Source organism: Ursus arctos, unplaced genomic scaffold (genome assembly GCF_023065955.2).
Source record: "Ursus arctos isolate Adak ecotype North America unplaced genomic scaffold, UrsArc2.0 scaffold_22, whole genome shotgun sequence".
Taxonomy (NCBI): domain Eukaryota; kingdom Metazoa; phylum Chordata; class Mammalia; order Carnivora; family Ursidae; genus Ursus; species Ursus arctos.
In genome coordinates this window covers 46812819-46956997 of record NW_026622897.1, presented here as the reverse complement: position 1 = coordinate 46956997, position 144179 = coordinate 46812819, and the positions used below count along the sequence as shown (strand labels likewise).

Genomic DNA, 144179 nt, shown 5'->3' with positions numbered 1-144179 from the left:
TTTGCTTTAGGCTTCAATTGATCTTTTTCTAGTTTCCCTGAAGACTTTATCTTTTCTTGCCTACTTGCATGCCTTCTAAATTTTTGTTAAGATAAAGGTATAATAAGATTTGAGGTCAATAGGACTCCAGTGTGAGAAATGATTTTAATCTGCCTAGGAGTGAAGCATGAGAATGTTTCCGTGGATAAAAGAGTTGTCAAATTTCTCTAATGTCCTTTTTTTTTGGGGGGGGGGGGTCTCTTCTCTTAACATTGGGCTTCCCTAAATACTTCTTCTCAGTGATAGTCTGTAGTCATACAACTCTTTCAGCTATATCCACTGTCATACTGAAGCCCTGTTGCTGTAGTGGTACAGCATTTTGTTGGGGGAAGAGAAACAAGCATTCTACAATGCTTTGATTAAATCTTAGTTTTTTGTAGATCTTTCTCTTGGGGACATAACTTTCACAAGAGTTTCTCTGGTGCTATAGCTTTCTTCCCTCCTGCCTCACCACCTGCTTTCCTGATGGCAGCTCTCCTAATCTTTTCTCTTGAACTCTTGAACCCTATTGACTATGTTTTTTTCCTACTTCTTAGATAAAAGTACAGCTAAGGGAGCTGGAATGGGAGAAATTTCCTTTCACAAATCATCATGGAAAACAATCAGCTTAAAAAGGTAGACAGACATAAGGAAAAAAGAAATAATGGAGATATTTAAAAAAAAACAGAAAACAAAAGATAAAATGTGAATAGTAAGTCCTCATATATCAATAATCACACTAAACATAAATGGATTGATCTCACTAATCAAAAGGCAGATAGTGGTTGAATGGATTAAAAAAGAGAGAGAGAGACCAAATTATACGCAGCCTTCAGCTGACTTGATTCAGCTATAAAGACAAACATAGGCTCTCAGTGAAGGAGTGAAAGGTGATACTAAGGTGATACTCCAAGCAAATGGTAACCAAAAGAAAGCAAGTGTCTTTGTATAAGACAAAATAGATGTCAAGCCAAAAATGCTAACAAGAGACTAAGAAGGTCATTATATAACAATAAAGGGGTTAATATATCAAAAAGATACAACAATCATAAATGTATATGCTCCCAACATCCAAGCACCAAAATATTTTAAGCAAATACTAACAAAACTTAGGGAGAAATAGGCAAAAATATAATAATAGCAGTGGCTTCAATACCCCACTATCAGCATTAGATAGATCATCCAGACAGAAAATAAGAAAATGTTGGAAATAAACCACACTTTAAACAACTGGACCTAAAAGGCATATCTACAACATTACATCCAACAGGAGCAGAATACACATTCTTCTTAAGTGCACACAGAATATTATCCAGAATAGATTATATGACAGGCCACAAAACTGATCTCAGTGGATTAAAGAAAACTGAAATCATACCAACTATCATTTCTGACTACAATAGCATGCAATTAGAAATCAGTAAGAGGAAACTGAGTAGATCTTCAAATATGTGGAAACTAAACAACACATTTCTAAACAACCAATGAACTGAGAAATCAAAAGGGAAATTAAAAATATCATAAACAAAATAAAAATGAAAATAAAACATATTAAATTTTGTGGGATGTAGAAAAAGCAGTTTTGAGAGGAAGTTTACAGCAATAAACACATATATTAAGAAATTAGGAAGATATCAAATAAACAACCTCACTTTACACCTCAAAGAACTAAAAAAAAAAAAAAGAAAGAAAGAAAAAGGAACAAATTATGCCCAAAATCGGCAGAAGGAAGGAAATAATAAAAATCAAAGTGGAAATAAACAAAACAGAAAATAGAGACAAGCAAAAAAACACAAAGGATCAACAAAACTAAAAGCTGATTCTTCAAAAAATAAAAAGAATTGACCTACCTTAGCTAGACTAGGAAACAGAGAAGACTCAAAATTAGAAATGAATGAGGAGACTTTACAGCCGATACTAAAGAAATACAGAGCATTATGAGTCTACTATGAATAATTATATGCCAAAAAATTACATAACCTAGAAGAAATGGATACATTTCTAGAATTGTACAACCTACCAAACTGGATCAGGAAGAAATAGAAAGTCTGAGCAGACCAATAATGACTCAAGAGATTATGTCAGTAATAAAAACAAACAAACAAACAAACAAACAAACAAAAACTCCCAACACAGAAAACTCCAGGGCTGGACAGCTTCACTGATGAATTCTATCCAACATTTAAAGAATTAATACCAATCCTTCCCAAACTCTTCCAAAACACCAAGGAAGAGTGAACACTTCCAAACTCATTTTACGGATGCTACCATTACCTTGATACCAAAATAAGATATAGATATCATAAGAAAACTAGAGACCAATATCCCTGATAAATACAGATGCAAAAATTCTCAATGAAATATTAACAAACCTAATTCAAGAAGGCATTAAAAGGATTATACCATGACCAAATGGGATTTGAGGATGATTCAACATATGCAAATCAATAAATGAAATTCATCATATCAATAAGATGAAAGATAAAAATCACATGATAATCTCAATAGTTGCAGAAAAAAATATATGAAAAAAATGCAACATCTTTTCATGATAAAAACACTTAACAGATTGGTTATAGAAAGAACATACCTCAAAATAATAAAGGCCACAAGAAACCCACTGCTAACATTATGATCAATGGTGAAAAACTGAAAGGGTTTCCTCTGAGATCAGGTACAAGACAACTTTGCCCACTCTCACCACTCCTATTCAATATAGTACTAGAGGTCCTAGCTACAGCCAGTTAGACAAGAAAAAGAAATAAAAGCATCCAAATCAGTAAGGAAGAAGTGAAATTGTCACTATTTGCTGATGATATGATATTATATATAGAAAATCCCAAAAAAACAATAAAAATAACTGTTGCAATGAATCAATTATTTCACTAATGTGGCAGCTTGCAAAATCAACTTACGGAAAGCAGTGACATTCTTTTACACTAATGATAAAAATTTGGAAAAAGAAATGAAGAAAACTATCCCATTCTCAGCAGTATCAAAAATAATAAAATATTTAGGAATAAATATAACCAAGAAAGTTAAAGATCTGTACAATGAAAATTGCAAGACTTTGTTCAAAGAAATCAAAGAAGATACAAATGGAAAGATATCCTGTGTTCATGGATTAGAAGAATATGTATTGGTAAAATGGCCATACTATCCAAAGCCATCTACAAATTCGATGCATTCCTCACCAAAATACCAAAGGTATTCTTCACAGATATATAAGAAGCAATCTGAAAATACATGTAGAACCATACACACACAAAAACATATAGCCACAAACATCCTAAGAAAAAAGAGAACAAAATTGGAGGTATAACACTTGCTGATTTCAAACTATCCTACAAGGCCACAGTTGTAAAAGCAGTATGGTATGGAAAGGAAAAAAATAGACATAAACCAATGAAACAAAACAGAGAGCCAATAATTAAATCCTAGCATTTACAGTCAAATAATATTCATCAAGGGAGTCAAGAACACCCAATAGGGTATAGATAGTCTCTTTAACAAAAGGTGCTGGGCAACCTGGAAAAAAATGCAGAATAATGAAAGTGGACCCATATCTCATACCGCTCACACAAATTAACTTAAAATGGATCAAAGATTTAAATATAAGACCTAGGCCATAAAACTCCTAGAAGAAAACAGAAAGAAACATTGATATTGGTCTTAGCAATGATTTTTTTAGACATGGTATCAAAAGTACACATAAGAAAAGCAAAAATCAACAAAAAATTAACAAGACTATATCAAACTTAAAGCCTTCTGTACAGCAAAAGAAACAATCAACAAAATGAAATGGCAACATACAGAATGGGAGAAAATGTTTGTAATCCATATGTTAGAGAAGAGGTTAATATCCAAAATATATAAAGAACTAACAAAGTTTATTAACAAATTTATCCAGCTGAAAAAAGTGCAGATAAACTAAATAGACATTTTCCAAAGAGGCCATCAAAATAGCCAACAGGCACATGAAAAGATGCTTAACATCACTAATCATCAGAAAAATGCAAATCAAAATGACAATGGAATATCACTTCATACTTGTTAGAATGGCTACCACCAAGAAGATAAGAGACAACAGGTACTGGGGAAGATGTGGCAAAAAGAGAACCCTTCCACACTATTGATGGAAATGTAAATTAGTTCAACCACTATGGAAAACAATATGAAGAGTTCTTTAAGAATTACAAATAGATCTACCACACAAACCAGCAATTCTACTTCTGAGTATATATGCAAAGGAAATGAAAACAGGATTTCAGCAAGGTATATACACACCAATGTTTGTGAAAGCATTATTCACAGTAGCCAAGAAACAACCCAAATGCCCATCAACAGATTAATGGATAAAAAAGATGTGGTATATAAACACAATGGAATATTATTTAGCCACGAGAAAGGAAGATAGCCTGCCATTAGTGACAACATGGATAGACCTTGTGCACATTATGCTAAGCAAGCTAAGTCAGACAAAGTACTATATGATATTACTTACATGTGGAATCTAAAAAGAGTCAAATCTGAAAAAACAGAGAGTAAAATGGTGGTTACCAGGGATGGGGATAATATTGATAATGTTTAAGAATACAAACTTGAAATGAGTAGTAAAAAACCATAGAGCTCTAATATACAGTATTATGAATATAGTCAATAACACTATAATAAAATGATATAATAGGATAAATATGGCTTCAATGGCAATCATATTAAATGTATAATCATCATATTAAACATATAAATGTATCAAAGTAACACACTGTGCATCTTAAATTTATAAATTATAATGTCAAATTTATCTGAAAAACTGAAAAATTAAAAAATAATAAAAACATTTCTATCCAAAATATGTTTTTAAACCTGTATTTAATAAGGTAAATGGGATTAATGTATTGTAATGCAGTTTATGAGAGAATAAAGGACTTCAATCAGAAAAAAAGTATGGATATACATAAATACATGTAATAACAGGTACATTATACTGGGCGCTTATATGCCAGATAGTAGATTTAGTAGATCAGATGGTTTACATATAAAATTTTATCTGGTCTCCCAAACAACCCCTTTAAGTAATTATCATCTACATTTATTAGAGAAGAAATTGATACTCAGAAAAGTTATTACCTCTACCAGGTCACAAAGCCAGTGATTATAAACTAGCATTTAAATATAGTTCTAAATGTTTCTAAAGGAATTGCTTGCAAATATTGTACTATTTTTCCTTATGAAGTATTTAAATTTATAGTTACTTAAGCTTGTGCACAAGTTTATCACCCTTCAAAATCTCTAGCAAGACTTATCTGCTTATATCCTTCAAGGAAAGAGAATTTAAAAATATAAGCCATTTAATTACTTTCATAGAACAAAAAGGAAAATAAGATTTTAATTTTTACAAATATCTCTGGATATGTTTTAGGTAGCAAGTTGTAGTGGAAATGACTATCTGTCAAAATACCAGGTTTTCAATTCTGCCTTTCATTTACTAATTAAGCAAGTTGTTAAAATTTTCTCAAACTTAGTTTTATTTTCTGAAAAATATGGATAATATCACCAAACTTCCAGTACCATTGGGAATATCAAATAATGCATGGACCTAGAAATGTGATGTAAATTGTAAATAATTCTACACAATATCAGAGATTGTTATTTTTTGTTAGGAAGGGTCACTTATATTTTGGCATTTGAAAGTGACACTTGTTAATTTTGCTGACATTTAAAAAATATCTTCATTTTCATTCTACAAGTGTTTAGTTTCAGGGCTATGGAATTCACTAGAAAAAACTAGGAAAGCACTTCTTTTATAACATGAAGAAATAACTTAGCTATACAATAAATTCAATTTGACAATTTGAGGTAATCTGCATTCCAGTGATGAATAATATCAATAAATGAAACAAAAAACAATTTTTAATCCATCTCCAATTTCCTCTGTGGTCATCTACCTGTTTTTCATTTTTGCTTTTCTTGCTATTCATGAGAAAATGAAAAAAACACTGTTGTGTGGGTTGATTCTGATAAAATAAGGAATAAATAGGACAGAGTGAAAGTAAGTATGTATGAAAGTTGTTTCAACATAACTTCAACTCTGTAGGTATTCAACAAAACAGATTGCCAAACCCAAGATAATTTTATATATTTAATTGAAGATAAGTGAGACAATGATAGTGCCCTGAGGAGAGAAAAACGATAAGGTATTATGATTCCTATAGAAAGTAAGAAAACTTTCTTAATTTTGAAAGCACTGAAATCAAAGCACTTTTACTTCACAACTTTGGCTTTGTTTTTTTTTGTTTTTTTGTTGTTGTTTTTGGGAGGGATAGGTATGCAGTGCCTACTGTCATCTAATAGATAAGGACATTATCTTTGAATAATATAAGTATATATGTAAAGGCCAATGAATATGTAACTACCCTGTACCAGGGAGTGTTTTAACCATATTATATGTTTTTTTTTCATTTAATCCTCAGAGAACCCTAAATTTAACAGTAGAGAAAAATAAAGTACAGATTAGCAAAGTAATTTTTTTCAAGATCTGGTAGGTAATGAATGAAGAGATTGGGTTCTAATTCATATCTTTCTGCTTTCAAAATCTTTATTCTTTTTAATGTCTTGCTGAAGATGTACAGTCAGAGGAGAAATAATAAACCAAAAGTTATTATAATTACAGCAATATGAATGTAACATGAAAGAACGGTGAGTTGGTCTCAAGAAGAAGAGATCAAATTAGGTGAAATCTTTTGAGACAGAAATCTTTATGGAGAAAGTGCCATGGAGAATATATTTTGACACTTTACATATTTATCAGGAATATAAGGGACGATAGGAAACCCAGGAAGCATAAATAACTGAATTTTATCTCATTATCAGAAACAGGTCTGAAATGTCAACAATGGTTAAATCGATAGTCACATTATCTAAGAGAAAGAATGTGTAGATACTTCTCATTGAAATAAGAGTACCAAACATCTTGTGTTTGGCTCTCAAAACCCACTCCTCTTTTCTCTTATTGTTGTCTACTCCAAGCTTTTCTGCCTTAAAGCTGTGTTTATCTAAACATATGACTCTACATGACTCTTTCTGGATATTGGTACCAACGTGTTCCACTTACCCCTTTAGTCCTAGAGTTGATAACTCTTTTGTCCTACAGTACCTTTGCAGTTCTTCAACATTCAACTTCTGTATATAACCCCTTTTTAAATAAACTCTTCTTAATCCAATTTCAAATGGGCCATCTGTTTCTTATTGGAACCCTTCCTGAAACAGATGGTTTCATAGAAAAGGTATCCAAATTGAAGAAAGAACAGAATTTAATGAATTGGGTAGGGAGAGGAAAGTCTGTGTATGAATGCATAACCAGGGGCCAGAAAATGTGACTTAGATGAAAGCACTTTGAAAACTAAAATTGTTATGCAAACAATAGATAATGTAGATAATCATGGCAATAATGATGACAAAGATTATCCTGAGTTACCAAAGGCTGTCATCAGGGAAGCAAAGGGTAAAACTAAAATCAAGTTTGGAACCAGGAATGGATCAGAAATTAAGTCAGGGACCTTGACAAAGTTAAGATACAAAGTTACCCATAAGAAAGGTGGCATAGAGGGACGTTTGGGTGGCTCAGTCAGTTAAGTGTCTATCTTCAGCTCAGGTCATGATCTCAGGGTCCTGGGATCTAGCTCTGTATCAGGGTCCCTGCTCAGCAGGTAGTCTACTTCTCCCTCTCCCTCTGCCCCACACCCCACTCATGCTCTCTTTTTCTCTCTCAAATAAATAAATAAAATCTTTAAAAAAAGAAGAAGAAGAAGATGACAGAACCAAAAGTGTATGTCATTTAGTGGATGATGTGGGGAACGTATCTGGGTAGGACGTCAACATTTCTTTATGGCTTTTCATAAATATAGTCTGGGAGCCGGCTTCCTGTTAGCTCAGGCCTGCATCGCATTAGCTGTGTACTTATTTTATGGCATAATATCGTGATGATAAAAGCTGAACGGTGGAGGACAAATGTGATAGTGTGTTGATGATGCAGTGATAGTGGTGAGACAATCCAAAGTGAAGATGAAGAAAGTGGTTGTGTTGGGCTGATTTGATAGGAGACCACAGTGGAATTTGAGTGAGGGAGAATTAGGAGAGGTGTTGAGATAGTTGAAGTGGAACCAGGTATAGAACCAAAGAAAATGTTTGAGTCATTTATCTTTCTCTGTAATTATAGAATCATAGAAGTACAGATTCAGCATTCAGTTAAGAATGTACAACTGATGAGCATAGTGACACTGAACTAAGATTACAGCCATCACTAAAGTGAATAAGAGAATTTGAGAAAATTCCCAGCACCCCATCATTTTATCTGGGTCTGTAATTTCCTGCCTCTTCACTCAACAGTGATAAGACACATCACACACTGCATTAATGCTATTTGAATGTGCTCTCTTTCTTTTTGCTGATTCAGTAGCTCAGAAAACTCTGACTTGTTCAGAGAGACTAAGCCTTTTGGAAGAATTCATTTTTGAACAGGAAATTCACATTCTTATGCAAGAATACTCAGACTTATGAATAAGTTTTATCTGTAATATTTTTTATAAGGTGATAGCTTAGAGATTAAAGAACAATTTTTTCCAAGAAAGAGAAATAAAATTAGCATTGATTGAGTGCCTATAATATACCTTGGTCTAGGCTATGTGCACTACTTGTACTATTTTAATCTTTTAAATATTTTAATCATCTAATATTCATCACCGGGCAGCCATTCAAATTGGATTATGCCCATAATGTACTGGCTGTTAAATAACTTGACTGTTAACTCAAGCCCTTGAAGATAGATATAAGTCTCATCTGCTTCTATTAATAGTGAAGTAAAGAGAACTGTAAAAATATATGCCAGTCATACAGAAAGAAGTTGATGATTGAAGAAATAATTAAACCTCCAGGCCAGTTCACAAAAGTTATGTACCGTATAGTGTGGCTGAAATGATTTCTTTAGCTGAAACATTTATTAAGCATTTACTCTGCTTCAGACACAGTGTTAGGATGGATAAAGATAAATAAGAGATCAACTCTGGCCGTAAAAAAATATGAAGCCATTAAGACCAAAAGCAATTCTATAATTTCCAGATATAGAATGGATTAAATAGGCTTTGGAGACTAGCTTGGAAAAATTATTCAACATCCAGGGTTTTATATCCTTCAAGCCTCATGCAACCTTTCAGAAGGAGAGGAAAGGACTAGGAAAATACCATTTATTAACTGTGGCAAATACTTTAACTCCTTTATTTCATTTTATGATCATAAGAATTGGAAGGAGGGATAGTTTAGAACTGTGCTTCCCAAACATGTTCACATCGTGGCATATAGAAAAAAAAAGATATTTGTATAACACATTTGAAAAAACTACATGGAGCTTGACTTTTTTAATTAATAGATTTATATTATATAAATATGAACAGGAAAGTAAAATATAGAATAGTAAATATTTCAAACCTCAATATTTTTCAGATTTTGATGACAAAATTTGAATTTATTGAATTCATTACTATAAATATAACTGGCAAATTCTGTTATATATACATTTTATAACTTTTAAAAATAATTTATGCTTTAAATGGTTACATAAATTTCAGGTAAAATTACATTAAAATTAGGTAATGTATTTAACAAATCATATGAACATTAGGATTATAACAAAATGCAGTTGTTTTGTGACCCATGTCTCCCTACCCTGATAATCCCTTCCAAAGGCCAGCTCTTTTAAAATAATGTACTTAGACTGCTTTATTTTGATTCATGTACTTTAAAAGTTACCTTTTGAATTCCTATTAAAGTACAGGTGAATTTATGTCTCTTAATGCTGCCATCCTTTCGGCTTCCCCTCTCCCATTGTTCTAATACCATTATTAAATGTTTTGTTTATATCATATGGGTGGTGTTTACAATAGTATTCTTAAGGCCAATTATTCATAAACTGAGCATTGTAGTGTATTTTATTATACTTCTTTTTACTTTTTATTTTTCCCAAAGTAAATACTTGTCTTATTTACTTATTTTGTTTGCACTCTTCCTATATGTTTAAAAAAACTTTCAGTACAATTTTCAACAAAGTAATTATGTAATCCAGCATTTCCTATTTTTTCTTGGAAACTTTCCTCTTAGAGATGGCTATTCTCTTCTCTGGACTGAGTGTTCACTAACCTGCCACACAGCTTGCCTATCTTTGGATCACACGGATGCTTTCTGTGCTGGCCACAGTTTTCACTGAGCTTTGTCTCTTGTCTCATAATAAATTACTATCATGCAGGACATTCTCCGTGATTATTTCCTGTGTTTGGTCACTTGTTCCTTTGCTTCTGCGCATTGTATCTTTTCTTTATTTGCTTATATACCACTCTTCCCCACCTTATTTAAGACAAAATAATCAAGTCTTTATTTCAATGTTTGGTATTCAAACACTTTTAGGTTGTGAAGATTATTAAAAAATATATATTGTGGGGGCGCCTGGGTGGCCCAATTGGTTAAGCATCTGCCTTCGGCTCAGGTCATGATCCCAGGGTCCTGGGATTGAGTCCCACATTAGGCTCCCTGCTCAGCGAGGAGCCTGCTTCTCCCTCTGCCCCTCCCCCGGCTTATGCTCTCTCTCTGTCAAATAATAAATAATATATATATTAACTATTTTAATATATTTATATTTATATAAGTAATTCAATATATTAATATATTTTAACTATATTATATTTATAGTGGTAAAACATAAAATGTATCATCTTAATAATTTTAATTGAATAGTACAGTAGTGTTAACTGCATACACACTGTTGAGCAAAAGATATCTAGAAATTTTTCATCCTGCCAAAGTGAAATTCTATACACATTAAACAATTTTCCTTTTATCCTTCCCCATCCCCTGGCAATGACCATTATATTTTCCCCTTCTAAGAATTTGACTTCTCTAAGAACCTCATACAAGTGGAATCATGTGTATTTGTCTTTTTGCAACTGGCTTATTTCACTTAGCATAATGTATCCAAGTTTCATCTATGTTGCAGCATATGACAGGATTTCCTTGTTTTAAAGGCTAAGTAATATACCATTATATGTATATACCACGTTCTTTATCCATTCATCTATGAATGGACAATAATTTTGCTTCCAAATCATGTTACTGTAAAAAGTGCTGCAATGAACATAAGTGTGCAAATATCTCTTAAAGATACTATTTTCAATTCTTTTGGATCTAGACCCAGAAATGGGATCATTTCAACATATGGAAACACACTGTTTTAACATATGAAAACATACTGTTTTCCGTAACAGTTGCACCATTTTAAAATCCCACTGATGGTGCACAAGACTTCCAATTTCTCCACATTCTCATCAACACTTATTTTCTCTTTCTTTTATGGCAGCCATTCCATCCCAAGGATGTAAGGTAATATCTTGTGGCTTTGATTTGCATTTTCCTAATAATAATGTTCCCCATTTTTGCATATGCTTGTTGGTCATTTTTATACCTTCTTTGAAGAAATGTCTACTCGAGTTCTTTGCCCATTTTTAAATATTATTTATTGTTGAGTTGTAGGTATTCTGGATATTAACTCCGTATCAGATACACTGTTTAAAAAATATTTTGTCTTGTTCCGTAAGTTGTCTTTTTCCTGGTGATTTTTTCCTTTGCTGTGAAGTTTTTAATTTGATTAATACCACTTGTCTATTTTCTTTTGTTGCCTATGTTTTTGGTGTTGTATTCAAGAAATCAATGCCAAATCCAATATCATGAAGCCTTTTCCCTATGTTATTTTCCTTACATTTAGCTCTCTAAGCCATTTTGAGTTAATTTTTGTTTATGGAGTAAGTAAGGTAAGGGTCCAATGTCATTCTTTTGCATTTGAATATCCAGTTTTCCTACCTCATTTGTTGAAGATACTCTTCTTTTCCCATTGTATGGCCCTGGCACCCTTTTCAAATCATTTGACCATGTACGTGAGGGTTTATTTTTGGGCTTTCTATTCTGTTCCATTGTTCTATATGTTTGTCTTTATGCTAATACTATACTGTTTTCATTCTGTAGCTTTGTAATGTGTCTTGAAATCAGGAAGAAAAATCCTCCAACTTTGTACATTTTTTGTCTCAAAATTGTTTTGGCTCCTCCATGCCCTTTGAGATTCTTTATAAACTTGAGGATTTTTTCCCCCTATTTCTGTGAAAAGTGCCATTGTGATTTTGCTAGGAATTGCAAGGTATATGTAGATTATTTTCGGTAGTATAGACATTTTAACAATCCATGAATATGAGATATTTTTACATTTGTTTGTGTCCTTAATTTTTTCAGCCATGTCAAGTAGTTTTCAAAGTACAAGTCTTTTGCCTTATTTGTTAAGCTTATTCCTAAGTATTTTATTTTAAGGTGCAATGGTAAACAGGATTGTTTTCTTAATTTCCTTTTTGATTGTTCATGGTTAGTGTATAGAAGCAGAACTGTTCATTTGTTCATTTTATATGCTGCAACTTTGCTGAATTTATTTATTAATCCTAACAATTTTGTGGTAAAGTCCTTAGGATTTACTACTTACAAGATCATGCCATCTGCAAACAGAGATCGTATCACACATTATTTTTCAATGTGGATGCCTTTGTTTTTCTTGCCTCATTGCCCATGAAGGCCTTTCAGTACTATGTAGAACAGAAGTGGTCAGAGTATTATTTATTTCTTTTCTTGTACTATTTTGTCTGATCTTGGTATTGGGGTAATGCTAGTCTCAGAAAATGAGATAGGAAGTGATCTAATAAAAAAAAAAAAGAAAGTGATCTGTCCTCTTCAAGTTTTTGGAAGAGATTGAGAAGGACTGGTGTTAATTTATCTCTAAATATTTGATAGAATTCACCAGTGAGCCATTCAATCCTGGAATTTCTTTGGGTTTTTGATTTCTGATTCAATTTCCATATTACTTATAAGTCTGTTTGGATTTTTTTCTTTCTTCATGACTCAGTCTTGGTGATTGTGATTTCTAAAAACTTATCCATTTTTTCTATGTTATCTAATTTGTTGTCATATAGATGTTTATAGTAGTCTCATATCTTTTTTATCTCTATGGTATCAGTTGTAATGCCTCCTCTGTCATTTCTGATTTTTGTTATTTAACTTTTCTCTCTTTTTTTTAGTCTAGATAATGGTTTGTTAATTTTGTTAGTCTTTTAAAAAAAAACAACTCCTAACTTCATTGATTTTTCTGTTGTTTTTCTATTCTATTTTATTAGTGCTCTATTCACTATTATTTCCTTCTTTTTGGTAACTTTGGTTTATTTTGTTCTTATTTTTCTAGTTCCTTGGGATGTGACATGAGGTTGTTGATTTGAGATCTTCTTTTTTTATGTAGGCACTTACTACAAAAGCTTCTCTTTTGGTACTGCCTTTGTTGCAACCCATAAATTTTGGTATCCCATGTTTTCATTTTAATTTATCTTGACATTTTCTAATTTCTCTAATGATTTCTTCTTTGACCCATCAGTTGTTCAAGGGTATGCTATTTAATTTCCACATATTTGTAAATTTTCCAATTTTCTTTTTGTTACTTATTTCTAGTTTTATTTCATTGTAGTTGGAAAAAATAGTTGGTATGATTTCAATTTTATTAAATTTATTAGAACTTGATTTGTGCACTAGCATGTGATTTATCCTGGATAATTTTACATGTGCCTTAAAACCAATGTGTATTCTGTGGCTCTTGGATGGAGTGTTCTGTTTACATCTGTTAGGTTCAATTATTTGATAATATTGTTCAAGTCCTTTATTTTCTTATTGATCTTCTGTCTTATTGATTAATCCATTACTAAAAGTGTGGTATTGAAATCTATTCTTTTGAATTACTGTCTGTTGCTCTCTTCAATTCTGTCAATGTTTGGTTCATATATTAAGATGTTCTGCTGCTAGATGTATATTTATAATTATTATATGTTATGGTGAACATTTTATCATTATATAATATCCTTCTTTGTGTCTTGTAACTATTATTAAAGTATATTTTGTGTGATATAATTATGGCTACCCTTGTACTTTTTGTGATTGGAATTTACATAGAATATTTTTTGCCATCCTTTTTATTTCAGTTTATATATGTCCTTATGGTTAAAATAAGTCTATTGTAAACAACATATAGTTGGATCTTAACTCCTCCTTGTGTGTGTGTGTGTGTGTGTGTGTGTGTGTGTGTCTGTGTGTGTATAAGAAAGTCTTCCTTAGCTTCCTTAGAAAAAAGTACATGTAAGGTCAGTATTTTCAGGTCTTGCTGATCTAAAAATATTTCTCTTTTATTTTTAGTCTTTTTAAAAAGATTTTATTTATTTATTTATTTATTATTTATTTATTTATTTATTTATTTTTATTTATGAGAGCACAAACAGGGGGAGCAGCATGGGAGGGAGAAGCAGGCTCCCCACTGAGCAAGGATTTTATTTATTTATTTATTTATTTATTTATTTATTTATTTATCAGAGAGAGAGAGCGAGCACAAACAGGGGGAGCAGCATGGGAGGGAGAAGCAGGCTCCCCGCTGAGCAAGGAGCCCAATGCAGGACTGATCCCAGGACCCTGGGATCATGAGCTGAGCCGAAGGCAGCCTCTTAACTGACTGGGCCACCTAGGTGTAGCTCTTTTACTTTTATTCTGATCTATTTTGCCTAGTATAAAACTCTACAATGGAAATAAATTTTATGCAGAATTTTGAAGGCATTCTTCCATTATCTTCTTGTTTCTAGTTTGTGGTTAACAAATGCAAATTCATTTTGATACGTGATATTCTATATGACCTCTCTCTCATTCTTTATCTTATTATAGGATCTTCTATACGTCCCTGGCTTATGAATTTCAAAATAAGATATATCCTAAAAAAAACGCTTTCGTTCATCGTTTTGCTTACTTAGCAGACTACTGAAATTTATGAACTTTTTTCTTTCAATTCTGGGAAAGCTTTTTGATCTTTACTTTGATTTCTTCATATATTTTCTCTAATCTAACCTTCTAGAACTCTGGTAATCTGTAATTTGAACTTCCCAGGCAAATTCTTTTATTTTTCTCTCTTATTTTTCACCTCTTTGTTTGTTCTACTTTTTTGGGGGATGTTTCCTCAATTTTATTTCCTACCATTTTTTTGATATTCTTATTTTGTATACATGGTTAATTTCCTATAGATTCTTTAGTCTATATTCTCTGAATTTTCCTTTGAATGCAACAAAGGGCTTATTAATGATCATGCATAAACCTAGAACAAATTTGTCTTGTAAATACTGATTCCAGATTTAAAATAAATCCTAGCTTGTCATTATTCTAGACTCTTCTCCCACTTGCATCATCAAAATAAATTATTTTTGAAACTTCGATGGATCCTAATTTTATTGAATAAAGGACAACCATCTTTGCTCCAAAATTGCAAAATATTTTAATCTTTCTTTCTTTCTTTCTTTCTTTCTTTCTTTCTTTCTTTCTTTCTTCTTTCTTTCTTTCTTTCTTCCTTCCGAGAGAAAGCACAAGTGGTGGGGAGGACAGAGGGAGAGGGAGAGAATCTTAAGCAGACTCCTTGCTGAACAGGGACAAAATCAAGAGTCAGACACTTAACCAACTGAGCCACCCAGGTGCGCAAAGCGTACATCTTGAATTGGTCAAGTCCCTGAAATAGCCAACAATCAGCACATAAATGGAATCTCATGAATGGGTCTTAGATGCGGAACAGAAACTTTCTGGACTCTGACTTGCCCAGGATGGAAAGACTCAGGATGTAGGTAATAATAGACAGCAAATATACACAAAATCAAGACCAAGACAAGGCCAGTACTTTGGTTTATAAGTTCCAAAAGTTTGGATAGCTGCCTGGGTGAATTAGAATAATTGGAAATAAATTTGACAGGGAGCTTGTGAAACTAGCTTTTTTTAGTCAGGTGTGTTAAAGAATCCCTTGTGAGAAGCAACTGCCTTTACACTTAGTGGATTTCAGAATTTAACCAACACCTCTGACAGGTTCTGTGACATGCAAAATCCATCTGGGCCAAGAAAAGTTGCTGGACTTTTTCCTTCTTTTAATTGCACATTCTTATATTTTACTCTTAAATTATAGCAAAAGTTTTATGAAATTCAATCAAATATCCTAGAGCTCTAGGAAAATTATGAAAAACAAAAAAGATTGTCAACTAAAATATAAAAATACTATTAATTATTATTTGTCCAGAGCAATACAATTTATAAAACACTTTGCATATTTTGGAATCTATCTCTTGGAAAGTATAAAATAACCCCATTAAGTAAGTGTCATTATTAGAAGAGAGGACACAGAGAAATTGCCAAACTAGTAAGTGATAGAACTAGGTTTCAAATATAATCTAATTAATTCAGACGTTGTGCTCTTTTTATCTGTATATTGATTCAAGATATATTCATTGAGATTCTACTATTCACCAGATTCAGTGCTGGGTGCTTGGTATATAAAAGACTATCAAAGAGACATAGTCCTAGTTTTCAAAGAACTCATATTTAAATATGGAGATAGAATTGTAAAGAAGTAATTATAATAATATGTAATGAATAAGAGATCAGATCATTGAGATGAACTAAATGAAAAAAAATGATCAACTTTTCTTGGAATCCATCAGCCAAAATCAATAATGATCATTTAATAGATGTTTTATTTTAGTGTTGAATCCTTTATAGGCATTATTTCATATATTCCTCAATATATCTTCTAAATTAGGGACTTTTAACTCATTTTTCTATATGACTAAACAAAGGTACAAAGAAATGATAGCAAAGGAACATATTTTCCATATTTGAACAGCTAGGAATTAATGGAAATCATATTTGGTTGCCTCCAAAGATCCAGCCCAAAACCATTATATACATTATCCCTGAGATAGTCTCCCAGGAAGACATATTTCATCTTGGTGCTGAAGACTGTAGGTGTTCATCCATTAGAAAACTTGGGGAAGGTATTTCAGGAGAAGCGAGCAGCAAGCCCAAAAGCCCAAAGACTGGAGGTCAGATGGTGGGACTGTGGAACTATAGGTAGTTCAGTCTTAGTAGTATGGTGTCACCTCTAGAAAGTACTAAGCTGTAAGGTGAAGAGAAAGCCCACAGAGCAGATCACAGTCTTTCCTAGATACTGTGCAAAGGAGAATGGGAGTGATTCATGCTCACTAAAGAAGATTCAGCCACAGAATTACATAATAAGTTTATAATTTTGGAGAAATGAAACTGTAACTCTGTGACTATTTTACCACTCTGTAGATAACCAGTAATTTATCTAATTAAGTAAACATTCTTATGTTTCTTAAAACATGTTGGGAAGTACAGTGATGAACAGAAGAAAAATTTAGAGGAAAGAGAACAAACCAGGCTTGGATATCACACAGCCAAGCCTTTTTACCTCCACTAATCGGTTTTCTTCAATGTGCAATGTGGGTGATGAATACAACCTGTACTGCTTACAAGCACCTGTGAGGATGACATGTAGCTTCCTGTCAAACTATGTAGTACGCGAGACATGTGCAAGTTACTATTACTTAGTAGGCCCACCCCAACCACTCCTTGAGCCCTTATGGTGTTTTCGCACAGGAGTTGAGGGTTTGCTGTTGTTTGGTTGGTTTCTGTTTTTGTTTTTTTTTGTTTTTGTTTTTGTTTTTTTTTGCATCTCGGACTCCAGTCTGACATTGACTGCTTTATCACAGCAATTTAGGGAAGCAAAGGAAGGCCCAAGACTAGACCTGATTACTGAAAACAGGACAGGCACTGGGGGACATGATTGACCTGTAGTTCTTGAATGTCATGAAATAAAGCTGACTCTGGCTAAGAGTTATGGTCATGGCAAGGTGTGGTCCAGGCAAGCACTGTGTATTGAGGATGAAATGGCAACCAATCCCCACAGGTGAAGGAACGCAGATGCCTGGAAGAGAAAAGAAGCACTAGGTATCCAAAAATTCAGGCAGTCAACCAGAACAAGGTTGGTCACAACAGGGCTAAAATTTCCTTCCTTAATACTGTCCTCCGCCTCCAGCCCAATTTCTGATATTTCTGCAAGATAAGAAGCAAATATTTTCTACTTCCAGTGAGAAGGCAGTTATTCTAATAAAATAAGGCCTTTTGTTTTTTTACATGCCTAAAAAAGTCTCACATAAGATCTGCATTGTTCTTTAATTTCTCTGTAATCCAGGTTTCCCATATGACTTTGCTACATTAAATTTCCTAAGGAAGTTCTAGGTATCACTCCTCTGCTCAAAATCTTCCTTGGTATTCACTGTTCTCTACAGTATTGATGCAGTTTTAGACTAATGTCCATTTTTTTTTTTTTTTTGCCATAAACAGGCAACATAGCCTGGTATCGTATCATCAAACTGATTATTTTCACCCACTATGTTTGTCTCAAGTCCTACTCTTTTTGTGATTTTGCTTATATTTTCTCTCTTTCTAGATGTGCAAATTCTACCTAGTCATTCTTCAAAGTCCTCTTCTTTATGAAGCATTTTCTAATCTGTCTCTAGTTGATCATTTCTTATTTTCAACTTTTTAAATTTGCACTTGCTATCTTCTGCAGAACCAAAATTTCTCATAGCAGAGATCAAGAAAATTTAAAGAAGAAAAAAATGTGCAAATATTCTTTGTAAAATGAAAGGTGTTTTGGTTTTGATGTCATCTACAGATTTGATACTTCATAAGATGAGTTGGTAGAGACAACACAACTTATTTTTTAATAAACTATTTTTAGAGCAACTTAGAGTACACAGTAAAAGTGAGAGGAAGGTACAGAGATAACATATATGCTTCCTGCATACAATGGTAGAGGGTAGGGAGTACTGAGTGAATTATAATAATATTATTATATTATATTTATTATATTAATTATTATTATATTATTTCTAAATGAATTATTCAAATGGAAGGGTAGACCTGCTTGGGTTTAGATTATAACAGTTCAGGGCTCAAAACTTTTATACTGATGTTATTCAACTGCTTTCCAAGTAACTGGATAGAAAATAGGTCCAACTCAACAATACTGTTAACTTTTTTAGTTTAATGCCAGTATAGTTAACTATTCTTAGCCACTTTCAAGTATACAATATAGTATTATTAATTATTCTTACCAAACTGTTCATTAGATTCCCTAGAACCTACTCATTTTCTATTTGGAAGTTTATATCCTTTGACCAACATCTCCCAATTTCCCCCCAACTCCTGGCCCCTGCCAATCCCCGATCTACTCTCTGTTTTTATGAGTTGAACTGTTTCGGATTCTACATGTAAGTGACATCATACAGTTATATGTTTTCTCTGTCTGATTTAGTTCACTTAGCATAGTGCCCTCCAGATTCATTCATATTGTCACAAGTGGCAGGATTTCCTTCTTTTCTAAGGTTGAATAATATTCCACTGCGTGTGTGTGTGTGTGTGTGTGTGTGTGTGTGTGTATGACATTTTCTTTATCATTCATCTGTTGAAGGACACTTTGGCTGTATCTATGCCTTGCCTAATGTAAATAAAGCTGCAATGAACAAGAGGGTGCAGATATCTCTTTTAGGTAATGTTCTATATATATGTCTGTTAGAGTCATTTGGTCTATAGTGTTTCTTTATTGACTATCTAGATGATTTATCCATTTTTGAGAGGGAGATATTGAAGCCCCCTACTAGTACTGTATTGCTACTTATTTCTCATTTTAGTTCTAGGAGTATTTGCTTTATATATTCAGGTATTCTGGTACTGGGTGCATAATTATTCATAACTGATATATTTCCTTGGTAATAATGACCTTCCTTGTCACTTGTGACCATTTTTATCTTATATATACATATATATATAGCTAATATATATAGCTAACCCTACACTCTTTTGGTTACCATTTGCTTGGAATATTCTTTTTTCCTTCCCTTCACTTTCAGATTACATATATTCTTAAAGCTAAAGTAAGTCTCTTCTAAGCCACATATTTTTGGATCTGTTTTTATCCATTCAGCCACTCTATGTCTTTTGTTTGGAAACATTAATCCATTTATGTATAATTATCGATAGGTGAGGACTTATTACTGTCATTTTGTTCATTGTTTTCTCACTGTTTTGTAGTTTCTTATTCCCTTTTTCCTCTCTTGCTGCCTTCCCTTGTGATTTGATGATTTTTTTGTGGTATATTTTAATTCCTTTATCTTAATCTTTTGTATATCTACTACAGGTTTTTCCTTTGTGATTACCATGAAACTTACATAAAATATCTTGACAATCTCTATTCATAATTCACTCTCTAGTAATGGGAAAATCGAATCACTTCTCTTCTGAGCCTGTAGAATGAAAAGTTCCATTCAATGATCTCTAAAATAACTTCTTCTAGCTATAAACATGATTTGAGGTCCTCTTCTTAATTAGTGTGTTCAGTGACAAGATCTACTGACAATCATTGTTTGTTTCTAAATGTCACACCATTTATTGGACTGTCATTGTCTGAATAGATCAAAAGCATTGCAAATCTCAATAATCTCAACTGCAGTATGTATCACCTCATATAAAGGACTATAAAATGCCAATATTGTGCTTCCATTAGTAGGAGTGATTATGTGAGAAAGTCCATTACTCCCAGAGTCAGAAACATACACACACACATACACAATCTCTCTCTCTCTCGCAAATTTAGTTTCTTATGAGAGAAGACTTGATATAAACTATGTCAGCCCCCAATTTTTCAAACAGATTTGCAAGAACAAAAGCATTATGAATTAGAGGCAATAGCATTAAACAAGTATTTCATGCTTATTATTTGGAAAGTATTATAATAGTCACTATAAGAGATGTAAAGGAGAAGATTGAATCCCAAAAGCTAACAGTCTAATTAAACAGATATTAAATTTTCATCAAATTCAATTCACTAAAAAAATTGCACAAATACTATATGTCAAGCATTGTATAAGCCCTTCAAGATACAGTAGTGAAGAGAGTAAATACTGTTTCTTCATTCACAAAGAATAGAAATATAATGATCCTTAAAAAACAATGGTTTAAAATTTAAGAAATGAAAAACATGAAATGCAGAAAGATTTAATGATCTTCCTAAGATCAAAATGGTAAAGTTAGAGTCAAGTTGATAAATTATGTCAAGATTCTTTGTCCAGTGCTTTCTCTACAGTCCACATAGTAACATGATTATTTAAGTTGAAGTATATTCTATGTACAGTAAAATGCATAGATCATAAGTGTAATATCCACTGAGTTTTGAAAAATGTATATGCATGTATAGCCAGCAACCCAGTCAGATTATAGAACATTTAATCACTTTAGAAAGTTTCCTCATGTCCTTCTTTCAGTCAATCTTCAACCTCCCCAAAGGCAACCACCATTATGATTTCTATCATTAATAGATTGTCTTTGCTTCTTTATGAACTTTTTATGAATGGAATCATATGCAATTAAATATATCACGATTTATTTATCTATTCTCCTATGGACATTTGGATGACTCATTTATTTTTTGTTACTATATATAAAGCTCCTATAAATTTTTTTTATACAGTTGTTTTGTAGACATATATTTTCATTTATCTTTGGTAAATAACTAGTGGTACAATTTGGGTGAGCGAAGTGTGCTTATGTTTAACTTTACAAGAAACAGGCAAACAAATTTCCAAAGTGGCTATTCATTTTTTACAGTGCTATCATCAATATATGAGATTTTCAGTTGTTCTGACCAATTTTTTGGTAAGAAAAAAGTTTCCAGTCTTTTTAATTTTAGCTATTTTCCTGAGTATGAAGTGGGATCTCATTGTAATTTTAATTTTCATTTCCCTGGATATTAATTATGCTGAGCATCTTTTAATAAGCTCATTCTTCCTTCATATATATTCTTCTGTTAAGTGTCTATCCAAATGTTTGCCATTTCTTAATTGGATTAATTTTCTCTGTACTTTTGACAGGAATTACTAAAATATTTTGGACATAATTACTTTAATATGTATGTAAATATTTATTTTAATAAAGAATGAGCACAAATAATTTATTTGTTTTATTAAGTTCAGTATACCAGTTTAAACAATTTTATAGTAATTTGATTTTTTCCCTCTCTACACACTATCTGCCATTCCAAAATTGTAAAGAATTTTTCTGTATTTTCTTATGGTCTTACCAATTGTATTTTTTATGTTTTAGTCTATAATTCAATGATGACACACCTTTATTCTTCTTGATCATGTCAAATCTCAGGACACATGCTTTGGGGTATGAGTTCAGCAATGGAATGTCAAAAAGGGCCAATACTTTACATGAAATCTGCCTCAAAGAATGGGAGAAACATGGCTAGAACCAACATAGCTCAAGGCAGATTGCTATGGAAAATGGAGTGAGTGAAGCAGTAACCTAAAGACATTGTAAAGTATAGATAAAGCTTCTCATTGGAAATTCAAGATGGCGACCCATCCTCCCAATCACACCATCTACTAGCAGGTTCCTCAACCATGGAGTAGAGAATTCCTATACTCTTCTACTAATAAAAGAAAATTGATAGGGGTAAAAGAGGAAAGCAAACATCCTAGAGACAGGCAGTGGCATTTAAGGTAGATAATTTATTCTTCAAGGTTGCTGACATATCAGACATAGTCAATGAAGGCATATTCTGAATGCAGTGTTTTCATAGAATGAAAAGAGAGACCTTAAACCCTGGGGCAGTATGATAACCTGGGCCATACTCAAAGGCAGTATTACCTACAGGGTGGTAATGAAGAAAATCAAATAAGAAATTCAGCAACTGCTCTAGTAGGTATTTACCCAAAGAATACAGAAATACTAATTTGAAGGGATATATGCACCTTTATGTTTATAGCAGCATTATCAACAATAGCCAAATTATGGAAAGAGCTCAAATGTCCATCAACTGATGAGTGAATAAAAAAGATGCGGTAGGTAGGTAGGTAGGGAGGTAGGTAGGTAGCTAGATAGATACACAGATAGATAGATGGATGGATACACATACACAGTAGAATATTATTCAGTCATAAAAAAGAATGAAATCTTGCCATTCACACAATGGCATGGATGGAACTAGAGAGCATTATACTAAGCAAAATAAGTCAGAGAAAGACAAATACCATATGATTTCACTCATATGTGGAATATAAGAAACAAAACAAATGAACACGGGGGGAAAAAGACAGGAAAACCAAGAAACAAACTCAACAATAGACAACAAACTGGTGGCTACCAGAGAGAAGGTGGATGGGGGGAATGGGTTAAATATGTGGTGGGGATTAAGGAGGACACTTGAGATGAGCACTTGTTGTATGAAGTGTTAAATCACAACATTGGATACCTGAAACTAATATTGCACTGTCTATTAGCTAACTGGAATTTAAATAAAAACGTGGAAAAAAAAAAGAAATTCAAAGACATAGTAGCTACAACTGTGTCGCTCTTGGAATCTGGGAATTGAAAGTGTTCTCTGTTTCTAGCGCCATGGATTGGCCAGTAAGAATTGGATCAGAAGCTCAGAATCTATTGTAAACTGGAGCATTCATGTGATAGACTATTCTTTTTCTATGAGGTGTTAAGATAAAAAGAGAAAGGGAAATAAGTCAGACTAACCTATTCTCACAGAGCAAATAATTCTCCTGAGCACACATTTGCTCAAGAATTTTAGAAAAGAAAGAAAACTTTTGGAAGTGGGCATTATCCAGAAATGAATCAGATTGTTTGGGTAGAATTGATGGATACTGTTTGTTCAGTCTTGGACATAGCAGAGACTTAATAAGTAAATACATGTGGAAAGGTGACAAGAAGGCAGAGAGCACATTTTATTTTTATCTACTTCCTTCTTACATCTCTCATAAAGATAAGCTAACACAGGCACAAGTAGAATATGAAATTATTTCAATTAAGTGAAATCTGCTTTTGTTTGCTCATATGTGTGCTTGTTTTTGTTTTTATATAACATCGAATGAGTGGATTGTTTTGATTTTTTAATTTATCTTACTTTTCATTGAAATATAGTTCACATACCATATACTCTGCTCATTTAAAGTATACAATTCAGTTGTGTTTAGTATATTTACAAAGTTGTGGAACCATCACTACAATCAATTTTAGAACGTTTCCATCACTCCAAAAAGAAATGCCATACCCTTTAGCCATCACTCCCCATTCCCCCTTCCCCCATCCACCCCTGACAATCACTAATCTATTTTCTGTCTCTGTAGTTTTGTCTATTCTAGACACTTCATATACATGGAATCACACCATATGTGGTCTTTGGGACTTAGCCTATTTTATTAAATGAAATTGACCATTACCTGTTTGAACCACTCCCTAGCCATTAGGCAACATAAATACCATCACTAATCAACATTAAAAAGTAATATCTACAATAAATCCTTTCAATGACAGAGTACATGTTTTAGCAAACTTTGTGCGCTCGGGGTTTAGCCCTATTCTGGAAACATACTAATTAGTCACTCCTATGTTGACTGCTGAATTAATAAAAATAATGATTGCATATTTGCAAAATGCTCTGTTTCCAAAGCTTATTTTTATTTGACCCTCACAAAACACTACAGAATGACTATTATTAATATAATTACTATTTTACCAAGCAAGCAGAGTCCAGAAAGGTTCAGCAATTTACATAAGAAAGAAGCCACTCAGTAGTAGAGTCAGAATTTAATTACAGTTCTCATATCTCAAAACTTTGTCTTGTGGACGAAAAATTCTGAATGCAATTGACTTGGAGACTCATAAGAGGGACATTACCTTAAGATCTTGCCCAGACTGTTTTTCAAAAGGATATATCATTCATATTATTTATAGCCACTCATAATGGCATATCAATTTTATCACACATGGAGCTCTTATTGATTGGTGAATCACTGAGCTCTGGGTTGCAATGGAGTCAGAGGCTGTTTCTGGGTTTGGCAGAAATGAGCATCTTAATTAGTGATGGTGTTTGTGGATATGAGAGTAAAAAGTGAATGTGGGCTCTGATGTACTTGCTACCGCTATGATAAGGCATTGTCATTTGAAGAAGACACATATAAAGGATAGTCTAGTTTTAACTTAGCTCTGTAGTACATTAACACCTGTGCCCATGTGAGTGTGGCATTTAATGGAGGATTAAAAGATCACAGCACAATAGTTGTTGGCTTTTTTGGATGACAAAAACACTATAAACAATTCACAAGGAGGAATTTCTTATGCTATCAAACCTACTCATTCAAAAAATGTTGATTGACCACAGATTACCCCATAATGTTATTTTTCCAGTTTCAGTGATGATAAATAACATTTTATTGAATGTTTTTGTATATAAAACTTTGTTGGCATTTTAGAATTTTCCTTTAGGCTAGATTATTTTGTGATAGCAACTTGATACATAAGAAAATGCTTTTCAAAAAGCTTTTATGTTAAAGCACAATATCATTAGAAAATGATATAATTGAAAGAACGAAATTAACAGGATAAGCTAAAAAGTATAAAGTTTATTTGTGGCAAATATATGAAAACATATCTGTATAGAGAGGGTTGTACAATGTAAGAAGCAGTAAAATATGCCCTGGAGTGGAGGCTTATGCTATCCATATGCTTTGCATAACTCCAAAATTCATATGTTGAAATTTAACCCCAAAGTCATGGTATCTGAGGGTGGGACCTTTGGGAGGTGATTACTGCCCTTATAAAAAAGACTCCAGAGGTCTATTCCCTTCTACCATTTGGGGACCTGGAAAATATAGCCATCTATGAACCAGAAAATGAGCTCTTACTAGACATAGAATTTGCTTATTCCTTGATTTGGACTCCCCAGCCTCCAGAACTGTGAGAAATAAATTTCTGTCATTTATAAGCCACACAATATGTGGTATTTTTGTTATAGCAGGATGAATGGACTGTATGTCTGTCTCCTTAAAGATTCAGCCACAAATGAGAAGCTCAGATCCACTTTCTCAGGTTTCTCCCTCTTCTCAGCTGTTTTGGTAGGCCTGCAAGTCTGCTATACCAGCTTACAGGGTTTAAGTAAGGGGTGCAGGGGGGTGGTGGGGAACATATCTGGCAGATTCCTGAGTTATATGAGAGAATGGGTAAATTGAAGTTCACCCAAGGTCCATTTCTAAACTACATTTGTGCTGCTTTAAAGCTATGTTATAACACACACATGCACACACACACATACACCACTTTTAAATGATACACAGTTAGTTGTTTGATGACTTGCAGTTGCACTTGACTCCAACTGACAGTGAGTGCTACAGATACAGAAGGGCAAGTCGGAGAGAGGCTTAATTCCAGAATGCTACAACTGGATGTTCAATTGTAATAAAGACAATAGGGAGCTATAAAAGTAAAATCCATGTAAAATACAGAATATTCAGGTCTAGAATAACTGTTTCTAAATCTCAAAAGCCTGAAAAGGGCAATGGTAGGACTAGTAATAGTAAAGGAGTAGCAGTACTAGGAACTAGCACCAGATGATCTGAGAAATTTTCATGAGGTCTGCTACCCAGAGCAATCTACACTTTCAAAGCCATCCCGATCAAAATGCCACTGACATTTTTCAAAGTACTGGAACAAACAGCCCTTAAATTTGTGTGGAACCAGAAAAGGCCCTGAATCGCCAAGGAATTATTGAAAAGGAAAAACGAAGGTGGGGGCATCATGTTGCCAGATTTCAAGTTGTACTACAAAGCTGTGATCATAAAGACAGCATGGTACTGGCACAAAAACAGACACACAGACCAATGGAACAGAATAGAGAACCCAGAAATGGACCCTCAGCTCTTTGGGCAACTAATCTTTGACAAAGTAGGGAAAAACATCCGGTGGAAGAAAGACAGTCTCTTCAACAAATGGTGCTGGGAAAATTGGACAGCTACATGCAAAAGAATGAAACTTGACCACTCTCACACCATACACAAAAATAAACTCCAAATGGATGAAAGACCTCGATGTGAGACAGGAATCCATCAAAATCCTAGAGGAGAACATAGGCTGCGACCTCTTTGACATTGGCCACAGCAACTGTTTTCACGACACATCTCCAAAGGCAAAAGAAACAAAAGATAAAATGAACTTGTGGGATTTCATCAATATAAAAAGCTTCTGCACAGCCAAGGAAACAGTCAAAAAAACTAAGAGGCAGCTCACGGAATGGGAGAAGATATTTGCAAATGACACTACAGATAAAAGACTGGTATCCAAGATCTACAAAGAACTTCTCAAACTCAATACACAAGAAACAAACATCAAAAAATGGGCAGAAGATATGCACAAACACTTTTCCAATGAAGACATACAAATGGCTAACAGACACATGAAAAAATGTTCAAAATCATTAGCCATCAGGGAAATTCAAATCAAAACCACACTGAGATACCACCTTACGCCAGTTAGAATGGAAAAATTGACAAGGCAGGAAACTACAAATGTTGGAGAGGATGTGGAGAAAGGGGATCCCTCCTACATTGTTGGTTGGAATGTACAAGTTGGTACAGCCACTTTGGAAAACAGTGTGGAGGTCCCTTAAAAAAGTTAAAAATTGAGCTACACTATGATCCAGCAATTGGACTACTGGGTATTTACCCCAAAGATACAGACGTAGTGAAGAGAAGGGCCATATGCACCCCAATGTTCATAGCAGCATTGTCCAGAATAGCTAAATCGTGGAAGGAGCTGAGATGCCCTTCAGCAGATGACTGGATTAAGAAGATGCGGTCCATATATACAATGGAATATTACTCAGCCATCAAAAAGAATGATTTCTCAACATTTGCTGCAACGTGGACGGGACTGGAGGAAATAATGCTAAGCAAAATAAGTCAAGCAGACAAAGACAATTATCATATGGTTTCATTCATTTATGGAACATAAGAAGTAGGAAGATCAGTAGGAGAGGAAAGTGAAGAAGAAAGGGGGGGATAACAGAAGGGGGAATGAACCATGAGAGACTATGGACTCTGGGAAACAAACTGAGGGCTTCAGAGGGGTGAGGGGTGGGGGAATGGGATAGGCTGGTGATGGGTATTAAGGAGGGCATGTATTGCATGGTGCACTGGGTGTTATGCACAAGTAATGAATCATGGAATTTTACATCAAAAACTAGGGATGTACTGTATGGTGACTAACATAATATAATAAAAAATATTAAAAAGAAAAAGAAATTCTTGAACTGTATGAAGTTGAGTACCTCGTTGAATCTGAGCAATAATTGCTTCATTCCCTAAGTCAGGGAGTTCTTTTAGAAACTTAAGGTTGGTTAAATTGCTCTGTCGGCTCTTAAGTGAACACTGTAAATATTTAGGACTGTCGCATTGGTTTTACAGTCAATACTACTGGAAAGTTTTGAAATTTGGACTTTTAACCATCAGTATACTTTGCTAAGGTCTCCAAACCCTTATCCCTATTTTCCTCTCCAGCTTTGTCTCCTTATTATCCCTATACATACATAATTGCCCACCCATATCACATGACTTACATACACTCAACAGTGCCATAGTTGTTTCTATCTCTGGAATTCCCTTTACCTGTTGCCATTCTAGCTAACTCCCAATGTTCTTTGAAGATATAATTCAAATATCTACTAATCTGTGAAATGTTCTCTGACTTATTGAACAAATTATAATGGTTTCCTCTTTGTGCCTCTATCCTACATTACACATACATGTATTTATTACCCACTCTATAAAGGAGTATTCATCATTAAATGATAATTTATCTTTCCTAGCTTGCAAGAGCATTAAAGACATGTCCCATTTCTTATTTATACAAGTGAATAAATGCCAATGAACAAATGAAAGAAGAATTACTTTCATGAATTATTGAATAAATGAGTAAAAATAATGTTAAACTCTGACCTATTTTTCTGATCACAGGTTAGCAACCCTTTATACTCCTTCCCTATATCTCTCAATTTTACTGTTGTGGTAACCAAATTTATCTGAAATGAAAAAAAATTAAATGATGGAACTTTGTAACAAATGAGACTTGTCCAGAACATGACTGTTTTTATTCTCTCTGGATTAAGTCTGGTGACATGCATGCAGCCAAATGCAATAAACTCTAAGATCGTTAAGAGTCTATTCACATGTGTGTCCTAGAACAAGAAGCTCTCTTCATGATGCAATCGATATTGCAAACTGACTTAAAGATTTTTTTGCTTAAGTGCTGAGACAAGACTGTATCTTGTGCAGGGGCCAGGTTGTAGAACTGTTAAATCACATTTGCCTTCTTGTCTGTTTATACTGTTTTACTTTTTTTTTCTTTTTGCAAATTTCTCATTATTGACTCAAGATTATACCAGTTCTTCCTGGCTGTTGACTCCCAATACCTCTGTTAATTTTGGCAGTGCCCATTTAGAGATATCCAAAAGATTGTAGTCATCTCCATGCACTTGTCTATAGCAGTTCTATTGGCAAACCAACTCCTCTGTGGGTATAGATTCATGTATGTAGGCCAGCCTGAAAGATGTGTCTAATATAACTAATTATGCTATTTTGATTCCATGATCACTAAACAGCCTTCTGGTTTTGACTTGTCTTCCATTCTTATGTCTTCTTACATAGGAGAGTGCTGTAGACATGCAAATGTGAGTAGTGTCATCCATATGACCTATTTTGATTTTTTGTGTTAGAATTCTTGCTTAGTGACTGAGTGAAAGTAGAAGTTGATTCAAAAGGTAATGGATATAGATTGTTTAACCTGAACAAAAAAGATATATTCATGTGGAATCCCTTGAGTATAAATGAATGAAGTTTTCAGATTTCAGAAACTCGATGTACAAAGAACCAACACACAAGGATCTGGCAGCCTTCTAATGGGCACAAAGTGGCTATTAATATTTTCTTTTTAGATGAGAAAACTTGGGCATAGAGAGATTCATTTCCCATAGTCAATGTTTCTTTTTTGCCTTTCCAGTTTTCTGTGTTTATCCAATTGCCTATATTAAATTCACTCTGCTAAAATTACTATTGTGGTTTCTATGACCTTTCTGGACCCTAATTGATATATACAGTATCTGGAATATTGGATGGAACCAATACACATGTTGTCCCAATCTTGTCAACTTCATGGGACCTCATGATTTGTGGAATCAACTTTTAACTTAATTCTGGAGACCTTAACCATAAAAGTCCTGAAAAAGAATGAAAGCATACAAGAAACTATTTTCTGATGAAACCTATGTGCATCTAAGGAAGATGTTTTTTAAAATTTAGCATTTAAGTTTACAAGTGCAGCACAAGACTGAATTAACACATGTCAAAAGCATGCCTGGTACTATGAGTGACTGTGATATGGCCATGCTCACTCTCTCAAGGAACCAAGCAACATTCTTACATGTAGCCATCCAAAAACCTTGTAGGGCCAAGTGATTCAATTGTGGGAGGAAGGAATTCACAATCAAACATTTTTTTTATGCTAAGATTAAACTTCGGCACATTCTCACACTGCATGTATTTATATTTGGGCTTGTTTCTACCACTACTATTATATTTTACATACAGTGCAAGTGATCTCCACATGCAAACTCTATCTAATAGGCATTTTGAATGCTGTTTGTCAAGCAATCTTGTTTTCCAGAACATAATTGCTTTGTTCAATCAAAGTGTCTCCAACTGCTGAGGATTGGAGACCTCATAATTTAGTTTCTAGCAAAGCAATTCTGCCCCAAGTGGAGAAACTTGCCTGATTTAAATGAATATCAACAAAAATGATGATTTTACACTTTTCAGGAAAACAACAGTCCCAAAAGCTCTGTGTGTTTCCAGGGACCTTACCAGAGGCTTACAGATTTATGGTCTCATTATTGCCTGAAGCAATAACTCTTCCAATAGGTAATTTTTATGCTGTGGGACCACAAAACATATGGGGATAAATGTTCTTGAATAAAGGAACTGGCTGTCAGGGTTTTTCAAATACAGCAGTTACTAAAACAATAGATTTTCACAAAGAAATGAGCTTCTTTTCTCCTTAGTTTCTCACCCATGTTCCACCATTAACCTCATCAGAAACACTTGTCTTTTTAAGTAGTGAAAAATGTCATATGAGGAATTAGGAAACATTAATATAAACCTGTGATACCATATCCAATTATTATTTTAATAATATTATATAATATTTTATCATAATATTATACATTATTTTAATAATATGTATTAATGTTAATAATCTATATTACTTCAGTTAGTGATAATTCCGATCCATTTGATGTCTTTTCTATTACTGGTCTCAAACAAGATTCAACGGGCTACTGAAGAAAAGTTATAGGAAATGGGTTTTCTTTTAGCAGTGAATATACTTATTTATTTATTTTTAATTTTTCAAAAAGACTTTCTTTATTTGAGAGAGCAAGAGAAAACACAAGTCAGGGGGAGGGGCACAGGAAGAGGGAGAAGCAGATTCCCTGCTGAGCAAGGAGCCTCAAGTGGGGCTTGATTCCAGGACTCTGGGATCATGATCTGAGCTGAAAGCAGATGCTTAACTGACTGAACCACCCAGGCATCAGTATCAGTGGATGTATTTAAGCAGCGATTTGAATGGCCTAAGTAAGCATGGTTTTGGGATTGAAATACTCAGGATTTTAAAATGGATTGACTTATTAGATAGGGGATGGTACTATATATCATAGAATGTTAGTAACCCATGAAACCTAAGGAATAAAAAGATTTTAGGGACCCATGAAAATTAAGGACATAAAATGAAGGAAACAAACCTTTGTCAATGTTTATTTCATGTTAGCCATTTTGCGGTGGCTTAAATTTTCCCCCAATGCATAAATAAGAAATCTGAGAATTTGAATAGTGATAGGTCAAAATAGAAAGTTGGAATAAAATCTACCTATTTTTAAAGAATTTCTTTTGACTGTTTAAGCACAGTGTATTTTCCAAGAAGTGAAACACATGGTTTTTCCCATATGCTTCTACATGTTAGTTTCAAAGCACTTATATCTTAATGACAAAAAGATGTTACTTGAAGGAAAGTACAACTTGTACTTTCCTGTTTTTTAAGTTTTTATTTAAATTTCAGTTAACATATAGTGTAATATTAGTTTCAGGTGTATAATATAATGATTCAGTTCTTCCATATAACACCCGGTGCTCATCACAAGTGCATCCTTAATCCCCATTACCTATATAACCCATACCCCACCCAAACCATCTGGTAACCCTCCGTTTGTTCTCTACATTTATGTCTATTTCTCGGTTTGCCTCTCTTTCTCTCTTTTTGTCTTTTGCTCATTTGTTTTGTCCTTTAAATTACATATCTGAGTGAATCATATGGTATTTGTCTCTCTCTGACAGATGAACTTATTTCACATAGCATAATACTCTCTAACACTATCCCTGTTGCTGCAAATGGCAAGATTTCCTCCTTTCTTATGGCTGAATAATATTCCACTGTACACACACACACACACACACACACACACACACACACCACTTCCTTATCCATTCATCAGTCAATGGATATGTGGGCCATTTCCATAATTTGGCTATTATATAATGCCGCTATAAACATCGGGGTGCATGCATCCCTTTGAATTGCTATTTTTATACTCTTTGGGTAAATACCTAGCAGCAAAACTGCTGGGTGGTGGGGTACTTCTATTTTTAACTTTTTGAGAAGCCTCCATAACAGCTTCCAGAGTGGCTGTTCCAGTTTGCATTCCCACCAACAGTGCACACCCTTGCCAACACCTGTTGTTTCTTGTGTTGTTGATTTTAGTCAGTCTGACAGATGTGAGGTGGTATCTGATTTGTATTTTCCTAATCATGAGTGATGTTGAGCATTTTTCTTGTGTCTGTTATCCATCTGTATGTCTCCTTTGGAAAAATGTCTGTTCATGTCTTCTGCCCAATTCTTGTTTGGATTATTCACTTTTGGGGTGTTGAGTATTTTATAAGTTCTTTATATACTTCGATATTAACCATTTATCAGATATGGCATTTGCAAATATCTTCTCTCATTCATTAGGTTGCATTTTAGTTTTGTTGATTATATACTTCATTTTTATTTTGATGAATTCCCGACATTTATTTTTGCTTTTGTTTCCCTTGTCTCAGGAGATATATGCGCTAAGAAATTGCTATGGCCAAAGTAAAAGAAGATACTGCCTTTATTCCTGTCTCACATTTTGGGTCTTTCAACCATTTTGAATTTATTTTTGGGTATGGTATAAGAAAATGATCCAGTTTCATTCTTCTACATGTGGCTGTCCATTTTCCAACACCATTTGCTGAAGAGACATTATTTTTCCCATCGGATATTCTTTCCTGCTTTGTCGAAGATTAATTGACCATATAATCCTGGGGTTGTTTCTGGGTTTTCTACTCTGTCCCATTGATCTATATATCTACTTCTTTGCCAGTACCATATTGTTTTGATTACTACAGCTTTGTAATAGAACTCAGAGTCCTCCAGCTTTGCTTTTCTTTTTCAAGATTGCTTTGGCTCTTTAGGGACTTTTGTGGGTCCATACCAATTTTAGGTTTGTTAGTTCTAGCTCTGTGAAAAATGCTGGTGGTATTTTGATGGAGATTGCAATGAATGTGTAGATTGCTTTGGGTGATATAGACATTTTAACAATATTTATTCTTCCAATCCATGAGCATAGAATATCTATTTCTTTGTGTCATCTATAATTTCTTTCATCAGTGTTTTTATGGTTTTCAGAGTTCAAATTTTTTCACTTCTTTGGTTAGGTTTACTCCAAGGTATCTAATTGTTTTTGGTGTATTTGTAAATGGGATGGCTTCCTTAATTTCTGTTTCTGCTGCTTCACTATTAGTATACAGAAATGCAACAGATTTCTGTACGTTGATTTTGTACCCTTGACTATATTGAATTCATTTATCAGTTTTAGCAGTTTTTGGTGGAATCTTTCACTTCTATATAGAGTATCATGTCATGTGGAAGTAGTGAAAGTTTTACTTCTTCCTTGCTGATTTGGATGCCTTTTATTTCCTTTTGTTGCCTAATTTCTGTGTCTTGGACTTCCAGTACTATGTTAAATAACAGTGGTGAGAGTGGACATCCCTGTCTTGTTCCTGACCAGAGAGGAAAAGCTCTCAGTTTTCCCCACTGAGGATGATGTTAGCTGTGGGTTTTTCATAGATGGCCTTTATTATGTTGAGGTATGTACTCTGTAAACCTAACTTTGTTGAGGGTTTTTGTCGTGGGTAGATGTGGTACTTTGTCAAATGTTTTTTTTCTGCATCTATTGAAATGATCATATAGTTCTTATCCTTTCTTTTATTAATCTGGTTAGTGTATCAATTGATTTGCAAATGTTGAATCACCCTTGTAACCCAGGAATAAATCTCACTTGATCATGGTGAATGGTTTTTTAAATATATTGTTGGATCTGATTTGCTAGGACTTTATCAAGAATTTTTGCATCTGTGTTCATCAGAGATACCAGCCTATAGTTCTCTTTTTTACTGGTGTCTTTATCTGGTTTTGGTATCAGGGTAATGCTGGCCTCATAGAAGGAAACTGAAAGTTTTCCTTCTGTTTCTAATTTTTGGAATAGTTTGAGAAAAATAGGTATTAACTCTTCCTTACACGTTTGGTAGAATTCTCTTGTGAAGCCATTTGGCCCCAAACTTTGGTTTGTTGGGCATTTTTTGAATATCAATTCAATTTTTTTGCAGGTTATCAGTTTGTTTAAGTTTTCTATTTCTTCCTTTTTCAGTTTTGCTATTTTATATATTTCTAGGAATTTGTCCATTTCTTCCAGGTTGCCCAATTTGTTGGCAAATAGTTTTTCATAATGTTCTCTTTTAAGTGTTTGCATTTCTGTGGTGTTGGTTGTTATTTCTCCTCCTTCATTTGTGATTTTATTTGGGTGCTTTCTCTTTTATTTTTGATAAATCTGGTTAGAGGTTTATCAATTTAATTTTTTCAAAGAACCATTTCCTCATTTTATTGATCTACTGTGTTTTTAGTTTCTAAATCATTTATTTCTGCTCTAATCTTAATTATTTCCTTCCTTCTGCTAACCTTAGGCTTCATTTGTTGTTCTTTTCCTGGCTCCTTAGATGTAAGTTTGGGTTGTGTATTTGAGATTTTTTTCTTGCTTCTTGAGAAGGTTATGTATTGCTATATACTTCCCTCTTAGAACAAGTTTTAATGCGTCCCAAGGGTTTTGAACCATTGTCTTTTCATTTTCATTTGTTTTCATGTAGTTTTTAAAATTTCTTTTTTATTTCCTGGTTGACCAATTCAGTGTTTAATTGCATGTTATTTAGTCACCATATATTTGTGGTCTTCCCAGACTTTCTCTTGTGTTTGACTTCTGGTTTCATAGCATTGTGGTCAGAAAATATGCATGGTATGACTTAGATCTTTTTGAATTTGTTGAGGCTTGTTTCATGACCTAATATGTGATCTATTCTGAAGTATGTTTCATGTGCATCTGAAAATAATGTGTATTCTGCCATCTTAGAATGGAATGTCCTGAATATCTGTTAAGACCATCTGGTCTAGTGGGGCATTCAAAGCCATTCTTTCCTTGTTTATTTTCTGTTTAGATGATCTGTCAATTGCTGTAAATGGTATGTTAAAGTCCTCTACTATTATTGTGTTATTATCAATTAGTTCTTTTATGTTTGTTGTTTACTTTTTGTTTATTTGGGTGCTCCCATGTTGGGTATATAAATATTTACAATAGTATCTTTTTGTTGGATTGTATTCTTCATGATTACATAGCGCACTTCTTTGACGCTTGTTACAGTCTTTGTTTTAAAGTGTAGTTTGTCTGACTTAAGTATTGTTACTCCAGGTTTCTTTTCATATCCATTTGTGTGATAAATATTTCTCCACCCCCTCACTTTCAATCTGCAAGTGTCTTTAGGTCTAAAGGTAGTCTCTTGTAGGCAGCATATAGATGGGTCTTGGTTGTTGTTGTTGTTTATCCATTCTGATATCATATATCTTTTGAATGGAGGACTTAGTCCATTTACATTCAAAGTAATTATTGGTAGATATATTTTTATTGCCATTTTTTAACTTGTTTTGTCATTGTTTTGAGAAATTTTCTCTGATCCTATCTTGTCTTTGTCACTTTTGCTCTCTCCTTTCCACTCAGAGTCCCCTTTAATATTTATTACAGGAGTGGTTTAGTGGTCATGAACTCCTTTAGTTTTGTTTGTCTGAGAAACTCTTTATCTCTCCTCTGTTCTGAATGATAGCCTTGCTGGATAGACTATTCTTGGATGCATTTTTTCCATTCTGCATTTTGAATATATCATGTCACTTTCTTCTGGCTTGCCAAATTTCTGTTGAGAACTCTCTAGCTAGCCTTATGAGTTTTCCCTTGTAAGTTAAAGACTTCTTTTGCTGCTTTTAAGATGTTTTTTATCACTATATTTTGCAGATTTAATTACATATGTGTTGGTATTTCCTTGCTTTTGTTGATTTTGATGGGAGTTCTCTGTGCCTCCTGGATCTAGATGTCTCTTTCCTCCTCCAGATCAGGGATGTTTTCAGCTATTATTTCTTCAAATAAATTTTCTGTCCCTTTTTTTTTCGCTCTTCTTCTGGGACTCCTATAATACAAATATTATTACATTTGATGGAGTCACTGAGTTTCCTAACTCTATTCTTATGTTGCATAATTCTTTCTCTTCTTTGTTCAGCTTCATTATTCTCCATTATTTTGTTTTTTAGGTCACTAATTTATTCCTCTACTTCTTCTGGCTGCTGTTCATTGCATCAAGCCTGTTTCCAATCTTAATTATTATGCTCTTTATCTTTGATTTATTCTTTTTTATCTCTTTTATCTAGGTAATAAGGTCCCCCTGATGTCTTCTATTCTTTTCTCAAGCCCAAGGAGATCTTTATGACTGTTACTTTACATTCTCCATCAGGCATGTTACTTATATCTGTTGTTCATAGATCTCTGGCTGTGGTCTTATCTTGTTCTTTCATTCAGGATAAATTCCTCCATCTTTGCTTTTTGTCTAAGTCTCTGCCTTCTGTGTGTCAGAAATCCAGTTATGTCTCCTGTTCCTGAAAGTAGGCCTTATGAAGAAGAGATTATGCAGTACCCAGGTCCTGGCACTTCAGGGAGTGTCTCCAGTATTCGCTGCATGTGTTGTGCTATTGTGTTCTGTCTGTTTTATCGTTCAGTCCAGTTGTCTACAGAGGCTCTGTTTGCCTACTGTGGGCAGTGCTTAGTGCTTGGCCTGAATGTGGTAAGTATTAACTAGGTGTGCTCTGGTCTACTTGTAAAATGAGACCTGACATGAACTCCACCAGAACTGCAGCCCTGCAGAACTCTCTGGTCAGGATACATGGTGTGGACAAGGGTTTATACTGGTCTTCTATAGAAGGGCCTGCAGCACTGGGACTGAGGCAAGCTTGACTGAGAAGGGCAGTCCCACCAGAGGACAGGGGGGTGGGGCTAGGTGTAAGCAAGTTGGGCAGCCAGTGTTGGTGCTGCTCTGCTTTCCCCTGGTGGCTCCCCACTGTGTGCCCCAGGCATTCTTCAGATCACTATTCTATGCTGTCTGCCCCTAGGTTGTTTCCCTGCCTTCTGTCCAAGAGCAGTGCAGTTCCCTCTTGGCTCTATCCTCGCCAATCCCGATGACCTTTAAAACCCCAGGCTTTAAGTCTCTCTGGTTGAAAGAACTCACAAAATTCAGCCCCTTTTCTTTTCTAAGCCAGTGGCTTTGGGGAAACTTCCTTATGGGTTCCTCTGTGTCCTCTTCTCTCTCTCTTGCCCTCCTCAGTGACCACAGCTCCCTCTCCTCCCCAGTACCCAAGGCCATTTCTCCCCTAAATGATATCTCTGAACTTCTTACCTTCTTCAGTGTGGCCCCTTTTCTTCCTTCAGTTGTAGAGTTTGTTCTGTCAGTCTTCAGATCCATTTCTAGGGTATTTAGAATGATCTGATAGTTATCTAGTTGTGTTCATGGGATGAAATGAGCCTAGGGTCTTCTACTTTGCTTCCATTTTCCTCTCTCTAATTTTAAAGAATTTATAATATGCACTTACCTAATCCTGAATGATTTCAATAATCAAGAACAATAACAACAATAACAACAACAACAAACCCTCACACTTTGCCTACATTTGATTTTAATAAAAGAAAGGGAATGGGAGATTTAGTTACCAAACTACAAAAATTATCCATAAATTCACTGTAGGTTACACTGCACAACTATCAATATCTAAGAGTAGTTTTCCCAACACTGATTCTTTGCAATCCCTCTGTATCACATCACCCTGTTTCATTGACCTCACAGCACTTACCACCAAACAAAATTCTCTTTTTCTTTATTTTGCTACACATTCATTGTTGTCACCCCACCTCTACCTGGTTGCTCAAGAAAAGTTTCAAGACATAACAATAGGTCCCAAAATGAAATAGTTTATGCTAAGCTCCACATCACCAAACCAAGACTTAATTACAGTTTTGGCTCTCTCAAAAAATGGAATCTTAAACCAATCAAGAATCACCTGATCAGCATTAGTTAGGTAATCCAATTGATAAACTCCTGCCATCCCCCATGAGGAAAGTAACCTTGTAATAACCAATTTGCTTTTCACATAGTGCAAGTGCTTATTCCTGCTCCCTTTTACTTATAAAATCTCTTACCCATACAATTCTTTGGAAATCCTTTCTATCTACTAGATTAAATGCTCCCAGTATCACAGGATAAATCCAATATGATTTTTAAAATGTACTCAGTTGAATTTTGTTTTTTATCACAAGGAATCTTCTTTGTTCACTACAATAGCTGCAACACCTAAAATAGTTCCTTGCACAGAGTGGCACCCCAAAGAATATATGCTAAATTGGAGGCAAGCTTATCATGACAGCAATAATACAGGTTTTCCATGTAAATATATAAGTCTATAAAAAAGGCAGAACTTCACAGTGGAACAAAGAAGGCCTATTTAAAGTCAGATGGTTCACTCAGCATCTCTAAACCCATTACCTAATTTAATCTTCACAACTTCAGTGTAAGGTGGACAGTTGTCATTCTGAGTTTATGGAAGACAATAAGACACCTAAAGAATTAGAATGAATTTTACAAAAATACATAAGAAGCAGAAGAGAAACTTAGACTCTTACTTTGAATTTGAGGGATAGGATGACCATTTTATTTTATTGTTTTCTACATGGAACAAAACAAATTTGCATGGGAAAGGGACAAAAATACAACAAGCAGACATACAAACAAAAAAATATATAAAGGAAATCATGACAGTAGTCAAACTATACTGAAGAGTACATTTTAGGGAGTATTAAAAGTGAAGGAAAAAAATGAGAATGAGTCACAAAGTAATGATGGCTAGTTGAAAACTACATATGTATATAGGGATAAAGTAATTAAATTTGATATTATGTATTTATTGATTGATTGAATGATTGCCAGTAGGAATTTCTGAGTTAGAAATGTTGGCATCTGTCTTACCTTGTACCTTCACAGGGTAAATTTGATCTTCTAAATAATAGGAATTGAATCAATCAACCTTTTTTTTATATTAAATTTGGTATGTTGTGGTATTGTGTGTGTGTGTACACATGTATTGAAAAACACTGATAGATTATTTTGGGGTTTTGTACATTCAGCCTCAAACTACAAATTCCCAAATGTGGGGCATACTTTTGAAAGCCCTCCATATAGTACTTAACAAAAAATGCTGATGATCAAATAAAATATAAAGAGAATGGAAAAGAAAAAATATTAATACAACAAGGAAATTAAACAAAAACAATTTTGGAAAAATACAAAATTATTTGCAAGAAAGAGAAAAATAATGTCTTCTAGTATTTTCAACATACAGAGATTAGGTTTCAGATATTTATATACATACACATATGTATGTACATACACATACATACACACATATATATGTGTGTGTGAGACCAATATACTGGCATTTTTACTGTGGATGTTATCATGCATGCTCCTCATAGAAAGATATTAGATCGGGAGTTTGATATTGGTTGAGCTCAGTATTGAACAATTAGGAAATTTAAGGAACCTATATTGTTTTGAATATATAATAATGCAATTAATGTGTGTATATTTTGTATGTGTGTATGGATTTAGAGAGAGAGAGAAACATACAACATGGCCAGGAAGGATGCTATGGTTAGATATACTGAGATACACCACTCTATAGGGCATTCTAGATTCCTAATGGGAAACTGATCTGTAAAATTAGAAATTAAATAAAGTGTTAAGTTTCCACGTCAGAAGACTGTAAAAAAGAGCAGGTGCACAAAAGTAGGAGTGACTTACGTTGTCTGTTTTGCCAGTATGTAAATAGTCTTTAGAACAATCATTTTATCAGCTTGGAAGAAAAGGACAATTATATTTTTTCTCCCCTATTTAATTAATTCTTGTTCTTTGTTACTTTTGAATGACCAAAAGGCTCCATTTTTTTTGGTCAGTTTTATTAAGGTACAATTCGCATACAATAAAATTCAACGATTTTGAGTGTATAATTCAAGTTTTGACAAATGAGTACAGTTGTGGTATACAGCACAAACAAGATATTGAACACTTCTACTGCCCCCCAAAATTCCTTCATGCCCCACCTTTTTATTGAGTTATAATTGACATTTAATATTATATTAGTTTCAGGTGTAGCATAATAATTCAATAGAATAATTATACTTTGATACTGTATATTTATAAAATATATTTGAATGTGGTCCAGGTCAGAGTATATCTGCTTCAGGCCAGGTAAAGAATGTTGTACTCTCCAACAGAGCAATTCAAACAACAGAGTTCCTAAACATAGTATCAGTAACTTTCTGGAGGCAAAAATCAAATTACAATGCTGATAGAATCTATGAGAAAGCTAATTGCTAAAAATTAACTACACACACACACACACACACACACATATGAAATTGCATCACTATAATCTAATTATTTTAATAGAAGCTAAACCAATTATACATAATTACTTACAACCTTGAGGTTAAAAATATTGATGCAAAACTCTGCAGCTGTATAAATGCACTAGTATAAGGTTTTAATTATATCTACACATCCATTTAAATTAGATAATTCCATTTAATCCATAAAGCAGTTACTTTTGTATTTGAGCTCAAATTATAAGATCCTGTTTATTAAAAATTTTAAAACAAGAGAAACTATTGACAAAATAAGGTTGTGATTGAAAACATTGCAATATATTCAAATTTATTTAAATTCAACTTAATCAATTCAATGGGGGAAAAAGTCAAGCTGGTTGTTCGACACCTGTAGAAAAGCAAAAACAAAACCTTGTTGATTGACAGAATTATTTCTGAGGTAAAAATAGCTATATTTTGGTGAAAACATTTAAAGTTTCTGATTTTCATATTTAATGGCTAATAATAGCATTTAATAGCATTTAATAGCATGTAGGAAAAGCATAGACTATGTTAAGCATCTAAGTTGTAGTCAACCAATAAATGTAACTAGTCTTTTCTGAAAATATGAGTATTTATTTCATAATCCCAGCATTTGATAACTTATTGAAAAATAATAGACCCTCGCACTCTATATTGTGAAGCACTTCTAATTGAATACTGTAATAACTTGGTTTTGCTATGTGTCAATGTCTGGAGTGAGTCATACCACCTCCAAATTATTACCCTTCAAATGTGCTGAGCCTTGATTTCCTCACCTAAATGATCAGGCATTCCAGAAATTTTCCTTAAATTTCTCAGGGACGTAGCACCTGTTTGAATCATCCATCCCAAGAAAATTAGCCAGGGGGATACAGGGTGTTCCAGGATATACTCTTTGCCTTCAGCTTCATGTTTTCATGAAGCTGACCCTTCCTGTCCTTGGCTCCATATAGGCATGACTCCAAACATTTGAAAACAGGGTTGAACAGAGGATTAGAACCAGTGCCAAAAAACGAATACATCCAAAATCTCATTCTTATGTAAGGGCATATTATGTTATTATTTGAAATATAATGCTGCTGTTTCTCTTCTCCTTTGATTTCTATCAACAAGCATAAGATTAGAGAACAGATTCTGTATAAAATAGTAATTCTAGGTGTACTATAAAATAGGGCCAGTCTAGACTATCTAAATTATGAGAAACACAACAAATGTTTAGTGAGAAATAAAGATTTCTATGAAATGTAAGTGAAAGAAAAAAATTTTAAAAAAACATGTTTGCCTCAAAGAAAATACCCAAGTTTTAAGAAAGTATGACATTTTTGACTCAAGTACACATGAAACTATCATAAAATATACCAGAATATGCTGAAACCTCCTTTGCCTCAAATCCTAAGCACCTCCTATTTTCTACACCTAGCATAACCATTTACTTTGTCTTTCTACCCAAGATAGATTGCAAATAAGAAGTGTGATAAAGTTTATATTTTATTCATAAGCTGTTTCACAACTATTTTTTCTAAAGTTAAAATGAATATATTCATAATTGAAGCAAAGTATATTTTTATAAACTACTTATATTGAATATCTAAATCATAGCTGTCACGTAAAAATAATTATTTAGAAATATATTCATATAGTTTAATCATTATCTTAGATCTGTTTTTATTATGTAATAGATATTCTCTATGCAACATTCTCCAGGATAGATCATGTTAGGCAACAAAACAAGTCACAATAAACTTAAGAAGACTGAAATCATATCATACATCTTTTCTGACCACAACGGTGTGAAACTAGAAATCAATTACAAGAAAAGAACTGGAAGCACAAAACACATGGAGGCTAAACAACATGCTACTGAGCAACCAATGAATAAATAAAGAAATCAAAGAGAAACTCAAAAAATACATGGAGACAAATGAATATGAAAACACAACATTCTAAAATCTTTGGGGTACAGAAGAAGAAATTCTAAGAGAGAAATTCATAACAATATAGGCTTACTTCAAGAAACAAGAAAATCTCAAATAAACAATGTAAACTTAGACCTAAAGCAACTATAAAATGAACAAACAAACAAACAAAGGTAGAGTTAGTAGATGGAAAGAAAGAATAAAGATCAGAGTGGAACGAATGGAGAATTAAAAAAAAAAAAAAGAAATAAAACCAAGAGCTGGTTCTTTGAAAAATAAACAAAATTGATAAACTTTTAGCCAGACTCATCAAGAAAAAAGGACAGAAGTACTAAATAGATAAAATCAGAAATGAAAGGGGAAAATAACAATTGACACCACAGAAATACAAAGGATTATAAGAATCTACTATGATATGCCAATAAATTGGACAATCTAGAAGAAATGGATAAATTCCTAGAAATATACAATCTTCCAAAACTGAATTAGGAAAAATAGAAAATCTGAACAAACAAGTTACTAGTAACAAAGTTGAATCAATAATCAAATACTCCCAAAAAGCAGAAGTCCAGGACCGGATGGATCCACAGGTAAATTCCATCAAGCATTTTAAAAAGAGCTAATACCTATTCTCAAACTATTTTAAAAAATAGAAGAGGACAGAAATCTTCCAAATTCGTTCTATGAGGTCAGCATTAGCCAAAACCAGACAAAGACACTCCAAAAAAAAGAAAACTACAGGCCAGTATCCCTGATGAACAAAGGCAAAAATTCTCAACAAAATATTAGCAACCTGCATTCAACAATACATCGAAAGTATAATTCACCATGATCAAGTGGGATTTATTCCAGGGATGCAAGGATGGTTCAATATCTACAAATCAAAGTGATACACAACATTAACAAATGAAGGATAAAAATCATATTATCATCTCAACAGATGCAACAAAGTCATGTGATAAAATCTAACATCCATTTATAATAAAAATTCCCAAAAAAGAGGGTTTAGATGGAGCATACTTTTGTTTTTTAATGAAATAGTCTTACTAGTTGAAATTTTGTCATAAAATTCCCTGCAATTTTCTTTAACATTGCATTTTATGGTTATAATCTTTTAACTTATTTATCTTAATATCAATGTTTAAATATTATACAGCAGTTTATTTATATATTCATATAATATAAATATAACAACTTCAATTGAGAAATAGTCTCTCTATGGGTATTGAGTTATATAGTTAATTTAAATCAAATTCTGCTAGATGTTCTAATTTTAAAATTTTGCTAATTTAAATGTATAAATATATTAGCTCAAATATATTCATAACTATTTTCTTTTTGCATACATTTACAAACTCTTTTTGTACCATCGTATTTAGAAGAAAAAAGTCATCATATACAGATACAGATTCCTTGTTTATAATTGTTTTTAATGTTTTGCCAATTTTTCTTTTTTCTTTCTTTCTTCTTTCTTTCTTTCTTTCTTTTCTTTCTTTCTTTCTTTCTTTCTTTCTTTCTTTCTTTCTTTTTTCTTTTGCTTTAGAGAGGGAGAGAGGTGGGGGCAGGGAGAGGCAAAGGGAGAGAGAGAGAGAATCTTAAGCAGGCTTTAAGCCCAGTATGGAGCCTAATGCTGGGCTCGATCTCACCACCCTGAGATCATGACCTGAGCTGAAATCAAGAGTCAGACCCTTAACTGACTGAGCCACCCAGGGACCCCAATGAATTGCCAAATTTATAGGCTATGAAATTGTAGACTTTTTCATCTTTATTCTGTTCTGGTCAAGCGAAAAAACATAAGCAATTAAAATAGGATATCTAATTTAAAAAAAGAAAACTCTCACCCTCAAATTTATATATCCCAAACACCATTATAAAATTGTCAATGTACACTTATAATTGTTCAACAACTAGTTCAAATTTTTTAGTTCCTCCCTTGCTCTTATACAGATCAACCTCATGTTTTTCCCTTTGCAATCTGTCCTCAATAAATGCAATTTGCCAAAAGCTTTCAAAGCTAAATCTTGGGGTCTCTGTTAATATAATATTTAATTAAAGATCCTCAAACAATTTTGTTCAAAATACAAACAAAATTAAGACCTCTACTTATTTTTGTTTATAGGTAAAGAGCAGCGAAGAGGTATTTTGTACATTCAGGCCATTTTCAAGTTTTTTTTTTTCTAGTCCATATCAGTTTTGTCATTAAAATTTTGAAGTTATTGTTTAGGTGTAAACATATTTTCAACTTGACATCTCTAGTTTACACTTTCGTAAATATGTAATTAGATAAATTAATGAATTATTTGTGCCCTGACACCAATTATGAGCACGTCATCTATTCCTTAATATTTCTTTAAAATCTCTTTTTTTAAGTGTTGGTGTTAATAATAATTAACTCATAATTAGTGTTGTGCACTAACACCAATTATGAGCACTATCTATTCCTTAAAATTTCTTTAATAATTTAGTGACCTACAGAATATAGTCTCCAGATTTTCTAATTGAGTAGTTCAGTGATGCTCAAATGAGTTTCTATATGAAACATAACTGCAAAAAAATAAATAACTTTACCTTCATGTTCAACTGTTTAGCCAAAATTACAGAAAATTCAAAATAATATCAGCTGTTTTACTTTTAATGGAATAAACTTTCAAAACTTTATGTTAATTCTACGATTGGAGGCAAATTTGAACCACTACTAAAAACAAATTAATTGATTTTCTAGAAGCCTTAGATGTGACTCATATAAAACTGACCTCCTTTTCAGCTAAGTGTGAAGTTCTTCTGTAAACAGAATCAGTGCACTACCAGCTATTTTTGCACTTTACACATATCTCTACAAGACTATTGGAAACAAAAGTGAGCAAAATTAATTCTGCAGAACAATCATCTAAGGTCATTGAAAGCCATGCTTCAGAGAGTGATGTATAAAGGCAGCTTTTGCTGTTGCCCATATTAAACTGATGTCTTCAAGCTTAATCTTCTAAAGTAAAAACAAACTGCTAGAGCAGATGTTAATGTTTCTCCAGCAGTGATATGTCTTCTGGCTCTCCTGTGGTTGTTGCTATTACTTCAAGCCCTATGGTAGATATTCAGAACCCAAAACTAGTTAGTCCAAGTTATACTTCATTATCAGCTTTCTTGAGAAATTCTAGGTTTTATAAATTCTTATACATATTATTTTGCCCTTTTTAAAAGCTCGTTACTACTAAAACAATTTAATTTAAATTACAACAGTATTAGCAAATAATAAAATAGTTATAGATATCAGTTTTTCAATAAATGACAAAACCACTGTGACAAGAACAACTAGATAAACCCCTATTCCCTCTATGGCAGCACTGCCCTGACTTAATTTTCTGCACACATTTAACATTTATTAGCCTGAATTTCCCCACATTCCTCACTTAAGCTAGCACCTGGCAGCCTGGCAGCCTTGTGACTTTGACAATCCATGGCCCAAGCCATCACATGTTCATCAAAGGCAACACTATCAAATACCACTAACTGAGACCAGAGGGACTTAGCTGGCTCTGCTGGATGCCTTCTCAGTGTGCACCATTTTTTATTGACCATAGCTCTGCATACTGTCCTTTACAGTTATCCTGTGTCTGAAATGGATCAGAGAAAGAAAGACAAGTTATTTTGATCACATTTAATCCTGTGTTAGGGTGAGAACTCTGTATTCTGCCTATGTTTCTCATACATCATTATATGAGATCATAGCACAGCCATGAACTCTCAAGTGGAAGACTACCAAATTCATCCTGGGTCATCTTAATGCAGTCATTATGGTGGCACTTTATTGAAATAAATTGAGGATCTGAGAAAAATGCTAAGCTGAACAGGATATCCAATAACAGGAATAAAATGTGGCTTCCTACGTAACTAGGACTTTTATCACTCTACCTGAACAACAGCATTTAGTCCTAAGTGTTTATAATGATTTTGGGTGTGTTAGTCCTATATTTACCAGAGCTGAAGTTTTTCTAAGAGGTTTTAAAGGCAGCTTGGCATACAGCTAATAGTATAGGCTCTAGAATCAGATCCTTGCCTCCAACTTCCTGCTCCACAACCTTCTAGCTGGGTAACCTAGGACCAGTTATTTTAACCACTTTCTGCTCCATTAGCCATATCTATACTCAGGGGAGTATTGACCTTATGCTTTGTTATGAGGGTTGAATAATATATGCACTTGTAATAATTAGAATAATACCTACTAAGTAGTAAGCGCTGAAAAAATGTTAACTATTATCATTACCATACTATATTGAAATGATCAGTTCATATTGGTCTCCTCCATTAAATCATAAGCACCTCAAGGATAGATTTTATCTCATTAATTTTTTCTGGGTAACATCTAGATGGGGTAAGCGTATAGTGGGCATTTAATAAATATGTGTTGAACAGATTCGAATAATCATGTGCTACTTCTCTTACAGTAATAGTTGAGTAATGGTTGATTGTTTAATTTTTTGAACCCCGTTACACAGTGAGCATCATGACGAAAGTATTCACATTCAATTCATCTTATATACGTGTATTATATATCTATCTCTATCTCTATCTATGTCTGTATACATATCAGGGCTTCAATTAAAGCTTAGTGAAAGATGAAAGAGTTCTAGCTTGCCACCTTCCGATGAATGATATCTGGAAAGTCATTTCTTTTTTTGCATCCCAGTTTCTTCATTTTCAAAACATTAGTTCTATGAGGGCTGGTTTGGGATTGAGAGAGAAGGGAGGAAAAAGAACTGCTCCAGTCTATTTTAATAGACTAGGGCAGCATGTTCCTAAGCATGCCCACAGAGCAGTGGCTCCTCTTCATCAAGCTATTGGCTTTCTAGAAAAATGAAAAGCTGAAGTTGGAAATATTGTTCAGACACTTGTCCTTGACATTGCTTTATTCCCTTGGAAGAAAGTGTGATCTTGTTGATCCCTAAATTGTTTATGAACCAGGACAGCCTGAGGTTTGTACACATTCCCATAAGCTGAAATTCGTCATTAATTGGTTAAGTTCTTCAAGAAAGGTAACACCGATTCAGAGAATTAAAAATTGTGGCCCAGAAATAAGTGAGCTTTCAGACCTGAGAAGCCTGTGCCAAGTTTAGACAGTGTCACAGACAGCACCTCTACCATCCCAAGCCTCCCCTTACTTTCTCTCCTCTACCTGCTTAAGGACCAAGAGAAATCAGATGGGGAGAGGAACCATGGGAGACTATAGACTCTGGAAAACAAACTCAGGGTTTTAGAAGGGAGGGGGATGGGAGGATGGGTTAGTCCGGTGATGGGTATTAAGGAGGGCATGTATTGCATGAAGCACTGGGTGTTATACACAAACAATAAATCATGGAACACTACATCAAAAACTAATGATGTACTGTATGGTGACTAACATAACATAATAAAATTTTTAAAATGAAAAAAAAGGACCAAGAGAAGTTATGCTGAAATATGCAAATAGGCCTTCGTTATATGTGCACATCACTTTTCTGATAAATTTCTGTATTCTTGGTAAAATTCAGGAAGCTAAGAGCGCAGAATGTTTGTATATAATATATTCCTTAAAAGCTTCCTTTGTCAAATACATTTTGGAAATCCAAATTTCAGCAAGGGTAAAAAAAGTGCACGTGTATGTTTAACTGCAGGAAAATGTAAAACTTTATTATGCTAATATGTGTTGTGAATCTCTAATAACGAAATAGAATTTGCAGCTTGTGCCAAACTTATCTGATCACAGAAAATTTTGTGGCCTGGTGTAGTATGAAATGTACTGTGGGAAAACTGAACTAATCAAGAGATAATCAGAGCCTGAACCATAATGTTGGTAAGCATTTAAATTATGTTAAGAAAATTTAGACCAAATTTCCTCCCCATACTGAAGGATTCAGTTTTGTCAACTTAGATTTAGATCTTTTAAAATCTATTTAGATACTTCCTATGTAGTTTCTTTTTTGACTTGGAAACATACATATACATATGCACATGTATATATTCTAATAAATGATTATAAGACATTTAGAAAAATAATAGAGTTGAGGGGGAAAAAGTATTTTATATTCTTCCTTTTAAATATAATTCCAGTTATACATCTTTGTACTTCTTAAGAATAAGGCTAAAAATAATTTAAATATTTGATTTTAATGGTGGTATAGTATCCCAATCCTGCAATTAAAATTGGAGCAAAAAGCTTCTAGATATGTCACATTATTTTCTTGGGGCATGGTTTAGTGAGCGAATTACTGAGAATAAAAGGTTTGAAAACATTATGTCTTCTGATACATGTAATTTTGTGATTTTACATGAGGAAAGAAGGGCGCAAGTCCTGAAATGTACTTGCAAAGGAAATTAACTTGGAAGATTCATAGCCACAAAGCCTGTTGTGTAGTATTACTACATTAATTATTGTTATATATGTATATAATATTATATATAAAAATAATGTGTTACACATTATTTATTATCATTATAATTATTATCATTAATATAGTAACACCAAGTTCTTAACATATACTAGCAACTCTTTTTTACATTTTACATTTATTATCTTCATGAAACTCTGAGATAATTACTATCATTAGTCTCATTTTAAAGATTAGGATTTGAGGCACGGAGATGTTAAGTAATCTGTTCAAGGTCACTCAGCTAGCCAGGAGCAGAGTTCAGAGACAAATCCATGTAGTCAAACTTCAGAACTCTTTTTCTAAATCATTGCTCATTAGCAATTAACAGAAAAATATACACATATACACAGCTCAACCAATATGCAGGTACCTACAATACGGTTCTGAATTTAACCACCCACCTTGCCTCAGCAGAATATCAAAGAAACTCAGAATTGTTGGGATATTTCTTAAATCCCTTTGTCTATTTCTTCTTTGGTTTATTTATTCTGGATACCCAGTCTCCACTCTGCATCACTTACTTACTTCATTATTAAATCCTTGGGTAGGTAGACACTATTCTTTCCTGGTATCTGTGTTAACGTTGTCAAATTAACAGCCAATATTATACCTATAAATAAGAGATTTCAGGGGAGATGCCTTAGGTCAATTATGAGTTATGGGGGAGTTATTCTTTCAATGGACGTAGTAATTATAAAGGACACTCAGAGGCACATGTGCATATGTCCATGCTTTCCTGTTCACAGTGCTCCTGATGCAATCGAAGTGGCAAGGAACACTCCCAGGGAAGCATAGGTTTTCATGGTTGTTTGCACAGAAAATCTCTCAAAAGTTCCACCTCTGTGTCTCTTTCATCTAACATCCTAGCCACTTGCTTTGCTGAATTATGAGAATAATTTTAACAAAAACAATAATAACTACTAACAATCAGATGCACAAGGTTTCTAGTGAAAATATCATTTCAGTATGGATCAGGGAAGCTGGGCCTTCAAGGTTTCACTCTTGACTGATGCAAAAAAAAACTTCTCTTCGAGAATTTTATTCAACGATTACTGCTTCTACTATGTTGTCCTTAGATAAAGGAGAAACTTGTTTCACTTGACACAATCTCCTCCAGTTTCAACTAATGAATCATTGAATACTACATCAAAAACTTATGATGTACTATATGCTGGCTAATTGAACATAAAAAAAGAAAAAAAAGGAAAAAAAAGGTGGAACTTCTTTAAAATAGTTTCCTTTCTTTTTTTCTACTACATGGAACTTGTTCTTGTGATTCTGTGATGGTATCTGAGGAAGTCCATAAACAATGAAATATTTTCTGCCAATAAAGAACCAAATTGCCTAAAGGAATTCACAGACTTTCATCTATATTCTATAGGGGCTAACATATAAGATTTTGTTTTAATAAGAAGAATTCTACTGTCTAAAAACTTCTAACACATGTCATAGGATGTTGGTACCTGAAAATAAAGATGCATGTGAAATTTATTTATAATTCCTTATAGCACTTAGTGTAGTAACACAGTGTCTTGCACATAGTAGTACTTCAATAATTTTGTACTGAAATACAGAATCAGTGAAGGAAGGAGTTACGTACTATTCCATAAGGAATTAGTTATGGGCATGAAAACTATATCAACTGTTGACTTTTTGTGTCATACTTGATACATCCCCAAATTCTGCCTCCCCATTTTCACTTCTGGTCAGTCACTGGAGTCACAACCCTACAACCAGTAAGACCCCTCCACTTTTGTCCACTTACTTATTCAAAAGGCGAGGAGCGCAAAGCTCATTTATAGTAAGATGACTTGCTCGAGATTTAGAACGCTCAAGTTTTGGTCCCAGTTTATTACCTACTTTAGAGAATTCATTTAACCTTTAAGAGTGCTGGTTTCCTCAACTGTTCAATTAGAAGAATAATATACTCCTAGTAAAGCACATAGTATACCAAAAACAGTATATTTTTTTTAATCAAAGATTGCTTTGAGATACCCAATGAAATAAAGTGTTTTAAAATGTGTAAGATGCTAGGAAAATGTAAAGAATTATTATGACAAAAACCTGAGGGGCGCCTGGGTGGCTCAGTCGTTAAGCGTCTGCCTTCAGCTCAGGGCGTGATCCCGGCGTTCCGGGATCCAGCCCCACATCGGGCTCCTCCGCTGGGAGCCTGCTTCTTCCTCTCCCACTCCCCTTGCTTGTGTTCCCTCTCTCGCTGGCTGTCTCTCTGTCACATAAATAAATAAAATCTTAAAAAAAAACAAACCTGAAACTAATTGCTCAGCAGTTTGCTTGGATCTTTCCTAATTTCCTCTGTTCTCCAGCTGTTTCATTTTTCTGCATATGTGACATTTAGAACTAATAATCCAAATATCTAACAGCTATATAATGACAACAATAATTGTCATGAGCTGGCTAAAAATAGATTGCTTACCATTTAACAAGCTCTGGCCTAGGTTTCCATTCAATTCTTATAAGAATTGAGCGAGGTAAATCTTAATACCATTTGCATAATACAGAGAGGGAAGTTGAAGCCTAGAGAAGCTCAGCAACTTGTCTAAAGACAAAGAGTTACTATGTGTGGAGCTCATATTCAAAATGAAATATGTCCATTTGATTAACTAATTTGCTACCACACCTTCTTCCAGCACATCTGAATGTATATCTTTCTTTATCCTTCTCTCTGCAACTGCAAGTATAAAAGTACTGGGTGTGAAATCTTCTAAGACCTCTTCATCCGACAAAATGAAAACCCAGAGAAAAATGAAAATTAGGTCACAAATTTAATATAAAACAGAGGTCATATTTGAGAGGCCTTATCTATTGAATAGCAGCAGTTTAAATAGCTTGGAAGTCCCTTCTCACACAGAATAATCTCTGCAAATTCAATTCAGTTACATCAATGTGATTATGAACTATGTAATGACTTATGGAAATTTAAATTTAAGAGCAAACAGATTGATTTGTGCTCTGTTGACCAGAGCCTATTCTGTAGGGACAGGCACAAATTTTATTTTTATGTAAATTACCTCAAATGCAGTTCTTTCTCCTAAATTACATAAAACTGGCATTTGCCCATATGCATTATTTCCTGGACAGCAGGAACCTTGGCTGGCACCTGAAAGCCCAATGCAAATCCAAATGTGAATGTGAGGTAAAAGTGTTAGGGACAAAATGCTTTCCATTTTCAATACCAGAAATTGACAAATGCAGTGAGGTTTGATGTCCATTTAGTGTGATTTATTAGGAAAGCTTGGAATTAGAATCAGAAAGAGCTGGGTTCAAATTCAACGTGGATGACTTTTGCCCTTGGGGAAGTTGGCCTCTCTTACTTCCAGTGTCCATATCTTTTTCATTCTCTTAACAAACATTTACTGAGAACCTCCTATAAGCTAGTAACTTGAATAGGACTCTGGGAGATGAGCAATTCCTTGTTAAAGTCATTCACAATGTAACTACGGGACAGATATAAACCCAAACAGAGGTCACAATTTCTGCAATACCAAAGTAAGATAATGATGGAGGTGAAGGAAGATGGACCATTTTAAAGTCATGGGGTTCACCTCTGTAGGATAGGCTTCTGAGGAAGATAATGCTTGAGACATGTACCTTTATGGATGGTAAATAAGTATAATTATATGCATTTAGCAGGGACATCACTGGGCATAAATGCAACAATACATATATGGACTGATCCTAATGACCTACATCTAATAGCTAGTTTTTATATTTTTGTACAAGTGTAAAACCAGGAATCAAGTCTTACTTTCTAAAATCTATCTTTCTGCTGTGTTTAAATAAAATTTTGCTAAGATCATAGCCCTATTTTGTGCCCATAAGTGATGTTCACCAGCCTAAAACTCCTATAAATGGCACAGGAGCATTAGGACACTGTATCCCAAATTAAAACATGCTTTTCATCCCTATCGATATAAATGCAATCAAGGCACTCATTTTCTACCTCACACACACACACACACACACACACACACACACACACAAGCAAGTACCTGAGTTAGATAAAGGTACAAGAACCTCCCCATATACTCTTGGCTCAATTACACTCACCTTCACCTCCCTGGCTCCCAACCAATCCACAGGTCCTATTTGCCTCAGCACTCAGCTTTGTTTGTTTTCATTCTGGTCTCTGTTTTATAACATGTCTGGATCATTACATCTAAAGCCATTTGTGCTGAATTACACAGGATATGAAGAATTTATGAAAGGTAGTTTTATTTTAAAATACATGTGAATATTACTCTAGTTTAAGAGAAATAGCCCCAGTCTATGCTTCTGACTTTAGACGTCTTCCCAACCTTTTCACATAAATGTATGACTCCTCAAAATGTTTATGAACTAACACACCCATGTAACCAGCCCAGACTAAGACAGAGAACCTTCCCAGCAATCCCCCTGTGTCCTTCCTGGTCATTCCCACCCTTCCAAGGAAAACCACTGCATGACTTCTAACATCAGAGGTCCAAACCTGAAATTTCTAAAAAATTAAGTTTCTGATATTTTAAGCCAGGAGATGGCCACTTCTGTCACCTTTTGAGAAAGGAGATCCAACAACCCTAGGCATGAGCTCCCTTGATGCAGTGGTCTGCTGAAGTAGGTGCCATGTCTGTCTCTTAGGGAGAAAATGGCTCCTCCAGGCCCTCTTCATTTTGTCACCTGCCTGGCCCACTGGCAATAAGAGCTTGTGACACTTACCTTTTTCCATCCCTTTATACCAATATCAAAGTCTTTGCATTTTTGACCATGCATAGCCTTTGTACAACAACATGGTATTAGATAAACACATGAATAAATCAAAAAAGGGGGGGGGAGTCTCCAGGGTGCAGAGGAGGGAATTGTAGCACAGGAGAAGTAGGAAGAACCTATCCATGTGTCTGCCCCTACTGCTCCCTACTTGTTCAGATAGCAGCATTTCTAGCTGTAAAAAGAGGAGCAGCTGACAGGTTGCATCCAGTTGGGGCCATTGGCAACCACATCAAAGCTGCTTCTCCCTGCCCAGGGATATAAGCCTTTTAATTTTTTAAAAACACAATTTCTGATATCTTTTACAACATTATGTTTATGAGATTTATCCTTTTGGTCACATGGGGTAGTTTATTCATTCTCATTATTTGACATTATATATATTCCATTCTAAGAATGCATCACTAATGTATTTATGAGTTCTGTTAGTGGATATATTATTTCCAGACTCTCTTACAGTTAATGTTACCATGAACATTTTGTGCATATATTTGGTACACATATACACACTGCTAGATATACATCTAGAAGTTGAATTGATGGGTTCTCAGATACAATTATGTTTAACTTCTGTAGATGCAGACAAGCAGTGTTCCAAAATGATTCTATGATTTTGCTAACTTACCAAGAGTGGATGAGGGTTTCAGTTCAGAATTTCATTCAAAATAATTTCTTTGGAGAAAATTTGATGGAGGAAGGATTTAGTGAAGTCAATCTGGTGGTGAAAAGGGGTATGTATGACTTTGAATGGGCAAGGGAAGGAAACAGCATTATTGGACCTCAGCAAATGCTGTTACCACAGAGCAAGAGATGGCCAATAAGAGCAGCAATTATGGAGTGATTTAGCTACTGCTAAAACTGTGGTGCTGATTCAGGTCAGGAGTGGGGTAAAATATGCTGTGCTTCTGTTTTCTCTTGCGCTCTGTTGGTGATTCGCCCTGGGTGAATCTGATAGAAGCCAGAAGACAGAGAAATAGGGGTGGGTGCAATTCTAGAGGTCAGCCCCTCCACACACAGCAGGAAATAAAAAGACAGGACAGAAGATGAATCTAGGGTTAGCAAATGGAGGTTAACATGTACAACTCCTTTCTTCTCTTTCTAGAATTTTTTTTCAGAAAATCTATTTTTTAAAAAGAGATATAATGGGTGCCAGTGGTTTTCAGCTTCACTTGTCTTCAAGCCACCTGTCTCTGTGGAAGTTTAGTACCCTTCAACAATTTGGTCACGTCTGTTAGAAAAATGAGGCTGCAAGATGACTTAATGATACTAGTGGTATGTTACCACCTATAATGCATACTCATTTTTCAACATTTGACACAAAGTAATTAAAATACTATGGAGTAACAGGATCTGTCCTAATTTTCTCATTTATTATGAAATATTATTGGATGAAAACAAGTAGATCATAGTAACTCATCAATACAGGCAAGTGGTTTAATAGAAAATTCCAGATGAATAAACATAACTCATTTTGCATGATGGAACCTGACTGGCACATTTAGCTGAGGTGACCAGATAGTGATCCAAATCACTCTTTATTACATATGCATCTTTGAATTGGTGCCTTTGCACATACAGAGTCCTTCTATTTAAAGCATATTTGCCCTTATTAGTGCCTATTGAAGCCTTACCCATCCATCCTTTTTAGGCTGGCTGAAATGAGATCTCAATGTAGACTTTTCTAATTTCCCTTCTAAAAGGAAACTTTGTCCCTTAGGGATGTCTATAATATTGTGTCTTTCTTTCTTTCTTTCTTTCTTTCTTTCTTTCTTTCTTTCTTTCTTTCTTTTTAATATTTTCCATCTTGTCAGTCCATCTTGCCATCCCACCCTATCAGCCATACCTCTTTATTTAATACATCTTTTCCTATTCCTTGCCTCTTCTGTGGCCTAATTCCTCCCACACAATCTCTACCCTGAACTCTAGAATATATTCCTAACTGGTCTTGATCTCCTCATTCACACCTATTTTCAACAGCAGGCTGACTTTTCTAAAAACAGCAACAAAACAAATTCCAATCCAATTCAATAAAGCTTTCCTGCTGCAAATCTTTGTATTATTTCTCATCGTCATAAAGACCTTCTTTTAGAATGAGATTCAAAGCCTTTCAGTAGTCACCCCCACATTCCCAGCCTCATCTCCTCCGACATCTCAGAAGTTCTTGAGCTCTACTAGTGAAGCTACTTAAGCTCAATTGGTGAGGTTTTTTCTTTTTTCTTTTTTTTTAATTTTTATTTATTCTACAGAGATAGAGACAGCCAGTGAGAGAGGGAACACAAGCAGGGGGAGTGGGAGAGGAAGAATCAGGCTCATAGCGGAGGAGCCTGACGTGGGACTTGATCTCATAACGCTGGGATCACGCCCTGAGCAGAAGGCAGACGCTTAACCACTATGCCACCCAGGCGCCCCTGTTGAGGTTTTTTCATAGCCCCACACCTTTGTTTTTTGCATTACCATTACCTGGAAGTCACCCCACAACCACTCCCACACCCAGCTTGCTCTCCTCATCGATTCCATTGCATCCTTCCATTTCAGTTCAAATATCATCTGCCTCATAAATTTTCTTGAGTGCTCCCTTTCCCCTCCACATTTTCCCAATCTGTGCATAATTTGAGTGTATGATTTATTATCCTAAATTATAGAAAGCTGATAGACACTGAAGCCTCAAAAGTCAGAATTGTATCCTTTTTTTGGGGGGGGGGCTCTGTAACACTTGCAACACTTATCCCATTGTCTGGAATATATAGAAACTAGGAAAAAATGAAATCAAGTTCTAATGGAATTTTATTTGTTCTGTTAAGTTTGTGACTTACACTGTTAATTCTTTAAAAATGATGATATTTTTCAGTTATATATCTTCAATCTGGTTTAACTCATCTATGGTCATTAAAAAAATAAGTGCAGAAATTATTCTGGTTCATTGGTATATCTATATAACAAATATAGTACTTTTATAACAAAAATATTAATGATATTTTCTCCTCCTGAATCATCTAAACATTATTTTGGCCTATTAAGTTTACTCCAAAAACCAGTTCACCATGGTAGTAAGGAGAGCCCAAGACTGAGACTTACTCATGAAATTAAATTTTTTGACCTCCTCTGTGCTTATAGGGCATCTTGTTAGATAATTAGGATACAATACCAAATGAGGCAGACTAAGCTAAAAGCCTCAAGGGTACAAATGAAGAAACTGGTAATTTAAAAAAAAACCACACACACACAAAATAACTTCAGAGTGTAATATGTCTAAGAAAACAAGCAGGGTAATATAGGAAATAATGGGGGGAACTACTTTAATGGGGCTTATTAAGATAGTTGGTGAATGTATTCAACTCTAATAAGAAAAGGACTACTGCTTGTCCTGAGATTAATGGGGCATGAAGTTGAAATATTTTTTTGATGAGCTGACATTGCCCTGGACCCTGTGCTAAAATGAATGAATGAACTGTGAGACGGAAATTCATGTGGAATTCCTTGATTCATTCAAATATTTTCAAGCATTCTCTGAGTAATTTAGGCATGGTTCTCATCTATGGACCCCATAATCTACTGAAGAAAATAAGATAAAAAGAATTTCACAAATAATCATTATTTGCAACTGGAGCTTTATTATACTTCCATGTTTAAAATCAATGACATTTTTATTACTACCTCCAATTTGAAAATTATGAATAAACTAAAAGTCTAAATCACAGCCATCCTAAAAGAAAGGAAAAAATGGTAAAGTGACATGTACTTGACAACACATGCAGGTGCTTTACCCCATGTTATTTCATTTATTTTCACAATAATGGCAGTGGTATCCAAATAAATTTTTAAAGGAATGATTCCTCAAAGAGGATAAGGAGCCTTCTGTGGATCACACAGCTGTGTATCAGAGACAAGATTTAAACTCAACTCTAATTGAAGACCCTCCCTATTCAGCTGATATATTGTACTTCAAATAGAAAAATCCACAATTAAAAAAAATAATAATTTATTTGTGGAATAAATAAAATATTTGGAATTCAAAATGTTCATTTTAGTTTCATCTAGCTTTTTTTTTTTTAAGATTTTACTTATTCATTTGAAAGAGAGAGAGAGATGGAGCACAAGCAGAGGGAGAGGCAGGGAGAGAGGGAGAAGCAGACTCTCCGCTGAGCTGGGAGGCCACCATGGGGTTTGATCCCAGGACCTGGAGATCATGACCTGAGCCAAAGGCAGATGCTTAACCATCTGAGCCACCCAGGAGCCCCTCATCTAGCTTCTTTTAAGAGATTCAAATATATTAGAACATATATCTCCTTAGACATAAAAACTGTAAACTAAACATTATAAATGTACCTAAAGTGTTTTTATAACAACCAACTAGATATTATTATCATGCTCATTTAATTGAAAAAGAAACAGCCCCAGATAAGATGAAATGACTTGCCCAGGGTCACACGGCAGTATATGGCACAAGCCTCTAGACTCTAAAGGCACTGTTCTTTCTTCAATATGTTCCATTATAGTTTTTTAAATTGTGTAATATATGAATTTCTATCCATTATAATTCATATTTTCAGCAACATGTTTTTAAAAAACACATTTTTCAGTTATATAATTAGGTATAAAATAATTCTCTTTTTATTCTTATTATAAAGGAAGAGTTCTTCAAGCTCAAATAACAGTTGTTAGCCTTAAAATATGCAATAACTTCCAAATTATGTCACCAAATGAGTACAGCAACAAACGCCCCGATGGTCATAACATTAATATAATCATAAAAGTACCATTACATTAATTAGAACTTTGTAAATGCTGTAATTAAGATATTCAGTGACAGCTGTCTTTCCTGTCCCTGAGCGTTTACAAGAAATCTCCCAACACCACTTATTTCTGAACCATCATCTGCCTAGAGCCGGGAGAAGCCATCTGTTAGTATATTTGAAATGTTAAATGACAAAGGGGTTTCAAAACCATTATATCCCTTAGAATACTTTTTTAAGGAGAAAAAAAGAAGCACTCAACAACCATTTCTAAGTGATTTTTAGCCAGTTCTAGGAAGGGGAATAACTGGGCTTATTTTCAATCTTGCATTAAGTAGTGGAAACATTCTGGGATTTGGAGTCAGGTAAATCTGACCTGATTGCTAACTGTGGGACCAAGAGAAAGTTAGTTAAGCTCTCTGAGCCCCAGCTTCTTCATCTTTATAATAGAGAAACATCATAAATGAGGACAGTCATGCCTATTTTTCATTACTGTTGAGAAAATAAAAGGTTAAGTTTATGTGTAATACCTTATAAAATTTCTACTGAAGGCTAATTTTATTTCAAAGTATCATTAGAATTACTCTAAAGATGACATGCTGCTTGTCTTTTCTAGCTATTTTAATGCAGCTTTGGGAAATATGTTTATTTCAGTCCTCTAAACTACTTCACAGGTCAGACTACAATTATTTTTATTAAACCTAAGAGGTAGCAGAGAGGGTCTTAATATTTGATAAGAAGAGTTTGGGGCACATAGATGGCTCAGTCGGGTAAGCATCTGACTCGATTTCAGCTCAAGTCATGATCTCAGGGTTATGAGATTGAGCCTTGTATCTGGCTCGTGTGCTGGGTGTGGAGCCTGCTTAAGATTCTCTCTCTCTCTGCCCTTTTCTCTCTCTTTCTCTAAAAAATATTAAAATAAAAAAAAAGAGTTCAATTTCAACTATATTTTATTACTCATTTGGTTATAAGAAAATCACTTCACTGGACCTGAGGTTGAAAATGATGGAAAAATTAGTGATAACATAGCTTTATTGTTACAAAAATAAATCACAGTAGCAATAATAATAGATCACATTTTCTTTTTTTTTAACTCTCATCCTTTCTGCCTTTTTTATTATCATTACTCTTGTTATTATGAGTTTGGATGAGATAGCACTGCCCTTACCAGGTTAACTTCTCTGTATGCTTTATCTTCACAGCAGTTCTATGAAGGAGGTACTGTCATTAAGACTATTTATGGAGATATAGGGGCTAAGTCTTAGGTTAAGTGATTTAAGTTAAGCTCAATGTCATACAGTTAGTAAGTGACAGAGCACTGAGAAAATTCCAAAACTAACTCAAACTTAAGTGCATGCTTTTAATTTTTTCTTTGCAACCTGTAAAATAACACCTATGTGGAAAATATTTGTCTTACAAGATAAGGAACCAATGATCTGATTAGCAACTTTTATCTCTGTCTGGTATAGAAAGGCATTTCCCATTGTTACGAAAAGTAGTAAAAATTTAAGTAAAACTTATTTTGTGTTTTACAAAAATTAACAAACTTAACCCTCCTAAAACAGTGAACTATTGTTATTTTCTTTATTTTACAGAAGAGATAACTGAGACAGAAAGGGTGAGTATTTTACCCAAGATCACACAGTTATTAAATGTCAAGTAGGATTCAGATTTAAGTCATCTGAACTACTATCCTACACTGCCTTAAGAATCACAGAGAGGGGCGCCTGGGTGGCACAGCGGTTAAGCGTGTGCCTTCGGCTCAGGGCGTGATCCTGGCGTTATGGGATCGAGCCCCACATCAGGCTCCTCCGCTATGAGCCTGCTTCTTCCTCTCCCACTCCCCCTGCTTGTGTTCCCTCTCTCGCTGGCTGTCTCTGTCAAATAAATAAATAAAATCTTTAAAAAAAAAAAAAGAATCACAGAGAAAGATTTGTGTGTGTGTTGCTTTTAAAATAATAATTGCTTTAATAAAATAGCAGCCTACTATGTGCCAGTCTCTCCACACATATCATTTCCAGTGCTCACTCTCCTGAAATTTGAATTCTTTATATTTCTCCCTTCTTCCTACCTCCTCCTTTTTATCATCTTCTTTCTCCTCCTTCCTCTCTCTTTTTCCTCCTCCTTGTCCTTCTCTTTCTGTAAGACAGAGTAACAGTCTCAGACATATTCCATGGTTTGACCAAGACTTCAGAGGTAATGAACTGCAGAAATGTTATTTGAACCTATTTTAAAACAGTCTGATTGTTTCTAAAGTCTGAATTCTTTCTTCTAATCACTGCTTATAGCTCAGAGATTTCCAATATTTTTTAAGGAGCTAGCAAAAGTGGCCACTTCTCAAGACTGTGACTGATTAAGTTACAATTGACAAAATGATAAACCTTTTGTGACTATTTCAGAAATTGATGACTGTTGAAACCTACTTTTCGGGAGATCCAAAAAATTACCTAGATCTTCATTCTCTTTTGCACAAGAGAGTGTAATGGGTTGGAACTAGAGGATATACATGTAGGTTTAATACCAAGGGATTCTTTTCAAGCATCACTCTTAAAGGTCTCAAGAGAATACACACTATAGTTTAAGATGCATTAATTATATAGGTTTAGGCATAACCAAGAGCTATCCCTCATTTGTGTGTCTGTAACTGAATCAGGAAGGCAAAGACCATAGGAATTAACTCAATAAAGGTATTAATGAAAGTTTAAATATTTACTGTTTATATATTCATAAAAGGGCTGCTATTCCAGACCTGAGTCTCAAAGAGATAATTGGCTGTGATATCTTTTCTACATCTCTGTCATTAATATACAGATATAATATTAACAGTTAATGCTAGTGTTATTACATTAGAGGTTATTGCTAATTATTTCTTTCAACTCATGCTACTTGACTACTTAAAGCTCTTCCATGGAGAAAACATTAAATTTGGACCAGAAGCTTTATATTTTAACCTATCTTTCATTTGTATAATCATATACTAGATGGCACTGATATAAGCATAAATAGCCCAGAAAATGATCCAAAGACTGGCAGAACAAACTCCACAACTAAAGGTAGAGAGGAGAACAAATCAAAGAAGGTAAGAAGGGCAAAGACACCAGCTGCGAGTGAAAAAGACCATGGCTACCCACAGAGGTGCAGAGGAAGGCAAAAAGCAACTTTACACACCAGGGAGCCCACAAATGGGGAGGATGAATCCCTGGAACATTTGCCTTTGAAAGTGAGAGGGGCCAAATTTAGTGAGTTCTTACACCAGCAGTACTTACAGCCTAGAATTTTAAAAAATCAGTGGGATCAACTTTGGGAGAGTCCAAAGGGCATTAAGAAGTGGGATCTCACCCTTAAAGAGACAGCATAATGAATAGCCTGTGCAGATACAACCTAGAACCTGCAGTTTGAAAAATGCTGGGGGCAGACAGGATGAAGAGTGTTTCCTCATCTCAGAGTATGGCCTGGAGAGACAGAGAACATGGGAAGACCCCTCCAGAAACAAGGCAGCTGGCAGTTGCTATGTCCCTCCCCTCTCCCCAGCATAAACAATGGCCACCTGTGGGAATGCATGCAATGCAAAACTCACTATCTAAACTCACTTGCACAAAGCCCTGCCCCCATACTTCAGGGGATCCGCCCTTTCCAGTCACACTTTTCTCGGTCCTGGGGCTGCAGGCCCCTCCCCCAAAAGACTAGTGCAAACCCTGACAAGACCACATCTTCCCACCTGCCCATTTTGCAGGACCTCAGTTCTGGCAGTAGTGGGGGAAGGTCTCTTTTAGCAAGCAAACTACCACACACCTTGCTAAAACAGGCCCCACCCTTGCTGGGGACCAACCACTGCCCACAATAGGCAAAGAGAGCCTCTGCTGAAAACTGGAGTGAAGGAAAAAGAAGCCAAGACTCAACAGCAGAGCACATGCAACACACATAGAAGATACTTCCTGAAGTGTCAGATTCTGGAAAACAGGGGACACTGCACTGCAGGACACTCCAGGATCTCTTTTTATAAGGCTCTTACCTTAAGAGCAAGAAAAGTAGCTGACTTTCTTAAATACACGAAACAGGCACAGAAAGTCAGACAAAAAAAATGAGACAGAGTAACATCTCTGAAGTGAAAGAAGAGAACCAACCACAGCAAGAGACCTTTGTAAAAATGGATATAAGTAATAAGCCAAACTGAGAATTTAAAGTAATAATTATAAAGACTCACTGGACTTGAGAAAAGAGTGGAGGACATCAGTGAGGCCTTTAACACAGAGATTAAAAAGAACAAATCAGAGATCAAGGACACAATGAATGAAATTAAAAATATACTTGATGGAATAAATATCAGGCAAGATGAAGTAGAGGGATGAATTAATGATCTGGAAGACAGGGGAATAGAAAATAACGAAGTTGAACAAAGGAAAGGAAAGAAAATTATGCAAATTGAGAATAGTCTGAGGGAATTCAGTGCCTCCATCTAGCATAATAACATTAACATTATAGGGATCCCAGAAGAAGACGAGAGAGAAAAGGGAGCAGAAAATTTATTTGAGAATTAATAGCTGAAAACTTCCCTAATCTGGAGAAGGAAACAGATATCCAGAACCAAGAGACACAGAAATCCACCCCTAAATTCAATCCAAAGCAGTCTATGCCAAGACACATACTAATTAAAATAGCAAAATAGTGACAAAGAAAAAATTTTTTAAATTAGCAAGAGAAAAGAAGACAATTACATACAAGGGAAACACAATAAGACTATTAGATTTTTCAGGAGCAATTTTGTGGCCAGAAGGGAGTGGCACAATATAGTCAAAGTGCTGAAAGGGGAAAATCTGCAGCCAAGAATACTCTATCAGGCAAGGTTATCATTCAGAACAGAAGAAGAAATAAAGAGTTTCTCAAACAAAAAAAATCAAAGGAGATCATGTCCACTAAACTAGCCCTACAAGAAATACTAAAGAGGACTCTTTGAGTGAAAATGAAAGACCATAAGCAAGAGTATAAAAAAGTAAAAACTACAAAAGTAATAAAAATAAATATTTCTGTAAAAATCAGTCAAGGGGATCATAAAAAAAAAAGGATGTAAAATATGACCTAAAACATGGGAGAGGGGGAGTAAGGGGAGTATAGAATGTGTTCAAATTTAAGTGACCATCAACTTCATATATTGTTATATGCAGAGGATATTATACACGAACCTAATGGTAACCACAAATCAAAAACCAGTACTGGATATACAAAGAATAAAGAGAAAGGAATCCAAGTATATCACTAAAGAAAACCAGCAAACCATGAAAGATAGCAAAAGAAGAAAGATCAGAGAAAATCTATAGAAACAACCACAAAACAAGTAACAAAGTGGCAATAAATACCTATCTATCAATAACTACTTTGACTGTGAATGGATTAAACACCCAGTCAAAAGACATAGAGTAAAAGAGTATATAAAAAAAACAAGACTTATCTATATGATGCCTATAAGAGATTCATTTCTGACCAAAAGACACAAGCAAATTGAAAGTGAGGGGATGGAGAAAAATCTATCATGCAAATGGACGTCAAAAGAAAGCCAGAGTAGCAATACTTATATCAGACCATAGACTTTAAAACAAAGACTCTAACAAGAGACAAAGAAGAATACTATATAATAATAAAGGGGACAATCCCACAAGAGGATGTAATACCTGTAAATATTTATGCACCCAACATGGGAGCACCCAAATACATAAAACAGTTAATAACAAACATAGAGGAACTAATCAATAGCAATACACTAATAAAAGGGAACTATAAAACCCCACTTACACCAATGGACAGATCATTCAAACCAGTAAATCAATAAGGAAAAATTGACATTGAATGATACATAGCATCGGATGGATTTAACAGACATATTCAGAACTTTCCATCCTAAAACACCAGAATACATATTCTTTTAAAGTCATACAAAACATTATTCAGAACAGATCACATATTAGGCCACAAAACAAGTCACAACAAATTCAGAAAGATCAAAGTCACATCATGCATCTTTTCTGACCACAATGCTATGAAACTAGAAATAAACCATAAGAAAAAATCTGGAAAAAGCACAAATACATGAAAGTTAAATAACATGGTACTAAGCAATGAATGGGTCAACTAAGAAATCAAAAAAGAATTAAAAAATTACATAGAATCAAAGGAAAATGAAAAAAAAATTTCAAAATCTGAGATGCAGCAAAAGTTGTTCTAAGAGAGAAGTTTACAGCAAGACAGGCCTACATCAAGAAGCAAGAAAAATCTCTAATAAACAACCTAAATTTACACATAAGGGAGCTAGAAAAAGAACAAACAAAGTCCTAAACCAGTAGAAGGAAGGAAATAAAGAAGATTAGAGTAGAAATATATGATTTAGAAACAAAAAAAAAAACCACCAATAGAAAAGATCGATGAAACCAGCAGCTGGTTCTTTGAAAAGATCAATAAAATTGATAAACTTCAAGCCAGACCCATTGAGAGAGAAAGAGAACTCAAATAAACAAAATCACAAATGAAAGAACAGAAGGGACGTCTGGGTGGCTTAGCTGGTTAAGCATCTGTCTTCAGCTCAGGTCATGATCTCAGGGTCCTGGGATCGAGTCCCACATCCGGCTCCTTGCTCAGCAGGGAGCCTGCTTCTCCTTCTCCCTCTGCCTGCCATTCCCCCTGCTTGTGCTCTCTCTCTGTCAAATAAATAAATAAAATCTTAAAAAAGAAAGAAGAAAGAAAGAAAGAAAGAAAGAAAGAAAGAAAGAAAGAGAAGAAATAACAACTAACACCACAGAAATACAAACAATTATAAAAGAATCTTATGAAAACCAATTACCAACAAACTACACAACTTAAAAGAAATGGCTAAATTCCTAGCAACATACAGACTACCAAAATTGAAATAGGAAGAATTAGAACATTTGAAGAGACCAATTACCAGAAAAGAAATCGAATCGGTAATCACAAAATTCCCAAAAAACAGAAGTCCAGTACCAGATGACTTCAGAGGCAAATTATACCAAATATTTCAAGAAGAGTTAATGCTTATTCTTCTCACTATTCTAAAAAATAGAAGAGGAAGGAAAACTTCCAAATTCATTCTGTGAGGCCAGTATTACCTGGATACCAAAACTAGATAAAGCACCATCAACAATGTAAACTAAAGGCCAGTATCTCTCATGAATATAGATGCAAAAATCCTCAACAAAATATTAGCAAACTGAAGTCTACAACACATTAAAAAAATCATGCACGATGTTCAAGTGGGATTTATTCTTGAGATGCAAGTGTGGTTCAATACCCACAAAATCATCAATGTGATACCTCACATCAATAAGAGAAAGGATAAAAAAATCATCATTTCAATAGATGCAGAAAAAACACTTGACAAAGTACAACATCCATTCATGATAAAAACTCTATGCAAAATAGGTCTAGAGGGAACATACCTCAACATAATAAAGGCCATGTATCAAAAATCCATAGCCAACATCATACTTAATTGTGAAAAACTGAGTGCTTTTTCCCTAAAGTCAGGAATAAGACAAGGATGTCCATTCTTACTACTTTTATTCAACTTAGTACTGGAAGTCCTGGACACAGCAACTGAATAAGATAGAAAAATAAAAGGCATCTAAATTGGTAAAGAAGAAGTAAAACTCTGTTTGCAGATGACATGATACTAGATATAGAAAACCCTAAAGAATCTAATCAAAAAGCTACTAGAACTGATAAAAGAGTTCAGTAAAGTTGCAGGATACAAAGTCAATGTACAGAAATCTGTTGCATTTCTATACACTAATAATTAAACATCAGAAAGAGAAATTAAGAAAATAATCCCATTTACAAATGTATCAAAAACAATAAAATACCTAGGAATAAATTTAACCACAGAGGTGAAAGACCTGTATCCTGCAAACTCTAAAACACGGATGAAAGAAATTCAAGACAACACAAAGAAATGGAAACACATTTCATGCTCGTGGGCTGGAAGAACAGATATTGTTAAAATCTCCATACTACCTAAAGCAATATACAGATTTAATTCAATCCCTATCAAAATACCAAGAGTATTTTTCACATTATTAGAAGAAACAATCCTAAAATTTGTATGAAACCACAAAAGACCCTGAATAGCCATAGCACTCTTGAAAAAGAAAAACAAAACTGGAGGTATCACAATTCCAGATTTCAAGTTATATCCCAAAGTGGTAATAATTAAAACAGTATAGTACTAGCATAAAAACAGATACAGATAATGGAAGAGAACAGAAAACCCAGGAATAAACCCACATTTTTATGGTCAGTAATCTTTGACAAAGAAGGTATGAATGAATGGGGAAAAGGCAGACTTTTCAATAAATAGGGCTGGGAAAACTGGACAGCCAGAAGCAAAAGAATAAAGCTGGACCACTTTCTTTCACCCTATACAAAAATAAACTCAAAATGGATTAAAGACCTAAATGTAAGCCTTGAAACCATAAAAACCTTGAAGAGAGCACAGGCAATAGCACATCATCTGTAGCAACATTTTTCTAGATATGTGTCCTGAGGCAAGAGAAATAAAAGCAAAAATAAACTATTGAGACTACATCAAAATAAAAAGTTTCTGCACAGTGAAGGAAACAACCACCAAAACTAAAAGGCAATCCACTGAATGGGAGAAGATATTTGAAAATAACATATCCAATAAAGGGTTAGTATTCAAAATACATAAAGAATTTACACAACTCAAAACCCAAGAAACAAATGATCCAATTAAAAAATGGACAGAAGACAAGAAAAGACATTTCCCCAAATAAAACATCCAGATGGCCAACAGACACATGAAGAGATGCTCAACATCACTCATGATCGGGAAAATGCAAATCAAAACCACAATGAGATACTACCTCCTACCTGTCAGAATGGCTAAAATAAAAAACACAAGAAACAAGTGTTGGCAAGGATATGGAGAAAAAGGAATCCTTGTGCACTGTTGGTGGGAATGCAAACTGGTGCAGCCGCTGTGGAAGATAGTATGGAGTTTGCTCATGAAGTTAAAAATAGAACTACCCTTCGACCCAGTAAGTGCACTACTGGGTATTTAAACAAAGGATACAAAAACACTAATTCAAAGGAATACATGTTCATTGCAGCATTATTTACAATAGCCAAATTATGGAAGCAGCCCAAGTGTCCAACAAGAGATGAATGCATAAAGAAGTGATATAGATGATAAATAGATGATAGATAGATAGATAGATAGATAGATAGATAGATAGATGATAGATAGATAGATAGATAGATAGATAGATAGATAGATAGATAGATGATAGATAGATGATAGATAGATAGATAATAGAATATTATTCAGCCATAGAAAAGAATGAAATCTTGCCACTTGCAACAACATGGATAGAGTGAGAGAGTATAACCATAACCAAAATAAGTCAGTCAGAAAAAGACAAAGGCTACATGATTTCACTCATATGTGGAATTTAAGAAACAAAACAAATGAGTAAAAGGAGAGGGAGAGAGAGATAAATAGACAGACTCTTAACTATAGAGAACAAACTGATGGTTCCAGAGGGGAGGAGGGTGGGCAAATGGGTGAAGTAGTGGACGGGAATTAAAGAGTACACTTATCATGATAAAAATAATAAAAAAATAAAATAAAAATAATGCCATAACTGGAGGCCTCATATGTTATAGGTACGCTATATTTCTTATCATTTTTAATTTTTACAATTATCCATTACATGGTAATCACTCTAATAATATAGATGAAACAGCTGAGTCTGAGGTTAAATATATTAGATAGTACATGCAAAGACTGCTTTATTTGATGCACACAATATCCATTCTGATGTAGATATTTTCCCCTAAAATTTTACAAATAGGTGGTAAAGTGATGTATTTGAGATCATCAAGCTAGTAGGTATTGGAGCCAGTATTCAGAGTTTATAACATTTAATTACATATATAGTGCCAAGACCGGAATTTAAATTGCAGTTCACCTAACCCTAAGAATGTTACCCTTTTCAATAAAACTACTCAGGAAGTGAGTAAGGTATCTTGGGAAGTTAGGGCAAGCATGGATAGCCCAAAAGACCGTGGTTAACATTGCCATATGCCAAAGAATGAGATTACAAACTGTTTTATGAGTTTCAGATTTTTATATGTTTATAGACATAGGAACCATACATCATCCCTGAGTCCTCAAAGTTCAAGTCACTTTCTATAATTTTCTCTGATTTGTTATCTCCTCAATGAATATCAGAGAAATAGATATGCCAAGAATTTTTTTTATTGTTGTTAAGATTCTTCTCAGGTTATAAAATAACTGTAAGGAATGAATTTATTAGTATATTTCAGTGAACTAATAACAATTTTCATTCTGAAAGTGGTTAGGATATGCCAGGAAGCTCTTTAAATATTTAAAAGGTAATAGAAATGGTAGATAGAAGTACAGTGTAGCAAATTGGAAAAAAGCACTGGACTCGTTTTCAGAAAACTGGGTCTTTGTCTCAAGGCTTCCAAGCTGCAGAAATATAGCTGAACCACTCTGACCATCGGTTTCTTTATTTATAAAGTGGACTAATAAAATACACCTTACATGGTTGGTGTCACCTAAATTAAGAATTAAATATGGAGCCATCCAATTGTTTCTCTCTTTTAATTGATTGTTCTAGGAATATCTAGTCTGAGCCAGAATATGATATAATTAACTAACTCCATTCACTATTCATTTATTCAGTTCAATTTGCATTCATTATGTCTCTCCTGTCATAAAGAGGAACCCCCATTATGTACAGTAAGTTTGGCTAAACAGTTTATCTGTAAATTGTCCCTAAGTTTAAAAAAATGATTCTCATTAAGAAGGCCTACTTAACATTGAGCTCAGGTCTATTCTGGATGTTACAGAATGTATGTTTTCTGGAACAAAGGGGTGAGAATTCTTCACCAGGATTCCAACCAGACTTCAGGGAATTTCAGATTTTGCTACTGGAAAAGGATCATAAAGATGATCCAGACAATGTCCTAACTCTTAAGAAAGGACTATCAGAGCTAGAAAAGTAAAGTCACTTGCACAAAGTCATGTGCTTATTGGTAGATCATAAAATTAAGCTAATATCTCCTCTCTCTTAGTCTAGTACCCACATGTTTATCCATGCTGCTTGAGTTGAATTCAATCAGTAAAAAACGACAAATTGTAATGCAACTTGTTTGAAAGTCCTGCTCTTCTTGGCTTTCATAAACTGGTTTTAGAGTTTCAGAATTACCCAATGAAAAAATGCAAAATTCTTGAATATCCTCCCAAATGCCTCCGAGAGCCCTCAAATCCCTTTATAGGCTTATCCTTATCCTAAATCCAATCCTCTAGGAATCCTCTTGGGGACTTAGGGAATTGTGCCAAGTCAATACAATTGAATTTATAATTTAGATATCTTGAGTGTAAATTGTATTTGCTCTTGCTGCCTCCAACCATTGCTCAATTTTTAATAACTCATTGGACATTGATCAATTTCAAGGTCATCCACCTTGAATAATCAGGCAGGTGCCATCAGTTCTCCTAATTCTGTAAACAAAAATAGCTTATATTTTAGCATGTCGAATGTGGTTGAAAGGAAGGGCAAATGGTCTTGTGCCTCAAAACATTCAAACACAAATAGTCTGAAACAAATGAACTACAGGTCTCAGTATAAGGTATTTTCTGCTTTGAGATTTGGACTTTGAGCCAATGAACTCATCAAGAATTCAGGTATTTTTGGCAGTGTCAATCTAAAACCCTGTAACCTCTGATTTTAGTTCAATGCTTATATGATGATAACATTCTTTATCCATGAATCTCACCAAGTGGTGATGGAAGTTCATAAAAAATGGAAGATTTTTTCTAAAAACCTGTAATGTAGTGGTTTATGGCTAAAAGAAAAGCCAGATGGTGCTTATATTTACTACTTAGCAGTTGTAAATGTATAATCATAACATTGGTCATCATTTATTGAGAGTCTACAACATAGTTTACTCACATGACATGTTGATCAGGGCTATTGACTATGAAGCCACAGAGACTATGACAGAACTCTCATCCTGATCTGTCACTTACTTGTTGTTCACATTTGGTTAAGTCACTTAACCATTCTGAATCTCTGTTTATTTATCTTTAAAATGAAAATAATAACAAATTCAAATCAGGCTGTTGTGAAGATTAAATTGACTCACGCATATAAGAAACGATGCCCAGGGGTTGACAAATTATAAGAGCATAATGAATGTTAGATATTGTTTTCTTTATTGTTATTTATTCATATGTGAAAAACTGGTCTGAATATTATCTTCATCCCCTCAGAAATATTAATTATTACCCCCACATTGCAAAGCTAGTGAGTGGCAGAATCATAATTTACAAGCTACAGTTCAGATCTGTGAAACTACAACCCACACTTTTTTCTTAAAATTCTTTATTTAAATTCAATTTAGTTAACACACATTATATTACTGGTTTCAGGGGTAGAATTTAGTGATTCATCATTTGCATATAACACCAGAAGAATGAAACTGGACCACTTTCCTAAACCATACACAAAAATAAACTCAAAATGGGTGAAAGACCTAAATGTGAGACAGGAATCCATCAAAATCCTAGAGGAGAAAACAGGAAGCAACCTCTTTGACCTAGACCACAGCAACTTTTTGCTAGACATATCCCACATTCGCATAATAATGTCTCTCTACTTTCTGTATTAAATGATTGTGTTAAAATGATTTCTAACTTCTGCTTACCCTTTAATTCAGTTTACAGACAAATCCATAGTATTGTGGGAACTCACTATGTATTGAAAAAAACAACTTCGTGTTTTTGTCTATTGATATTTTATTGACAAGAAAGCAATATACCACAAAATGTAAATATCTTCTTCAAAGTATAAGCATCAATTTGGGAAGTTAATTAACTCTGGTTTGAGTCTATTTTTATAATCCATGCATCAATTATCTGTCAAATAAAGTTTACATGAAAGAGATAATTTCTTGTGTTCCATTTTGATTTTGTAGGCCCCTCTATTGATAATCTGCTTCTGTATCACTTCCCATGCCCCAAATCCCACTATGACTTGCACTGAGCAACATCTCAAATTTATTATACATAAAAATTTTGAAAAATGATACATTGTCTACCTTCATTCTCGTGAGAAAGAATGGCAGCATATAAATAATTTCAGTAAATGCAGCAAGTCTTATGGTGACAAAATGCACAGGGTAAGTCAAAGGACAGAGAAAGTCTCCAATGCCAGTCTTAGGTGGAAAGGTTGCTAAAGGAAGGGAACTATCAAGAAAGATCCTACGAAGAGGTATTAACTTTAAAAAATAGAAAAAAGAGAAGGAAAACACTAAAGATCCTCTCATATATATTACCCTGTTAGCAAAAGGAATGCTTAAACATTTGGAATGATTTTAAGTCACTACGTGCCAAACAGTTCTGGACACTGAAAATAACTTCAGCTCATTTAATACCAGCAAAATAAGTTTACTAATATTGTTCTTGTGTATTTCAGCAGTTTAATCACTTAGTTCAATTTTCTTAACTTGATCTTTATTGGTATAAGGCAGCTTGGCTTAGCATGTGGTGGTAGGTGCTATAAATTTGTAAAATACATTACCCAGCAACAGCTCAAAAGAATCAATAAAGTTATTGTATTTGCTGACTCATCATGTCCTTGTTTAGATTAACAATGCATATTTTTACATATATTAGAGGAATATTGGGGAACTTACTATCACCAGAACAAAGAGATACTATCAAAAAATAGTATAAAATCAACAGCAACAACTATATGAATAAACTCTATGGGTCACATTTTAGTCGTATTTCTAAAATAATCACATGACTAAAGTATATAAAAATAATAATTATAATAATGCTTTAACATTTAAGAGCTCTTGAATTTTAATGTACTTTCACAAATTAATCTTTAAACTTCCCACTATTGTGTGAGACATAAAACATATAAAACATGTCAGTTTTCCTGTTGGTATAACAATGTATATACTGTAAGTATCAAGTCATTTAAAATAACATATTTTTGAACCCTATTATTCTTTCCATGGCTTGAATCCCAATCATCAGCAGAGACAGAAAAAGTAGCAGCAGCCCAGAAAATCACTTTAATTCAACACACCTGAGGAACAGTTCTACAGAAAACTGAAAGGAAACTTATCCGTGCGACAAGGGTTTATTGAGTACCTACCACAGGACAAAAACCAGGCTAGTTGTTAGAAATACAACAATAAAAAATGCAAGGATGATCCTTCAAAGAGTTTATATAGTATTGGGGGGGGAAAGAGTAGTGAAAATGAAGAGAAAATAGTGAGTGTTTTGACAGCAGATACAAAAGAGCTATGAAAAAGATTTCGATCCCTGTTAAGGAGCTTAGATTTTATCCTACAGATAAAATAAAGCTCTTTATTTGAAAGATTTTTGCAGGAGAGTGACAAGAAGCAAACAAAACATGTTTGTTTCTAGAAAGATCATCCAGGTTCCACAAGAAGAATGGAATAGTGGGAATAAACAGCAAATGGGTTAGCGAAGAGAATTTTGTGGTAACCCAGGAGGGAGCAGCAGTAGTATAGAAATGGGATGGAGATAAATAGATATATTTTCAAATGATAAGAGAGAGAGTCAGTAGGATTTCCTTATCTGATGGTGTGGATGGTTATGAGGAAGTTGGGAGAGTCAGATAACCCTCAAGTTTTCAGTTTGTAGGGTTGAATGAATGGCAATATCATTTTTTAAGAAAGAAGGGCAATTTAAATTTGCCAGTTAAATTTAAAAAGTGCTTTTGCATATAGAATTGCCCAAACTGTTATTATTATTTTTTCTTATTGTTATTTTTTCTCCCCCACTTTGAGAGCAGGGGCATCTTACAGATTTTAGTAGCCTTAGCTCAATAAATGTGTACGGGATGAAAGAAAGAAAGAAAGAAAGAAAGAAAGAAAGAAAGAAAGAAAGAAGAAAGAAAGAGAAAAAAATGAATGAATTGCTAGATACTACTTCATTTGACTTAAACATCATCTCTGAAAAGATGGAAAAGTAGAAGTTGTTAGACCCATTTTACAGATGAGAGCTCTAATTTACGATTCTGTGCTTACCTGCTAGGTAACCATGACCAAATAGGTTACAGCACTTGTTCAAGGTTATCGAGCAGGTAAGCATGAAAACAGAGACTGGAATACAGTTCCTTTCATTCACACTCTAGTGCTCTTTCACTGCATCATCCTACTTCTTACTTCTTACTTGATTTTCCATTGTCCCGGTCCTAATGAGAAAGTCCACATGAGTTATGTTATCTCCATTTTCAAATTAACCAAGAAGATGTGCACAGATTTCCCCTTAATAAATCACTAGATATCATGGGGCATCTAATAATCTACAAAATTACCATAATTAATGAGGGCATGTAGTTGGTGAGTGGATCCATCAAGCTGTTCCTAAGTTTTGCACAGCAGGTAAAAGATCATATGCAAAGAGTGATTATCAACATCCCTTGGTCAGTTTGAGAGAATACACACACACACACACACACGCACACACACTGCAGAGGGCAAAAAATGCTCTCCTTCAAACTGAAGAATAAAGGACTTATGATTCTGATGTTAGGTAAGTATGGCTGGCAGAGAGCACTGCTCCCACAGAATCAAACCCAGAAGGCAAATTCAGAGTCAGAGGAACTTCATATAGAGTTCCTAAAATCTCTATAAATAGTTTCCACATGGTATTTGGAAAAATAAACAAAAGAAAAAAAAACCAAGAATATCTAATATAAAAATGACATAATAAAGAGGAAAACAATAGTTTCTAAAACATCCTTAAACTAACCATTGGTAGTAATTTCACCCTCTTGCACACCTTAGCTTTTCAGGAGTCTCAGAAACGCTGTTTAGTTTGAAAAGTTATTAAACACAAATAAGACTTTGAGTGTCTAGGAGTTCACAGAATAATACATGAGATGGAAATAAAGTCACATAATTGAAATGCAATATGATTCATGCAGAAATAGAGGTGTCCTGATTGGTGTGATACAAAGAGTCAGAAAAGTGAAGTCAGAAAGGTGAAAGCATGAATACTAGTGAGCCATTATACAGTTTTGTTGACTAAAGAAATCATAAACGTTTTTGAGTCATCCTGCCCACATCTGTTAAAAGACGAGAGTAATATACTTTATTGAAATGTTATTAAAGAAAGATTTATTTACTGTTTTAAATGAACCTAAGACTATTTCATATTGTAGATGACGTCTTAGCAAGTTTTAGGGAGATACATCACAGTTTCTCAGGCAGCTACAGGAAGGGAATATTCTGGATAATAGGAAAGGTGTGTACAAATTGATGACAGTTAAAACAACATGGTGTTCATGTAATAAAGCGGATGCTCTGTCAGTACTTATCTTCAGCTCCATCCTAGCTCCTTCTTTCCTGCTATAGAAAACTAGACTAAATGGCTTAGAAGGGAATCTGAAATACCTGTCTTCTCCCTTCTTTTTACTTTGTACCCCACCATTCATGTCATTCATGCAGTCCAACATGAAGGACAACTGGCAAACAAAGAAAAACATCACAGGCAAAATTTTCCTCCCCTTTGAGTTTACTTGTTTAAAAACTCCACATAAGGTTTTAAACACTCTTGGGATACAAACTCTGATCAAAAGGCTAAATCTCTTCTCAGTTGTCAGTTCGTTCTCCTTCCATTCTAATCTGCTTTCAAAGTAGGAGGCATTTTACAGAAAACAACCAAAGCCAGACATCAGGGTCATTTGCAAAGACTAGCCCTTCCTAAATTTTGTACATTTTCTAGATTAGTGCAATTCCAAGTAAGAACAGAAAAAAGTGCAATAAAAATGCCAGTCTCTCTGACTGAGGTAGGTATATTCTAAACTAGACATAGCTATAGATGTAGATATATAGATATAGCTGTAGGTATAGGTATAGATAGATAAATGTAAGTTTGTATATATACACACAAACACACACTAATTGTCAGTCACATGGGAAATAAAAGCAAACAGAGTAGCTTAGAAAATGATGAAGAAATAATACAATAAATGAAAAAAAGCATAGAGATAACCAAGAATAATCATGACCTTAGCCATTAGATAATATACATATATATAGTTTTCTATTTTATGCATTAATTCTATATTAGATGAAAGCTTAAAATATCTTAAGAATTTACACAAGAAAAAAATGTACTAATTCTATAGAGTAATATGTTCTTAAAGAAGAGATGTAAATAAAAGTATTAAATGTGTAGCCAAAATGACTTCTCCATGTATCTGATCATTTATGCAAAAATAAATATAGTAAGGATATACCAAAAACTAATGGGATTGACTACTTACAGGATCCATATTAAGAATAGGATAAGGAGAGTGACAGGGCTCTGGGAATACATCATTGCACAGTTATGACTTTGGGACCATGTTAAAGTTTCACATACTCGAAAGAAAGAAAGAAAGAAAGAAAGAAAGAAAGAAAGAAAGAAAGAAAGAAAGAAAGAAAGAAAGAAAAGAAAGAAAAAGAAAGAAAGAAAGAAAGAAAGAAAGAAAGAAAGAAAGAAAGAAAGAAAGAAAGAATCCATGAAGATGGGATAAATTTTAAAATAACATACAAACATAAATAACTGAATCTAACTGAAATGAATAACCAGACTGCATTTGAAATGAATAACCACATTGCAGTGCCTGGGTGGCTCAGTCAGTTAAGCATCCAACTCAGGTCATGATCTCAGTGTCGCGAGATAGAGCCCCTTGTTCGGCTCTGCGCTGGGAAGTGGAGCCTACTTGAGATTCTCTTTCTCCTTCTCCCTCTGCCCCTCCTCTCTCTCTCTCTCTCTTTCTCTCTCTCAAAAAAAAAAATGACAAAGAGGGAGACAAACCATAAGAAAATCTTAACTACAAAATACAAACTGAGGGCTGTTGGAGGGGCGGTGGGTGGGGGATGGGGTAATTAGTGATGGGCATTAAGGAGGGCACTTGATGTAATAAGCACTGGGTGTTGTATACAATTGATGAATCCCAAAGTTTTACTCCTGAAATTAATAATACATTATATGTTAACTAACTTGAATTTGAACAACCCCCCAAAAATCACAGATTTTCTAATATTAATATTTTAAAAATGAAATGAATAATGACATTAAAAAAAGAAAAAAAAGAAAGAAAAGTGATTACTTTTTTTGACCCAGTATTTTGACATTATATCCTCAGGCTAAAGGTAAAAAAAAAAACTGCAAATGAGCATTAAACTCTTGTTAGTGGAGGTGTTTTTCTCAGTGGTATGTGTAAGCAATTCTGAAACTACCTTAGGTATATTTAGGACTCAGGAAATAATAATTATCTTGTATTAAATATAGTTTAGGTTTCTCACTGATGGGGAAAAAGAGTTAGACTATGGAAGAGAGAACAGGAGAATGAATTATGTGATGTTGAACTGGAAGTATAGGTACCAAAATAGACATATATTAATTTTTATTAAAGTAAAGTTGACGTACAATATTATGTTAGTTTCAGGTATACAATATAGTAATTTGGCAATTATATACATTACAAAATGCTTACTATAATAAGTGTAGTTAAAATCTGTCACCATATGAAGATATTACAATCTTACTGACTATATTCCCCATGCTGTACTTTTCAACTCTGTGACTTAATTATTTTATAACTGGTTATTTTTTAAAATATAGACAGATAGATAAGTAGATATATAGACAGATGCATAGAAATGTGTGTGTGTGTGTGTGTGTGTGTGTGTACTATACACCCTATCTGTGTTGAGAGAAACTGTGAACAGGCACAATGGAGGAACAATGAGCTCCCCACATACAAAATCATCATTTCTAATCTAACACCTCTACTAAGAAATAATTAATTAAAAACAAAAGCAAGACTTTTAGAAAAATAACTAATTCTAGAACTGAGGTTGAAAGAGTATGATTCTAGATCTTGTGGGAAAAAAAGGGGGGGTGTAATTCTTTAAAGAATATTACAAAGATGTATCTAGAATAATCAGCAGCCAGAATGAAGAAGCTTCCACTGGCCAAATCTGTGACAGGCTGAGCATCCCAAATAGGAGATTGTAATCTATGGAATAAAATAAGAATGTGAGAGCAAAAGGAGATGTAAACAAATGAATAAATAAAGAGAAGGGAAAGCTCTCTCTCCCCCTCGCTCTCTCTCTCTCTTTTTTTTTTATTAGAATGCCAACTGATGATTGAGGAAAGAGCGATAGATGTAGAAAATGACCAGTTAGCAACCACCATAGTAATAATTGATTCCATTGTAATTCATCACTGGATGCTAACACTAGTGAATTAGCATTAGAGCAGTAACAGGATATTGAGAGTCTCAAAGGATCTCCCCGTAAGGTATACTTACTTTTAAAAAGAGAAAATATTAAGTTACAGTGAAGATATATAATAGACACCACATTAAGTGATCAATGTTAATTTCAACAGAAATCACACAAATCAATACAATGTTCCTAATATTACAATGCTCTGGAAAAAAAAACACTTATGTGGTATTTCTGACGGAAAACATAAAATCAACAGTTAATCATTAGAAACATCAAACAAAATACAAAATAAGTGCCTGTACTCTTCAAAAATGTCAAGGTCATAAAAGACAAAAAGAACAATTCTAGATTGGAGAAGACAAAAAATGTATGATGACTAATTACTAATTACATGTACGATCAGATTAGATCTTAAACAGGGACAAAATGTACACAACAACCACAGACATACACATGATTATAAATATGTGTGTATATATATAGTGAGATAATATAATAAAGCAAATGTGGTAAAATGTTAACTGCAGAATCTGGATAAAGTGTGTATGTTTATTCTTTTATATGACTCTTGCAAATTTTCTCTAAGTCTTAAGTTATTTCAAAAGTTAAATCCTGTGACTTTGCTGAATTCCTGTATCAGGTCTACCAATTTTTTGATGGTATATATACACCTGTGTGTTTATGTATGTATGTGTCTGTTTTATCCATTCATCAGGCTATGGACATTTAGGTTCTTTCCAAAATATGGCTGTTGTTGATAATGCTGTTATAAACATCAGGGTGCATGCATCCCTTCAAATCAGTATTTCTGTATCCTTTGGGTAAATACCTAGTAGTGCAATTGCTGGATCATATGGTAGAGTCTATTTTGAACTTTTTGAGGACCCTCCATACTATTTTGCAGAGTGATTGTACCAGTTTGCATTCCCACCAACAGTGATACAGACACACAACCAATGGAATAATAGCCAGCAAAAAGAATGAAATCTTGCCATTTGCAATGATGTGGATGGAACTAGTAGATATTATGCTAGGCAAAATAAGTCAGTTAGAGAAAGACAAATACCATATGATTTCACTCATATGTGGAATATAAGAAACAAAACAAATGAACAAAGAGAAAAAGAAGAGAGAGAGTCAAATCAAGTAACTGACTCTTAACTCTAGAGAACAAACTGATGGTTGCCAGAGGAGAGGTGGGTGGGGGAATGGGTTAAATAGGTGGTGGGGAGTAAGGAGTGCACTTGTTGGGGCACCTGGGTGGCTCAGTCATTAAGCGTCTGCCTTCGGCTCAGGGACTGATCCCAGTGTCCTGGGATCGAGCCCCACATTGGGCTCCCTGCTCTGCTGAGAGCCTGCTTCTTCCTCTCCCACTCCCCTCCTTGTGTTTCCTCTCTTGCTGGCTGTCTCTCTCTCTGTGTCAAATAAATAAATAAAATATTTTTTTTTAAAAAAGGAGTGCACTTGTTACCATGAGCACTGTGTGTTGTATGGAAGTGTTGAATCACTATACTGTACACTTAAAACTAATATTATACTGGATGCTGATTAACTAGAATTTAAATAAAGCAACTAAAATTTTATTTTATTTTTATTTTTTCTACAGATTTATTCATTTATTTGAGAGAGAGAGAGAGCACAGAGGGTGGGGAAGGGCAGAGAGACAGAATCTCAAGCAGACTCAACCCTGAGCACAGAGCCCAATGTGGGGTTCAATCCCACGACCTTGAGATCATGACCTGACCAGAAATCGAGAGTCAGACACTTAACCAACTGAGCCACCCAAGTGCCCCAGAGCAACTAAAATTTTAAAAGAAAATGATAGCTGAAAGGGAAATTAAAGAATCAATCCATTTATAACTGCACCAAAAAATAAAAAGATATTTAAGTTAAATCTAACCAAAAAGGTGAAAGAACTTTACTCTGAAAACTATAAAACACTGATGAAAAAAAGTGAAGATGACACAAAGAAATGGAAAAACATTCCATGCTGATGGATTGGAAGAACAAATACTGTTAAAATGTCTATACTTCCCAAAGCAATCTACACATTTAATACAATCCTTACCAAAATGCTAATAGCATTATTCAAAGGGCTAGAACAAACAATCCTAACATTTGTGTGGAATAACAAAAGACCCCAAATAGCCAAAGCAACCTTGAAAAAGAAAAGCAAAGCTGGAGGCATCACAATTCTGGACTTCAAGCCATATTACAAAGCTTTAGTGATCAAAACAGTATGGTAGTGACACAGAAATAGACATATGGATCAATAGAACAGAATAGAAAACCCAGAAATGAACCCACACCTATATGGTTAATTAATCTTTGACCTAATAGGAAAGAATATCCCATAGGAAAAAAGTCTCTTCAACAAATGGTGTTGGGAAAACTGGACAGGTACATGCAGAAGAATGAAACTGGACTACTTTCTTACATCATACACAAAAATAAATTCAAAATGCTTGAAAGACCCACATGTGAGATGTGAAACCATAACATCCTAGAGGAGAACAGAAGCAGTAACCTCTTTGATATCGGCCATAGCAACTTCTTTCTAGGTATGTCTCCTGAGACAAGGGAAACAAAAGCAAAAATAAACTACTGGGACTTCACCAAAATAAAATGCCTCTGCACAAAAAAGGAAACAATCAGCAAAACTAAAAGGCAGCATACTGAAAGGGAGAGGATATTTGCAAATGACATATCTGATAAAGGGTTATTATTCAAAATATATAAAAAAAACTTATGAAACTCAATACCCAAGGAACGACTAATCCAATTAAAAAATGAGCAGAAGACATGAATAGACGTTTTTCTGAAGACATCCAGATTGCCAACAGACATATGAAAAGATGCTCCACATCACTGATCATCAGGGAAATACAAATCAAAACTACAATGAGATTTCGCCTTGCACTGTCAGATCAGCTTAAATTAACAACACAAGAAACAACAGATGTTAGTGAGGATGTGGAGAAAGGGGAATCCTCTTGCACTGTTGGTGGGAATGCACACTGAACAACCACTCTGGAAAACAGTATGGAGTTTCCTCAAAAAGTTAAAAATAGAACTACCCTATGATCCAGCAATTGCACCACTAGGTATTTACCCAAAGGATACAAAAATACTACTTCAAAGGGATAGATGTACTCCAATGTTTATAGTAGCATTATCAATTATAGCCAAAGTATGAAAACAGCCCAAGTGTCCATCAACTGATGAACGGATAAAGCTGAGGACACACGCACACATGCACACACACACACACACACACACACACACACACAGGAATATTACTCAGCCATGAAAAAGGAATGAAATCTTGCCATTTGCAATGACATGGATGGACCTAGAGAGCACTATGTTAAGTGAAAGGAGTCAGTCAGAGAAAGACTCTGCTAATGATTTCACTCATATGTGGAATTTAAGAAACAAAACAAATGAATAAAAGGGGGAAATGAGAGAGAGAGGCAAACTAAGAAATGGAGTCTTAACTATAGAGAACAAACTGAGGGTTACTGGAGGAGAGGTGGTCAGGGGAATAGGTAAAATAGGTGATGGGGATGAAGGAGTGCACTTGTTATGATAAGCACCATATGCTGTATGGAAGTATTGAACATTTTATACCTGAAACTAATATTACACTGTATGTTAACTAACTAGAATTTAAATGAAAACAAAATCAAAACAAAACAAAAGCTTCTGCAGTGCAAAATAAATAATTAAAAACATGAAATGATAACCTTCAGAATGGGAGGAAAATTTTCCAAATTATATATCAGATAAGGAATTAATATCCAATTGAATTGTTTGCATACCTGGGCTATTGTTAGTGGTGCTGCAATGGACAGGGAAATGTTTCATTTTCTTTGGATATGTACCCAGGAGTGAAATTGCTGAATCACATGGACATTCTATTTTTAATTTCTAAATTTTAATCTTAATATCCAAAATATATAAAGAACTCATACAACTCAATAACACCAACAATCCCCAAAATAATCTTATTAAAAAATGGGCAGAGGAAGGAGGTGATAAAAAAAATTGGGCAGAGGAACTAAATAGTCATTTTTCCAAAAAAGACACCCAATGGCCAACAGATACATAAAAGGTGCTCACACCACTAATCCTTAGGTTAAGGCAAATCAAAGCCAAGACAATATATCAACTCATACCTATTAGAATGGCTATCATCAAGAAGACAAGATAACAAGTGTTGACAAGGACGTGGAGAAAAGGGAACATTTGTACACTGTTTGAAGGAATGTAAATTGGTTCAACTATGGAAAACAATATGGAGCTCCTCAAGAAATTGAAAGTGGAACTTCCATGTGATTTAGCAATTCCATTTCTGGGTGCATACCCAGGGTAAGTGAAAATACTCCCATGTTTGTTGCAGCATCGTTCATGGTAGCCAAAGTATGGAAACAATTTAAGTGCTAATCAATGGATGGATAGATAACAAAATATGTTAATGTAACAAAAAGATGATAATGTAATGTGATAGTACTTCTAATTATTACTACAATGGGAATCATATTACATTATGTACAGATATCAAATTAACATGTTGCACACTTTAAATTTATACAATATTATATGTCAAATATATTTCAATTAAAAAAGAGTTGATGGGAAAAATAAATAAATAAAAAGAAATTGACAGTATCTAAAGGTGGTGAGAATGCAGAGCATCCAAAACTATAGTCCATGGCTAGTGGGAATAAAGAGTGGTACCACCACTTGGGAAGATAATTTGGCAGTTTCTTATAAAATTAAACAAACATTTACCATATGTCCCAGCAATTCCATCCCTACATATTTTCCCAAGTGAAATGAAAACTGTTCACACAAAAATCTGTATGTGAATGTTAAAAATTGCTTTATTTTTAATTGCCAAACTAGAAACATCTAAAATGTCACTGAACTGGGGAATGGATAAACAAACTGTGGTGCAAACTTATAACAGACTACTACTTGTTAATAAGAATGAACAATGGATATATGCAAAAAATTGGATGATTCTCCAATAATTATGCAAAAGAGGCCAGATCCAAAACACAACATTCTACATGTCTCTGTTTTTATTACGGTTTTGCAAAGTCAATATTTTAGGGAAAAAAAGTAGATCAATGGTTGCCAGAGTCTGGGGTGAAGGAAGAAGTTGATTACAAAGGGGCACCAGGAAATTTGGGGTGTTGATGGGAGCTATTCTCTATCTTGATTGTGGTGGTGATTACACAATCAGATACAATTTTTAAAACTCAGAGAATTTTATAATAAAGAATATAATTGTTTCTATACATAAATTATACATTACTAAAAAGTGTGGAAAGAAAGCACTAAAATTTTTAAAATGTAAATTATTAAGTCAAATAATACACAAGCTGGGATTGTTTTTCTGAGGGCCCATTACTCATCTCTGAACTTCTGAGACAAGGGATATTTCCATTTTCTACTAATATTTCCACCTTCTACTAATCATTTATCACCTAACATTTTGGATATCCTCCAGTTCAGTGGGCTTCTGAAGACGCTGAAGCTGCACTGTGCTATCTGCAAGAAACCCTGGTATGACTCTCGTTGAGGCACCACATTCCTATGTGATCTGGGGTGTGTGAAGTCTAAGGTGGACAATCGAAGAGAGTATATTGGCACACACACAAAAAAAATGACTAGTTAGGCAGATTATCCAAACACATCATCATTCTTAATGAGTTTGACCAAGACAGAATGAACCCAAGTACAGACCAAGTGCTTGGAAGACAGCTCCAGAACAAACTCCCTGGAACTGGAGGATGGGCTGCATTAGGCATTTATGGAGTTCTCCTGGATTCTTTCCTTGTCTAAGAAGAAGTCATTTCAAGTATCTCTCCCAGAAATAAATAGGGTCTTCCCTGTGAAGATACTAATCTCACCATAGAGTGTTCTGAGATAGAAGGTGGGTTTCCCTGTCTGTTTCAACAGTTTTTACTTTCCTTGGTAGATAAGGTAGTAGAGCTGCCTCAGAAAATACACCAAATTTAGTACTGATTTCCCACTGGAATTGCCAGAGATGATCATGGAGATGCAAGATGGAAAAAGGATTCCCTTTGAGTTTGATTAAGTCAAGAGTGGTAGAAAGAAAAGTGCTATAAAATAGGAGACACAGATTTTGAAGGTGATGCCTTGACTGCTATCCTGAAGGATGGCAAGCACTACTCCTCCAGCAGCCCAAATTTTCAGTAATGGCAGTGGTAGCTAGAGGATCCACAGTGGCAATGAAATGTGCAGATAACGGCAATGCTCCCACATGTGGGATGGAGTTACAATTGCAGCCAGCAACCCAAGAGGAAAAGACAAGGAAAGTCTGAGAAATTTGGAGGTAGAAAAATTATTTCCTATGTTCTTTCTCAAATAGAAGGCAATGAGGTGTGAAACACTGACTGTTTAGGATTTGGCCTTGTCCAAGGATACTTGTTATGGATTCTTTATAGAATTGGGAGTCTGTGGAAGCTCTTGCATTGGGTTCTGTGGCCTCAGGTACTGCCAGGCAAGGAGGCATGGCACAGAATTGTACTATTATCATTTGACAACTTTCTGACCTTACCTTCTGCTCTGGCATTCAGCTCTTTGGTGTTCTATCAAGTACTGATATTTCTCTCCATGTTGACTTGATTTGTTTCACACCATAATGCCTTCGTGTTAAATGGAACAACATAAGGCGTCGGTCACCCTACCAGAGAAAAGACTGTAGAGCAATGCAAATTTCTGAAATTCAGCAATTCTGATGTGACATTTATTCATTGACCTTTTCATCAGTAAAGCAGTTAATAAATGTTACTACTAGGCCATTAATGGCTATGAAAGGGTGTCATGAACTTATTTAAATTGTGGGATTACAAAAAAACTACAGAATAAAAATTTAGTATGGAGATTTATTGAAAATATATTTCTCAAAAATACCTAGTAAGCGGTAAAAATTACTTTCCTCTAAATTAGATATGTTCTTATTGCTGATACAGAAGCCTAGTGCACTAATATGGACACTTGAATACTTCCAATTCTCAGTTTCCCTACTAGAATATAAAGAGAAGGAGAGAAAGCAAAAAAGCAAGCAAGCAAGAAAGAAAAAAAGAAGAGAAGAAAGAGAGGAAGAGAGCAACAGGAAGGCAGGCACGGAAGAGAAGAGAAAGAGAAGAGAAGAGAAGAGAAGAGAAGAGAAGAGAAGAGGAGAAGAGAAAGAAGAGAAGAGAAGAAAAAGAAAGAGAGAGAGAGAGAGAAAGAAAATTTCCTAATGTGCATAACAATAACTTACAGAATCAGAGCTGTGAAGTAACTTGTACCCAGCTTATGATCAGAGAACAAATAAGCAATGTGACTAAAAAAGTGCACGCTTTCCTAGCCCTAATTTGAATAAAATATGCTGCTTTACCCCCTATTTATAATGCAAATAACAAAATATTACTAAAGTAATGCTTTGAATCCAATCAGAAACATTCTTTGTTGCTTAATTTTTTTTCAAACCAAAGAATCAGTGAAACAACAAAGAATCTTATCCATTTTCAAAGAGTCTGAGAAATCCTTATAAAAGATTCTCCAGTACAATTTTCTGATGGAAATTTTTATAAGAGTCCCAAAACAGGGCTAAAAATCAATGAATTAAATATTTACAAAGGATTAAGTTCTGCAAATCATGTCCCTTCCTTAGAACAGCCTTCCTACCAGCCTCTGGCATCATGGATTGGGGAATGTCTTTACTTCTTTGGACTCACGAGGAGTCTCCTCCCACAGAATCAAAGCCATAAAGTGTTGAAGAAAATGTTTACATTTCATATCAACTCCCATTTATTGACTACATTCATTGAACCCCTGTTCTGGATATTTTTCTATGTATTACCTAATAAAGTCTTCACAACACATGTGTGTGGAACTAACTCATTCATTCATCCAATTGTTCTGCAATAGTTGATTAAGCACTACCCTGGGCCCAATGCCAGGTAGTGGGTCCAGAGATCACATGGTTCTCTCGGCTCTCAGGAAATCACACTCTAGAAAGGGAGGCAGGAAGTAAAAATAACATTTTGAAGTAGCAAGATAATACTCTACAGAAGGAAGCCCAGCCTTCTGCAAAAGCGAACAGGAGTAACACTCACGTCAGGTTGAGGAAGATCAAGGGCTGCCAAGGAAGGCTTGCTGAGCTGAGTGATGAGAAATAATAAATGGTTATTAGACAGATGCAAAGGAGTATTTGGGAAAGGGGTAGTGGTGCAATTACTAAAGTCAAAGTGTCCAAGAATATTTTTATACTCACTTGAAAGTGAATAACTTTCTCAACGGCACATGGTATTTATATGCATATAGGTTAATTAACTGTTCATAAATTATATGTTTATATACTATCCCAAAGTATGAGATATTAACTAAAATATATCATTTTGTTGTAACTAATCATTAATTGAGGATGTTTTTATGTAAGTATGTTACTTTTACATCTACTCAATTTCTGAGTAGAAAGTGTATTTTTCAACATTCTCCTGATAATTTGCTATCATCTATGCTATGTTACTAGTTAGTGCTCTCCAGAGAAACAGAACTAATAGTAGATTATATTTACATATAACTGTAACTTTATTTTATATATATAATTGGAAAGCCAGGAAAGCTGGTAGTCAGTGTCTGAGAGCCTGAGAACCAGGGTAGACAATGGTATAATTTCCAGTCTGAGGCCAAAGGTCCAAGAACCCAGAGGCCACTGGTGTAAGTCCCAGAGTCTGAAAGCCTGAAAACCAGAAGCTCCAACATTCAGAGGCAGGAAAAGATGGACGGCCCAGCTAAAGAAGAGAGGGTGAATTTGCCCTCCCTTTGCCTTTTTGTTCTATTTAGACCATCAACAGATTGAGATTGGATGATGCCTGCCCACGTTGGTGAGGGCAGATCTCTTGACTCTGTCTATTGAATCAAATACTCAACCTCTTCCATAAACACCCTCAAAGACAAACCCAGAAATGTTTCACCAGCTATGGAGGCATGTGTTAGACAAGTCAAGTTGACATATACAATTTATGATGACAACTATCTTATTCCTTTCTGCATTCTACAACATCACTCTCCTGGTGGAAGCAGTACATATAGTCAAGAGCTAGAGCTGTGTTTAAGATTCCCAGGAGGAAACTGAAACACATATAATTGATTTTAGGAGTAAATACATCATTTCAAAGCAGAAATTTTATGCTGACTTTCTCTACTTTTCTGAACCCTCTTTTAGAGAGAACATCAACATCTTCATCCTAGTCTTCCTGATCCAGCAATGTCTATACTTAGAATATCATTAGAGAGTCACTACATTTGTTAACACATGTACACACATACACACCCTTTGTCTAGTTTCTCAACTCTGCATGGAATAAAACATGAAATCTGTGCTTTGGACTACAAAGTTGTGTGTGATCTGGTCCCTGCCTCCTTCTTCAAATTCAAGTCACACTCTTTATTTCCAAGTATCAAGTTTTTATCTACCTCAGGGTTTTAAAGCATGTTTTTTGTTTGTTTGTTTGTGTAATCTCATAACACAGCTGACTTCTGCTCTGTAAGCCCACATCCTGAGAGAGGCTGTGCTAATGGCCCCACACTTTTTTTTCTTTTTTAAAAGATTTATTTATTTATTTTAGAGATTGAGAGAACACATGTGGGGAGAGGGGCAGAGAGTATCTTCAAACAGACTCCTCAGTGAGTGTGGAGCCCAGTGTGGAACTCTGTCTCATGACTTATGAGATCATGACCTGAGCCAAAACCAAATGTTCGATGCTTAACCAACTGAGCCACCCGGGCGCCCTTAATTGCCCCACTCTTAATTACATTATTCTATTTCAAATAACACTCTTTCTTTTTCAGAACTTTATATAGTACTACTTCTTAGTGGCTTATTATTTTAAATGTATGTGTGTCTTGTAAGCTTATTGAGGGCAGGAAGTGTAATTTTTAGGCTCATTACTCAGGACCAGTTACAAAATTTTTGATGCCCAATGCAAAATGAAAATGTGGGTCCCTTAAGCCAATGTCCAAGAGATTATTGCCCAAGTTTTCTTTTTGGGGTTTTATGTTTTCAGGTCTCACATTCAGATCTTTAATCCATATGTAGTTTATTTTTGTGTATGTTGTAAGAAAGTATTCCAGTTTCATCATTTTGCACGTAGCTGTCGAGTTTTCCCAACATCATTTGTTGAAGAGACTGTCTTTTCTCCATTGTATATTCTTACTTCTTTTGTCAAAGATTGTATAAGTGTGATATTATTTCTGGACTCTTTATTCTATTCCATTGATCTTTATGTACACTGTTTTGATTAGTATAGCTTTGTAGTATAGCTTCTAGCTTGATACCTTCAGCTTTATTCTTATTTCTTAAGATTGCTTTGGCTATTCAGGATTTTTGTGGTTCCATACAAATTATAGTATTATTTTTCCTAGTCCTGTGAAAAATATTATTGGTATTTTGATAATAATTGCATTGAATCTGTAGATTACTTTGGGAATTATGGATATTTTAACAATATAAATTCTTCCAATAAGCATGGTATACCTTTTCATTTGTTTGTTTCACCCTCAATTTCTTTCATTAATGTTTTGTAGTTTTCAGAGTACATGTCTTTCACCTCCTTGGTTAAGTTTATTCCTAGGTATTTTATTCTTTTTGATGAAATCAAACATGAGATTATTTTCTTAATTTCTCTTTCTGCTACTTTGTTATTAATGTATAGAAATGCAACATATTTCTGTATATGAATTTTGTATCCTGAAACTTTACTAAATTCATTTATTAGTTCTAACAATTTTTAGGTAGAATGTTTAGGGTTTTCAACATATAGTATCATGTCATCTGCAAATAGTGACTTTTACTTCTTCCCTACCCATTTGGCTGTCTTATATTTCTTTTTCTTGTCTGATTGCTATAGCTAGGACTTCCTCAGGCAAGGGAAACAAAAACAAAAATAATCTATTGAGACTACACCAAAATAAAAAGCTTTTGCATAGTGAAGGAGGCCATCAACAAGTCAAAAAAGCAACCTACTGAATGGGAGGAGACATTTGTAAATGATATATCTGATAAGGGGTTAATATCCAAAATATACAAAGAACTCATAACTTAACACCAAAAAAAAGCCCAGATAATGCAATTAAAAAATGGGAAAAAGGCCTGAATAGATATTTTTCCGAAGAGGACACACATAGATGGCCAAGAGACCCATGAAAAGATGCTCAGAATCACTAATCATCAGGGAAATGCAAATCAAAACAACAAAGAAATATTACCTCCCACCAGTCAGAATGGCTAGTATTAGACAAGGATTTAACAGTGCTAGTGAAGATGTAAAGAAAAGGAATCTCTTATATAGTATTAGTGAGAATGTAAATTGGTATACCCACTATGGAAAAGAGTAACTTTTAACTTCTAAAAGTTAAAAATAAAAATACCAAATGATCCAGTAATTCCAACCCAAAGAAAGCAAAACACTAATTTGAAAAGATATAGGCACCCCTATGTTAACTGCAGCCTTATTTAGAATAGCCAAGATATGGTGGTAACCTAAGTATCCAGTGATAAATGAATGGCTAAAGAAGATGTGTTGTGTGTGTGCACATGTGTGTGTGCATGTGTGTGTGTGTGTGTGTGTGTGTGTGTGTGTACACAAAGGAATATTACTCAGCCATAGAAAATGAAATCTTTCCATTCACAACAGCATGGATGGATATTGAAGATATTAAGCTTACTAAAATAACTCAGATGGAGAAAGACAAATACCACACAATTTCACTTATATGTGGAATTTAAAAAACAAAACAAACAAAAACCAGAAACATATTCATAAATACAGAGAACAAACCAGTGGTTGCCAGAGGGGAGGAGAGTTGAGGGAGGGGGGAATAGGTGAAGGGGAGTAACAAGTACAAGCTTCTAGTTATAAAATAAATATGTCATGTTGATAAAAAGTACAGTATAGGAAATACAGACATAAGATTGTAATAATGTTGTATGGTAGCAGATGATAACTACACTTACTGTGATGAGAACCACATGATGTATGTAACTGTTGAATCACTACACTATACACCTGAAACTAATATAACATTGTGTGTTAACTATACTTCAATTAAAAAATAATTAAGAAATCATGGGTCCATTTTTCAAAAGTTGTTAAGGATTTCAAGATGAAGACAATAGAGCACTGAACCAAGCATGGTAGACTTCTGAGAGCAGGATCCTGTGTGATGGCACAGGTCACACTGACACATGAAGCCAGCCTTGTTGTCAATTTATATCCAGTGTCTACAGTAATATCTGGAAAAGAAGTACTCAATAAACATTTATTTAATATAGTGAATGAATCACCAGTAGATGAAATGCATTGATACATCTTTATACAAGTATGTAAATAACTTATTCAGAATCATCCCAAGGAACATGTTCGGTAAAGAAAGGATAGAGAACATAAAGCACAGTGAACCTATGGAAAAAGAAGATAAAATTGAAGAAGCCAGAGGCATAAAAATTCACCTTCAATATTTTGCTTGAGGTCATTTTTCCTCTATTTAAAAAAAAAAAAACTAGAAAAAGACTCTCAAAAAATGAAATAAGAATTTGACTCTTTAGGAAGGAAAAAAATATGATTTTGAATACATAAAGTATTCTAGGCAAAGGGTACCTTCTCAAAAACTCTGTGAGAGAGATTTTTTCCTTCCTTACCTGTATATTTAAGAAACCTGTAGTTAAGAGAGGTAAGACAATTGACCTAATTTCCCAAAGTGAGTTATTTTGAGAGCTGGTTTTAATTTTTTGTATCTAGGACAATACTGCCTTTCTTGTGCCTCAGTAAACCCCACACTCTGGAGGGGACTTTCTTGAAATTTTCTAGATCCTACTTTGGTCCCTGGAATTGTGTGGGGCTGATAATAGAACACCCTGAGCCCAGGACTCACATGGTCTCAGGTTTCTCCCTTTGGGTTCCCTGTGACCTTCTATGACCATTTTTGAGTGAGGGTCACCAGCTCTGACAAGTCAAAATTGTTCAAGTCAACATAATGCCCAAGGCTTTTGATTCAGTAATCCCTTCCCTTGAGATATAACCAAAGGAAATTCAACAGTAGAAAATAGAGCCAGATTTTCTATCCATTGTAATATTTTCTATAAATGTAAGCAGAAACATTTTATCAAATTTATTGTCTGCTACCCTTATGCAGGACTTTTAATATGAATTGACTGATTTAATGAGAAATTCAAGAGAATGAAAATTACAAAAAGGAAATCAATACATCGTAATACAATAAGCACTGAAAGAAGAGTACTTCTAATGTGTGGTGTAAAGACCTCCTATTTCAGAAGTAGCTGCTTAGTAAATATGCAGATTCCTGGGCCCCATCCTATAGTCTACCCTTGGCCCTTGAACTTTAATGAGTCCCTTTTGTTGTCAAGGATTCTCTCTCATCAGTCTGTTCTGACTGCAGTATTACCTATAGTCTATAGTAACCAAGGGTGAAGAGATAGTGGCCATGATTCCTTTACTGTCTGCATTCCTTGCCCAGGATGGTCCTCACTCCCTCTGTAGGTTCCAGGACCCTCTAACAGTATTCTGGAAGTGGCTCCACCTATCTTCTCTGCAAAGCCAACTGGCTCTTCCAATCAATATTCTCTGTTGCTTCTCATTTGTTCTGTAAGGGGTACTCTCTCAGGTTGGTCTTATGCTTTGCCAAATGCTTCATTGAGACCACTTTCCTTAATCTCTCATGGGACTCTCGCCTATCCTTCCCACAGGTGTTAGTGTGTGGAATGCAGAAATATGGTCAATAGAAAAAAGAAAGACCACATTCCATATAGGAATCCAGTAAAGGCAAAGTTCAAGAGGAGACACAATTTCAAGATTTTTCCCTGTCTTTTTTTTTAAAGATTTTATTTATTTATTTGACAGAGAGAGAGAGCAAAGTAGGCAGAGTGGCAGGCAGAAGGAGAGGGAGAAGCAGGCTCCCAACAGAGCAAAGAGGCTGATGCAGGGCTTGACCCCAGGACCCCAGGATCATGACCTGAGCCAAAGGCAGATGCTTAACTGACTGAGCCACCCAGGCACACACACCCCCTTTTCTAAAGATTTTATTTATTTATTTGACAGAGAGATTTTTCCCTACCTTTAAATTGGACAGCCACATACAGAAGAATAAAACTGGACCACTTCCTCACACCATACACAAAAATAAATTCAAAATGGATGAAAGACCTAAATGTGAGACAGGAATCCATCAAAATCCTACAGGAGAACACAGGTGGCAACTTCTTCAACCTCAGGCACAACAACTTCTTGCTAGGCACATCTCTCTCCAAAGGTAAGGGAAACAAAAGCAAAAATGAAGTATTGGGACTTCATCAGGATAAAAAGCTTTTGCACAGCAAAGGAAATAATCAACAAAACTAAAAGGCAACCTACAGAATGAGAGAAGATATTCCCAAATGACATAGCAGATAAAGAGCTAGTATCCAAAATCTATAAAGAACTTATCAATCTCAACACCCAAAAAACAAAACAAAAAAAAATCCAGTCAAGAAATGGGCAGAAGACATTAACAGACATTTTTTTCCCAAGAAGATATACAAATGGCCAACAGACAGATGAAAAAATTTTCAACATCATTTGGCATCAAGGAAATACAAATCAAAACCACAATGAGATACCACCTAACACTGGTCAGAATGGCTAAAATTAACAACTCAGGAAACAACAAACGTTGGCAAGGATGTGGAAAAAAAGGAATCCTCTTACACTGTTGGTGGGAATGCAAACTGGTGCAGCCACTCTGGAAAACAGTATGGAGGTTCCTCAAAAAGTTAAAATTATCCTATTATCCAGCAATTACACTACTGGTTTTAATCAAGAGTATACAAAAATAGTGATTTGAAGAGGCACATGCACCTTAATGTTTACAGCAGCACTATCAACAATAGCCAAAATATGAAAAGAGCCCAGATGTCCATTGACAGATGAATGGATAAAGAAGATGTGGTATACATATACAATGGGATATTAGCCATCAGAAAGAATGAAATCTTGCCATTTGCAATGATGTGGGTAGAATTAACAGGTATTAAGGTATTATGCTAGGTGAAATAGAGAAAGACAAATACCATACAATTTCACTCATATGTGGAATTTAAGAAACAAAACTTACAAACATTGGGGAAGGGAAGGAAAAATAAGATAAAAACAGAGAAGGAGGCAAAACATAAGAGACTCTTAAATATAGGGAACAAACAGGGTTACTAGAGAGGTGGTGGATAAGGGGATGGGGTAACTGGGTGATAGGCATTAAGGAGAGCACTTGACATAATGAGCAATAATTATATGCAACTGATGAATCATTAAATTCTACCCATTAGCCATTTGTATGTCTTCATTGGAAAAGTGTCTGTTCATATCTTCTGCCCATTTTTTGATTTGATTATTTGTTTCTCATGTATTGAGTTTGAGAAGTTCTTTGTAGATCTTGGATACCAGTCTTTTATCTGTAGTGTCATTTGCAATTGGAGAGGATGTGGAGAAAGGGGATCCCTCTTACACTGTTGGTGGGAATGCAAATTGGTACAGCCACTTTGGAAAACAGTGTGGAGGTCCCTTAAAAAGTTAAAAATAGAGCTACCCTATGATCCAGCAATTGGACTACTGGTATTTACCCCAAAGACACAGATGTAGTGAAGAGAAGGGCATATGCACCCCAATGTTCATAGCAGCATTGTCCACAATAGCTAAATTGTGGAAGGAGCCGAGATGCCCTTCAACAGATAACTGGATTAAGAAGATGTGGACCATATATACAATGGAATGTTACTCAGCCATCAAAAAGAACGATTATCCAACATTTACAGCAACGTGAACAGGACTGGAGGAGATTATGCTAAGTGAAATAAGTCAAGCAGAGAAAGACAATTATCATATGGTTTCACTCATTTATGGACCATAAGGAATAGCAGGGAGATTGGTAGGAAAAGGAAGGGAAGAAGAAAGGGGGGGGGTAAACAGAAAGGAGAATGAACCATGAGAGACTATGGACTCTGGGAAACAAACTGAGGGCTTTAGAGGGGAGGGGGGTAAGGGACTGGGATAGGCCGGTGATGGGTATTAAGGAGGGCACGTATTGCATGGTGCACCAGATGTTATATGCAAATAATGAATCATGGAACATTATATCAAAAACTAAGGATATACTGTATGGTGACTAACATAATACAATAAAAAATTATTATAAAAAAAATAAAAAATAAATTCTACCCCTGAAACCAATAATATACTATATGTTAACTAAATTGAATTTATTTTATTTATTTTTCTTTTTTTCTTCATATTTTTTCCTTTGGATGAATGTTTGTGAATTTGCCTTTTTACCTTTCTTGTGTGTTAATTAATTTATTAACTTATTTTTTAGTTGAATTTTGCATTGCCACCCAGTCTGACGATCTGTCTTTTAATCAAATCTTTAGACCACTTTTATTTATTTATTTGTTTGTTTGTTTAGACATTTTTAAACTATTTGCATATCTTTTTTTTAAATTTAAGTTCAATTAATTAACATATAGTGTATTATTACTTTCAGAGGTAGAGTTCTGTGATTCACCAGTCTTATATAATACCTAGTGCTCATTCCATCATGTGCCCTCCTTTATGTCCGTCACCAAAAAATTAAAATTAAAAAAAATACTAAACGTTAGTATACCACAATCAGAAAACTAATTACTAGTCACATGTACTGCATACTCTGGGTAAGACTTGCCCTTGTGGTCATCATCAATAAGGCACAGCAGTAACTTCTGAGAGCCACTGGCAGTCAGAATTCATAAGCAGTAGTACTGTAAATAATGAATGTGTTGGATGATGCAGCATCATGAATAATGGTGTAAACAGCATTAAATAAGTGAAATTAGGGGACTGAATAGCCAAGTAGATCTATGTTATTTTAAGTAAATAAGTTCTTAAGAGCCATGGCATTGTGAGTAATGACAACACTGCTATATTTTTCTTATTGTAGGAGTTATAAAATTAGCCAGGGAAAGCACATTTGACAATAAAGAACAAAAAGAGATGGTTTCTAGACCTGAATAGGAAAAGATGGTGCCTGGACACTATAAAGAATCTTCAAATACACTTTGTCGACAACAAACAAGTTTGAGTAGTTCCTCTCTACATATTCATTTTATAATCTTAATTGGTAAATCATTGTACCTCATATGGACTCATGGCCTTTGTATTTTATTTTTAAATCAAACTTTTTTTTAAAGATTTTATTTATTTATTTGACAGAGAGAGAGAGAGAGAGCATGCACACAAGCAGGGGGAGCGGCAGGCAGAGGGAGAAGGAGAAGCAGGCTCCCCGTGGAGCAGAAAGCCCGATGTGGGGCTGGATCCCAGGACTCCAGGATCATGACCTGAGTCAAAGGCAGATGCTTAACCAACTGAGCCACCCAGGTGCCCCCAAACCAAATTGTTTATATTGATAGAAAGAAGACATAAAAATACTTGCCTGATCCAGGAGGTATGAAGCCATCTCTTCAAGGAAGCAACTATACTCCTGGTAGTGCATAACAAAGGAATCAGAAAAGCAAATGAACACTGAAATGCCTAAAAAAAATATATGTTCTCTAAAGTGAAAGGAGGAAATCAAGCACAATATTTATTGAACAATAAAAGGAAGCATTTTTGTGAGAAACTGAATTACCTTTAACAGGCAAACTGTGTTTAATATCACAGAAGAGGGGCACCTGGGTGGCTCAGTCGGTTAGGTGTCTGCCTCTGGCTCAGGCCATGATCCTAGGTTCCTGGGATGGAGTCTGGCATTGCTCAGCAGGGAGTCTGATTCTTCCTCTCCCTCTGCCCCTCTTCCTGCTCATGCTCTCTCTCACTCACTCTCTCTCTCAAATAAATAAATAAAATCTTAAAAAAATATGTCTCAGAAGAAAAATCTTAGGTTCAAAAGTAGAAGGCAGACAGCATAGAATTACCCAAATGTGGATAATTACAATTGAGAGTTATAGCTATTAACCTGATAGTTTGGGCTGGCACTCCACAGACTCAAGTTAAAAAACACAGTTCCTTCTTAGAGGTTTGTTCCCTGGGTCAAGTGGTATTTGATTATTAGTCCCCACTGGCCTCTGAGTAGCATTTCAGAAGCCATTATGTTTTGACTTGGCATTAAATTTATCCTTCCACCACCAGTATGTGGCCATGCACAAGTCATCTGACAGCTCTGAGCCCCCTTCCAGACAGAGCAGACCGTTTTTTCTCTTAAACTCTGTTAAAGTTGTTCTTTAGGTCAACTGCACCTTCATACTCTGCCTGGGCAATTTCCCCCCAGTTCTTTAGGCATCAGCTCACCCATTGCTTCATGTGAGAGGATGCTTAGGACCAATGAGATGCATGCCATGCCAGTTATTCTGTAACACCCTTCCTTGCACACTTTGTAAGTACTTGTTTAGTACCAATGTTCTTCATTAGATTACAAATGTTGTGGAAGAAGAAACCATTCTGCCTTATTTGTCTAGTCTAGTACCTAATATTGTGAGTATTAAATAAATATCCATTAGAGGAATGCATGAAGGAATAAGTAGCAGAATTCTTGATATCCTAATTATAGCCTTGTGGGTGTTATAAACAATGTTCAATTTGAAATGTATTGTAACTTGCTCATTTATTTTAATTGATTTTAATTCCAGAATTAAACTACCAAAAACAAAACAAACGAACAAACAAAAAGTCTTCAGTGTTTTCAGTCAGGAAGAAACAAAAGACACTGACATTCTGTACTCTTTTTCTATTTCTTTTTTTAGTTATTTTTTTGGATTAAGCAAACATTTCAAGGTCCAACACCCCTGTTATAGATAACTATCTGTGTCAAAGTAAAATTGGAGACCTATAAAGAGACCAATTATAAGGAGATGCTGCTGCTGACCAGCCAGTAGGATAAATCTGGAATGAGTTTGATGTAATCTGTCTGAGAAACCAGAAATTGAAAAAGTGACTTAAAATGATTAAGAGTAAACACAATGCAAAAGACTTTTGCCCTAGGAATCCCTCCCTTTTGGATGTTGCCTAACATGATTATTCAACATTGTAACAGAAAAGATTTCCCGTTCATTGTAACATTATCTATAAATGTAAGGGAAGTATTTTATCAACTTCACTGTCCACCATGATTTTGTAGGACTGTGAATATGAGTTGACTTATGGAATAAGAGATTCAAGTGAACATGAATTATGGAATAAAATCCATGGTATAATACAGTAAACACTAAAATAATAGTGCTTTCCTGTTTCCTGTGCAGACCTCTTATATCAAAAGCATCTGCTTGTTGAATATGCATATTGATGGGCCTCAATTCACAACTACTGAAGAAGAATCTGTGGAGATGAGGAGTCTAGAAATACGTTTTTTCTTAATGTACAATGTGTTATTCTTTTTTTTTTTAAAGATTTTATTTATTTATTTGACAGAGATAGAGACAGCCAGCGAGAGAGGGAACACAAGCAGGGGGAGTGGGAGAGGAAGAAGCAGGCCCATAACAGAGGAGCCTGATGTGGGGCTCGATCCCACAACACTGGGATCACGCCCTGAGCCGAAGGCAGACACTTAACCGCTGTGCCACCCAGGCGCCCCACAATGTGTTATTCTTAATGTGTAATTTTTGTAGAAAAGTACTTGAAACTATTTTAGAATAATATGGAAAAATCCTACAGAAACTATTAACTGAAATAAAGACTCAGTTCTGGTCTTCACATGAATTAACAGACACATGAATTAACAATACTTATTTCTTTGGAATCTGACCTGAAATAAACCTACACTAAAATATTCTGAAATTTGGAACCAAAAGACATGGATTTTAATCAACCCTGAATCTTTTATGTTTAAATGTAACTTTAAAGTATCTACTTTATCTCTGAGCCCCAAGAGTCACAAATACAAAATAAAGGAAATAAATTCACCTCACATGTCAGGAGACAATGTACAAGACATGTATAGATAGTGAAAGAATGGAAGAACCACAGGCTTTTTGTCAGATGGACTTGTGCTTGAGTACTAGATTTCTCATTTAATAGATATGTGAACTTGGACAAATTACTCAACATTTTTCAGACTCTCCATAGAATAGGTCTAGTAAGAGTTCACTGATAAAACTAATCTGAATAATTGTATGAGATGAATTGAGTAAAGGTGCTTGGTAAATGTAAGTTATCATCTCTCTAAAAATAAATTTCTTTATTCTAAGTCAAGCATGCATAAGATTCAAGAACAGAAAACTAGAAGGTTACACTATTCAGTTTATACTAAGGATGCAAGGCTTTTCAATTACATCACATTGGGCATTAATTCTAATGCCCTACCCTCTAAATTTTAAAATCTTTAAATGATCTCTATTTTTTTTCTCTGATATATACTTATTTTCAAATTGTTTTATGCAGTGCTTTGCCCTTTGGATAGCCTGCATCATGCCTTCACAAGTTTTTTTTTATGATAAACTGCTTTAAAATACTCTACATAGAGAAAAGTTATATTCTAATTTGAAAATTAGATGATAAGCAGCAAGAGTACATCACCTGAAACCAAATGTTCCAAAAAATAATTGTGAACCCCAATTGATCAAAATAAAAATGACAGAGAATATGGAAAACATACCACCTAGTTGCACTTCCCTCCCTTTAAGCAAATGCTCTTGGTTTGTCCACTGCTCAGGTGAAGCCCACATAAAGCCCAAATCACACAATTAGTAAGAGGTTCATTGCAGAATTCTTCAGTAGGCTGCTACTTAAGCCCATAATTCTTAAATGAACCATATAACAAAAGGCCTTACCTTCTCAAGGTGGTCCATGAGAACCTACAAGAAGCAGAAGGACCACCTTACGTTTAGAAAGGACTCTGAAATGTTCTCTAGAAATTCAGAATGTCTAGAGATGAAACAAAATTTGCCCAAGATCAAACAAATATTTTTACTAATACATAGTTATGGCCGTGTGTGTTCTAGTCTTTCAATGAATTCACCACATATGTGTCATAGAGCAAGACAGAGTTCCTATTATAAAACTTGCATTCTAGTGGACATTGTTAGTATTCATTGATAACTGCCTTAAAGAAAATATACAGAGTGTCATCACCAGGAGTAAAAGGGACAGGAGGGGTAATAGATCAGAAAGATTTTCAGAAAAAACCTCTTGGAAAAAAGTGGGTTTGAGCTAAAGCTCAAACTTCAAGAAGGAAACAGATCTGTAAGGATCTAGGGAAACGAACATCCCAGGCAATAGTGAACTCAAGTGTAAGTGGTCTAAGGCAGGGACATAATGCAGACTAATGTAAACAATGGCCAGATGACATCAGAAAATTATCACTGCTTAAAACAAAATAGGGTCGTACCTCAAAAATATTGTGGGTTTGGCTCCAGACCATCACAATAAAGCAAATATCACAATAGTGAGAGTTAAAAGAATTTTTTGGTTTCTCAGTACATATAAAACTTTTGTTTACACTATGCTGTAGTCTATTCAGTATGCAACAGCACTATATTTTAAAAATGTATAAAATTAAATTAATAAATACTTTATTTCTAAAAATGCTAACCATCAACTAAGCTTTCAGTGAGTCATAATCTTTTTGCTGGTGAAAGGTCATGGCTCAATGCTGATGGCTACTAACTGATCAGGGTGATGGTTGCTGAAGGTTAGGGTGGCTGCGGCAACTTCTTAAAATAAGTAAATAATAAAGTTTGCTGCATTTATTGACACTTCCTTTCAAGAATGATTTCTTGGTAGCACATTATGCTATTTGATACCATTGAAGTCAGTCCTCTCAAACCCTGCCATTGTTTTATCAACTAAGTTTATATAATATAAATTCTTTGCATCATTTCAACAGGCTTCATAGCACATTCTCCAAGAGAAGTTTCCATCTCAAGAAACCAATTCCTTTGTTCATCCATAAGAAAAAACTCCTCATCTGTTCAGGTTTTATCATAAGATTGTGGCAATTCAGTCACATCTTCAGGCTCCACTTTTATTGTAGTTTCTCACTATTTCTACCACATTTGCTCTATAACATCTGCAGTTATTTCCTCCACTTAAGTCTTGAACCCCTCAAAGTCATCTATGTGGTTAGAATCCATTTATTACAAATTTCTATTGATGTTGATATTTTGACCTTTTCCCAGAAATCACAAATGTTCTTACTGACATCTAGAATGGGGAACCCTTTCTAGAAGGTTTTCAATTGACTTTGCCCAGATCCACCAGAAGAATCATTATATATGGAAGCTATAGCCTTACAAAATGTAATTCTTAAGTTATAAGACTTTAAATTCAACGGGGCGCCTGGGTGGCACAGCGGTTAAGTTTCTGCCTTCGGCTCAGGGCGTGATCCCGGAGTTCTGGGATCGAGCCCCACATCAGGCTTCTCCGCTATGAGCCTGCTTCTTCCTCTCCCACTCCCCCTGCTTGTGTTCCCTCTCTCGCTGGCTGTCTCTATCTCTGTCGAATAAATAAATAAAATCTTTAAAAAAAAAAAAGACTTTAAATTCAAAATGACTCCTTGATCCATGAGCTGCAGGATGGGCTTTGTGATAGCAGCCATGAAAACATCCATCTCATTGTGCATCTCCAACAGAGTTCTTGAGTGACCAGGTGTATTGTGAATGAACAGTAATATTTTGAAAGAATTTTTTTTCAGAGTAGTAGGTCTCAACTGTGGGCTTAAAGTAATCAGGAAAACACATTGTAAATGGATGTGTTATCAACCAGGTTTTCTTGTCCCATTTATAGAGCACACATAGAGTAGATTTAGCATAATTATTATGTGCTCCAGGATTTCTGGAATGGTTAAAAAGAATTGGCTTCAACTTAAAGTCTACAGCTGCATTAGCCCCTAATAAAAGAGTCAGCCTATGCTTTGAAGCTGTGAAGCCAGGCACTGACTTTTCCTCTCTAGCTATGAAAGTCCTAGATGGTATCTTCTTCCAATATAAGGCTATTTAATCTACACTGAAAATCTTCTGTTGAGTGTAGCCACCTTTATTAATTAACCTAGCTAGATCTTCTCGATAACTTTCTGCAGTTTCTATATCAAGACTTACTGCTTCACCTTGCACTTTGATGTTACAGAGATCTTTTCTCCTTAAACCTCATGAACCAATCTCTACTAGCTTCAAACTATTCTTCTGCAGTTTCCTCACCTCTCTCAGTCTTCATGGAATTAAAGAGATTTAGGGCCTTGGTATGGATTAAACTTAAGTTTAAGGAAATATTGTGGCTGGTTTGATCTTCTATCCAGACCACTCACACATTTTCCTTATCACCAATGAGGCTGTTTCACTTTCTCATCATTAATGTATTCATGGGAGTAGTGCTTTTAATGTCCTCCAAGAACCCTTCCTTTGCAACCCCACAACTTAGCTAACTGTTTGGTACAAGAAGCCTTGCTTTTAGTCTCTCTTGGCTTTTGACATGCATTCCTTACTTAATCATTTTTAGTTTTTGATTTAAATTAAGAAATATAAACACAAAAGACCACCAATAGCCAAAGCGATCTTGAAAAAGAAAAGTAAAGCTGGAAGTACCACAATTTCAGACTTCAATCTATGTTACAAAGTTGTAGTCATCAGGACAGTATGATACTGGCACAAAAACAGACACATAGATCAATGGAACATAATAGAAAACCAAGAATTGGACCTACAACTATACAGTCAACTGATCTTCTTCAAAGCAGGAAAGACTATACAACACTCTCTTCAACAAATGGTGTTGGGAAAACTGGACAGCCACATGCAGAAGAATGAAACTGGACTACTATTTCACCATAAAAAAAAATAAATTCAAAATGGCTGAAAGACCTAAATGTGAGACAGGAAACAACCAAAACCCTCGAGAAGAACACAGCCAGTAACCTCTTTGGCATTGGCCATAGCAACTTCTTTCTAGATATGTCTCTTGAGACAAGGGAGACAAGCAAAAATAAACTACTAGGACTTCATCACGATAAAAAGCTTCTGCACAACAAAGGAAACAATTAACAAAACTAAAAGACAGCCTTCAGAATGAGAGAAGATTTTTTCAAATGACATATCTGATAAAGTGTTAGTATTCAAAATCTATAAAGAAATTATCAAACTAACACCCCCCCAAAACCCAAATAATCCAGTTAGAAATGGGCAGAAGACATGAACAGATATTTTTCCAAAGAAGACATCCAGAGGGCCAACAGACGCAAGAACAGATGCTCAATATCACTTATCATAAGGGAGATACAAATCAAAACCATAATGAGATACCACCTCACATTTGTCAGAATGGCTAAAATTAACAACACAGGAAACAACGGGTGCTGGCAAGGATGCAGAGAAAGGGGAACCCTCTTACACTTTTGGTGGAAATGCAAACTGGTGCAGCCACTCTGGAAAACAGTATGGAGTTTCCTCAAAAAGTTAAAAATAGAATTGCCCTACCATCCAGCAATTGCACTACTAGGTATTTACCCAAAAGATACAAGAATACTGATTGAAAGGGGCACATGCACCCCAATGTTTATAGCACCATTATCAACAATAGCCAAATTATGGAAAGAGCCCAAATGTTCATTGATTGATGAATGGATAAAGAAGAGGTGGTATATATATACAATGGAATATTACTCAGTCATAAAAAGAACAAAATCTTCTCTCTGTCTCTCAAATAAATAAATAAACCTTTTTTTAAAAAGGTGGGGCACCTGGGTAGCACAGTTGGTTAAGCATCCAACTCTTCATTTTAGCTGCGTTGGACTCCTCATTCAGTGTGAAATCCACTTAAGATTCTCCCTCTGCCCCTCCCCCCTCTCTAAAATAAATAAATATATCTTAAAAGAATGAAATCTTGCCATTTACAATGACTTGGAAGGAGCTAGAGAGTATTATGCTAAGTGAAGTAAGTCAGTCAGAGAAAGAAAATACCATATGATTTCATTCATGTAGAATTTAAGAAATATAACATATGAACACAGTGGGGGAAAGGAGAGGTAAACCATAAAACAGGCTTTTAACCATAGAGAACAAACTGAGATTTGCTGGAGGGGAAGTAGGTGGGGGAATGGGTTAAATGGGAGGTGGGTATAAAAGATGGCACTTGTGATGAGCACTGGGTGTTGTATGTAAGTGAAGAATCATTAAATCCTACACCTGAAACCAATATTACACTGTATGTTAACTAACTGGAATTTAAATAAAAACTTGGGAGAAAAAATAAAATAAAGTGAGAAATAAACTTTTCCTTTTACTGAAACACTTAGAGACCATTGTAGGGTTATTAATTAGTCTAATTTCAACATGGTTATGTCTCAGAGAATAGGGTGCCTTGATTAGAGGGGAAAAGAAGGAGAAGGGCCAATTGGTAGAGCAGTCTGAATACACACATTTATTAGTTAACTTCACTGTCCTATTTGGGCACGGTTTGTGGCACCCCCAAGCAATTACAATAGTAACATCACAGATCACTGGTCATGAACCACCATAACAAATATAATAATAATGAAAAATTTTGAGATTTTACAAGAATTACCAAAGTGTGACATGGCGATACTAATTGAATAAATGCTGTGGGAGGAATGTGCCAAGAGACTTGCTTGATGCAGGGTCGGCACAAACCTTCAATTTGTGAAAAAACTCAACACTGGCAAAGTGCAATAAAGTGAATAAATAACAATAAAACAAAGTTTGTCTATAAAAAACTGACAGTTGTTATTGTTGGGAATGCAAAATGGTACAACACATTGGAAGACAATTTGACAGTTTCTTGCGAAACAAAATATAATCTTACTATATAATCCAGCAATCACCCTGCTTGGCATTTTCTCAAAAAAGTTGAAAACATGTCTACACCGAAACCTCCACATGCATGTTTATAGTAGCTTTAGTCACAATTGTCAAAACCTGGAAGCAATCAAGATGTCCCGTAGTGGATGAATGAATAAATAAACTGTGGTAGATGGAATATTATTCAGCACTAAAAAGAAATGACCTAGCAACCCATGAAAAGACAGAAGAAATTTAAATGCATATTACAAAATGAACAAAACCAAACTATGGACTTTAGGTGATCATGACATGTCAGTGTGGGTTTATCTATTATAACAAATGTTCCATTCTGGTAGGAGATGTTGATAGTTGGGGAGGCTGTGTTTATGGTGGGGCAGGTAAAGGAGAAGTATCAGCGTATATACAGGAACTCACTGTACTTTATTCTCAAATTTTTTTGTGAGCCTAAAACTATTCTAAAAATAAAGCCTACTGGAAGTTTAAAAATTATCAAACAGTCTGGTTGATAAGTCTGGTATTATTATGTTTACTTGGGGTGATGTGATTGGGCTGAGTCACACAGCTAGGAAGAGTTAAAACTGAAATCAAAGCTAAACTCCTGAGACTTCTGAACCACTTTTCTTACTGCACACAAAAAAATTTCATGACAAAAAAATTAATATATGTCCTTTCTTATCCTGAGGAAAATCCCTATTTCCTGTTGAACTAATCAAAATATGAGTAGTAATACATTATTAACTTAACAGTCTGTTGTCATAGAAACATGAGAAATCTGGGAGATTGTTAATTTTTTTTAAAAAGTGGACAAAGAAGTTATGGAAAACATGTAAAATTCTATCTATTTTTTCATGATCAAAAGAATGGGTTACATTTCTTATCCTGCTTTTTAGTTAAGTGGGACCATGTGACCAAATGCCAGCCAATGAAATGTGGAAGGAAGTGAGGGGTACTACTAATTGACCATGGTCCTTAAAACCTTTCTGTGACTCTCCAATTCACTAGCTGTATTATATGTAATCAACATTTAATTCAGTGGAGGACTCTGAACCCCTAGGAGATTAACAAACCCAGAACATAGAAGATACCTGAAACTATAAATCACCATAAGGAAAGCTACCCACCGAACTCCTCACTAGACTACCATATGAATGAGTTTTAAACCTAAGGGGTTAAACCATGGACATCTGAGGTTTTCTTAAAACAGCTAGCCTAAATATAAGAATTACAAGGTAATCACATGTGTTACTGACTTCAAATCCAAAGATATTGATATTGATCCCCTTCAGGATGGTAAACCATCCATTTTGTTTTCTACTTTAATCCCTAGAATACCTAAAGTAGCAAAGAATTTCTTTACATGGATCATGGTTCCCTGCCTACTACTGTGCATTCACATAAATAATACATAAAATTGAATAAAATGAAATTTGTTGAATTAAATATCTAAGAAATTTCCCCAAGCAAATGACCCTTCAGGGCCATACATGTGAAAAATGAGAACACAGACCTGGTATTTAATTTCTACATATCCTACTTGACTTTGGATGAATTAGAAACTTCATTGGGTGAGGCTGGACAAATCCATCTATAAAGACACTACTAGCTCTAAAACAAATATAACAGAAATCCAAGGATTCTTCATTCTGCTCTGAAAACCTTCATCTTCTTCAGTGTGTCAACACTTCTAAAAATATTTTACATTCAAATTTTAAAGCACTGTAAACACCTGTTATTTCCATTCTGTATGTGAGCCAAATCATTTTGTTTCTTCAGGTCATGGTTAATTCATTACCATGGTAAATGCAGAAGGATCTGACTTTCTCTCACTAGCTTCTCCTGAGATTTACTACAGGAGGTATTTTTTAGAATAAATCCCTTAACATCTGTCTAAAATTAGTACATATGATCATTAGCAGTCATTATATCTAATCAACATCTAATCCTCATTAAAATAATACATTAATTAGATGAAATGGGAGTAAAAACCCAATAATGTTAAATGTTCATTTCTTTCAGTAGCAAAAAATTTGCAGCCTTTTGAAACATGGCTCAAAAAGAATGTGGCCTGTAAATTTTATATCTTGCCCTGAGCTTTCATTAGTAGCCTTTACCTTCCACAATAAATGGGTGTATCGAGTCCCAAGGAAAGCACAATTACACAGCATTCACCCAGCCGTTAATGTGTAGAATTAAAAGTATTAAACTGTCTCTTTTAGGTCAAACAAATTAATATTTTATAAACAATACAACTTAACTAGTTTAGTCCTTAAAAGCAGTATTTATACCTTATTCTTGATGACTTTTACATGTAGAGATTAGTTCATTCATTTCTGTTCAGTCACTACTTTAAGGAGTGCCATTTAGTCCAATACCTGGGATCTACATGTTGCTGGGATTACATAATATTTAATATTCAGAAATAGAAACTTCTAATGTCTAAACAACTTCAGTACACCGAAATTATTTTAACAATTCTACACAGAGATTATCTTAATAATGATTATATAATTTATTTAAGTTCTTTCTCATCAACAACCTGATTAGAATGGCCAAATGACATAAAAACAAGCAGAAATAATCACTTCTTCCAATTTCCCCCTAATATCATATATAACATCTGATGTTTGGGTTCTCCCTCACCACCACTGTATATGTGTGTCCCTTGTTCTAGTTCTTCTTTATGAGGATCTCTCTTCAGGCTTCCTCCTACACGGTGCTCATTCTATCTATACTTTCTTTCACAAATTCTAATCTATATACGTTTTCTCAGATGCTCCTCCACAAATGCCTGTTCCCCTCATGTTTAAAGAAGGAAACTATTATCCACAATATTATTCCACTTAGAGAAAGGTTAAGAATAGATTAGACCTCTATAAGGTGGGGAAATGCAGATTCTGCTACACATTTTCTGTGAAAATCATGTTAATTACAAGGGTAAGTGGTCTTAGTCTTTGGCTATATATATATAAAATTGTGTTTTGCTCAACTAGACTTTTGAAAAATTGAAAAAATCACTGAGGGGCGCCTGGCTGGCACAGCAGTTAAGCGTCTGCCTTCGGCTCAGGGCGTGATCCTGGTGTTATGGGATCGAGCCCCACATCAGGCTCCTCCGCTATGAGCCTGCTTCTTCCTCTCCCACTCCCCCTGCTTGTGTTCCCTCTCGCTGGCTGTCTCTATCTCTGTCAAATAAATAAATAAAATCTTAAAAAAAAAGAAAAAATCACTGAAATTTAAGGATGTTAAACATGGTGGATCATGTTTTGAAAGTAAACTTTATAAACTCTGATATCGTTATGCAGAGAAACCTGATATAGTGTGGGTAGGTAGATGAGAAGGGAAGGGAAGGGAGAATGAATGAAAGAGAGAAGAAAAGAAAAAAAGGAAGAAAGAAAGAAAGAAAGAAAGAAAGAAAGAAAGAAAGAAAAAAGAAAAAGAAAGAAAGAAAGAAAGAAAGAAAGAAAGAAAGAAAGAAAGAAAGAAAGAAAGAAAGAAAGAATCAAACACACTAACACTGTTAGGAACAGAATAACATACAATCTCCTAAACATGCTAGGTATTAGCCTTTCCATCAATTAAATAAGAAAATTGGAATAAAGAGGTATAAAGCCTATTGAAACTTTAAATTTACAAATGCTGACCATTGGCTTTGATTAATGGTACAGAGGCATTGTAAACACAAATTATTGGAATCACACTGCTGCATGCTAAGCATCCTCTCTATGTGAGGTAGTATAGAAATACTTTATTCAACAATCCTATGAGGTGACATCAGAATTGGAATCTAGGATCTAATCCTTTAAATTAAGTCCAGATATAGAAAAGACACATTATTGCTGCCCTGTGGGTATAGCTCCTCTGATACAGAGACCTTGAGCTAAAAAAGACAGGTTATATGCTAAAAACATGATCAGCTCAATGGAACAGAATGGAAAACCCAGAAATAAACCCACAACTATACGGTTAATTAATCTTCAACAAAGCAGTAAAGAATATCCAATGGGAAAAAGTCTCTTCAACAAATGCTGTTGGGAAAACTGGATGACAACATGCAAAAGAAAGAAACTGGACCACTTTCTTATACCATACACAAAAATAAACTCAAAATGGATGAAAGACCTAAATGTGAGACAGGAAACCACCAAAACCCTCAAGGAGAACAGGCAGTAACCTCTTTGACATCAGCCATAGCAACTTTTTTTAGATATGTCTCCTGAGGCAAGTGAAACAAAAGCAAGAATAAACTGGGACTACATCAAAATAAAAAGCTTCTGCTCATAGATGGAAACAATCAACAAAACTAAAAGGCAACCTACAGAATGGAAGGAGATAACTTGCAAATGACATATCCAGTAAGGGATTAATATCCAAAATATGTAAATAACTTACAAAACCCAACACCCTTCCCCAAATAATCCATTAAAAAATGGGCAGAAGCCATAAACAGACACTTCTCCAAAGAAGATATACAGATGCAATAGACACATGAAAAGATGTTCATCATTACTTACCCTCAGGGAAATCCAAATCAAAACTGCAATGAGATATCACCTCACACCTGTCAAAATGGCTAAAATAAACAATACAAAAAACAACAGGTGTTGGTAAGGATGTGGAGAAAGGTGAACACTCTTGCACTTTTAGTGGGAATGCAAACTGGTGCAGCCACTGTGGAAAGTAGTACAGAGGTTCCTCAAAAAGTTAAAAATAGAACTACCTTATGACCCAGTAATCACACTCCTGGGTATTCACCCAAAGATTACAGAGATAGTATTTCAAAAGGATATATGCACTCTTATGTTTATTGCACATTATTTACAATAGCCAAGATATGGAAGCAGCCCAAATGTCCATTGCTAGATGAATGGATAAAGAAGAAAGAAGTGCTACACACACACACACACATACACACACACACACACACACGCACACACAATGGGATATTACTCAGCCATAAAAAGGAATGAAATGTTGCCATTTGTAATGACATGGATGGAGCTAGATTATGATGCTAAGCAAAATAAGTCAGAGAAAGACAAATACCATATGATTTCACTCATATGTGGAATTTAAGAAACAAAACAAATGAACAAAGGAAGAAAAAAGAGAGAGAAAGAGCCCAACCAAGAAACAGACTCTTAGCTATAGGGAACATTCTGATGGTTACCAGAGGGGAGATAGGTGGGGTGGGTTAAACAGGTGATGAGGATGAAGGAGTACACTTGTTGTAATGAGCACTGGGTGATGCATGGAATTGGTGAATCACTACATTGTACCCCCAAAACTAACACAACCCCTTATTTTAACTAACTGTAATTAAAATGAAAACTTAAAAAAATTTAAGATATGAAAACGTGATCACCATTCTACCGTGAAACAATGGCAGGTAATGATAACAGATAGTTCATTTAAAAGGAGAGAAATAGTAAGCATATAGCAATCACTGGTTCATAGATTTTTCTGAAATCTACCTGGACACATATTATTGGATCACTTTCCTCCATGAGTTTGAAATATTACTTGATTTGGGACAGTTATTCTCCCTGGTGGTATCCTCTGATCTCTTGTTCTTCAAGGTTCTTGGCTCCATCCTCTAAAATACTCTTCTTTTACTATAAAAAATGTCCCACAATTGCTGCTTCATAGCTTTCTCTTCATTCCCATCACAAACAGAAAATTGAGAGTCCAAAGACCTTCTTGCAATTTGATCTATCTTAGTACCTTATAGTCTGAGCCAACACAACACCCTTAAACTTTTGTGGGTTTTCCATCAGGTTATATTCCACTCCATTAAACAAAAGCTAAGCCTATAATATTTGTGAGACAAACCTCTCTCTCTAGATTTACTCATAGTTATTTTGGGGATTAGGCTTCTGAGATTATGCATTTAGAATTTTATAAGATATTTTGTTTTGGGCAGCTGGGTGGTTCAGTCAATTAAGTGTCTGCCTTTAGCTCATGTCATGATCTCGGGGTCCTGGGATCGAGCCCTGCATCCGGCTTTCTGCTCAGGAGCAAGTCTGCTGCTCCCACCCCCCTCCCTCTGTGATCTCTCTCACTCTCTCTCAAATAAATAAAATCTTAAAAAAAAAGACCATTTGTTTCACTGAGACAACTTCTTAAGTATCATCTTAAAAGACTCAAAGCGTCTTACAGACAACCTTGATTTGAACTTTACCCTGAGGATATGTCACATACAAAAGGACGTGAAAACTGCAGAAAATACAACAGAAACTAGAGAAGGCATTTTTAAAAATAGATTTAGGCATAAAATAAGCTGAGATATCATGATTACTGAATGAAAAAAAATGAATCTGGAACGTAGAAATTCTCTAAGAGAGAGGATTAATTATTCAGATTATGCAAGATATGCAAAGCATACTCAATTTATATGACAATGAAGAATATTTTTTATATATCATTAAGGTTAAGCAGAACTTGATTTGGGTTACATAATTTGGTGAGATGGCTAAGTTAGTTTGTCATTTATTAAAAAATTACTATGGCAGAGTAGTAAGTACTTTACATTAGAAGGACTCCTTTAAATGCAATAGACCAAGAGAAGGTGAATGTTATATTTTGTGATTTGAGAACATAGAGGAGACAGACCTATGCTTACCTCTTCTGCATACACCCTAGTACACGTTTCCTCTTTTTCATTAAGTATTCAATTGTTTTGTCAAGGATCTAAGTCATCTGTTTAAATTTAAGTAACATATCAGAAAATATAATACTGGGATGAGTGGTGATCTAGCAAAGAGGAGAACCACATTTCTTTTTTACAAAACACAGTTTCATCCTTGTGTCTCAAATTATGATCTGTGCACCAGAAGTACCAGTATCAACTGAATGCTTGTAAATAAGACAGAATATCAGGCTTAAACTTTGACCCACTGAATCAGATCTTATATTTTAACATTTCAGGTGATTCGATGCATATTAAAATTTGAGAAACACTGTCCTGGGCACTGAAGTTGATAATACAAAGTAACTAATATGTAACACCTGCTACAAAGGAGTTCAATGTCCAAAGAAAATAATATATAGGTAAACCAATGATTATTTTACCTTGTGATTGCTGAGGATAAATATTAGTTCTTCTCTTGAACCCGATGGAAGTAAAGTGAGAGAAAGAGGGAAAGTATTGAAAAGTCATTCATGCTGTCACAATGCTTATTAGCTAGTGGCAGACAGAGTAATAAAGAGGAAGGCTATAGACACAAATATAGGGATAAGAGAGAACAAAGAGCTGCAGAACCATCCAGCTAGTTCCATTAACAAGTGAAGAGGTAGGTTTGGGTTTTGAGCGCATATTTATGGATGAAAAATCCTAACAAACCAATGATAAGAATTTACTGAGCTCCTTCAGCTGACCCTAAAATGTACAAGAATAAAATGTTTATTTTTGAATCTACTGAGATTTATGATTGTGTCTTCTGTAGCAACTGCTGACAGATAAAGCACATAGGTGGAGACAGAACACTAAGAATCCTGAAAAAAAAAGACATTCCAGAGTTTACTTCACAAAAGAAGTGCATAAAGTGGCCAGAAAAAGATGAAGAATGCACTCTCACAGAGATTATCTACACCAATAGTTAAAAATTATTAGCTCTTCCTGGGAAGAAGGTGAGGCTCATTTCAGAACCCACCATACATCTTGTATTTTGTTGTATGATACATGCATAATGAATTGTACCCATTTCTTCATTTGGGGGGTTCAGCTACTCCTAGTATATCTACCAGTTATCTTTATAAAACCCTAATTTGGGAACTTCTCCAAGCTTTATTTATACAGGTATACACTGAAAAAGCCCTTCCTGAATATTAGAGGTAAGATTCTGGTATATATAACAGTCCCTCTGAAAGGTAAAAATTTAATCAGAACTATCTCATGTTATACCAGACCTGTCTGAATTTTTTGGGAAATCTTCTTTCTATTGTGTCTGAATAGTTGTACTCTCATGTGTATTATAATCACAATTACAAAACAATGTTTTATCATTTACAAAAATTATGTTCATCATGATTCTTAGGTTATGTTTGCCAATGTTACATATGTCTCTTCCTGAAACTTCTTGATTTTCTTGTCCCTAGATCTCCCCACATTAGCAGGTGTGGGAAATACAAGCATATGCTTGTAATACATAATTCAGTATACCACCTACCAACACTGATTCTCTAGAGAGAAGTTGAGTATGTAAAAATTTAGATTTGCTTATTGCCAAAGAAGTGTTTTTCTTCTTGAACAAAGTCTTTTAAGCCCTGGCCATATGCCAGAAACTATTTCTGTGGCTAATACATCAGAGTTTGAAACACAGTGTGTGTGTGTGTGTGTGTGTGTGTGTGTGTGTGTGTGTGTGTGTGTGTCTGTGTGTGTGTGTGTGTGTTTGTAAGGAGAGAGAGAGAAAGAGAAGGCATTTTCATAAACTAAATATCCTTTATTTTCCTGTTTGCCCTAGCATGGATTTTAGTACAAGAGGATCCATCTTGACACTTATACAAGAAGTCTTATTGACATGTGAGAATGACAAATCAGCATTCTTCTTTAAAAAAAAAATCTTAATCTATGAAAATTATCGTTAATGAATCCCAGAAGATGGAAGAGGGTCTTCCTTCAACTGTTTGTTCACCTCAATTAACTTAGAAGTGGTATTTTGTAAAAAGGTGATTTTAGAGTCCTGAATACATTTGGAATGACCCAGGTACCAAATAAAATGGGCAACACATTCATTTTGTTTGGTTTTATAACACTTTTCCAGTTGTGTGCTAAGTAGTCCAATTTTGGGATATCAAAAGTGCTCCATTTTGACCTATTAAGTTTTAAATCATCCTGGGTAATATCAGTCCAATAGGGTAAAATTTTAGAGCCAGAAGGGTCATATTCCTTAAAAATAAATCCTGCAGGAGTTCCAGAAGAGGCTGATTATCAGAAACCCCCTTAGAAGAATTATTTCCCATAGTTGAGTAGTCACCAAGAATCTGAAACCCAACTCTTCCTCTCAAAATGAGTGAAGATGGAATTGTCCCCTCAGAAATGAGTGAGGACAAAAGCTAGCAAAAGAAGACATCCAAATAAAGTCCTGAACCTCAGCCAAGGTGGGAGGTTCAAAACCAAGAGGATTTACCACCATGACCATAAGCCACCCAGGAGATGACAAAAAGCAATGGACTCTTGTAGACATCTTAACTCAAACCCACAGCAATGCCAGTGATGAACTTAAGGCACTTGGATCCTGATGACTCTGCCAAGTAATGTTGATCAAGAAGAGACTGTAAAGCAATCAAAAGCATTATTTTGGGTTTTAGGGATTGTAATCTGGGAGAAACAGAGTTGACAAAGTTGAAAATGTGCTCTGAATTGTAAGCAGGGAGCACAACTTAGAAAGAAAAAAAAATACATAAAAGGGTTATATAACTTGTTTTGAAAAAATTTTGATTGGTGTCAGTAGAATTTCAACTGACTAATACGCAATTGGCTTCTTAGTGAACAGGTGTCACAGTGTATCTCTTTCAGTCCAAAGTAGAAGACTCTGTTCCAGGAGGTGCTCAAGTTGCAATTAACAAAAGTCAAAAGTTCATGGTGTTCTGAGAATTGAAACAGAAGACTTACATGGGACCTACTTCCTCAATGTCTTTTTTTTTTTTTTAAGATTTTATTTATTTATTTGACAGAGAGACAGCCAGGCAGATAAGGAACACAGGCAGGGGGAGTGGGAGAGGAAGAAGCAGGCTCCCAGCAGAGGAGCCCGATGTGGGGCTTGATCCCAGAATGCCAGGATCACGCCCTGAGCCGAAGGCAGACGCCTAACCGCTGTGCCACCCAGGCGCCCCCCTCAATGTCTTTTTGACTCTAGAGTGACTCTTACTAATGCTTACTTCATTTTGATTTTTTTTTTCTGTTTCCACTTTGTTTTTTTTTTTTTTTTTAATATTTTATTTATTTATTCGACAGAGATAGAGACAGCCAGCGAGAGAGGGAACACAGCAGGGGAGTGGGAGAGGAAGAAGCAGGCTCATAGCAGAAGAGCCTGATGTGGGGCTCGATCCCGTAACGCCAGGATCACGCCCTGAGCCGAAGGCAGACGCTTAACCGCTGTGCCACCCAGGCGCCCCTCTGTTTCCACTTTGAAGTGTCACATGCTACCGCTGTTTACATTTCCTTGGCTGCAGCAAGTCACATGCCTGGGTCTAATTTAAATAGGTGGGAAAAGACCAATTCTGTGCTCTAGGGAAGTGATTACATTATTTGTGAATGGCTAATGACAATTACAGTGATTATGTGGTAGACTCAAATCACACTATTGTTTCCAAACTTAGCCACAGTTTCCAGTTTTGTGATCTTAACCATATCACTTGAAACTTTCATGCCTCAATTTTTAACCCTCAAAAAGAGCTAAATAAGAACATGTATCTAAAAGGTAATTGTGAGGATTGAGTTATGTAACAGTATCTGACTTTAAATGTGCTTAATAGTTATTAGCCATCCCTGTTGCTAATACATTTCTGCACCATAGCCATGCAATACTCTTGTATCTTAATTTGCAATCTCCCACCAAAATGAAGGAACAGTTGTTAATTCCAAAATATAGTATTTCCTAAAGCATGACATACAACTTCTCTGATAAACTAAGGTGTTATAATTTGGAAGGTAAATAATTTAAGAATGCTCTTGTTTTGATCAGAACCAAAAGTTCTAATTGCATAGATAATACATACTTTGTCTTTGAAATTATATTTCTCGGGAAGGAAATACTGATAGAAGGAAAGGAAATATTACTATTTATATTTAAATTAAGCCTGGCTTTCATAATAACATTTGAATTTATGGCCATTGAAGTTTATATTCAATAGGAAAGTATAGAAGACAATACATTTTCAACTAGTGTGGACAAAGGTGTTTTCAATATTATCGACTTGAGACTAAGGGCAGGAAGTCTTGACAAGATTCTGCTAAATCAATATAGTTTTCTGTAGAGCACTAAAACAAAGTGCACAGTCTGACGTCTAGCCCACTGTCAATGGCTAGCTCTCCATTCTGATAGCAACTGTATTGTCTATTGCATTTCTATAAACAGCTTTAGATCTTTTTAACCTTGTCAGAACATCACATCTTTCCCTCCAACAGCTCCAGGGTAAACTGAAAATGAAGAATTCAGTAACCAGAGTTGGCTAAATGTCTGGTACACACACACTTTAAACTATAAATCTTCCTACTTTAAATTAGATCAGGAGACAGAATCCCACAGTTCATGTCTATTAGAGAGAAAACAACAACAACAACAATTTATGTAAACATTGGTAAGTCTATACCAATTCATGCTCTACCTCTCCCTAGTTGGTCAGCAACAAACCTGATCGAATTAGGGTCTGTTTACAACCCTTTATTACCTTCTGGTAATCTACAAAATAAAGGCCAAATTCTGGGCATTAATATAATATAAAGTGCTCTTTAATTTTTCCCTTTCTGAAACTTCTCAGTCCCATTTCCTACTACTTTTCACCTGATGCTCTTTGCTCATACTACATACTGCGCACTGGCATAGTTATCAGTTTATCTTCAATAAATGGAAAAAGGAAACAAATACCCCAAAGAACACAGAGGAAGTATAGAGCATGGTTGACAAATGAATAAGTAGACAAAGAATGTAAAGTCTCAGAATTTCTACTTTATAAGACTTTAAATATTCTTTTGATGGTAGGATACTGCACAATGACATCTGGATAGATGAAAGGCAGAACTCCTTCTTCCAGCTCCAAACCAGAGAAGGCTGCCAGACAAGGCCACAGGAATTTGTACCTGGGGACAGGGTAATAGCATGCTGGAGCTGTAGGGGTAGGGTTAGCCAGATTTCAGAGGCTCTGTGTGGGTTGGATAATTTGAATAATTTCCAGGGATTAGGGACATTGTAAATGTTGCTGGCTCTCTGCTATCTGGCCCTGGGGCAACTAGGGCCAATACATAGTGTTCCCTGATTGTGAGAACCCCTAGCCCTGATAAGGGAAGTGTTGGGATATGGATTTAATCAACTGCCCAAAAAAGGAAACTCACCAGCCTCTTCTTAGGGCCTCAAAATTGAGAAAAACAACATTTTAAAAATATTTTACAGGGCACCTGGAAGACTTAGTTAAGTGTCCGACTCTTTATTTGAGCTCAGGTCATAATCTCAGGGTCATGAAAACTAGAACCATGCTATGTTTATATCCTTGTATAAAATACATAATCTGATATTCACTTCACACCCATGTGTTTATTATTTTTTAATAATATTTTTTATTATATTATGTTAGTCACCATACAGTACATCCCTAGTTTTTGATGTAAAGTTCCATGATTCATTACTTGCATATAACACCCAGTGCACCATGCAATACGTGCCCTCCTTAATACCCATCACCAGCCTATCACATTCCCCCACCCCCCCAAAGCCCTCAGTTTGTTTCCCAGAGTCCATAGTCACTCGTGGTTCATTCCCCCTTCTGTTTATCCCCCCTTTCTTCTTCCCTTTCTTCTCCTACCAATCTTCCTACTTCTTATGTTCCATAAATGAGTGAAACCATATGATAATTGTCTTTCTCTGCTTGACTTATTTCGCTTAGCATTATCTCCTCCAGTTCCGTCCATGTTGCAGAAATCATTCTTTTTGATGGCTGAGTAATATTCCATTGTGTATATGGACCACATCTTCTTAATCCAGTCATCTGTTGAAGGGCATCTTGGCTCCTTCCACGATTTAGCTATTGTGGACAATGCTGCTATGAACATTGGGGTGCATATGACCCTTCTCTTCACTACGTCTGTATCTTTGGGGTAAATACCCAGTAGTGCCATGGCTGGATCATAGGGTAGCTCAATTTTTAACTTTTTAAGGGACCTCCACACTGTTTTCCAGAGTGGCTGTACCAACTTGCATTCCCACCAACAATGTAGGAGGGATCCCCTTTCCCCACATTCTCTCCAACAATTGTTGTTTCTTGCCTTGTCAATTTTTGCCATTCTAACTGGCGTAAGGTGGTATCTCAGTGTGGTTTTGATTTGAATTTCCCTGATGGCTAATGATTTTGAACATTTTTTCATGTGTCTGTTAGCCATTTGCATGTCCTCATTGGAAGTGTCTGTTCATATCTTCTGTCCATTTTTTGATTTGTTTATTTGTTTCTTGTGTATTGAGTTTGAGAAGTTCTTTGTAGATCTTGGATACCAGTCTTTTATCTGTAGTGTCATTTGCAAATATCTTCTCCCATTCCTTGGGCTGCCTCTTAGTTTTTTTGACTGTTTCCTTGGCTGTGCAGAAGCTTTTTATCTTGATGAAGTCCCACAAGTTCATTTTTTCTTTTGTTTCTCTTGCCTTTGGAGATGTGTCATGAAAACAGTTGCTGTGGCCAATGTCAAAGAGGTTGCAGCCTATGTTCTCCTCTAGGATTTTGATGGATTCCTGTCTCACATCGAGGTCTTTCAACCATTTGGAGTTTATCTTTGTGTATCACCCCCATGTGTTTATAGTGAGATAAGTTTGGCATTTCTTCTTTACTCCAATCCCCATTTACCTTAATAAATTATTCTTAGGGGTGCCTGGGTGGCTCAGTTGGTTGGGCATGTGCCCTTGGCTCAGGTCATAATCCCAGCATCCTGGGATCAAGCCCCACATTAGGTTCCCTGCTCAGTGGAGAGCCTGTCACTCCCTCTTCCTCTGCCCTTCCCCCTGTTTGTGTGTTCTTTCTCTCTCTCTGTCAAATAAAATAAACAAAATCTTTAAAAAATATATTCTTAAAGCTACCATAAGTCATTGCTTTTTATGTATCCAATGAAGTTCTTTTTTTTTAAAGTCCTGAAAAAGAATCTCTTTAGATGTGATTAATGATACACTTCTGAAAAAGGTTAACCTTAAGTGAACATTGTAGTTACAATTTTGTTGCCAGGATGACATGTCAGTAACCTAATCTTGTTTTGTTATTTATCAAAGGAAAATAATAACACCTAATAATATCTACATGTAAGGATTTTTGTAAGTTCTTTTGCATATTAATATCAGTTGTCATTTTAACTGGAATTATTTGTATGTTTTCCTTAATGAAACCTATGTTAAACAAGAAAAATGAAGAAATGAATCCCTGTTGTACATTTTATTGACAGGGCTAAACAGATCATAAGCAACTAAGCATCATATATGTTTTTAAAATATAAAATGGGAAATCAAGAGAAAAATTTGAGTTCTCAGTTGTGTGGGTAATAGAACATGTCGGTCCACTTTTTAAAATGAAGTAATAGTTACTGGTTACTGGTTCTGAATGTAAAGAAGTCAGAAGTCTCATCTCTATTCTAATTAACAACAAGTATAAAGCTGAACAGATTGAAAAATCAACTCTTGTTGGGTGCATAAGACAGGGGAGGACGCAGGCCAAACTGCCATTTCCAAGACTGGCAATACAGGCAAATACAGGGAATTGCCACTTACTGGAGTAGAGACTCATGAGCAGAAACTGTGTCAGCAGCCAGTGGCTTTGTAAGAAAGCCTGAACCATAAAGGATGAATTGCTGGAAGCTCAGGGCAGACAACTCTAAGAATTAAAAACTCCAGGGTGACTTAGTCAGAGGAGGATCCCCACATATTATGAGATTTACTTCCAGGAGCTAGACCAGAGTCCCACAGCATATGTATCAGAAAAAAAATCTCAGACTTCCAGCAGGAGGAGTAGGAAAGGAATCATTTTGAAACACACCGGGGAACTTCCTTCTTCATAACAAGTCCTTCTCTTAAGAGAAACTGATTTGCCAGGACCTAACCTACTAGTGTATTAGAGCCTAACTGACCTGGGAAAGGGAAATACCTAACTCCATTCCCACTATAAACACTCCGTCCCATCTAAGAGGGGAGGAAAAAAAACTAAGAAACACTGATGAATTCCATAGTTCAGACAGAGGCAGAGGCTCACTAAGACTGAGACCTAATAATAGGACTTCAGAATGCTTCTCCCTACCCCCATACCTCACCACCATATTATTAAAATCCTATTTACAGCAGTTCTTTGTCCCTAGTATATCATGTTCGGCTATCAAGAAAAAAAATTACAAAGCAAACCAAAAGGCAAGAAAGAAAAATTGAGAAGACAGAGCAAGCATCAGAATTAAACATATCAGAGATGTTGAAACTATCAGAAATTTTAAACTATTGTGATTGATATATTAAAAACTCTAATGGATAATGTACAGAGCATGCAAGACCAGATTGGAAATATAAGCAGAGAAAGGGAGTCCTAGGAAAGAACAACAACAATGAAAATGTTAGAGATTTTTAAAACAAACAAACAAACAAAACCTCTGTGAGAGAAATGAAGAATGTTTTTGATGGGCTTATTAGTAAACTGGAGATGGCTGAAGAAAGAATATGTACACTGGAGGACATATCAATAAAATCCTTGAAAATCAGAAGGAAACAGAATAAAGACTGGGAAAAAAATGACAACACAATACCTAAGGACTGTGGAACAACTATAAAAAGCATAACTTATGTGCAATGGGAACACCTGCAGAAGGAAAAATAGAGAGAAAGGAACAAAAGATATATTTGGAACACAATAACAGAATTTCCCAAGTTAATGTCAGACACCAAACTATAAACCAGCTAAATTTCTCCTCCTTCGGAGTTTTGCCTTCTGTAATCTCCCATTGCCACCACTTGCAATCACTATCAGAGGACAATAAGAAAATAGAGAAAAAGAAAGGGTGGGGGGAAGGAATAGATTCCAAACTCTCTCTGAGCATTAGGTAGGTGTTCCTTTGTTCACTTATTGGGCTAGAAGTGAGTAAATCTCTTGGAACACTCTCTGTGCTCTGGTACTTACTTCTAAGTTTCCAATGCCTTGAACTCTTGATTAGGCAATATAGAGAAAAAAAAAAGTGGTAGACTCACTGCTGATTAGGTGGTATTATAAATTCATGTCTTTCCCTATCTGCCTGTTACTATGTGCTTTTCAGAGGTTTTTGTGTGTTTGTTTTTTTTTATTCAAATGGCTGCTGCATGCATTTTTCCCCCTAAGATTTATAGCTATATTCAACGGGAGAGGCAAGGAAGAGCGTGCTTACATCTCACCAGGAATTTGAAACCTAGACTGTTTCCATGTACTTTAATAATTAATATGCTCAGATTTAGGTTGACCATTTTATTATTTATTGTCTGTTTTTCTAGTCAGTTTCTTGTTCTGTTCCCACTTTCCTGCCTTGTTTTGGTTTATGTGAATATATTTCTGTGTTCCATTTTAATTTATCTGTTGACTTTGGGGGTATATCTTTTTTATTTTTTATAGTGCTTTCTCCAGGGACTAAAATACACATATCTAATCTTTCATAATCTACTTAGAGTTAATATTTTACCACTCCAAGTAAAATAGAGAGGTTTTACAAATGTTATATCCCTTTCCACTTTATGGTACAATTGTTATATATATTACACCTACATTTCTTAAAATCCCCACAAGACAATGTTATATTTTTGCTTTAAGCAATCTTACTCAGTTTTAATAAAATAAATGAAGGAAAAATAATCTGCCATATTTACTTAGATATTTAATTATTTGTTGCTCTTTATTTTCCCAGTATGAAGTTTATTTCTGATGTTATTTTATTCACTATAAAGAACATAATTTACAATTTCTTTCTCTGATAGTCTATTGGTGATGAAATGTATTTTTTTTTCTTCATATGAGGATCTCTTTATTTCTCCACTACTCCTAAGGAACATTTTTGCTTGATATAGATTTCTGGGTTGACAATTCTTTTCTTTGGACACTTTAAGTAATGTTCAATGTCTTGTCTTTTATGAATTCTTAGAAATCTGCAGTAATTCAATTTGTTTCCCTGTATATAATGGGTCGCTTTTCTCTGATTGCTTTCAAGACTTCTGTTTCTGAGGTTTTCAGCAGTGTGGTTATAGTTTGCCTTGGCATGATTTTCCCTGAGTTTATCTGTTTTGGTTTTGATGACATTTTTGAATCTGTGAATTCATGTCCTTCAACAAATGTGACATAGTTTTAGTCGCTGTTTCCTCCAGTACTTTTTCTTCACTATATTTTTCTCTTCTTCTCCTGGAATTTCAATGGCAAATTTTAGATATCTTGATATTTTCTCATGGGCTCTTTGTTTTGTAGTCTCAAGAAAATAAGGGCACTCTAGCTGTTATTTTACCTGTTTACTGAATGTATACATCATTATAGTTTTAGACAACAGTGAGCCCCTCATTCTAAGCACCAAAATTAACTGCTTAGAAAATATTTGCTTTATTCTACAAAATCCTTTACTCATATTTTCATGGACTCCCCCCCCCCCCCCCCCCCCCGCACAGAGGGAGCATTCATCTTAGCTTTGGGGCAGCAGAAGGGCACATCTTCCTAACTGTACTTGAGTCAAGTAGAAGCATTTAATGACATAGAAATAACAGCAGACGCAACCTCTACAACTCATAGACAATTAGTCAACAAGTATGTGGACTGTGCTGAGTTTCTGAGGAACTGCATTGTCTCTGACCTCCTGAGCAGGAGACTTCTGCATGGACTTCATTTTTGGCTATCTGTGAGGGACTTCCTTCCAAATCATTCAAAGCATTCTACATAGGAAGACATCTTGCTGCAATATCCCTGGTAAGAGGTACAAAGGGTGTTTTAAATATAAAGAAATTGAGTTAAAGACAGATACTTCATGTAATTTCTTTCATTCGGATGTTAAATATTATTTTCTTTTTCCTGAGGTGATATTTGAATTAGCATTAACTAACATTAAAAGTAAAGAGTTACATTAATACGCAACCTCTTAAAATATTCTTTATATTCACTGACCACTTGCAAACCAGATACATGTTTCATAATTTTTTTAAAAAATTCCCTATATTAAAAATTATATATATATATCCATTACAGAAAATTAGTAACTATAGAAAATAAGAAGAAAATTAAGATTATGAGATTATTAGTGATTTTGTATCATCTTTTTAATTATATGCATGTTCATTTTTAAGTAAGATAAGAGTCATTAAATACAGTTTTATATATTTTTCATGGTTCCATAATTGGTTATGCAATCATTTACTTTAAGTTCTCCAGCCATTGCAAATTCAGGTTTTCGTTTCTCATTAATACAAATAATGCTTGACTTCTGGGGAAGATGGCAGAGTAGGAGGACCCTAAGCTCACCTCATCCCATGGATCAACTAGATATCACTCATATCTGTGTAAATAACCTAGAAAGTGACCCAAAGACTGGCAGAACAAACTCCACAACTAAATGTAAAAAAGAGGCCACATCGAAGAGGGTAGGAAGAGCAGAGGCACCGTTGGGAATTAAATGGACCCACAGGACTGTCCATGGGAGGAAGGGATGTCACAAGCATGAAGAGGGGAAAGAAACAGATCTATACACTGGGATCCCACATGGAGAAGATATAGCCCCATAACATTTGGCTTTGAAAACCAGAGGGGGGACACCTGGGTGGCTCAATTGGTCTAGCATCTCCCTTTGGCTCAGGTCATGATCCCAGGGTCCTGGGTTCAAGTTCTATATCAGGCCCCTTGCTCAGCAGGGAGTGTGCTTCTCCCTCTGCCTGCTCTGCCTGTTGCTCCCCCTGCTTGTGGTCTCTCTCTCTCTGTCTCTGACAAATAAATAAATAATTTTTTTTTTTAAAAAAGAAAGAAAACCAGAGGGGCTTTTTTGTGAGTTCTTACAACCAACAGGACTTAAAAGATTTAAGTTTATTTTTTATTTTTTTTTAAGATTTTATTTATTTATTTGACAGAGAGAGAGACAGCCAGCTAAAGAGGGAACGCAAGCAGGGGGAGTGGGAGAGGAAGAAGCAGGCTCCCAGCGGAGGAACCTGATGTGGGGCTCAATCCCAGATCTCCGGGATCATGCCCTGAGCCGAAGGCAGATGCTTAACGACTGAGCCACCCAGGCGCCCCCAAGACTTAAGTTTTAAAATAAGCAAGCTCAGCTCTGGGGAAGCCAGGAGGGTGAGAAGAAACTGAGGCCCTACCCTTACAGAGCACAAAAACAGCCCAGAGAGATACAGCATAGGAGCAGCAATTTGAAAAATGTCTAGGGCATTAAAGAGGGATATATGTTTATACTAATCTCAAAGCATGTGCTGGAAGGGCAGGAATACTTGGGAGACTTCCAGGAACAAAGGAGCTGGTGGGCACCATTTCCTCCCCACTCCCCAACATAAACAGAGGGTCACCTTTAAGAATGAGCATGGAGCAAACACTAACTTGCCTATACCATGCATTTTGCCCTCCCCACCATGCTTTGGCAGATCTCCCCCTTCTAATATGCTCTTGGTCACAGCCCATCCGAAGCAGTGCCACCAGCCTAGCAGTTTGCAAGCAGCCTAGACAGGGGCCAGCACCACTCCAACATGGCTCCTGCCCTAGGGAGAGGGAAAGATAACCACACACACAGGTCAGACTGCAGCCACAGCAGTGGCTGGGGGCAGACATCTGGTCTTACTGCAGAACCTGCCCAAAAAGCATTAAAAATAAATAAACCAAATTAAGGTGAGGACTAAATTAAATTGAGACTATATACTATTACTGTTAAATTTGAAAGAACTAAATTTGACCTAGTTTTTCCTCCTTGTTAGTTAGTAGTGCAGCCATAATAATGATGTAAATCAACATGCACACACACCATACACACACTACCTATCAAGTCCATCTGAAGATTTAAAAGATTGTGAAGCCTAGCTGTAGTTAGCAAATAATATAGATATAACCATAATTATATACTTGTAACCTTTGGCCTAATTCTACATTGTAATGTCCCCCAGTCTACACTGAACTCTAAATCTGACCTGTTGGAAGATTTTGTTTTTCTTGTTGTTTGTTTTGTTTTTAATTTATATCATGTATGTCATCTTTTTTAATATGCATAAGCATGCCATAGGAAAAGCTTAGTTTTTGCATGAATGTACGCAAATCACTATCTTTCACTGAAGTTATTCTACCATCTTAAAATATCAAAGCCAAGAAACATTTCAGAAATAATGGCATTCTAGTCCCTCAGTTTGTAGATGAGACAATGAGATTCAGAAACAGGAGAAAAACACAATTTTCTTGCAAGAATAATTACTAGAAGTAGCACAAATCGTGATAGCACCTGGCATTCTGATTCTGAGTTCAATGGTTTTCTTGTGACATATCAAGGTTTTTCTACGAATGAGTGAGAATCCCAGGGTTGGCTTAAGGTAAGGTATTTAACGCTTAAGTTAAGGTATTTCTGATGATGCCATAATTCGGTCTCTTTATGAAGTCAAGTAGTATATATAATGAAAGCTAGTAGAATTCCTTATTTTTTCTATAAGTCAAGAGAAAAAACACTACATTTATTTTATTTTCATAAAAATCATATCTTAAAGTCCTTAAAATGCCTCATCTGTTTCTGAAAGATGATCTTGTCTATATCGGTTAGACCTTACTTTTCATAAAAATGTTGGTTGTATTGAATTGTATTTGCTGAAGAATAATAACACTTGCCAAGAAGTGACCAAGCCGTTTACTGGAAGAAACACAGTCATCCTTGGAAATACTGATTTTAATCATAAACACCATGTGTTCACTTAAAACACTAATTAAGTGAATCATCTATTCTTATAAATTAGGTTTATCATCTTGTCTAGCATAAGGAAATAAATGTAGGTAGTAGAAGATCCTAGATTTGGACAAATTTAAACCTGAATCCCAGAGTTACAAATGAGTTCTGTGACTGTAGACAAACTATGAACATCTTTGAGGCTTAGTTTTCTCATATGTAAACTGGGATGATGATTCCCAGCTTCTAATCTCAGATGAGATAGTCTATGGAAATCCTTAGACAAAATAGATCCTTGCCCTTGCCCCCTTAATGAAAGTTCTTCCTCTAGTTCTGCAGCATATCTGCAAATCATATCAGAGAACAATTGAATCTATTATTGTATAATATGTCTGTATAATGGGCACACAATAAAAGCCACTGCATTATAAATCATGACATACTCTGTTTCCTTAACCATTCCTTACATTTGTCCTATAGTTCCTTTTTCTTTTCACACCTTGACTTGCATAGGCTCCTATTATTGCTAAGTTTTGTCATTTTCTGAAGTCAAGTTACAGCCAAAACTTTCTTGTCGCCATGGTTACATCTGAATCCTGCCCTGGAGAGATTAAATGGAGATTCATCAGACTGCCACATGACTTGACACATTCCCTTATTTCTACAAGAATTTTTCTTTTTTAAAAAAAACTACTAATTGTTAATAATCATTCTTTAGAAAGCACACACAAATATGTTGAGATTTAATTAAGCTGAGCAAATAAAAGGCAGATTTTCAATAAAGGAGAATTAGCTATTTCTCTATTAATTTATTTAAGAGGAAAGAACTTTTGCAAAAGATCCCTTCTAATACTGAGTGCATTTTGTTAATTAACCTTTGAATACAGCCATCCAAATGTGGTAAAGAAAAATATAAAAATTGGATAGCATCACTTTCTACATATACCTGCTCTTACAGTTGGGTAGGGTACAGATAAAGCAGTATAGTTATGATTGAGTGTGTGTGTGTGCATTTTAGTAATAAGTACAATAGAAAAAATCCTTTACAGTTTACTAAATTTTACAGTTTTTAAAGAATTTTTAACTGAATTACTACATGCAGCAACATAATAACTCTAATATTAGTAATATTACCCTTATATAACAGATGAGGAAATGAGTATTAGAGGTAAGTGACTTGTCACAATCTTACAGTGGCAAAGCTAGTAAGAATTAGAATTGAGGGGTGCCTGGGTGGCGTAGGCGTTAAGCGTCTGCCTTTGGCTCAGGGCGTGATCCTGGTGTTCTGGGATCGTGCCCCACATCAGGCTCCTCCGCTAGGAGCCTGCTTCTTCCTCTCCGACTCCCCCTGCTTGTGTTCCCTCTCTTGCTGGCTGTCTCTCTCTGTCAAATAAATAAATAAAATCTTTAAAAAAAAAAAAAGAATTAGAATTGAGTTCAAATTTGTCTTTTTGACTCCAGTATTTTAGAGCACATGATACAGAGTATTGTAAACATATCTTTATATTTTTTCCTCGCCCAGAACTTGAGCTTCAAGTGACAGAATTCAGTTCCATATTCAATTCTATAAACCTTAGTGCCTAGTACAACACCTAATACATCGTAAATATTCAATAATTTATTCCGGAGATCTAGTTGAACTTCTAGTTCTTGTAAACTTTAAGCCAGATACTTAGCCTTTTCAAGTCTCAGTTTCCTTATCTGTGAAATAAAGATGTTAGATAGGATAATCTCTCAGACCCTTACTGGCTCAAATATCTCATTATTCTCTATCTTGGAAGTGAAATAGCAGTTTTCTTAGTTTTAGAGCAAGAGATTAAATTCCTGCAGTACACTCAACAGCATCCAGCCAGCACTGTTTCCAGGATCCATCAGGAGTCTTAATTATTATTCTTAAATAGTAGAGGTCTGTAATCTTATCAAGGTTCTGCTATCATTTAATTCCCATGTAACTCCTGGAAACATACTTTATAAGTTAGAAAAGTAAGAATAATAACAGGAGAGAAAAAATAAAGCTCAATGTTTCCTTTACATAAAGAAATATTTTATCCAAATAGAAAAGGGTAGGATAGAAGAAGCAGTCCATATGGGATTGTTAACTTCTAGATATAAAATCATTAATTTGAATCTAATTCATTTGGTTCAAACAAACCAAAGTTTGTCCTTAAAAGCCACGTATCGGGGCGCCTGGGTGGCTCAGCCATTAAGCATCTGCCTTTGGCTCAGGGCGTAATCCTGGAGTTCTGGGATCGAGCCCCACGTCAGCCTCTTCCGCTGGGAGCCTGCTTCTTTCTCTCCCACTCCTCCTGCTTGTGTTCCCTCTCTCACTGGCTGTCTCTCTCTCTGTCAAATGAATAAATAAAATCTTAAAAAAAAATTAAAAAAAATAAGAAAAGCCATGTATCAAACTATTTCTATCTCCTTGTCCCTAGCCTTGTATCACAATGCTTTTCCTATAAAGACAGCCTCATCAGAAGGGTTGAGGTCTCCTGATATCAGTCAAATAGAATGTCTATGGGGAGGGTGTTGGTGGATGCATCATGTAGTGATTTTTCATTAGGTAATTCAGTAGACAAAAATCTCTTACCTAGTTTGCTCAGGGTCATTTAGCATCATCTGAGTTGGCAGCTAGAGTCCTGAAGAGAGAAATGTGTGTATGACCTTGTATGACCTCACATATCCTTTCTAAACTCATGTGAGACAGGAAACTTAGTCACAATTAGCGTATGCGAACCTATCTCCTGTTTATCTCACTAAGTTATTGTTAAGAGCAAATGATATTCTCACAATAATAAAAATGCTCACAAACTGTAAAGTGTCATTACAAGAACTAAATTCTCAGGGCAAAGTACCACACCAAAATTGTGAGAAAAAAGGTTAAAAGGTTATAAAAACCAATATGACAAACTTACTGAATGAGCTCAACAGATTTCCAAAAGCAGGAGGAAGTATCAGTCAACTTGAAGACAGTCAAAAAGAAATTACCTAGTCCAAAGTATAGGGATAAAGAGATATTAAATAAAAATGAACATAGCGACAGGGATGTGTGGGACAATATCAAGTATACTAATTTATGTGTAATCAAGTACCAGTAGAAATGGAAGAAGAGAGGGGCACCTGGGTGGCTCAGTCATTAAGCGTCTGCCTTCAGCTCAGGGCGTGATCCTGGCATTCTGGGATCGAGCCCCACATCAGGCTCATCCACTGGGAGCCTGCTTCTTCCCCTCCAACTCCCCCTGCTTGTGTTCCCTCTCTCTCTCGCTGTCTGTCTCTATCTCTGTCAAATAAATAAAAATCTTTAAAAAAAATGGAAGAAGAGAAAGTTTCAAGATAAATATTTGAAAAAATATGGCCAAAACATTCCCAAATTTGTTTAAAAACATTGATTTATATGTCCACAAAGCTTAACAAGTCCCAAATTAAGACAAAGATATTTACACTTAAATCATAAGAATCAAAAAGCTAAAACCAAATTGAAGAGAAAAATCTTGAAAACAGCAAAAAAAAAGCGTCATCATGTAAAACATGAACAACAATGTAATTAATGGCACAATTCTCATTAAAGTAATGAAAGCCAGAGATACTGGAATGGCATACAAAATGCTGGGGGACAATTCCCCGTTAGCTAGGAGTTCTACACCCATCATCAATAATAACATTCCAAAGGCAGGGGAAATAAAAGCATTCTTAGAAGAGTGAAAACTGGGCAATTTTTTACTTATCAAAACTGTCGTATAATATTAAAGGAAAACCTTTAGGTTAAAAGAAAATTATAACAGTAAGCAGGATCAATAGGAGGGAATGGAGAACACTAGACATGTTGTATGTGTAGATAAATATATAAGGCGTTTATATACTATACTATTCTCATTTTTTCTTAATTTCCTTAAAAATATATATATTTATAAAATTCTACTTGGCTTTGTAGCATATAAATGAAGTATATGGTAAAATAGTAGAAAGGAGAAAAAAAGGAGCTTATAACAACAAAGTAGCTATATTTTATCAGAATATTAACTTGAAGTAGAATGTAATAAGATATAATATGCATATTTTAATACCTAGGACAACTACTAAATAAATAAATAAATAAATAAATAAATAAATAAAAAGAATTCTACATCATGACCAAGTAGGGTTTATCCCAGAAATGCAAGGTTGATAAAATATCAGAAACACAAATACTGTACATTAAATTTATAAAAGACAAAAAGATATGTTCATCTCAGTAGATTCAGGAAAATATGTTACAGAAGTCAGCGTCTATTCATGTTGAAAACTCTCAACAAACTAGAAAGAGAGGAAACATTCTCTTCCTGATAAAGGTGTTTATAAAAAAAGCTACAGTTACTTTAATACCTAATAGTGATTGACTAAATGTTTTCTCCCTAAGATCTGGAGCACAGCAAGGATGTCTGTTTTCATCATCTCTAGTCGAAGATTTTCCTAGAGATTCTAGCCAGTGCAAATGCTAATTAAATAGCACCCAGATTGGAAACAAGTAAAATGCCTTTATCCACTGATGAAATAATTTCATATGCAAAAATATCCTAAGGAATCTAGAAAACCACTACTAAAACTAATAAGCAATCTTAGCAAGGTCACAAGATAACACAATCAATATTCAAAAATGTTAATTTTATTCAACATCCTATCAACAAAAATCCAAAAAGTAGATTATCTTTAAAATATAACAAAAATATTAAGATAAATATAACAAAAGTAAAAGACCTACACATTTAAAAAATTAAAAAGCACTGCTTTGAAAAATTTAAATTGGCATTAAAAATGGAGCAAAACACTATATGTGGAGATTGGCACATTCCATCCTCTTAATATGTACTTGTCTCCAAATAGATATGTAGATCCATTGTAATGCCTATCAAAGTTCCAGTGACATTTTTGTTGAAAGTAATAAATGCTTCCTAAAATATGAATGGCAAAGGGATTCAAATACCTAAAACATTTTTGAAAAAAAGAATTAGAGAAATTACATCACCCAATTTTAAAACTTAGTTTATCTTCAATGAAAGCTTCATACTTTATGTAAAAATCAACTCAAATTAGATCTTAGATCTAAGTGTAAAATGTAAAACTATTAATCTTTTAGGAAAAAATATTAAAAATATCTTCACTAGCTAGAGTTTGATGAAGAGTTATTAGACACGACACCAAAAGCAAAATACATAAAAGAAAATATCAACAAATAGAACTTCATCAAAATTAAAATAAATATTGCACAAAAAATAGTTTAACAGAAAGAAAGAACAAGCCACAGACTGGGAGAAAATACTGCAAATTATATAATCAACAAAGAAATTATATCCAGATTACATAACGAAATATGTAATTGCAACAGTAAGAAAATATATAATTCAATTAGAAAATGGGCAAAATACTTGAACAGACATTTCACCAAAAAAGACATATGGATAGCAAAGAAATACATGAAAATATGATGGACACCATTGGGCACCAGAGAAACGCAGATTGCATGCTCAATGACACACTACTATATCCCTATTAGAATTTCTGTAATAACAATTCTAAGTGTTGATGAGGATATGGAGCAACTGGATCCCTGAAACATTGTTGTTGAAAATGCAAAATTTAACAGCCACTCTGCAAAACAGTTTAGTTGTTTATTAGAAAGTCATATATGCTCTTGCCACATAATCCAGCAACCCATTCTTGGGTGTTTATTCCAGAGCAGAAGCTGGCAAATTTTTCTGTAAAGCACCAGATACTAAATATTTTCAGATCTGGGAGCCAAATACCATGTCTATCACATATTCATCATTTTCCAACCCTTTAAAAATGTAAAAATCATTTTTACATTCATGTGAACATATGTTTTCATTTAAAGTGGGTAAATATCTATAAGTAGAATTGGTAAATCACATGGTAAATATATATTTCTTCAAGAAAATGTCAGATGGATTCCCAAGTAGTCCCATTTTACATTCTTATTACTGTATGAGAGTTTTCGTTTCTCCTAACCCTCTCCAATACTTGGCATTGTCATTCTTTTTTATTATAGATAATTGAGTATGGGTTTTACAGAAAAAAAAAATGCTGAAGCACGGATTTATCCTGCAGGTCATAGTTTGTTGAACCATGCCCTACAAAAAAGAAACAAACTTTTATATTCACATAAAATTCTGTATACAAATATTCATGACAGCTTTATTTATAATAGTCAAAAATTGAAACTCAAATGTTATGCAATGTTTTTGTAGTTAAGCAAGCTGTGATTTATCCATACAATGGACTCAGCAATAAAAGAAAAACAGAATCACTCTTATATACAACAACCTGGGTGGGTGTCAAGAGCATTACATTGAGTGAAAAAGGCCAATTCAAAAGTTTACATACTATACAAATGCATTTATTTAACATTCTTAAAATGGCAAAATTATAGTGATGGATCAATGATTTCTAGGGTTACGGTTGTATGAGAATATAATGGAGTAGCACCACGGCATTTCCTTGGGATGATGGGATAGTTCTGTATTCTGACTGTGGTAATGATTACACTAATCTCTAATTGTATAAACTTTTACAGAGCTGCATTCCCCCCAAAAGTGCATATAAATCTAGTGAAATTCAATAATAAGTGCAAATTAGTTAAAATTATTGTACCAGTGTAAATGTCCTGGCTTTGATAATTGTGCTATAGTTCTGTATGGTGTTATATTTGAGGAAGCTAAGGATAGGGTACAGGGAATCTCTGTACTGTTTTTGCAACTTCTATGTGAGCCTAAAATTATTTCAGAATTAGAAGCCATTTATTTTTTTATCTAAATTCAATTAGCCAAGATATAGTCAGAAAATGCAAAAAAAAAAAAAAAAAAAGAACTAGAAGCCATTTAAAAGGTGAAAAATAATGAGATTCATTATATACTCACTAGAATATCTATAATAAAAAAAATGGCAATACCAAGATCTAGAGAGAGTTATGAGAAACTAAAACTCTCATATATTACATATATTGCTCATGGGAACGTAAAATGAAACTTCTTCGGAATTAATTTGGCATTTTCTTAAATAAACACGCATTTGCCATGTTGCCTACTAATTCCACTTCTAGAATTTACCCAAATTAAATGAAAACATATGTTTACACAAAGAATGTGCATAAATGTGTGTGAATATACATAGCCTCCCAAACCTAAAAATAATACAGATATAAAACAATTGATAAATGGATAAATACGACATGTAGCTACATAATGGAATACTACTCAGCAATGTAAAGAAACAAACTACAGGGCTGCCTGGGTGGCTCTGTTGGTTAAGCATCCAACTCTTGATTTTGGCTCAGCTCATAATCTGGGGGTCATGGGATAGAGTCCCACAATGGGCTCCGCACTCAGTACAGAGTCTGTTTGTCCCTCTCCTTCTGCCTCTCCCCTTGCTCACTCTCTCTCCCAAATAAATAAATAAATAAATAAATAAATAAATAAATAAAATCTTTTTAAAAAAGAAACAAATTACAGATTCATGAAATGACATAAATGAATATAAAATCATTATGCACAGTAAAAGAAACTGGACACACATACTATATGATCCCTTTCAAACAAAAATTTCTAGAAAAGCAAAATCTTTGGGACAGAAAGTATATAAGTATTTTGCTGGGAGGGGAGGATTAGCTACAAACAGAAATGAGGAAAATTTTCTAAGGATAGAAGTGTTCCAAAACTGGATTGTGGAGATGGTTGTACAGATGTATAAATTTACTAAAACTCATCAAACTGTACACTATCAAATAGTACTCTGTGGTATGTAATTATACATTAATAAAGCTGTTTTTAAAAGCAAAAAAATATGTTAATGCAATTTGCCATTTTTAACAAATTTAAAAAATTAAGATTATGTCAATAGACACAGAGAAAAATGTAATAATATTCCATAGTATCCATGATTTTAAAAGGTAGTTTTAATGAACTAGGAATACACTTGATGGTATCTACAAGCTACTATGAAGGTCTTAGACAAATATATGTGAGTAAGCAGAACTGTCTTTTAATTTATAAACATAGCTTGTTTATTTATTTATGTATTTATTTTTTAAAGATTTTATCCATTTATTTGTCAGAGAGAGACAGAGAGAGAGAGCACAAGCAGGGGGAGCAGAAGGCAGAGGGAGAAGCTAGCTTCCTGCTGAGCAAGGAGCCTGATGCCAGGCTCAATCCCAGGAACCTGGGATCATGACCTGAGCTGAAGACAGACATTTAACTGACTGGGTCACCCAGGCATCTCTAAGCCCCGTTTGTAAATTAAATCCAAGTAATATCTATCTTCTCACTTTTTCTTCAGTTTCCTTTCCTTGCCCTGGTTTTAATCTTTCTGTATTAGTCCATATCCTTGGTTGCAAATGACACAAATCCAACTTTAATTAAATTAGGCCAAAACCAAACAAACTATATATGTGTGTGTGTGAACATATACATATATGTTTATGTACACATATCTGTATAGTATATATAATAGTGTGTGTATGCAAGTGCATGTATATATATATGCACAGTGCTTTATTTTCAATATGTGAATATGTGAATTTTATGTGTTGAATATTTAATTCTATGAACCAACTAGGTCCTCTGATGTCTACCTCTTTGTTATTAATTACTCAGCGGGAAGTTTTTACAGCAAGCTCAGAGGAACTAAAGTGAAAAAAGTTAATGCAAAATGTAGAGCATCTTAACTGAGTATTTTCATTCCTTTTTTTTTCATAAAACAAGACTAAGACTACAGATAGATATTAAATAATTTACTGAGATCACTTGCTGTATTTCCAAGTTTACCCAGGTAGAAACAATGGCCAGGATTAGGCCCAGGATGGCCTAGCTCCAACAACTTTATTCTTTTGAGCGGGACCAAGCAATCCTCCAAACTTGTTTTAACCCATCCATTTAGATCTGACCTATCTACACTAATACTAGCCATAAAAAGATAAATTCAATCAACATTATTTTCATGAACTCTGCTGCTTGTTGAGACATTATACACCTATCTTTGGAAGGACTAGGCAGTCAAGCAACATTTCTACTGCCTAGGAGTCAGCATAAATCATGACAGCATAAAATGTCAGAATTTTAATTTACAAAGAGGAAAGGGCCTAATTTGCAATTTCTTTATCTCAGATATCATGATGCATCAGTACACCCATAACTGGTTTCATGTTGAATTTCATAACAGAAAGCATCTGGGCTCACTCCCTTGGTGACCGATGAGAGCAATTTCTGAGGCTGGGACAAATTATCCTCTTTAAGAACAACAGCAGCTGTCTCCGTGATCTATAAATGTGTCTTCCCCTTTAGCCTGGGAGAATAGTCATGCCACAGAACGCAGGGACAAGGGCATTATGGGAGGTATGGCTCTTGTGGAAAACCAACTGTTCCCCATTTATCTTTTTAGTAGCCAATGAGCCTTTATTCACCATACAGCTGTTCTTTCCCATCCTCCTGATTAGACACACTTGTCTCTGTATACATACCTGATCATTAGATACATACCTGATCATTAGATACATTCCTCAGTAAGTGAGAAGTTCTTTTTTTCACATTACTTCCCTGTAACCTCAAGGGCAAACCCTTTCCAGAGACTCACTGTATGACAAAACACATTGGTAACTGCACTGAGAGTCAGGAAGAAAAATCTCTAGACCTGGACTTTCTAGTAGTATGTTATGTATTCTAGGACCACAAGCTTAAAATTAGAGGGGTTATCTGGATGGTCTTACCACTCTAAATTCCCTAGTGTTTATTTTGTTCCTCTTAATTTTACACTGATAGAAACAAAGACAATAATAAGCTATAATTATTAGAAACAATCCCATTATATTTAATAAAAAATTTTAAAAAGGAGCCTTGCTGTGTAAGCATCTCTAAATATGACTCTCTGGCTCAGATCTCCATGAGAAATTTAGAACAATTCTAAAATTACCTGTAAGGTAATTTTTGAGGGTTATGACACTATGTTCTATAACCTTATAAATACATCATAAGATGTCTTTCCCATAAATATTGAGCTTTTTCAGGCCAGTGCACTTTCCCTATGTTTTTACTAAATTAAGCAAATCACTGAATATTAATTAAATCACTGCTACTTTTCTAGCACCAAGAGGGTTATTTTGGTGGATACAGAATAATTGGTAATTATTTTCTGCCCTTTTTCTGCACTAGCCTGTGAAACCTGAGCTCCTGAAAACAAGTAACACTGAAAATCCCCCTTCCTCAAATCCTTTTATAAACTCTATGGTTCTAGTTATATGAAATGGTTAAGCATAAGTTTCATGTCTTTTCTCACCTCTGTGTCCAACAAATTACTGTGGAATTCAAAATATATTTCAAAAATCAAAACTTAGTCTAAAACTTTGTAGAGAGTAGGAACTAAACATCTGACCCTCAAGAGAAAATTTTATAATCAGTTTATGGAGGTAAATTTATATAAAATTCTTATTAAAGTCAGTACATTTTTGTGTATGATTTCATGAATTTGGACAAATGTATACAGTAATGTAACTACCACCATAATGACGATACAAAACATTTCCATCGTCTCAAAGTTTCCTTATGACCCATTATAGTCTATGTCCTCCCTCTAGCATTCACCCCTTGAAATCGCTGATCTTCCTTCTTTTTCCATAGTTTTGAGGCTTCTAGAATTTCATATGAATACAGTTTTCAATATCTGGTGTTAAACTTTTGAGACTCCTTTATGTTTTTACATATGTCAGTAGTTCATTCATCTTTATTGCTAAGTAGTAGTCTATTTATGGGTAGATTACATTTAGCTTATCCATTCCCTATTTGATGGACATTAAGATTACTGTCCAGTTTGAAGATATTATGAATAAACTTGTTGTGAATAATTTAATGCAAGTCTTTATTTTAAGATATGTTTTCATTTATCTTCAGTAAATAACCAGGAGTAGAATTCCTGGGTCAATATTGTAAGTACAAGTTCAACTTTATAGGACACTGACAAACTGTTTTTCAAAGTGGTCATATACTTTTGTATATGATATCCTCCAAAACTAGAACTTAAATTTGATGTACTGAATTTACTAAGCAAAAGAAATCTTCACTATCATGCACTTTCTTAGCACAGTTTCAAAGAAAAATTTGACTTGGTGTAATATTCACATTCTGGGATCATTTAAACCTATGTCTTAAGTAAGATAAACTTTTTTTCAGTGTAGATTTAAATTTCTATTTTCACTGTAGATTTACACTTAATTATCTTAACATTCTAAAGAGCAATTGAAAATTACTAAATGTCAAATTAAGGGATTTCATTTACAAGGGATTTCACTTATAAAAAGTTTCCAAAACAAATGACATTGGGTTACTTTCTAAAAACTGTGCTTAGAATTCCTTTGCAATTATCCAAGTTTATATTTTAAGTTTATTTAATATTTATTAATGTCTTACTTTTAAAAGATATAGAAATTAAAACATATTTCCTTCCACCATCTCTATCTCTATTCCCACTTTTTATTAATTACATAACTATTTTACATTGCCAAGGTTTATAACATTACAAAAATTCAATGGTCAGAAAATGAAAATCTTGCACATGAGAAGATGTTTGGCCTCAGGCTTCTTTATAGCAATACTCTGTGCCCAAAGAAAATGGAGCATTATCTACCAGTATCTCAGTGGCTTAGTTATACAAACAGAAAGTTATAAATCAGACACTCTACATCATGTGATCTCTATGAGCCAGCCTTAAAACAATCTGACAAAATTTAAAATCGATGATGAACTTTGGAAGATCAACAGATGAATGATGATGTCATGATGTATGGAGTAGAAGTAGAACCGATGGAAATAGAGATCAAACAGCAATGAAGAATTATGACTAGAGAACCAAGCTTAAGATAATTTTAAAATCTCTTTACTGATGCTCACATAGCTAGCATCTTGCATATAATTCTCTTAAATTCTTACCATAGTACTCTTTATGTAATAGTTAGCTGTATTTTTTGTGTGTCTGTTTCCTATTCTCATACTAAATTTATAGAAAGTTCAGACTATACTAGAAACCACTGGGTATGGGTAATACCAATAAGAAAAGGCAATGGGAACATTCAGAACCTAATGGCAATGGGAGAATATAGAGAATATGTCTTTCATGCAGAGACCCCTGAAACTTATTAGTTTCTTCCTCTTTAACCAAAACATAATATTACTTATAAAACTCTAGAGAATAGAGCATATATACAGAAATTGGTAAAGAGGCCTATGGTTCACACAGAAATTCAAGAGACCAAGAATAGCCCAAAGAATCTTGAAAAAAGGGGAAAAAATTGAAGAATTCCTACTTTCCAATTCCAAAACTTGGTACAAATCTATAGTAATTAAGACAGTGTGATACTAGCATAGGCCTTGACAAATATATCACATTACATCATATGTCACATGATGTAATGGAAGAGAGCTCAAGAATAAAACATTACATTCATGGTCAATTAACTTTTGACTAAGAGAATACAATGGGGAAGATATACTTTCAACAAATGGTTCCAGGGCAATTGAGTATCTACATGCAAAAGCATAAGTTGGACCCCTACCTCACACCGTACACAAAAATAACTCAAAATAAATCTTCAACTTAAATAAAAGAGCCAAACTATTAAACTCTTAGAATAAATTATAAGTGTAGATCTTTATGATCTTAGGCCACTAGAAGTGTGATACATATTAAGCTTAGATTAGTATTTAATTTTTGCATTCAGATTCTAGAGCCTTTGACAACTGACTTAGCCTACTTTTTACTATAGAAAATGACAAAATCTCAGAGGTGTAATACTGATGGAGATGAACGCCAGTTTAGCTTGCCTGTAAATAAAGTGAAAATTCTCTAAATATCCTATTAATTTCTGAAACAGGAAGATAAGTTCCAGCATTAAATGTCTATACATATGTAATATGCATTATATGTTAAATATCACATAACTATGTGTGATTTATACTATTTTCTCACTTTAAGGAAGATATGACTAAAAGTCAAAGCCTAACCATAACCCAGACCTGCTTGTCTCAATTGCCAAGTTGGGATTTGAAAATAGGTCTCTCTGATGTCAAAACTTTCTTTCTTCCTATAGTACACTATTGATCAGAAAAATTTATGCCTATCTCTTCTGACAACATGTCTGAAGGTATTTTTTTCAAGGAAAATATTCCCTCATTCATTGAGCTTTATTATTACATTAAAATAGACTGAGAATAACATGTACCAGGATACTTGAAATCCTGAGCTGCCATCACTTACCATGATCAGTCCTCCTCCTACTTCTCCTTCTACTACTACTACTACTACTACTACTACTACTACCACAACTACTTGTTGTTTTTATCATTATTATTTAAAAGAGGTTGAAAAAGAACTAGTACATTGTAATGTCATGGAAGTCAAGAGAGAAATAAAAAGTATAAATATACTAAAATCAGTTTGAAGGAGGATAAACAGGAATGAGGGCTATCAGAAGACAAGTGAATCTAATAATACCACTAGGTTCTTAACAGAGAGAAGTCAATGAGAAGGGAATAATGAGAAAGGTCCACTTAAGAGTAAAGATTTAGAGGTAATTACTGTAAACTATGCTGAAAACAAAAAATTCCTATAAAACATAGGTGTTGTTTTTTTTTTTTTCTTTTGAAATCTCTGGAAGTCTACACTATAAGAATAAGGACAAATCAGAAATAGAGGCCAGGGCTCATGACACCTAAAATTCAATCAAACCATATCAATCCCAGACTGGATGAGGTCAATCCACCCCTAATCTAACTGCCAATCAGAAGAAAATTAAATCCTCTCTTGAGGAATGTAATATCCAATATCTCTATATTTTTCAATATAAATATCCAGCATTAGTTAATGTTGTCAGAAGGCATAGGTAAAAGGTCAACTGAGAAAATCAAGGGGAAAAAATTGATAGAAATATGTCCACAGGTAAATTAATACATTAGAGTTATAGCTATGGTCTTAAACACAGATGTATTTAATATATTCAAGAAAAATACCCAGTGAAATAGAGACATTGACCTTTGGAATGCTTTTTAATCAAAGGGAAATTGTAGAAATAAAAATAAATTCACTAAAATTAAAACCTCAAGAAATAATTTAATAACATGCTGAACACAGCAAATAAGCAATAAAGTAAAAAAGAAAACAAAGGTTGAAAACACAGAAAAGAACAAAATAGAGAAGATTTTAGGAAAGCTATCATATATATGTATATGTATATATACATATATAGATACACGTACACACACACACATAATATGAATCACAGAAAAAGGAAAGAGTATAGAGTAGAATGAGGCAGAAGCAATAGTAAAAATGGTACCATACAAAAAATTTTCAAAAGTGAGGTATAACATCAAGATTTAGAATATTAAAAGGAATATGAAATTTAATACATAATCAATATGTAATTACATAACAAACAAATAAAACTTACATCTTATCATAATGTGACAGGACTGCTGAAAACCAAAGGTAGAGAGAAAATCTTAAAAACAGCAACAATTGACTTCAGAGGAAGATAGCAGAGTAGGAGGACCCTAAACTCACCTCATCGCATGGATACAACTAGAAAACACTCACATCAGTGCAAATAATCCAGAAAATGACCCAAAGACTGGCAGAACAAACTCCACATCTAAATGTAGAGAAGCTACATCAAAGAGTGTAGGAAGGGCAGATAGGCAATGGAGAGGTAAACCCCATGGGTCTGCCCACCAGAGAAAGGGAGCTGCAGGTGCAAATTGAGGTTAGAAACAGACTGTCACACCAGGGATCCTGCAAGGGGAAGACAAATTCCCATGGCATTTAGCTTTAAAAATGAGAGGGGCAGGATTTTGAATTCTTACAACCAGCGTGACTTAAAGCCTGGAACTTTAAAAGTCATTGGGCTCAGCTCTTGCTCTAACCCCAGAGGGTAATAGGAAGCTGAGTCCCTGCCCTTAAAGAGACAGCCAAACAAACAGCCAGTGCAAATATAGCATAGAAGCAGCACTGGGTGTTATACACAACTAATGAATCATTGAACACTACAACAAAAACTTATGAGGAACTATATGTTGGCTAACTGAACATTATGAAAAATTAAAAAATAAATAATAAAAAAAGAAGATGTCAGTGAAAAAAAAAAAAAGCAGCTGTGTGAAAAACACCTAGGACATAGGAGAGAGAATTAGTTACTAATCAGAGTTCCCTGAAGGAATTCTTCAGGAACAAAGGAGCTAGCAGACACCATTTCCCTTCCCAACCCCCCAGCATAATCACAGGGCCACCTATGAGAACCAATGGTATGCCTGCACTTATTACATAACCTGCTCACTTCATCTGCCACCCCCACCAATATAAGTACCCTACCCCAAAAGACCTGCACAAACCTTGTCAACACTGTGACTACCCACCTCCCATGGGGGGACACATGTATCTTGTTAAAACTGCAACCCTCACCTGTCTGCATGTGCTATGTAGAGCAGCCCAAATGCTCCACTCTCCACAGCAGCTGCATGTCCCATGTGGGAAAGCACCAGTGCACACAGCATATGGCATTGTGCCCCTGCCTGAAGACAATTCACAAAGTGGTCCCAGCTGCCCCAGTCTCTGCAATGGCTTCATGTACCCTGTGGAAGAGGTCCAGTGCCAACTTGTTAAAAGTGCATGCCCCACCAACTACTTTCGAGAACAAGAGACATAACTGATTTTTCTAATACACAGAAACAGAGACAGAGAGTTAGGCAAAATGGTGAGACAGAGGAATATGTCCCAAATGAGAGAACAGGACAAAATTACAGCAAGAGACTTAAGTGAAATGGAGATAAATAATCTGCCTGATGGAGAATTCAAAGTAATGTTCATAAAGATACTCAATGGACTTGAGAGAAGAGTAGAAAACATCAGTGACACCCTTATCACAGAGATGAAAAAGAACTAACCTGATATCAAGAACATAATAATTGAATTTAAAAATACACTTGATGGAACAAATAGCAGGCTAGAGGAACCAGAGGAATTAATTAATGACCTGGAAGACAGAGTAATGGAAAAGAATCAATTCGAGTAAGTAAGAGAAAAAAGAATTATGCCATATGAGAAGAGACTTAGGGAATTCAGTCACTCTATCAAATGTAATATCAATCACATTATAGGGATACCAGAACAAGAAGAAAAAGAAAAGGGGGCAGAAAATTTATTTGAAGAGATAATAGCTGAAAACTTTTCTAACCTGGCAAAGGAAACAAATATTCATATTCAAGAGGCACAGAGATACCCCAACAAAATCAACCCAAGGAGGTCCACACCAAGATACATAATAATTAATATGGCAACAAGTAGTGATAAGGGGCACCTGGGTGGCTCAGTCAGTTAAACAGCCTACTCTTGATTTTGTCTCAGGTCATGATCTCAGGGTAGTGGGATAGAGCTCTGTGTCAGGCTCTGCACTCAGCAGAATCTCCTTGAGATTTCCTCTCTCCCTCTGCCCCTCCTCTCACAATCAAACTCTGTCCCTCTCTCTAAAATAAATAAACAAATAAAACTTTTTAAAAAGTAATGATAAAGACAAAATTTTTAAAGCAGCAAGAGAAAAGAAGACAGTTACATACAAGGAAAACACCATAAGGCTATTAGCAGATTTTTCAGAAGAAACTTTGCAAGCCAGAAGAACGTGGCATGATATATTCTAAGTGCTTAAAGGGAAAAATCTGCAGCCAAGAATACTCTATCCAACAAGACTGCCATTCAGAAGTGAAGGAGACAAAAGAGATTCTCAGACAACAGAAACCTTAAAAGAGTTCACCACTAAACCAGCCCTACAAGAAATATTAAAGGAGATTCTCTCTGTGGAAAGGAAAGAACATAAGTCAGAGTATGAAGAACAGGAAACACAAAAGCAGTAAAAATAAGCATATCTGTAAAAATCAGCAAAGGATTTATAAAATAAAATGATGTAAAATTTCACACCATGTGTTTGTTTTTGGATATATATATATATATATATATATATATATATATATATATATATGTTAGGGGGAAAGGAGTAAAGAATGGGTTCAAACTTAAGTGACCATCAACTTCATATAGACTGCTACCTGCAGAAGATGTCATATACAAACCTAATCATAACCATGATCCAAAAAACAGTAATAGATATGAAAAGAATGAAGAGAGAGGAATCCAAGTATATCATTAAAGAAAGCCAACAAATGAGGAAAGAGATAAGGAGAAGAAAGATCAGAGAAGAACCATAAAAACAAGTAAGAAAATAGCAATAAATACATATCTATCAATAATAATTTAAATGTAAATGGACTAAACATTCCAATCAAAAGACACTGGGTGACAGAGTATATATAAAAAAAAACAAGACCCATCTATACAAGACATTATAATGCCTATAAGACATTCATTTCAGACCTAAAGTCACCTGCAGATTGAAAGTGAGGAGATGCAGAAATATTTATAAAGCTAATGATAAATATGGATATCAAAATAAAGCCAAGGTAGCAATACTTATATTGGACAAAATAAACTTTAAAACAAAGACTGTAACAAAAGACAAAAAGGACACTATGCAATAATAAAGGGTACAACCCAACAAGAAGATATAACAATTGTAAATATTTATGCACCCAATATGGGAGCACCCAAAAACCTAAAACAGTTAATAACAAACATAGAGGAACTAATCAATAATAATACAATAGTAGAAGGGGACTTTAACATGCCAAGTACATCAATGGACCGATCACCTAAGCAGAAAATTAACAAGGACTAGTTGGACTAAGAGATATAATCAGAACATTCTATCCTAAAACAGCAGAATACATATTCTTTTCAAGTGCACATGGAACATTTTCAAGAACAGATTGCAAATTAGTCCACAAGTCTTAACAATTCAAAAAGATCAAAGTCATACTATATATCTTTTCTGACCATAATGCTATGAAACTAGAAATCAACCACAAGAAAAACTCTGGAAAGAGCAAAAATACATGGAGGTTGAATAAAATATACCTAAACAATGAATGGATCAATGAAGAAATCAAAGAAGAAATCAAAGATTACATGGAAACAAATGGAAATGAAAACACAATGGTCCAAATCTTTGGGATGCAGCAAAAGCAGTTCTAAGAAGGAAATTTATAACAATACAAGCCTAACTCATGAAGCAAGAAAAATCTCAAATAAACTGCCTAATCTTACACCAAAAATTGCTAAAAAAAAAAAAAAAAAGGAAAAAGAAAGAAGAAAGAAAGAAAGAAAGAAAGAAAGAAAGAAAGAAAGAAAAAGAATAAAACCCCAAACCAGCAGAAAGAAGGAAATAAAAAAAAAGAGCAGAAATAAATGATACAGAAAGTAAAGAAACAGTAGAACAGATCAATGAAACCAGGAGCTGCTTCTTTGAAAGGATCAACAGAAATGATAAAGCTCCAGCCAAATTCAACAAAACAGAGAGGGAGAAAGAAAGGACTCAAATAATATCACAAATGAAAGAGGAGAAATAACAACCAACACCACAGAAACACAAACAATTGTAAGAGAATATTATGAAAAATTATATGTCAACAAATTGGACAACCTAAAAGAAATGGATAAATTCCTAAAAACATATAACCTACCAAAATTGAAGCAGGAAAAAAAATAGAAAATTTGATGTAGTGTTCAACAATTCATTAGTTGTGTATAACACCCATCACAACACGTGCCCTCCTTAATACCCGTCAGCCGGTTACCTCATCATCATCAAAAACTAATGATGTACTATATGCTGGCTACCTGAACATAATATAAAAAAAAAGAAAAAAGGAAAACTTGAACAGACTGATTACCAGCAATAAAACTGAATAAAAAATAATGATAAAAAACTCTGCCAAAAAACAAAAGTCCAGGACCAGATGGCTTCACAGGTGAATTCTACAAAACATTTAAAGAACAGTTAATACCTATCCTTCCCAAACTATTTCAAAAACTAGAAGATAAAGTAAAACTTCTAAAGTCATAAGGAGGCCAGCATTACCTTGATACTAAAACTAGATAAAGACACAACAAAAAAGAGAACTACAGACCAATATCCCTGATGAATATAGATGCAAAAATTCTCAACAAATTACTAGCAAACAGAATCTAGCAGTACATTAAGAAATATCATTTAGCACAATCAAGTGGGATTTATTCCCAGGATGCAAAGGTGGTTCAATATTCACAAATCAACATGATACATCACATCAACGGAAGGGATAAAAACCATATGATCATTTCAATAGGTAAGGAAAACATGTGACAAAGCACAACACCCATTCATGATAAAAGCCCTTAACAAAGTAGGTTTAGAGGCAACATACCTCAACATCATAAAAGCTATATATGAAAAACCCATACCTAACACCATATTAATGGGAAAAGAGATCTTTCCCCCTAAGGTCAGGAATAAGACAAGGATATCCACTTTCACCACTTTTATTCAACATAGCAATGGAAGTTCTAGCCACAGTAATTAGACAACATAAAGAGATCAGAGGCATCCATGGGGTGCCTGGTGTCTTAGTTGATTGAGCATCTACTCTTGATTTCAGCTCAGGTCATGATCTCAGGATCTTGAGATGGGCTTAGAGTCTGCTTAAGATTCTCTCCCTCTCCCTCCACCCCTCCCCCACACTGCCCCCATGTGCACATGCTCACTCTCTCTAAAACAAAACAAAACAAAAATAAATAAACAAAAAAGAGATAAAAGTCGTTCAAATTGG

At 34.8% G+C, this 144179-nt stretch overlaps 1 long non-coding RNA gene across 2 annotated transcripts; it reads right to left on the bottom strand.

Moving 5' to 3' along the window:
- Window positions 1-39085: 39085 nt before the first annotated feature.
- On the bottom strand, window positions 39086-108517 carry LOC123002061 (uncharacterized). 2 transcript variants are annotated; one of them, XR_006411572.3, is made up of 5 exons: window positions 108347-108517; window positions 86137-86181; window positions 85881-86031; window positions 84591-84716; window positions 39086-41228 (listed from the first exon to the last, which is right to left on the bottom strand). It is a non-coding gene; the product is annotated as an uncharacterized LOC123002061 (long non-coding RNA). The 2 variants fall into 2 exon arrangements; XR_008960982.1 differs by having other exon boundaries at window positions 84591-84731; window positions 108347-108503.
- Between the last annotated feature and the right edge of the window lie 35662 nt (window positions 108518-144179).